Here is a 144179-nt window from a genome sequence, read left to right as displayed (position 1 = left end):
CAGACGCGGCATGCCGGTTTAAGTTATTTTGAATACATATTTGAATTTCAGGTAAACACAAGTAGTTGTGCAGGTAACACCGTGTACTGAGGAGGAACAATTCAAGTGGTTTTCTTTCTTTTTTTTGTTGATGTTATGCCCGAAACATGTGCAAATTTGTACGGATTGATTTTGATTCTGACCGGAATAAGAAAGGGACCCTTTACTTTTCACTGATAAATGCCGTATACGGGTAAGTGTATTCCGATGTGAACGAACAGAGGATTTCCATTGTGCTAATGAATGAATCACAAGTCTATGTGTAGGAAGTGTCATTGTGAAAATGAATGAATCACATGCAGACGTGGACATGTTTTAACCTGTAGCCCACTTCATTTCCACCTGTCACATTAACTATCACAGAAAATGCACTGTACTTATTTACACAGTTCAGTCAGTTAGGGAGTGAGTCTCTCTGTAGCTAACATGACCTGGCCAGGACCAGAGTAGAAAACATGGTTATAACTATCTTCCTTAGACTAGATGTAACATAGGAAATGTATAACTCAAGACACTCAAATTAGTATGATATGTTAGGCATGTAGAAGGTTACTTAAGGCAAAGACTTTGCGTGTTCGAATCTCATCACAGACCAATTTTTTTTTTTAGCTAAATAGCAACTACACACAGGCATTGGAATGAAGACCCAAGCCACGGGTCCCGAATGGACGGGAGATTTCGGCAGCACCGGAGTGAAGGGCGATTCCGGCAGCTCCTGGCTGACTGACGGCTCTGGCAGCGCCGGACAGGAGGGAGACTCTGGCAGCGCCGGACAGGAGGGAGACTCTGGCAGGTCCTCAACGGTCGTCGTTGTTGGTGGAAGAAGGTGAGGACCAATGCGCAGCGTGGTAAGTGTTCATATTTTTTTATAAAATAATTGAACACTGAACAAAACAACAAACGACAAACGTACAGTCCCGTAAGGTGAATGAAAAAACACTAAACAGGAAATAAACACCCACGAAACACAGGTGGAAAAAGGCTACCTAAGTATGATTCTCAATCAGAGACAACTAACGACACCTGCCTCTTATTGAGAACCATACCAGGCCAAACTCAAAAACAAACATAGAAAAACAAACAGACTGCCCACCCCAACTCACACCCTGACCATACTAAAACAAAGACAAAACAAAGGAACTAAGGTCAGAACGTGACAGATTATTTCACTTATAATTCACTGTATCACAGTTCCAGTGGGTCAAAAGTTTAAATTCACTAAGTTGACTGTGCCTTTAAACAGTTTGAAAATTACAGAAAATTATGTCATGGCTTTAGAAGCTTCTGATAGGCTAATTGACATCATTTGAGTCAATTGGAGGTGTACCTGTGGATGCATTTAAAACTCAGTGCCTCTTTGCTTGACATCATGGGAAAATTAAAAGAAATCAGCCAAGACCTCAGAAAAAAATTGTAGACCTCCACAAGTCTGGTTCATCCTTGGTAGCAATTTCTAAACGCCTGAAGGTACCACGTTCATCTGTACAAACAATAGTAGGCAAGTATAAACACCATGAGACCACGCAGCAGTCATACCACTCAGGAAGGAGATGCATTCTGTCTCCTAGAGACGAACGTACTTTGGTGCGAAAAGTGCAACTCAATCCCAGAACAGCAAAGGACCTTGTAAAGATGCTGGAGGAAACAGGTACAAAAGTATCTATATGCACAGTAAAAACGAGTCCTAAATCGCCATAACCTGAAAGGCCGCTCAGCAAGGAAGAAGCCACTGCTCCAAAACCGCCATAAAAAAAAGCCAGACTACGGTTTGCTGCACATGGGGTCAAAGATCATACTTTTTGGAGAAATGTCCTGTCGTCTGATAAAACAAAAATAGAACTGTTTGGCCATAATGACCATCGTTATGTTTGGAGGAAAAAGGGGGAGGCTTGCAAGCCGAAGAACACCATCCCAACCGTGAAGCACGGGGGTGGCAGCATCATGTTGTGGGGGTGCTATCCTGCAGGAGGGACTGGTGCACTTCACAAAATAGATGGCAGCATGAGGAAGGGAAATTATGTGGATATATTGAAGCAACATCTCAAGACATCAGTCAGGAAGTTAAAGCTTGGTCGCAAATGGGTCTTCCAAATGGACAATGACCCCAAGCATACTTCCAAAGTTGTGGCACAATGGCCTAAGGACAACAAAGTCAAGGTATTGGAGTGGCCATCACAAAGCCCTGACCTCAATCCTATAGAAAATATGTGGGCAGAACTGAAAAAGCCTCTGCAAGCTAGAGGCCTACAAACCTGACTCAGTTACACCAGCTCTGTCAGAAGGAATGGGCCAAAATGAACCCAACTTAATGTGGGAAGCTTGTGGAAGGCTACCCAAAATGTTTGACCCAAGTTAAACAATTTAAAGGCAATGCTACCAAATACTAATTGAGTGTATGTAAACTTCTGACCCACTGGGAATGTGATGAAAGAAATAAAAGCTGAATAAATCATTCTCTCTACTATTATTCTTCCATTTCACATTTAAAAAAAAGTGGTGATCCTAACTGACCTAAGACAGGGAATTTTTACTAGGATGAAATGTCAGGAATAGTGAAAAACTGAGTATAAATGTATTTGGCTGAGGTGTATGTAAACTTCCGACTTCAACTGTACTTACTACTTTTTAGCTACTTTGCAACTACTCAGCATGTTAGCTGACCCTAACCGTAAGCGGTTTAGCTAACCCTTCCCTTAACCCTTTAATCTAACTTAACCCTAACCTTGACCCCTAACACCTAGAGCTAACGTTAGCCAGCTAGCTAACATTAGCCACAACAAATTGGAATTTGTAACATATGTGTTTAGCAAATTTGGAATATATTGTACGTTTTGCAAATTCGAAATATAATATACGAATTGCAATTGGTAACATATCGTACGAATTGAAATTTGTAGCATATACTAAATTGAGTGTCTCAGATTTACGTACAGAATAATACAAAATGTTCTGAGACCACGTTGCTTTTGACAACAGGCACCCTCTCAATGTGTCAGCTCTTGCAGACGTGTAGTCCTGGTGACGCAAATGCCTCTCTGCTCAGTGTTCGGCCTCACATGGTTGAAGTTGGCGCTAGTCTCTGGACCGCTGGCAACCTGTGCCCACCGCCATGATCCTTTTCCTTATGTGCCCAAAGGGAGCCTAGCCAAAGAGTGACAAAAATTCCCAGAGTTGTAATTTAATGTTGAGGCAGGAGTTTCTGTTACCCAGTCCAAGTTTTTAAGTAGTGGGTGTGTTGATTTCTGACATAGTTTTCAGAAAGGAAGGGCAAAGAGAGAGAGCGAGAGAGAGAGAGAGAGTACTGGGAAGTGGAGTGCATAGTGCCAATAGGAATAGGAAGGGAAAGTTCCTTGCTGAGACACAGGAGACCCTGTCCTCGCATACATATTGTGCTCAATATAGACTGACATCGTTCCACACATACCTCAGACTGCTGCCCCTCTCTCTCCCTCCCCCTTTCTCCAACCCTCTCACACACACACACACACACACACACACACACTTTCCCATCACTTCTTTCCCCTCATTTTACTCCTGTAAACTTTCCCTCTCCAACCTGGTCTCAGAGCATTTCTTATTATTCTGTACGTAAATACAAAATACTCCATTTATACTGAACAAAAATATAAACGCAACGTGCAACAATTTCAAAGCTTTTACTGAGTTACAGTTCATACGGCAATCTGTTCATTTAAATAAATAAATGATCTAATCTATGGATTTCACCTGACTGGGAATACAGATATGCATCTGTTGGTCACAGATACCTTAAAAAAAAGGTATGGACAAAACTCCTCCCACATCTTTACAAGTATTCCCTGAACTTACTATATGTTTCTTTGGAATGGCAATTTCATCATAACCACCTCTCCCATCATCTGCTGATCACCAGTTCGCTTAGCTACAGATTGTTACACCAGATAATGTGATTTAACAAAATATTTTTGGCATCCATTACTGGGAGTTACGGGATATGTACAGTTTGGTGTAGCACAGAGAATTTTCCCACGAACCTTAGCGATGCATTCTTCGCCCTTGTTTCGGGGAAACGGGAGTCTCAGAAAAAGTCTGTGCCCAGTTGCAGCGGGTCCGTTTGAATTGAGAAAATGCTCTGTTATTAAAAGTAAATACTTATTCTGCTCCATAAAATAATCCAACAACATGTGTGCCGCTATCGTGCCTATTTCAAGTCTTCTCACTCATTGATCGAGACCGGTATCGGTCGTCGTGACATGCAGCACTTTGGGGTGGACATCCACCTGTCTCAATCAATGAGAGAAGACTTGAAATAGAAAAGATGTCCGCAAAAATCACCTCACCTGGTGTAACAATCTGTAGCTACAGTTCTCTGCACTTGTGTCATGGTTCCACCTGTCTAAAGGGGGCGGCAGAGACTCTCCTAGAGACGTTAACGACACTCAGGTGTGTCCCTTTTACTCGCTATGATTTCCCTGTTAAAAGAGGTGTGTTTTCTATTGTCCTTCGCTCAAGCTTGAATTGTGTGCATTTGTCTCCTGGGTGAGTTGGTGAGACTTCGTGTTGGTTGTTGTCCCAGTGTTACTGTGATCCTTCCGTTTCCGTTCTCAGTGAAGTATTAGGTTTGTTTATCCTTCACCGCTGACTCCTGAGCTGGTCTCTTCTCTGCACCTGGGTCCAACCTCACAATGTCACAACTTGTGTGTCTCTACACCTGAGACACACTCAGACACATTGAACTATATTACACTGTTCATTAAAAAAATGTATGTTACTTTTAGTATGTAACATTCTTGTTGAATACCCAGCTCTCTTGAGTTAGCATTAAATAGTGGACACTCCCCTGTATTTTGGAATTTGACAAAAACATTATTTTGATATCTGAATGTCTGGCATCTGCTTGATGCTAAAGAGCCCTGTACAACTAATATACATACCTTAGGTGAATCCATAAGAGCAGTCAAATGTCAAAGATTGATAGAAAATATCCATATTTATTTTATGGTGATTCTACATCAGGGCTCACCAACCCTGTTCCTGGAGAGCTACAGTCCTGTAGGTTTTCGCTCCAACCCTAATCTAGCACATCCAATTCTAATAATTAGCTGGTTGATAACCTGAAACAGGTTAGTTACAACTGTGGTTGGAGCTAAAACCTACAGAAGGGAACAGGGTTGGAGACCCTTGTTCTACACGGTTTTATGTTGAGCCACACTGGCTGTATTTACACAGGCAGCCCAATTCTTAATCACATCAGATATTTTTCAGAACTGATTGATTAAAAGATCAATTAGTGGAAAAAAAGATCAGAATTGGGCTGCCTGTGTAAACGCAGCCATAATCCTTTATCCGGCTTCGGTACACTGGCAATTGTGTTCAGCATGGTGGGCTGGGGAAGCGGAGACTCTTTGTGCTTATGGCAATGGGCTTGTCCTGTCTGCGGTGAACAGCCAGCAGGATAAGGCTCTGACAAAAGTGGTGTAGGGATTCTTAACCACCAACTGTTTCGGGTTCTTTTGCAGAAGATTTGCTGGTACTGCACTTCTCCTGGAAAGACATGGTTGTGGTGTTTTACACTTTTTGTGGAAGGGACGTAGGGCAACACGCCTTAGTTGGTGAAGGTATCAACCGAATGGGACCGGCTAACGTAATGTTTAAGGACAATGAGGGGACATTGGGAGCTGCGTTTGAGAGGAAAGATCAGTCAACAACGTGAATTGGCTGGGGGGGAGGGGCCGTTCTTACACAGTATGAATTGTTGTGTATGGGAGATTGAAGAGAAATGGCACCTCAATCGCTCATACACAACAATACATTTACTGTCTAAGCACAACCAAAACCCCCTTCCTTATCTCAAAGTACTGTCAGTAAACCTCCCCCAGCTCATTAACGTTGACAGATCATTCTTGTCAAACGTAGCCCTTTGCAGGGGAGTTTTGAAGACGTGTCTTTGTATTGTGTTTGGAGAATCTGCAGAGAGAGGAATGAGGTGGTTTTGTCATTACTGTTGTAGTCTTGATTTGACACTTTTCAGTGTTCATTGCTGGTTTCTGTCTCACAATCTTGTTGTGCTCCATAACCGCAAGGTGTGTCTGCTCCCACATGCATGTGTACCCAAAATGCCCCCACTTTGGGATATTTTTCAGCAGGGCACTGTGGAATGACTCTAGATAACCTGAGTTTTACAAAAATAAAAAATGTAAAAAGGAAAGGGGGGGGGGGGTGGACTAAATTGACTACATGGTCTGGAAGGTACTTTGTGGTCCTCAGGCTACCTCTAACCACCTGCAACCCCAAAACACAAACCATTCCGATTTCATGCTGACTGTAAATTCAGTTATCTTTGCCATCAGTTTGTAAAATGTTTTGCCAACTTAACTTACCTACAGGGAGGAGGTGAGGCCCCTGGGGGAGTGCTGCCAGGAAAATAACCCCTCCCTCAACAACACTAAGGAGCTGATTGTGGACTTCAGGAGACAGTAGAGGAAGTACGCCTCCATCCATATCAACTGAGGCCGCAGTGGAGAAGGTGAAAAGCTTCAAGTTCCTTGGTGTACACATCACTGACAATCTGAAATTGCAACAGCACCTTTTCAACCTCAAGAGGCTGAAGAAATTCAGCTTGGCCCCTAAGACCCTCAAAAACGTTTACAGATGCACCATTGAGAACATCCTGTTGGGCTGTATCACCGCCTGGTATGGCAACTGCACCGTTCGCAACCACGGGGCTCTCTAGAGGGTGTTGCAGTTTGCCCAATATATCACCGAGGGCACACTGCATACCCTCCAGGACATCTACAGCACCCGGTGTCACAGGAAGGCCAAGAAGATTATCAAGAACCTCAGCTACCAAGCCACAGCCTTTTCACCCCGCTATCATCCAGAAGGCGAGGACAGTACAGGTGCATCAAAGCAGGACAGAGACTGAAAAACAGCTTCTATATCAAGGCAATCAGACTAACCCAGGGCCAACCGCACCAGAATATGGTCTCAAGGGGTCTGAGGATCTCATCTCGGTACCTAATGGCAGTCAGGCTACCTCTGGCGAGCACATGGAGGGCTGTGCGGCCCCCCAAAGAAATGCCACCCCACACCATGACTGACCCACCGCCAAACCGGTCATGCTGGAGGATGTTGCAGGCAGCAGAACGTTCTCCACGGCATCTCCAGACTCTGTCACGTCTGTCACGTGCTCAGTGTGAACCTACTTTCATCTGTGAAGAGCACAGGGTGCCAGTGGCGAATTTGCCAATCTTGGTGTTCTCTGGCAAATGCCAAACGTCCTGCACGGTGTTGGGCCCTCATACCACCCTCATGGAGTCTGTTTCTGACAGTTTGAGCAGACACATGCACATTTGTGGCCTGGTGGAGGTCATTTTGCAGGGCTCTGGCAGTGCTCCTCCAGCTCCTCCTTGCACAAAGGCGGAGGTAGTGGTCCTGCTGCTGGGTTGTTGCCCTCCTACGGCCTCCTCCACGTCTCCTGATGTACTGGCCTGTCTCCTGGTAGCGCCTCCATGCTCTGGACACTACGCTGACAGACACAGCAAACCTTCTTGCCACAGCTCGCATTGATGTCCCATCCTGGATGAGCTGCACTACCTGAGCCACTTGTGTGGGTTGTAGACTCCCTCTCATGTTACTACTAGAGTGAAAGCACCGACAGCATTCAAAAGTGACCAAAACATCAGCCAGGAAGCATAGGAACTGAGAAGTGGTCTGTGGTTGCCACCTGCAGAACAACTCCTTTATTGGGGGTGTCTTGCTAATTGCCTATAATTTCCACCTGTGGTCTATTCCATTTGCACAACAGCATGTGAAATGTATTGTCAATCAGTGTTGCTTCCTAAGTGGACAGTTTGATTTCACAGAAGTGTGATTGACTTGGAGTTACATTGTGTTGTTTAAGTGTTCCCTTAATTTTTTTGAGCAGTGTATATATACACACACACCTGTTCTGAAAGGCCCCAAAAGTCTGCAACACCTCTAAGCAAGGGGCACCACCAACCAAGTGGCACCATGAAGACCAAGGAGCACTCCAAACAGGTCAGGGACAAAGTTGTGGAGAAGTACAGATCAGGGTTGGGTTATAAGAAAATATTCTAAACTTTGAACATTCCACAGAGCACCATTAAGTCCATTATTAAAAAATAGAAAGAATATGGCACCACAACAAACCTGCCAAGAGAGGGCCACCCACCAAAATTCACGGACCAGTCAAGGAGGGCATTAATCAGAGAGGCAACAAAGAGACCAAAGATAACCCTGAAGGAGCTGCAAAGCTCCACAGCGGAGATTGGAGTATCTGTCCATAGGACCACTTTAAACCATACACTCCACAGAGCTGGGCTTTACGGAAGAGTGGCCAGAAAAAAGCCATTGCTTAAAGAAAAAAATAAGCAAACACGTTTGGTGTTCGCCAAAATGCATGTGGGAGACTCCCCAAACAAATGGAAGAAGATACTCTGGTTAGATGAGACTAAAATTGAGCTTTTTGGCCATCAAGGAAAACGCTATGTCTGGCACAAACCCAACACCTCTCATCACCCCGAGAACACCATCCCCACAGTGAAGCATGGTGGTGGTGGTAGCATCATGCTGTGGGTATGTTTTTCATTGGCAGGGACTGGGAAACTGGTCAGAATTGAAGGAATGATGAATTGCACTAAATACAGGAAAATTATTGAGGGAAACCTGTTTCAGTCTTCAAGAGATTTGAGACTGGGACGGAGTTTCACCTTCCAGCAGAACAATGACCCTGAGCATACTGCTAAAGAAACACTTGAGTGGATTAAGCTGAAAACATTTAAATGTCTTGGAATGGTCTAGTCAAAGCCCAGACCTCAAATGGACAATAATCCCAATGGCTAGATGTGCCAAGTTGATAGAGACATACCCCAAGATACTTTCCGCTGTAATTGCTACAAAAGATGGCTCTACAAAGTATTGACTTTGGGGGGGGTGAATAGTTATGCACGCTCAAGTTTTCCGTTTTGTCTTATTTTTTGTTTGTTTCACAATAAAAAATATAAAATCAAATCAAAGTTTTTGTCAAATTTGATTATTTGTCACGTGCGCAGAATACAACAGGTATTCAACAGGAATACAACAACCTTACAGTGAAATGCTTACTTACAGGCTCTAACCAATGGTGCGAGAGAAAAAAAAAGGTATGTGTGTAGGTAAGTAAAGAAATAAAACAACAGTAAAAATACATTTGAAAAAAAAGAGTAGCAAGGCTATATACAGACACCTGTTAGTCAGGCTTATTGAGGTAGCATGTACTGTATATGATGAACAGAGAGTAGCAGAAGCGTAAAAAGAGGGGTTTGCAGGTGGTGGGACACAATGCAAATAGACCGGTTAGCCAATGTGCGGGAACACTGGTTGGTCGGGCAATTTAGGTAGTATGTACATGAATGTATAGTTAAAGTGACTATGCATATAAGATAAACAGAGAGTAGCAGCAGTGTTAAAAGAGGCGTGGGGGGGGGCATACAATGAAAATAGTCCAGGTACCTGTTCAGGAGGCTTATGGCTTGGGGGTAAAAACTGTTGAGAAGCCTTTTTGTCCTAGACTTGGCACTCCGGTACCGCTTGCCATGGGGTAGTAGAGAGAACAGTCTATGACTGGGGTGGCTGGGGTCTTTGACAATTTTTAGGGCTTTCCTCTGACACCGCCTGGTGTAGAGGTCCTGGATGGCTGGCAGCTTTGCCCCAGTACTGGGCCGTACGCACTACCCTCTGAAGTACCTTGCTGTCGGAGGCCGAGCAATTGCCGTACCAGGCAGTGATGCAACCTGTCAGGATGCTTTCGATGAAATATTTTGCATCTTGAAAGCGGTAGGCATGTTGTGTAAATCAAATGATACAACCCCCCCCCCCCCCCTAAAAATAATATATTTTAACTCCAGGTTGTAAGGCAACAAAATAGGAAAAATACTAAGGGGGTGAATACTTTCGCAAGTCACTGTACATAAGTATTCAGACCTTTTGCTATGAGACTCAAAATTGAGCCCAAGTTTGGACACATCTACTCATTCACGGGTTTTCTTCATTTTTTTGAGTGTGCAAAGCTATCATCAAGGAGAAGGGTGGCTACTTTAAAGAATCTCAAATATAAAAATATATTTTGGTTACTACATGATTCCATATGTGTTATTTCATAGTTTGTCTTCAGTATTATTTGAGTGAGTCACTGGTACTTCCTGCTTTAGGTTTTGCTTGTAAGCAGAAATCAGGAGGATAGAGTTATGGTCAGATTTGCCAAATGGAGGGCGAGGGAGAGCTTTGTTCACGTCTCTGTGTGTGGGGTAAAGGTGGTCTAGAGTTTTTTTTTCTCTGGTTGCACATGTAACATGCTGGTAGAAATGAGGTAAAACGTATTTAAATTTCCCTGCATTAAATTCCTCGGCCACTAGGAGTGCCACCTCTGGATGAGCATTTTCTTGTTTGCTTATGGCCTTAAATAGCTCGATGAGTGCGGTCTTAGTGCCAGCATCGGTTTGTGGTAAGTAGGTAATTTTTTTTTAATGCAAACTGTCTTGGTAAATAGTGTGGTCTACAGCTTATCATGAGATACTCTACCTCAGGTGAGCAAAACCTTGAGATGTCCTTAATATTAGATTTTGTGCACCAGCTGTTATTTACAAATAGACACAGACCGCCACCCCTTGTCTTACCAGAGGCAGCTGTTCTATCTTGCAGATGCATAGAAAACCCAGCCAGCTGTATGTTATCCATGTCTTCGTTCAGCCACAATATGGTGAAACATAACATATGACAGTTAATTTCCCGTTGGTCGGTTAGTCTTGATCGGAGATCATCCATTTTTCCATCCAATGCTTGCACGTTGGCCAATAGGACTGATGGCAGAGGCCGATTACCCACTCCCTGATGAATCCTCACAAGGCACTCCGATCTCTGCCCCCTGTACCTTCGTCTTTTCCTCAACCATCCCCTTTATAACCTCCCCACCCTCTTCCTCCCCCGGTTCTTATCTTCCATGGCCTCATCATCCCCTCTTCTTCCCTCCATTTCGGCCCCCTTTCCCCAGTGCAAGAGCGTAGTAATCCCATTACACACGTGTGAATACCAGCTGGGAGAGGGAAGGAGTAGGGAGAGAGGAGAAAATGAACAGTGTGTGCGTGTGTGTCTATATAGTATACGTCTCCACTTTCCTCAGTCTAAAGTATGTAATCTAATGTTGGAAGTATCTCAGTGCTGGTGAGAGGCGAAAGGGCACAGGCAGGCACATTAGAGGTTAGCTCGGGGAGGGTTTGTAAGGTGAGGACGCTAGACAGCAGAGACAGACCCAATGTGTTTCCTGAAGAGTTCAAGCACCAAGAAAATAAACAAGCCTTTTGATCACAAAGGCCCCATTCACTCAGTCTCATTCTCTCTCACCATCTCCCCCTTCCCCCTCCGTTCTGAGCCCTCCACTTACCCTTGCTACTCTGGCCATTAAATCTCCACTCTCCCTCTGACCCTTCTCTTTATTAATCCCCTTTCCTCCTTTAAAAACCCTTCCTCCCTCTCTTCCCTCCATTTCACCTCTCTTTTCCTCAGTAGCTGTGCCTCAACTGTGTGCCTGTCACTTGTTTTTAAAATTTTTTTAAATTTCACCTTTATTTAACCAGGTAGGCTAGTTGAGAACAAGTTCTCATTTGCAACTGCGACCTGGCCAAGATAAAGCATAGCAGTGTGAACAGACAACAGAGTTACACATGGAGTAAACAATTAACAAGTCAATAACACAGTAGAAAAAAAGGGGAGTCTATATACATTGTGTGCAAAAGGCATGAGGAGGTAGGCGAATAATTACAATTTTGCAGATTAACACTGGAGTGATAAATGATCAGATGGACATGTACAGGTAGAGATATTGGTGTGCAAAAGAGCAGAAAAGTAAATAAATAAAAACAGTATGGGGATGAGGTAGGTGAAAATGGGTGGGCTGTTTACCAATAGACTATGTACAGCTGCAGCGATCGGTTAGCTGCTCAGATAGCAGATGTTTGAAGTTGGTGAGGGAGATAAAAGTCTCCAATTTCAGCGATTTTTGCAATTCGTTCCAGTCACAGGCAGCAGAGTACTGGAACGAAAGGCGGCCAAATGAGGTGTTGGCTTTAGGGATGATCAGTGAGATACACCTGCTGGAGCGCGTGCTACGGATGGGTGTTGCCATCGTGACCAGTGAACTGAGATAAGGCGGAGCTTTACCTAGCATGGACTTGTAGATGACCTGGAGCCAGTGGGTCTGGCGACGAATATGTAGCGAGGGCCAGCCGACTAGAGCATACAAGTCGCAGTGGTGGGTGGTATAAGGTGCTTTAGTGACAAAACGGATGGCACTGTGATAAACTGCATCCAGTTTGCTGAGTAGAGTGTTGGAAGCAATTTTGTAGATGACATCGCCAAAGTCGAGGATTGGTAGGATAGTCAGTTTTACTAGGGTAAGTTTGGCGGCGTGAGTGAAGGAGGCTTTGTTGCGGAATAGAAAGCCGACTCTTGATTTGATTTTCGATTGGAGATGTTTGATATGAGTCTGGAAGGAGAGTTTACAGTCTAGCCAGACACCTAGGTACTTATAGATAACCACATATTCAAGGTCGGAACCATCCAGGGTGGTGATGCTAGTCAGGCGTGCGGGTGCAGGCAGCGAACGGTTGAAAAGCATGCATTTGGTTTTACTAGCGTTTAAGAGCAGTTGGAGGCCACGGAAGGAGTGTTGTATGACATTGAAGCTCGTTTGGAGGTTAGATAGCACAGTGTCCAAGGACGGGCCGGAAGTATATAGAATGGTGTCGTCTGCGTAGAGGTAGATCAGGGAATCGCCCGCAGCAAGAGCAACATCATTGATATATACAGAGAAAAGAGTCGGCCCGAGAATTGAACCCTGTGGCACCCCCATAGAGACTGCCAGAGGACCGGACAGCATGCCCTCCGATTTGACACACTGAACTCTGTCTGCAAAGTAATTGGTGAACCAGGCAAGGCAGTCATCCGAAAAACCGAGGCTACTGAGTCTGCCGATAAGAATATGGTGATTGACAGAGTCGAAAGCCTTGGCAAGGTCGATGAAGACGGCTGCACAGTACTGTCTTTTATCGATGGCGGTTATGATATCGTTTAGTACCTTGAGCGGGGCTGAGGTGCACCCGTGACCGGCTCGGAAACCAGATTGCACAGCGGAGAAGGTACGGTGGGATTCGAGATGGTCAGTGACCTGTTTGTTGACTTGGCTTTCGAAGACCTTAGATAGGCAGGGCAGGATGGATATAGGTCAGTAACAGTTTGGGTCCAGGGTGTCTCCCCCTTTGAAGAGGGGGATGACTGCGGCAGCTTTCCGATCCTTGGGGATCTCAGACGATATGACTTGAGGGCCTCAGTTGATATTGTTGATATTGTCTTTGGGCTTTTAAAAGGCCTTGAAGATATATGCGGCCCCCTATCATCTTGTGGGGGAAGAGAGCTGTAGAGTGTTGAGAAGACTGTCAATTAGAAAATATCTTCATCATAACATCATTCACACGCAATGGTAGTGAGTGACAAATGCCATCCTCCTTCATCCCCTACTCAATGGCTCTTTAAAAATTTATTGCAGATGTGTTGGTGTGAATTGGACTCTCCCCATATCAGTGTCGGCTCGTGTGTTCTGTTGTTCAGTGTGGTTCCCTATGCCATTCAGCACCACTTAGGAAAGAAAAATAGATTATCATTACAATCCTGCGGTTTAAAATAAGAGAGGAGAGGGGAGACAAGTCAAATACATTTTATGTAACCTCTGGTCAGATGATAAAACCTTAGCCAATCGTCAGGTTGCTTAACCTATATTTCAGATCTCACAATATAGATAATAATGGTTAATCAATGTTGGCCTAACTATTCATCATGATTGATTGATTGATTGATTCCTGCATAAGCCTCATTATCATCAATTACCTCCATCACAAACAACAGTTCACGGCTACAGAACAAGGTTCCCCATCTAGCTTTTGTTAAATTTCTTTTGACAAGCAATAAGCTTCACCCACAACGGTATGCACCTGACACCCTGATCTCAAGACCCTGTTGTGGAAACTAGTTTCCCTGTACCATAAATTAACTAGTCATAATTAGTTGTACTTTGTATATAGGCCTATAGTTCAATTCCAAGGCTGCATTTAGGCTAGTTGTAATACTGGTAAGCACAGACAAAGCAACAGCGTTTTAATTCAACTAAGACAGAAGATGAAAAGTGTATAGTACGACGTTTACAGTGCCTCCAGAAAGTATTCACACCACTTGACTTTTTCCACATTTTGTTGTGTTACAGCCCAAATTTAAAATGGATTCAATTGAGATTTGTTTTGTCACTGGCCTAAACACGATACCCCATAATGTCAAAGTGGAAGTATGTTTTTCAAAATATTTACAAATACATTAAACCTGTAATGCTGAAATGTCTTGAGTCAATAAGTATTCAACACTTTTGATTTTTGAATGACTACCTCATCTCTGTACCCCCACACAATTATCAGTCGAGCAGTGAATTTCAAACACAGATTCAACCACAAAGACCAGGGAGGTTTTCCAATGCCTCACAAAGAAGGGCACCAATTGGTAGATGGGTAAAAAAAAACATTGAATACCCCTTTGAGCATGGTGAAGTTATTAATTACATTTTGGATGGTTTATCAATACACACAGTCACTACAAAGATATAGGAATCCTTCCTAACTCAGTTGCCAGAGAGGAAGGAAACCGCTCTGGGATTTCACCATGAGGCCAATGGTGACTTTAAAACAGTTACAGAGTTATATGGCTGTGATAAGAGAAAACTGAGGATGGATCAACCACATTGTAGTTACTCCACAATACTAACCTAATTGAAGGAAATGAAGGAAGCCTCTACATAAGAAAAATATTCCAAAACATGCATCCTGTTTGCAACAAGGCACTAAAGTAATACTACAAAAAGATTGGCAGAGATATTCACTTTTTGTCCTGAATAGAAAGTGTCATGTTTGGGGAAAATCCAATACAACACATTACTGTGTACCACTCTTTATTTTCAAGCATAGTGGTCACTGCATCATGTTATTGGTATGCTTGTAATTGTTAAGGACTGGGTAGTTTTTCAGGATAAAAAATTTAACAGAATGGAGCTAAGCCCAGGTAAAATCCCAAAGGGAAACCTGGTTCAGTCTGCTTTCCACCAGAATTCGTAATATTAATTCACCTTTCAGCAGGACAATAACCTAAAACACAAGACCAAATCTACACTGGAGTTGCTTACCAAGAAGAAAGTGAATGTTCCTGAGTGGCCGAGTTACAGTTTTGAATTAAATCTACTTTAAAAAATCTATGGCAAGACCTGAAAATGGATGTTTAGCAATGGTCAACAACCAATTTGACAGAGCTTGAAGAATTTTGAAAAGTATAATGGACAAATGTTGCATAATCCAGGTGTGGAAAGCTCTTTAGAGATTTACCCAGAAAGACTCACAACTGTAATCGCTGCCAAAGGTGCTTCTACAAAGTATTGACTCAAGGGTGTGAATACTTATGTAAATTAGATATTTCTGTATTTCATTTTCAATATATTTGCAAACATTTCTACAAACATGTTTTCACTTTATCATTATGAGGTATTGTGTGTAGATGGGTGAGAGAGAAACAAATTCACTTAATCAATTTTGAATTCAGGCTGTAAAACAACAAAATGGAATAAATCAAGGGGTATGAATACATTCTGAAGGCACAGTAGGGCCTGAAAATATACCCCGTCTCCCCCCTTTCTCGCTTCCAGCGTCTGACTGTCACTCTGATTAGGGACGCCAAGGTCGCCTCACAAAGGAGGAGAAGAACCCTTAATGTTTTGGCAGTGTGGTGTCGGAGCAACAACCTCTCCCTCAACGTCAGTAAGACCAAATGAGCTGATTGTGGAATACATGAAACGGGAGGGGTGGCAGTGGAGCAGGTAGACGGCTTCAAGTTCCTCGGTGTCCAAATCACGAAATACTTCAAATGGTCCAAACACACACGCACAGTCGTACCTCAGTGCCTGTTCCCCCTCATGAGGTTGAAAAAGTTTGGCATGGGCCCTCAAATCCTGAAAAGGTTCTACAGCTGCACCATCGAGAGCATATTGACTGGCTGCATCACTTCTTGGTATGACAATAGCACGGCCCTCGATCGCATGGCGCAACAGAGGGTTGTGCTGACAGCCCAGTACATCACTTGGGACGAGCTCCCTGCCTTCCAGGACCCTCTATATCAGGCTGTGTGAAAAGAAGGCCAGAAAAAAATCGTCAAAGAGCCCAACCACCCAAGCCATAGACTATTTTCTCTGCTGCTAAACAACAAGAGGTACAGGTGCATCAAGTCTGACCAACAGGCTCTTGAACAGCTTCTATCCCCAAGCAATACGAATGAAAGATAGCTAACAAAATAGGGACACGGACTGAGTTTAGCTTGTACCTTTATTGACCTTTTATTTCTCTATCCATACTCACAGGGCCCTACACACACACTGTCACTCCAACACACAAACAAACACTCACTCACACATAATATGCACATACATTTATACTGACTCTACACACCCACTCACTTGCAAGCATCTGCTACTCTATTCTTCAGTGATTGCATGTTGGCCAATAGAACGGATGGTAGAGGCGGGTAATTCTCACAAGGCACCCCAATCTCCGCCCCCTGTACCTTCGTCTTTTCTTGACACAAATTATGAGGATTTGGGCCTGGTCTAGGAGAAACAGTACATCCTTCGCGTCGGACTCATTTAAGAAAATATCTTTGTCCAGTTTGAGGTGAGTAATCACTGTTCTGATATCCAGAAGCTCTTTTTGGTCATAAGAGGCGGTAGCAGCAACATTATGTACAAAATAAGTTACAAACAATACAGATTTTTTAATTTAAAAAAAAATGTCACAGTTGGTTAGGAGCCCGTAAAACGGCAGCCATCCCCTCTAGCGCCATTATACATAATATTCAGACCCTTTGCTATGAGACTCGAAATTGAGTTCAGGTGAAACCTGTTTCCATTGATCATTCTTGAGATGTTTCTACAACTTGGTTGAAGTCCACCTGTGGTAAATTCAATTAATGGGACATGATTTAGAAAAGGCACATACCTGTCTATATAAGGTCTCACAGTTGACAGTGCATGTCAGAGCAAAAAACAATTGTCCGTAGAACTCTGAGACAGGATTGTGTCAAGGCACAGATCTGGGGAAGGGTACCAAAACATTTCTGCAGCATTGAAGGTCCCCAAGAACACAGTGGCCTTCATCATTCTTAAAAATGGAAGAAGTTTGGAACCACCAAGACTCTTCCTAGAGCTGGTAGCCCGGCCAAACTGAGCCATCGGGGGAGAAGAGCCTTGGTCAGGTAGGTGACCAAGAACCCAATGGTCACTCTGACAGAGCTCCTATGTAGATATGGAAGAAACTTCTATAAGGACAACCATCTCTGCAGCACTCCACCAATCAGGCCTTTATGGTAGAGTGGCCAGGCGGACGCCACTCCTCGGTAAAAGGCACATGACAGCCCGCTTGGAGTTTGGCGAAAGGCACCTAAAGGACTCTCAGACCATGTGAAATAAAGTTACCTGGTCTGATGAAACCAAGATTGAACTCTTTGGCCTGAATGACAAGCATCACGTCTGGAGGAAACCTGGCACCATCCCTTCAATGAAGCATGGTGGTGGCAGCATCATGCTGTGGGGATGTTTTTCAGTGACAGGGAACGGCGACTAGTCAGGATCAAGGGAAAGATGAAGGGAGCAAACTACAGAGAGATCCTTGATGAAAACCTGCTCCAGAGTGCCCGATGGAACATCTCTGGAGAGACCCGAAAATGGCTATACAGCGACGCTCCCAATCTAACCTGACAGAACTTGAGGGGATCTGTAGAGAAGAATGGGAGAAACTCCCCAAATACAGGTGTGCCAAGCTTGAAGGGTCATACCCAAGAAGACTCAAGGCTGTAATCCCTGCCAATGGTGCTTCCACAAAGTACTGAGTAAAAGGTCTGAATACTTATGTAAACGTAATTATTTAAGTGCACTGCAATGCACTGCATCTACCTCCATCACTCCAGTATCCCTGCACATGTACAGTTGAAGTCGGAAGTGTACATACACCTTAGCCAAATACATTTAAACTCAGTTTCACAATTCCTGACATTTAATCCTTGTAAAAATTCCCTGTTTTAGGATCACCACTTTATTTTAAGAATTTGAAATGGCAGAATAATTGTAGAGAGAATGATTTATTTCAGCTTTTATTTCTTTCATCACATTTCCAGTGGGTCAGAAGTTTACATACACTTAATTTGTATTTGGTAGCATTGCCTTTAAATTGTTTAACTTTTGTTTTGGGTAGCCTTCCACAAGCTTCCCACAATAAGTTGGGTGAATTTTGTCCCATTCCTCCTGACAGAGCTGGCGTAACTGAATCAGGTTTGTAGGCCTCCTTGCTCGCACATGCTTTTTCAGTTCTGCCCACAAATTTTCAATAGGTTTGAGGTCAGGGCTTTGTGATGGCCACTCCAATACCTTGACTTGGTTGTCCTTAAGCCATTTTGCCACACCTTTGGAAGTATGCTTTGAGTCATTGTTTATTTGGAAGACCCATTTGCGACCAAGCTTTAACTTCCTGACTGATGTCTTGAGATGTTGATTCAATATATCCACATAATTTCCCTTCCTCATGAAGCCATCTATTTTGTGAAGTGCACCAGACCCTCTTGCAGCAAAGCAAGATGCTGCCACCCCCGTGCTTCACGGTTGGAATGGTGTTTTTAGGCTTGCAAGTCTCCCCCTTTTCCCTCCTAACATAACGATGGTCATTATGGCCAAACAGTTCTATTTTTGTTTCATCAGACCAGAGGACATTTCTCCAAAAAGTCTTTGTCCCATGTGCAGCTGCAAACCGTAGTCTGGCTTTTTTTTATGGCGGTTTTGGAGCAGTGGCTTCTTCCTTGCTGAGTGTCCATTCAGGTTATGTCGATATAGGGCTTGTTTTACTGTGCATATAGATACTTTTGTACCCGCTTCCTCCAGCATCTTCACAAGGTCCTTTGCTGTTGTTCTGGGATTGAGTTGCACTTTTCGCACCAAAGTACGTTCATCTCTAGGAGACAGAACTGAGTGGTATGACGGCTGCGTGGTCCCATGGTGTTTATATTGTTTGTACAGATGAACGTGGTACCTTCAGGCATTTGGAAATTGCTCCCAAGGATGAACCAGACTTGGTGGAGGTCTACAATTATTTTTCCGAGGTCTTGGCTGATTTCTTTTGATTTTCCCATGATGTCAAGCAAAGAGGCACTGAGTTTGAAGGTAGGCCTACACAGGTACACCTCCAATTGACTCAACTTATGTCAATTAGCCTATCAGAAGCTTCTAAATCCATGACATCATTTTCTGTAATTTTCCAAGCTGTTTAAAAGGCACAGTAAACTTCTGACCCACTGGAATTGTGATACAGTGAATTATAAGTGAAATAATCTGTCTGTAAACAATTGTTGGAAAAATGACTTGTGTCATGCACAAAGTAGATGTACTAACCAACTTGCCAAAATTATAGTTTGTTAATTAACAAGAAATTTGTGGAGTGGTTGAAAAACAAGTTTTAATGACTCCAACCTAAGTGCATGTAAACTTCCGACTTCAACTGTAAATATTTCCTGTATATAGTGTGCTTACTTCCTTACGTTATTGTGTATAACAGCAAAACTGTTACCTCACCCTAGACAAGTTGGCTACTGGGGGTCACAGTTTCTTCACACTCTTTGGAGAAGGAATGGGACTGAGGGATGACAAGAATAATGGAGTATGGCTTGAGGTTTTGGATTGATAATAAGTATATGGAAACATATGATGCCAATGGCTGGTAGAAGAGAGGCAGAGATGCTTGGCACAGTGGTGGAGGACTGTTTTCGGCTACGTTACACTGTTCTGTTACTCTGGTGCTTGTGTAGGACAGCCTATGAAATGTCACCTACTACCCTTCAGTTTCCACACACAACCACTTAGAGGAAACAAGAACAGGGGAGGGAGAGACAGAGGGAGTGGGAGAAACGCGAAAGAGTTGGATGAAAAGAAACAGAAGGCCACCTACGATCCCTTGTTGTTCTCCACTTCAATTTCCCCTCCATCGGTTTCTTCAACGGCGCACATAACATCTCCTCTCCAACCCTACTCTTGGGTCTCATCAACTTTTTCTTTCTCCCTTAATCTCATTTATGTTCTCTCCCGGATCTCTAAAGAAATACTCCGATAACGAAAAGTCTGAAGGATCCTTCATTAGACCGAATAGAATGAGAGATGCAACTGAAGGCAATAAACAATTTCTCTGGTAGGAAACAGCCTATGTGGCATTGATATTAGTCCGAAAAATGTATTCTAGTCTCAATTGAGTACAAAGTGGAAATAGGATAACGTGGTCATAAAGTTAGTCTCGTTCAAAACAGAGAATTGCGAGATAATTAGGAAACAATTGTATGTCACGGAATGAAGGGTACCATAACAGTTTTTCTGAGTTGGGTTTAATTTAACCCTGCCCAATGCCCACAGCTGGTAGCACCCAAGTAATCATCAATTGCCCATGGTCAATTTGGTTTGACATTCGATATCCCTATGGAGCTAGTTAGGGACCATCAGTAAATGACACAATGCACATAGGACAATATTTTAAAATGTCAATAGCTCCAAATTTCAATGACTTTAAAACCTCAAATCAACAAAAAATTTTAGAAATGAACATACAAATATTGAAAGCATTTAATGAGACACCTAAAAGATGTGCAACATGAAAATATTGTCCCATTTACATTGTGTAATTTATTGAGTCGCTATCTATTCCCAGAGATAGGCTATCCAAAGTTAAACCAACTTTGCCATGGTCCCACATCAGTGGCTGAAGCTAACTGTTGAAGGAAGTTGGCTAGCTAGGCTACTTCCAGAAACAAGACCTGGTTAGACTGTTTCAAGTTATCTAGAAGGGTGAGTGACTGTAACTGTGTATTGTTTTGGCAGAGTGAAAGTACAATAGCTTCCCACATTTGAACCAAAGGAGGTGGGTGGGAGGAGCTTTTGGAGGACAGGCTCATTGTAATGGCTGGAATGGAATTAATGGAACGGTATCAAACATATGGAAACTACATGTTTGACTCCATTCCATTTATTCTATTCCAGCCATTACAATGAGCCTGTCCTCCTATAGCTCCTCCTACCAGCCTCCTCTGGTTCGAACAAACACACACACACAAATGAGAGACACCCATGTAAAAGCATGCCTCCAAAACCCAAATCTCATTCGCATTTCCTAATGGGGAGAATTGAAACCAAGACTAAATGAGGAAGTTCAGCCCCCCTTTTAGAGAAAGATCCAGCAGACTCCTTTGGTTCAGGTGCGGCAGGTAGCCTAATGGTCAGAGTGTTGGACTAGTAACCGAAAGGTTGCAAGATTGAATCCCTGAGCTGGCTAGGTAAAAATCTGTCGCTCTGCTCCTGTTCCTAGGCTGTCATTGAAAATAAGAATTTGTTCTTAACTGACTTGCCTAGTTAAATAAAGGTCAATTTATTTTATTTTAAACTATGACTGAAAAGGACAACAGGACATGTCGGTGATGCATTCAGGTTCAAATTGAGTCCACAATGTTGCACTAGCCAATATCTTACCATCAATACACAAAATATGCTGCTTTTCGACTGTTGCATGTGTATACTTACCCTTATGTTATACAAGGGCAATTGTGTTTTCATAGCTAGGGCTGACAGTAAGGACTTGTGAAGCGCACAATCAACAAAATCAAATCAATTTATATAGCCCTTTGTACATCAGCTGATATCTCAAAGTGCTGTACAGAAACCCAGCCTAAAACCCCAAACAGCAAGCAATGCAGGTGTAGAAGCACAGTGGCTAGGAAAAACTCCCTAGAAAGGCCAAAACCTAGGAAGAAACCTAGAGAGGAACCAGGCTATGAGGGGTGTGGCTGTGCCAGAAGAGTGGAGATTATAACATAACGTGGCCAAGATGTTCAAATGTTCATAAATGACCAGCATGGTCAAATAATAATAATCACTGTAGTTGTTGAGGGTGCAGCAAGTCAGCACCTCAGGAGTAAATGTCAGTTGGCTTTTCATATCCGATCATTAAGAGTCTCTATCACTCCTGCTGTCTCTAGAGAGTTGAAAAAAGCAGGTCTGGGACAGGTAGCACGTCCGGTGAACAGGTCAGGATTCCATAGCAGCAGGAAGAATAGTTGAAACAATCTCTGCATATTCAAAACAGTTGCTTTGTGAGAAGGTGCTAAAGTTCACAGTTAGCCATTGTTGTGTAAATGAAAGCTGAAAAATGGCCCCACCTGATTGATAGCAAGTCCACCGGAGCCATGGCCCAGAGAGACACAGATGCAGGGTTAATAAACAAATGTTGAGTTTGTTGATGCTTACTTTGATTTGGTGGTTTCTGATGCTATCCTGCTTTACAGGATAAACCAAGACTAAATGAAACCAAGACAATCTTGCAACCTTTCGGTCCCCTCTACCACACGGAACCCCACTAATCTACTGACGGAACGCAAGAGGTGGCTAACAACAGACCTCCATCCTATGCTAGCTTGCTACCGATGCCCTGGCTAGCTGTCTAAATCACCAACCAACCTCTCCACTCACCGGACCCTTTTGATCACTCGACTAAGCATGCCTCTCCTTAATGTCAATATGTCTTGTCCATTGCTGTTCTGGTTAGTGTTTATTGGCTTATTTCACTGTAGAGCCTCTAGTCCTGCTCACTATACCTTATCCAACCTATTAGTTCCACCACCCACACATGCAATGGCATCTCCTGGTTTCAACGATGTTTCTAGAGACAATATCTCTCTCTTCATCACTCAATACCTAGGTTTACCTCCACTGTATTCACATCCTACCATACATTTGTCTGTACATTATACCTTGATGCTATTTTATCGCCCCCAGAAACCTCCTTTTACTCTATGTTCCAGACGTTCTAGACGACCAATTCTCATAGCTTTTAGCCGTACCCTTATTCTACTCCTCCTATGTTCCTCTGGCGATGTAGAGGTGAATCCAGGCCCTGCAGTGCCTAGCTCCACTCCTATTCCCCAGGCGCTCTCTTTTGACGACTTCTGTAACCGTAATAGCCTTGGTTTCATGCATGTTAACATTAGAAGCCTCCTCCCTAAGTTTGTTCTATTCACTGCTTTAGCACACTCTGCCAACCTGGATGTTCTAGCTGTGTCTGAATCCTGGCTTAGGAAGACCACCAAAAATTCAGACATTTTAATTCCAAACTACAACATTTTCAGACAAGATAGAACTGCCAAAGGGGGCGGTGTTGCAATCTACTGCAAAGATAGCCTGCAGAGTTCTGTCCTACTATCCAGGTCTGTACCCAAACAATTTGAACTTCTACTTTTAAAAATCCACCTCTCTAAAAACAAGTCTCTCACCGTTGCCGCCTGCTATAGACCACCCTCTGCCCCCAGCTGTGCTCTGGACACCATATGTGAACTGATTGCCCCCCATCTATCTTCAGAGTTCGTGCTGCTAGGCGACCTAAACTGGAACATGCTTAACACCCCAGCCATCCTACAATCTAAACTTGATGCCCTCAATCTCACACAAATTATCAATGAACCTACCAGGTACCTCCCCAAAGCCTTAAACACGGGCACCCTCATAGATATCATCCTAACCAACTTCCCCTCTAAATACACCTCTGCTGTCTTCAACCAAGATCTCAGCGATCACTGCCTCATTGCCTGCATCCGTAATGGGTCAGCGGTCAAACGACCTCCACTCATCACTGTAAAACGCTCCCTGAAACACTTCTGCGAGCAGGCCTTTCTAATCGACCTGGCCGGGGTATCCTGGAAGGATATTGATCTCATCCCGTCAGTAGAGGATGCCTGGATATTTTTTTTAAATGCTTTCCTAACCATCTTAAATAAACATGCCCCATTCAAGAAATTTAGAACCAGGAACAGATATAGCCCTTGGTTCTCCCCAGACCTGACTGCCCTTAACCAACACAAAAACATCCTATGGCGTTCTGCATTAACATCGAACAGCCCCCGTGATATGCAGCTGTTCAGGGAAGCTAGAAACCATTATACACAGGCAGTTAGAAAAGCCAAGGCTAGCTTTTTCAAGCAGAAATTTGCTTCCTGCAACACTAACTCAAAAAAGTTCTGGGACACTGTAAAGTCCATGGAGAATAAGAACACCTCCTCCCAGCTGCCCACTGCACTGAAGATAGGAAACACTGTCACCACTGATAAATCCACCATAATTGAGAATTTCAATAAGCATTTTTCTACGGCTGGCCATGCTTTCCACCTGGCTACTCCTACCCCGGACAACAGCACTGCACCCCCAACAGCAACTCGCCCAAGCCTTCCCCATTTCTCCTTCTCCCAAATCCATTCAGCTGATGTTCTGAAAGAGCTGCAAAATCTGGACCCCTACAAATCAGCCGGGCTAGACAATCTGGACCCTTTCTTTCTAAAATTATCTGCCGAAATTGTTGCCACCCCTATTACTAGCCTGTTCAACCTCTCTTTCGTGTCGTCTGAGATTCCCAAAGATTGGAAAGCAGCTGCAGTCATCCCCCTCTTCAAAGGGGGGGACACTCTTGACCCAAACTGCTACAGACCTATATCTATCCTACCGTGCCTTTCTAAGGTCTTCGAAAGCCAAGTCAACAAACAGATTACCGACCATTTCGAATCTCACCATACCTTCTCTGCTATGCAATCTGGTTTCAGAGCTGGTCATGGGTGCACCTCAGCCACGCTCAAGGTCCTAAACGATATCTTAACCGCCATCGATAAGAAACATTACTGTGCAGCCGTATTCATTGATCTGGCCAAGGCTTTCGACTCTGTCAATCACCATATCCTCATCGGCAGACTCGACACTCTTGGTTTCTCAAATGATTGCCTCGCCTGGTTCACCAACTACTTCTCTGATAGAGTTCAGTGTGTCAAATCGGAGGGTCTGCTGTCCGGACCTCTGGCAGTCTCTATGGGGGTGCCACAGGGTTCAATTCTTGGACCGACTCTCTTCTCTGTATACATCAATGAGGTCGCTCTTGCTGCTGGTGAGTCCCTGGTCCACCTCTACGCAGACGACACCATTCTGTATACTTCCGGCCCTTCTTTGGACACTGTGTTAACAACCCTCCAGGCAAGCTTCAATGCAATACAACTCTCCTTCCGTGGCCTCCAATTGCTCTTAAATACAAGTAAAACTAAATGCATGCTCTTCAACCGATCGCTACCTGCACCTACCCGCCTGTCCAACATCACTACTCTGGACGGCTCTGACTTAGAATACGTGGACAACTACAAATACTTAGGTGTCTGGTTAGACTGTAAACTCTCCTTCCAGACCCATATCAAACATCTCCAATCCAAAGTTAAATCTAGAATTGGCTTCCTATTTCGCAACAAAGCATCCTTCACTCATGCTGCCAAACATACCCTTGTAAAACTGACCATCCTACCAATCCTCGACTTTGGCGACGTCATTTACAAAATAGCCTCCAATACCCTACTCAACAAATTGGATGCAGTCTATCACAGTGCAATCCGTTTTATCACCAAAGCCCCATATACTACCCACCATTGCGACCTGTACGCTCTCGTTGGCTGGCCCTCGCTTCATACTCGTCGCCAAACCCACTGGCTCCATGTCATCTACAAGACCCTGCTAGGTAAAGTCCCCCCTTATCTCAGCTCGCTGGTCACCATAGCATCTCCCACCTGTAGCACACGCTCCAGCAGGTATATCTCTCTAGTCACCCCCAAAACCAATTCTTTCTTTGGCCGCCTCTCCTTCCAGTTCTCTGCTGCCAATGACTGGAACGAACTACAAAAATCTCTGAAACTGGAAACACTTATCTCCCTCACTAGCTTTAAGCACCAACTGTCAGAGCAGCTCACAGATTACTGCACCTGTACATAGCCCACCTATAATTTAGCCCAAACAACTACCTCTTTCCCAACTGTATTTAATTTTTATTTATTTATTTATTTTGCTCCTTTGCACCCCATTATTTTTATTTCTACTTTGCACATTCTTCCATTGCAAAACTACCATTCCAGTATTTTACTTGCTATATTGTATTTACTTTGCCATCATGGCCTTTTTTGCCTTTACCTCCCTTCTCACCTCATTTGCTCACATTGTATATAGACTTGTTTATACTGCATTATTGACTGTATGTTTGTTTTTACTCCATGTGTAACTCTGTGTCGTTTTATCTGTCGAACTGCTTTGCTTTATCTTGGCCAGGTCGCAATTGTAAATGAGAACTTGTTCTCAACTTGCCTACCTGGTTAAATAAAGGTAGAATAAAATAAATAAAAATAAACAGGTGCACCACTTTGAAACCATATGTTTGCTTGACCAGTAAGTGGGAAGACTATAAAATAATCACTGATTATGATTTGACGCGGTTACATACTCGCGGCAAAACAGGATACACCAATTTACCGGCGGCGGGTCTCCACAGCAACGTCGCACCGTGTAGTGACGCCAAACAGGCGGATGGCAAGTAGGCGTATCTCCTTCCCAGGTCCGCGTGGGCGTCCCCGTGTGGTAGGGAGAGCGAAACACGACACCCCTAGAGAGGAAGGGGGGTAGAGAATACGGAGTGAGTGGAAAATGAAAAGTCTGTAGAAAGAGAAAGAAAAAAAACGTGGTTCCATACTATTCAGATTGAGATTTTTTCTTACGTTGTTTTGACTGCTGGAATGATGATATGGAAGATTCGACCATGCAACAATGTAACGCGGTTAAACTGATGAGCTAAATAATTAGAACCGAGTGTTACAAGGCATTCCCCCGCTATCGGCACGACGGACATAAAAGTTAAACGCCATTCAGCGCTCACGATTGGATTTATACAAAGCTAGAACACTTCGTCTCAACGATTTGTGAAAAAGAACACAAAAAAATACAACTTGGAGCTCAAAAGTAACTAGGGAACAGTAGGGGCCAGGGGTTTAGAGCGCTTGAGAACAGAGGGATTTAGGCTAAGCTTAGAAACGGAAAAGTTTTAAAGCAAACGAGAAATTTTGCAACATATCAAGAAGAACAACGAAGTCTGGGTGTCGGATACCAAGCGAGCTAGAAACCAAACGGGAAACTGTCTGAATTGACCAGAGTCACCATGAAAACCCCGGGGGATACGGGTAAGTTACGATAATGTTCGCGGACCAACTATTGTCCGAATGGAACTGTCTGACCCTGTTGTCCACTGGAAAGTGCTTGATACTTTATGGCGCTCGACTGGCACTTGTTATTGTTTCACGTAACAACACAACCTCACCTGGATACATTTGGTAAAGGCAAATGATGCACTTGTAATGATCTACCATTGGGTGATAAATGACCCATGGTTATCGTACTAATAACTCGGTGAGAACTCTATGTAATGAGACGTTGAAAATCCATACAAGCTATAGCACTAGGCTAGTTAGCTAACTAACGTTAGAATAGAATTGCCGCAATTTCCCACTCGAGTCCAGGCAGAGCTAGCTAGCTAACTTGTCAGGGAAAGTTTGAAGTAATTACGGAAAATCCGTTGCTCACACCACTTTCTATTTGTTAGCGAACAGTTCACTATATCGGTGTCTCTGATAGCGAAGTTTACATGGCTATTATTAGTCGAGGCAGTTAGCTAACCAACTTTAAAACTTCCACACTTTACTAGCTAACTAGCCAATTCGCCCAAAATGGACATTCCTGGCGAGTAACGTTAAGCAAGGTAACGTTAGCTATCAAACGGGCACTACTGACCTGTTGATGACTAAGAAAATAGACAAACTATTTTGTTTTTCTCCATTCGCTAATTAGCAACCAGGGATGTTAGTTGGGCATTGTAGGACACGCATTTGACATTTAGCCACTGCTTTTCAGCCCCATTTTCATTATCTTCAGCACAAAACCAGTGTCTACATATGTGTGAACTTTCCTACGTTTCAATTTAAAACATTAAACACTGAGTTTCCCAATGACCTGACCCAGATAGACATTTTTCAGATTTTGTAAATCAAAGATTTAAAATTTTTTCATTATACCCTGTGACGTCACAGAGAAGCCTTTTTTAGGACCTTTATCTTTTTAACCACAGATCATATAAACACGCAATTTTCAGATGTGTTGTCCTCCCTCATCTTAAACGTCAACGACCGCCGCTGTTAATTATTATATATTTTTTATTTATTTAACCAGGTAGGCTAGTTGAGAACAAGGTCTCATTTACAATTGCGTCCTGGCCAAGATAAAGCAGTGCGAGTTACACATGGGATAAACAAGTGTACAGTCAATAACACAATAGAAAAATCTGTATACACTGTGTGGAAATGAAGTAAGGAGGTATGAGGTAAGGACATACATAGGCCATAGTGAAGTAATTACAATTTAGCAATTAACACTGGAGTGATCGATGTGCAGAGGAGGATGTGCAAGTAGAAATACTGGTGTGCAAAAGAGCAGAAAAACAAATATAGGGATGAGGTAGTAGTTGGTTGGATGGGCTATTTACAGATGGGCTGCGTAGTGATCGGTAAGCTGCTCTGACAGCTGATGCTTAAAGTTAGTGAGGGAGATATAAGTCTCCAACTTTCCTTACGTTATGGTGCTGGATATAATGAATAAGGTTGAAAAGTGAATTGCCCTTTTAACTCAGGCACAACTTTTGGAAGTTCCATTAACTAGCTAGCTAGAGTAGCTAAGTTGTTGAATGCCAACGTTACATGTATCATGGGGGACATGCCTGTACAATACCATTGTCATTGGTCCAATATTTCTTGTGAGTGTGCCCTACATTTGGGAATATTTTGGCTAATCAAAAATGTTGCCAGCCAACAAACACTCGGCAATTGAACGTATTTGTATTATTCTTATTAATTGTTGAATCAATAGCAAAGTAGCTACTGTAGTCCCAGTCATTTGCAAATGACCTATGCCCTTTGTTTGTGGTTTACAAATGGGCCAATAGAAGTATATATGCAGGAACACCCTGAATTGCGGGCTGCAATCACACCCTTCTGCCTCCCTGAATAGGTCTAGTTCGCAAGATCGAGGCCATCTCTAGTTTAATACAAATTGGTGTGCCATGCATCATGTCACACGGCAAAGGGGTGGCAGGTAGACTAGTGGTTAGAGCGTTGGGCCAGTAACCACAAGGTTGCTAGATCGAATCCCCGTGCTGATAAGGTGGAAATCTGTCTTTCTGCCCCTGAACAAGGCACTGTTCCTAGGCCGTCATTGTAAATAAGAATTTGTTCTTAACTGACTTGCCTAGTTAAATAATAAATAAATAAAAATATTACACTACACACTGAGTATCAACGCAATATTACGAAGGTGTTTCTAAAGTTTGGTTTACTCACTGTATTTCAGAGCATGGTGCTATTTTTACCAGCCTATACAGTGCCTTGCTAAAGTATTTTCACACCACTTGACTTTTTCCACATTTTGTTGTTACTACCTGAATTTAAAGGATTCAATTGAGCTTTTTTTTGCCCCTGGCCTACACACAATACCCCGTAATGTTAAAGTGTAATTACACCGAACAAAAATAACATGCAACAATTTAAGATTTTACAGTTCACATGAGGAAATCAGTCAATTGAAATAAATGAATTAGTGGATTTCACATGACTGGGAATGCAGGTATGCATCTGTTGATCAGTTGCCTTTAAAAAAAGAAAAGAAAGCTAGGGTTGTGGATCAGAAAACCAGTCAGTTTCTGGTGTGACCACCATTTGCCTCATGCAGCGAGACACATGTCCTTCGCATAGAGTTTATCAGGCAGTTGATTGTTGCCTGTGGAATGTTGTCCCATTCCTCTTCAATGGCAGTGCGAAGTTTCTGGATACTGGCGGGAACTGGAACACGCTGTCGTACACGGCGAAACATGCTCAATGGGTGACATGTCTGTTGAGTATGCAGGCCAAGGAAGAACAGACATTTTCAGCATCCAGGAATTGTGTACAGATCCTTGCGACATGGGACCATGCATGTGGTGATGGCGACGGATGAATGGCACGACAATAGGCCTCAGGATCTCATCAAAGTATCTCTGTGCATTCAAATTGCCACTGATAAAATGCAATTGTGTTCGTTGTCCGTAGCTTATGCCGGCCCATACCATAATCTTACGGCCACCATAGCGCACTCTGTTCATAACGTTGACATCAGCAAACCGCTCGCCCACATGGTAGCATACTCTGTCTGCCATCTGCCCGGCACAGTTGAAACCAGGATTCATCTGTGAAGAGCATACTTCTCTAGCATGCTTGTGGCTATCGATGGTGAGCAATTGCTCACTGAAGTCGGCTACAACACCGAACTTTAGTCAGGCCAAGACCCTGGTAAGGATAACGAGTTTCTGACAGTTTATTAACAATTATTTGGTTGGGCAAACCCACGGTTTCATCAGCTGTCCCTGTGGCTGGTCTCCCACAGATGAAGAAGCTGGATTTGGAGGTCCTGGGCTGGTGTGGTTACACATGGTCTGCGATTGTGAGGCCTGTTGGACGTATTGCCAAATTCTCTAAAACAAAGTTGGTAGAGAAATTAACATAAAATTCTCTGGCAACAGCTCTGGTGGACATTCCTTCAGTCAGCATGCCAATTGCATGTTCCCTCAACTTGAGACATCTGTGGCATTGTGTCCTGTGACAAAACATGCAAATTTTAGAGTTGTCATTTGTCCCCAGCACAAGGTGCACATGTGTAATCATTATTATTCAATCAGCTTCTTGACATGACACACCTGTCAGGTGGATCGATTATCTTGGCAAAGGAGAAATGCTCACTAACAGGTATGTAATCAAATTTGTGCGCAAAATCTGAAAAGAGTTATGTGCGTCTAGAACACTTCTGGGATCATTTATTTCAGAAACATGGGACTAACATTTAGCATTTTTATATTTTTGTTCTGTCTATGTTTTTCCAAATTAATTAAAGCTGAAATGTCTTGAGTCAATAAGTGTTCAACCCCTTTTGTTATGGCAAGCCTAAATAAGTTCAGGACAAAACATTTGCGTAACAACTCACATGCGTTGCATGGATTGACTCTGTGTGCAATAATAGTGTTTAACATGATTTTTGAAAGACTACCTCATCTCTGTATCCCACACATACAATTATCTGTAAGGTCCCTCAGTTGAGCAGGGAATTTCAAAAACTGATTCAACCACGAAGACTGGAGAATTTCCAATGCCTCGCAAAGAAAGGAACCTATTGGTAGATGGGTCAACATTTTTAAAAGCAGACATTGAATATCCCTTTGAGCATGGTGAAGTTAAATGACTCTTAGGATGGTGTATTAATACACACAGTCACTACAAAGATACAGGTGTCCTTCCTAACTCAGTTGCCGGAGAGCAAGGGAAGCCGCTCCGGGATTTCACCAAGAGGCCAATGGTGACTTTAAAACAGTTAGAGTTTAATGGCAGTGATAGGAGAACTGAGGATGCATCAACATTGTAGTTACCCCACAACGTAATTGACGGAGTGAAAAGGAAGCCTGCACAGAAAAAAAATATTCCAAAACATGCATCCTGTTTGCAGCAAGGCACTAACGTAATACTGCAAAATAATGTGGCAAAGCAATTAACGTTTTATCCTGAATACAAAGTGTTATGCTTCGGGCAAATCCAATACCACACATACTTGTGGCTGCATCATGTTACGGGTATGCATGTAATCATTCAGGAGTTTTTCCAGGATAAAAAAAAATAACTGAATGGAGCTAAGCACAGGCAATATCCTAGAGGAAAATGTGTTTGTCTGCTTTCCACCAGACATTGGGAGATTAATTCACCTTTTCGGCAGACAACCTAAAACACAAGGCCAAATGTACACTCGAGGTTCTTACCAAGAAGACATTGAATGTTCCTGAGTGGCTGAGTTAACAGTTTTGACTTATATCTATGGCAAGACCTGAAAATGGTTGTCTAGCAATGATCAACAACCATTTGACAGAGCTTGAAGAATTTTGAAAAGAATAATGGGTAAATGTTGCACAATCCAAGTCTGGAACGTTATTAGAGACTTACCCAGAAAGACTTGCAGCTGTAATCGCTGCCAAAGGTGACTCTAACATGTATTGACTCGGGGTGTTGAAAACCTATCTAATCCAGATATATTAGCTGGTGTTTTTTGTGTTTAAATTCTAACATTTGTAAAAAAAAAAATCTTCCACCTTTACAGAGTATTTTGTGTAGATCATTGACAGAAAATTACTTTAATTCATTTTAATCCCACATTGTAACACCACAACATGTGGAAAAGGTGACTAATGGGATGTGGGAACTGGGGAAACTAAAGGGTGAGGTAAAATGTGGATTTTGTTTTCATACACCAAATGTTATTCTTGCCTTGGGCCTTCAGTCAGCACCCCACCCAGGTACCTCTATTGTGCAGGATTCCAGGTATCTCTTACTACCTCTGAAAAGAAAGATTGCAGGAGGAGCAGTTGTACATCCCCCAGGGCAGATTTAGTGTTCCTAAGTAGTTTCATGGCGTGCACTCTGCAATCCACCCATTGGTTCAAATAGTTCCTGAATGCGTCACATTTTGGGAATCCATCTTGTAGGCTCAGCCACTGTTCTCCCACATCTGTGTCCCAACTCCGCTGTCTAAAAACTGGGTCATTATTAGGGCTGACCCCATTTAGTCGACTGGTCGATAGGCTGTCGGTTGACCAAGAGTCCTTTAGCTGAGCAGCAGCAAAAAAAATAATCCTGGTGTACAAGACACCTGTCTGGTTCGTGCCTGTCTGTTTGGACTAATCCATTGTGGAGGCCATGGCACAGTCCATCCAGTCGAAGAAGACATTTGCTATGGAAATTGTATATGGTTATATTATGTAAGAACAATTGTGCAACAAATAAGATGATTTTATAACAAATGCGCCTTCTCCTGCGTTGGATAATGGTCGATGTCTGGAGTTCTGAAGTTCTTCCTAGACCATGTTGCTATGTGCATATTAGAACAGTTAGCCAGCATATTAGTATTGAGAACAACGCGGCAGAGGCAACAGCGGGGTCGGATGAAAAAAATTATGTCCAGGGCTGTTGTCTAAGAAAAATGAGGAGAGAAGAAACTCCAACATATAATCAATAACCTAACTTTTTAAATGTGCCTGGCTTTATAAATCATATCTACATAAATAATACAGATTCTGCTTCTGTTTGAGTGTTTGTTTAGTAGCCTACTGATTCCATGAGCACCAAGCCTCAGGCAACCACAACATGAAAAAGTTGCTGGATCAAATCCCAGAGCTGACAAGGTAAAAAATATGTCGTTCTGCCCCTGAGCAAGGCAGTTAACCCACTGTTCTGCGGCGCCAAAGACGTGGATGTCGATTTAAGGCAGCCCTCTGTGGTTGGGTTAAATGCAGAATACACATTTCAGTTGAATGCATTCGGTTGTTTAACTGACCAGGTATCCCCATTTCCCTTTTTAATCTATGCTATGCTGTAATAAAGGCTTAACACTTTTTATTTTTTTAAAACATTTTATTTTCATTAGACCAGCCTCTCTGGTATTATTTATAATTTATTTAGTATTTGCGCTGTTCCAAATTGTCAGAACTTAAATTTTGAATAATAATGATGATGATGATGATAACCCTCCTTTTTCCTTGATCTCGTTATTGTTATTATTATGGTCATCGTTATAATAATAAGTCATGTCGTTATCATTAGTAGGTATAGTATCCTTGTATAACCACCATTAAGCTGTAGGCTTATGAGCAAATTCTGTTTAATACCGGAACTTACTAGGGTGCATATTTCAATACGCATGTGGGCTACTGTATCAATCATTTATTTGTTAATGTCATCACACAGCATAGGAGTCATTCACGATTTGAAATGCAATCCAAGCGTTTTAGTTTTAAAATAAAATAAAGTGACCATTTGAATAATTTGCGTCAACAACATATAGGCCTAAACCATTCCGTTTTTGGAAATTGCATACATGAATAAATGCAACTGTTTTTACTCTTTGCTGTAATAAATGCTTTATAAAAAATAAAAAAAACATTACCACACTCTTATAAGCTTATTTATTTAGAGTTGTTTACTTTGTTCCAAACAGCCGGGGAAAGTATTGTACTCTAACGGCACCTGTTTGGTACACATAATATCCATGCAGCTGCTTGCTCCTTACCTACCTTCTCTTTCTTCATCTCCATATTTTCCACAACTAGTCACATTTATTCCACGTATCCTTTATCTCCTGAGCAACCAGTAAACATTCCCCTGTTTTCGAGTTTGTTACATCCTCTCCATCCAATTTGCTGTCATGTGTTAGTGTTTACGGTTACCCGTTTATTAATGTAATTATGATATGCCATAGGTCCGGCCCTATTGGTCATGTGCATACGATGCATACATGTGTCACGTAACGAGAGCAAGGGTTGAGGGAATAGGGAATGTTATTCCTAAACAAATGTTTTTCCTATGTTATGTTGCAACTTCAGCAACACGGACAGTGCGATACACACTGATGTTCTGTGGTGGTCGCTACAGCAGGGAGGAGAGGGAGACAACAGGTGCTTGTTAAAAAATTAAAAATGTACACAGCGTAGCAAGTCTGAGCCGGGCCCCGCAGAATCAAATCAATTGTGGTCAAACTCCCTCTAGTCATTTGTGTCTTTTTAATTATTCCATCAAACAGTTCGCTTAAAGCATCAGACAAGCTCAGTGCATATAGTTGATTTGATTTAAACACATAGGATGTGTCTATATATGGAAAAATACACGTTTTAAAATTTCTACCAATCAATTGGTTCAAAGAACAGACTCTTGGTCGAACAATATATTTTTTTAGTTGGAGACAGCCCTAGTCATTGTGCCATATGGGAGTCACTTTATGCTACTCTGTGTTAATATTGTAATGTAGACTTATGCCAACATTCCAGGAAATATTGTTAGTGTGATAAATATATATATCTTTTTTATCTCAATAGGCGACTGTATTCAGGCACATGTTTATGTTGTAGATTATGTAATGTCATATCCACATAGACTGAAGTCTGTTTAATTCGGAACATTGCGTGCTCCTGGCTGACTGGCCCAGGTCAAACAGCGCAAAGGTGCCTTGTCAACTGCACTGGGAGTCCAGTTAAATGGGTCACACTGCTCCCATCCTGGTAGGGCGCGAGTGGAGTCTGGCCCGCTAGCTCCAATTTTCCACTTGTGTTACTCATTATGTCAACCCGCCATGTAAGACATCACAGCTGTAGCCGGGCACTTTTTGTTGTCTTCTGTGTGCGAAGTGAAAGGACCCATACATGAGCAATTAGCCTGCACAGGGTGCTCATGTTTGTCAGTGGGAATATTCAACATGGTTCCTGTCTGCATTTTTAAACATGACTGTCAGGAAAGCAAATTAGTAAGCATAGTGGATTGAATTAGGCCTAGGCTAATAGCATATCCCCAATATGTTGGCTAGGCCTAACTGGCCAAGTAACAGATGAAGGTTGTGGAAAACCCCTAATTAACAGGTTATGACTGTCATCAGACTTCAAGTGTCTGATTGACAACCTGCACCATCTCAAGTGAACTCCGTATTCTGACCCGTGATGACGACGCGTAGGAAGATTTTTGTTGTTGTTGCCTGGAACTGTGCTTTGGTTATAGCTCACACACACCAAGCCCAGGTAATGCAGGTCAAACAAAAGCACACACCACATAGTCCATTACCCACTGACTGACTACAGCAGAGTATGTGTACTACTACAGTAGGGTTGCTCCCCCTCCCGGCTCCGTGGTTGAAAGGGCTCCTGCAGTGTAGATGAAACGCCAGGGTAGCCCAAGTGGAACCAAATAATAGTTGGGCCGCTGAGCAGATAACATGTCAGGTGTTTTCGAGGTTCCGCCTTCTACACAAATTCACAAACTCAGAGCTTGATGTGACCCATCAATTTTAAGTCAACTTGCGTACATTTTACTCTGGGAGAGGGAGCATTTCTTTCTAGAATGTCATGAATACTTAGGCTTATATGGTGGGCTTTTCTCCCCCATTTGAAATCTGAACAGACTTTATTTTAAATATATTTTTTGCTTTCAAATCTAGTCCTTTGGTCTTTAACTAAAAATGTTAAAGTTTTAAGTGTAACCTAAATTAAACAGGCATAATCAGAGCAAGATTAACATTGTGAAGTACTATACCACACACTTGAACCTCTCTGGGATATGTGGGACGCTAGTGTCCCACCTGGCCAAAAGGCAGAGCACCAAATTCAAATAAATTACTATAAAAATCTAACTTTCATTAAATCACAGCTAATTAAAGCTACACTTGTTGTGAATCCAGCCAACGTGTCAGATTTCAAAAAGGATTTTCGGGGCAAACACAAACGATGCTATTATCTGAGGATAGCACCATAGTAAACAAAGAGAAACCATATTTCAACCCTGCAGGTGCGACACAAAACATAGAATAAAAATATAATTCATGCCTTACCTTTGAGCTTCTTTTGTTGGCACTCCAATATGTCCCATAAACATCACAAATGGTCCTTTTGTTCGATTAATTCCGTCCATATATATCCAAAATGTCTATTTATTTGGCGCATTTGATCCAGAAAAACACTGGTTCCAACTTGCTCAATGTGACTACAAAATATCTCAAAAGTTACCTGTAAACTTTGCCAAAACATTTCAAACTACTTTTGTAATTCAACTTGAGGTATTTTTTTATGTAAATAATCGATAAAATTGAAGACGTGATGATCTGTGTTCAATATAGGAAGAAAACAAACTGAAGCATGCTTTCTGGTCACGTGCCTCTATCTAACAGTACACTTCAAGTGACCCTTGTTCAAGATGGCCCTCTTTCAAGATGGCCGCACTTCTTCATTACACAAAGGAATAACCTCAACCAATTTCTAAAGACTGTTGACATCCAGTGGAAGCGATAGGAACTGCAAGAAGGTCCCTTAGAAATCTGGATTCCCAGTGAAAACCCATTGAAAAGAGTGACCTCAAACAAACAAAAAAGAATCGGAATGGTTTGTCCTCGGTTTCGCTTGCTAAATAAGTTCTGTTGTACTCACAGACTTGATTCAAACAGTTTTTTAGAAACTTCCGAGTGTTTTCTATCCAAATCTACTAATAATATGCATATCTTATCTTCTGGGGATGAGTAGCAGGCAGTTGAATTTGTGCATGCATGCATTTCATCCGGCCGTGAAAATACTGCTAAAATAAGTTAACAGAACACCTTTTCTAGTACACTATTTGTTTTAATGTCAAAGGACTGCATTTGGACACCATTAACACCATCGCATCATTCATCCATGGCAATCTTTGTCCCCCAAGCTGTCAATAGTGCTGGTTGCTCTGTCCTGTGGCTTGTGGACGTAGAGGAGCACAATGGGTATTTTTTTTATGTCTGCACACGCCCTGAATTTGGTGGGAACCCCAAGGTTTTGTCTCGCCTGTGTCTGTCAGAACTCTCTCTGGATCCTTGTGGCTTTGGCTTTTCCACTTGTGTGTGTGTGTGGTCGTGTGTTTTACTTCAAACTAATGTTTGTGTTAGTGGTGTACTCTCAGTGAGATTCTGTAGCACGTTTCCTTGAACACAAGCCTGTGTGAAGGCTGGACTGGTGAGAACACAGCAGTGTGGACTCCATCCTTTCTCACGCTACTTCGCACAAACTTGACAGCTTGCACCCGATTCTTCACCAGAAGCAAGATCAAAGCGTGTAAGGTGTGAGGAAGGAGAAAGCAGAAGGGGTGGTCATTTTACGGGACGCTACAGAACAGAAGGGAATCTTAGCCTTGTTCCCGTTAGTCTTCAAATGGTTCCATCTTATCAGGGGAGGTTTAAAACTCCCTCGGTATGTTTGTTTTTCTCCCCGTCTCCTCTCCAGTTGGTAAGCTTTACAGCCAGAGACCACAGCTCAGAGTTAATTCAGCAGAACATTTGTTCTTTTACCTGACGAGTGAGAACCCCCAGAATGTCACGAAGGCCACCCCCCGCCCCCTTTTTTTATTTTAAGATCAATTATGTTACTTCTATCAGACCGCCTCTACTTACTATATATAGAGGGGGAGTGATGATTTACTCTCCGTTTTGTATTGTGCTCTGCTGAACACACACACACACACTCACATGGCAGTTTATTACCGGGCCGGATCCCCCACATAGCAGTTAAATGGCTGAATGTGTTGTATTGCCCACACAGACAAATGCAGCACACTCTTTCTCAATTCTCACGCTAGTGCTGATGCTGGTTGCCATCTTTGTGGCGTGCCACATTGGCTCCCTCTATTTTTATGCACAAAATGTAGTCTCGGTGAAGGATCCCGCGTTAATGCAGAAGGGCTTAGATTAAACCAAATGAGGAAAATGTGAACACTGAGATGATTCAAATTGTCACCTTCAGGGGTAGTGTTTTTGCATACAGCCGATCATCAATCACACTCAAGTAGATAACAAAACAAGTATAATAATATTTAACCTTCTATTTAGCTAGGCAAGTCAGTTAAGATCAAATTGTTATTTACAATGATGGCCTACCGCTGTAGCTGTGTTGCATGTCCCACTAAAATAAACAATGTAGCCTTCCTAAAGTTTGATTCGCACACAGCCTACATTCAGGGCCGGCACAGTTACCGTATAACTGCGTAACCGGCGCATACGGATGAAGACCATCGCAAAATAAATAACCATCAAAAAAATGTATAAAACAAATGTGGTGTGTGTGTGTGTGTCTGTACGAACAGCTGACTAAAGACGGGGCGGCCGGGCAGTCGTGAGGTCGAGTTAGTTTCTGCTGAAATATGGACTGTACACATTCCAGTAGCCTGTATGCAGGCTACCTAAAACCGATTGGTGTAAACATCATTAATGATGCCCTGCTATTGAACACTGCTCTGAAATTACAGCAAAATGCTCCCATGTAGCCTAATCTGTTGAGGTATTTGTATCGAGTCAATTTGAAGCTAGTTATTGATTACGAGAGGTCTGAGTGGAAGCATGTAGAGTACTGCCACCATGACTACTATTACTTATGACTATGAAGACCTTTGGTCTCCATGGAAAGATGGAAAATGAAAGATGCATTAGCCGTCAGTGAAGGAATTGGCAGCGTCAGCCCTGACTGATTCATCTCGCTCCATTGGTTTGGTGTTTTATTCTGGGCTGTGGCGACAGCCGTCGGTTAGGGGAGGGAGCCCTGATGTCGACTGTGCGCTAATCCCACAGCTGGAGCCACCAAGTTGTCGTCAGCCGCTGTCTGAACAAAAATGAAAGTAAAGACTGTCTGGAGACCTAACCACAACACAGATTCCCCCTGTTTAGAACATTCTATCTGTTTCTCTGACTTTTACTCCCCCATCCCCATTTCTAGTCCCCCGGTCCACTGCCTGTAGCCCCCCTGGTCCACTGCCTGTAGCCCCCCTGGTCCACTTTATTTACCCTTAACGTTTCCTGGATCTCCTGCTCTGTCTTGGCCTACTACGTCTTGATCTTTCTCTCACTGACTTTCTGAATGTCTCAGTGTCCATGTTAGCTCTTGGCCTTCTCTTCCATGTCACCTTTCTCCTGCTCCGTTTGCTCTTACTTTTCCAGAATCTCTCTCATCATCCAGCAAGTCTTGGTGTTTTTGCGAACTCACAGACGTGAGATTTCATACCTTGCCGAGTGAAGTTTTGTAGCGTGCCCTGTCTGAGGATTTGAACAGACCGATCTGGCTTAGAAGAAGCCAGACACGGCTGTGGTCTACAGAGGCCAAAGCCCCGTCTGTCTCCAACAGAGCACAGGCCATACCTCTAATCTGTGCTGCCTGGATGCCCCTGAGTTCAGAAGTCGACTTTAGTGCACCATATCATGAATCTCCCTCCTTGGCGGAATGATACAGAATAAGAATCTGAGCACAGCCAGGAGATGGTGTGTCTCAAATAATAGAACAAATACCAGAGGAGCAGGGGGTAAGATATAACAAACTGACATGAGTTAAGACAATGGAACTCGCTTGCATTTCTCCCCATGGTGTGATTGCCAGGCCCCTGTACCACCACCAATAACCTGGGGCCCAGACGACTGTCTCCGTCTTTGTCACCCACAGGGGACTGAAAGGGCCAACTCTGCAAACAGGCCAATCTGGGTCCACCCCGCTGGGAGGCTGTCTGGGCAGACCAGTCAGAACCCGCCTTCAGACCACTGCCCTCTGGATTGGCCCATTTCCATGTCACAGCCAGGATGCTTGTCTATGAGACAAAGCCAATCAGAGCTGACTTCTTTCAACAGCATTCCCCACAGTGTCTGTGGTAGGCCTGATCACCGACAACAATGAGCCTGCCTATAGGGAGGATGTCAGAGACCTGGCAGTGTGGTGCCAGGACAACAACCTCTCCCTTAACATGATCAAGACAAAGGAGCTAATTGTGGACTACAGGAAAAGAAGGGCTGAGCACGCCCCCATTCACATCGATGGGGCTGTAGTGGAGCAGGTTGAGAGCTTCCTTGGTGTCCACATCGCCAACAAACTATCACAGTCCAAACACATGAAGAGGGCACGACAATACCTATTCCCCCTCATGAGACTGAAAAGATTTGTCATAGGTCCTCAGATCCTCAAACAGTTCTACAGCTGCATCATCGAGAGCATTCTGACTGGTAGCATCACTGCCTGGTACGGCAATTCCTCGGCATCTGACCGCAAGGCGCTACAGAGGGTAGTGCGTACGGCCCAGTACATTACTGGGGCCAAGCTTCCGCCCATCCAGGACCTTGATAACTGGCCGTGTCAGGGGAAGGCCCTAAAAGTGTCAGACTCCAGCCACCCTAGTCAGGCTGTACCGGAGCACCTATGTCCAAATGGCTCCTGAACAGCTTCTACCTCCAAGCCATAAGACTGCTGAACAATTCATCAAATGGCCACCTGGACTATTTGCCCCTTTTTTTTTTTTTTTACTCTGTTGCTACTCACTGTTTATCTATACATAGTCACTTTACCCCTACTGACATGTACATATTACCTCGACTAACCTGTACCACTGCACATTGACTCGATACCGGTACCCCCTGTATATAGCCTCTTTATTGTTACTTACATTTTAAAATTTAAAAAAAAATGTTTAACTTTAGTTTTAGAAAATATTTTCTCAACCAACAATGCGGTTTTAAGAACAAAAAAATAGTTAAGGGGTTTGTAAGTAAGCATTTCACGGTAAGGTCTACTACACCTGTTGTTTTCGGCGCATGTAACAAATAACATTTGATTTGATTCTCGAGGTAGTGGGGATTTAGACAAATACACGGTCGTCCTCTCACTTGGGCCGGACCTGATTTGGTCTTGCAAATGACCCTCTTAGTACAAGCCCAGAGCATGGTGGAAAAAGCCTGCACTGAGCCAGGCTTACCCAGCCGACAATCCTCCATGTCCCCTCTGATCGCTTCCAGGACCTCCAGGTCACTGGCTCTCCTCTCTACGAAGTCACATGGTTCATCGTTGGGATGATGAGGCTTAGATTAAGCGTGTGCAAATACCTCTCTAAGTGTTCTTTTTGTGTTGCTATTCTACCATTCCCTCAACACTAGAACTGCTCGGCATCGGGTGACACCCCAGTGTTCAATCGATTTTATTCTTGGAATGCCTTTGTTACAACTATGAAACGGAAAGCATATGTGTTGGAACGCGGTAACAGTTTTTATTTATTTTTATTTACGATAACAAAAAAAGGCTCCATACCGCTAAGACGCCTGGTCAAATGATGACCTCAGTAGCCTAAACATCATGATAAGCGCCAAGTGTGCTCGGTAAATCGTGCAAATCCGCACAAAAGCAATACTGGCATTTCTAATGAATGTGTCTATCACAACAGTGAACTTTTCAATGTTTTTCAGCCAATTGGAGCATCTTCACACAATGGCATCAGTTGACAGTTGTCACATAAACAACAAAAGCTGGTGAGCGCTTTACGGATGTTAGTTTTTTTCCCTTAAGATGTAGCGCCTACCCTCTCAATTACATGTTGTGCTGTCAATTGGGCCATAGCATTGTCACCGGCGGGTTCTATCCAAACAGTGCCGTCCCTTCCTCTCTCCTGTCTCTGTGTTTTCATTTGGTGGTGGTGCGGGCACGTGTACCGTTCTGGCTATTTTTTACATTTTGGGGAGCTTAGGCCTCGGGAGGTGTCGGTTCAGGCTGAGAATAAGAAGACAAATCATCAGGTGTCATGATTCATTTCTTTCCTACCATCTGAGTGTTTACATTGAGATTTTCTAGCAACCCTAATGCAGCATGTTGCATCCATTCGTCTTGGTCTTCTTGCCATTTGTACATTACTCACGCTCTCACTGTGTACTCCGAATAGACCGATTTTAAAACGGCTTAGATTCGGTGGACTGATAACGGGTGCATACCATTTTGAGGTAGACCGATTCAACAGAATGGCCCGCCCTGCTCATTCACAATTTGGTGACTACATAATTATGTCGTTCGCTTGCCCTCGCTCATCAACTCACCCATTCTCCTCCTTTCTCATTCATCATACTTCAATTATTTAATCTGTTGTGAAATCATTTTCGGTGTAGTTCAGGTTTTAGACCACTATCAGGGTGATTATCAGCTCGGCACGGCATCTTCAACTCTCGGGAGGAGAGGAGCAGGCCCTACTGTCGGGAAGAGAGGAGCAGGCCCTACTGTCGGGAAGAGAGGAGCAGGCCCTACTGTCGGAAGGAGAGGAGCAGGCCCTACTGTCGGGAGGAGAGGAGCAGGCCCTACTGTCGGGAGGAGAGGAGCGGGCCCTACTGTCGGGAGGAGAGGAGCGGGCCCTACTGTCGGGAGGAGAGGAGCGGGCCCTACTGTCGGGAGGAGAGGAGCGGGCCCTACTGTCGGGAGGAGAGGAGCGGGCCCTACTGTCGGGAGGAGAGGAGCGGGCCCTACTGTCGGGAGGAGCGGAGCGGGCCCTACTGTCGGGAGGAGCGGAGCGGGCCCTACTGTCGGGAGGAGCGGAGCGGGCCCTACTGTCGGGAGGAGCGGAGCGGGCCCTACTGTCGGGAGGAGCGGAGCGGGCCCTACTGTCGGGAGGAGAGGAGCGGGCCCTACTGTCGGGAGGAGAGGAGCGGGCCCTACTGTCGGGAGGAGAGGAGCGGGCCCTACTGTCGGGAGGAGAGGAGCGGGCCCTACTGTCGGGAGGAGAGGAGCGGGCCCTACTGTCGGGAGGAGAGGAGCGGGCCCTACTGTCGGGAGGAGAGGAGCGGGCCCTACTGTCGGGAGGAGAGGAGCGGGCCCTACTGTCGGGAGGAGAGGAGCGGGCCCTACTGTCGGGAGGAGAGGAGCGGGCCCTACTGTCGGGAGGAGAGGAGCGGGCCCTACTGTCGGGAGGAGAGGAGCGGGCCCTACTGTCGGGAGGAGAGGAGCGGGCCCTACTGTCGGGAGGAGAGGAGCGGGCCCTACTGTCGGGAGGAGAGGAGCGGGCCCTACTGTCGGGAGGAGCGGAGCGGGCCCTACTGTCGGGAGGAGCGGAGCGGGCCCTACTGTCGGGAGGAGCGGAGCGGGCCCTACTGTCGGGAGGAGAGGAGCGGGCCCTACTGTCGGGAGGAGAGGAGCGGGCCCTACTGTCGGGAGGAGAGGAGCGGGCCCTACTGTCGGGAGGAGAGGAGCGGGCCCTACTGTCGGGAGGAGAGGAGCGGGCCCTACTCTCGGGAGGAGAGGAGCTGGCCCTACTGTCGGGTAAAGGAGGGACAAAGGGAAAACCATTCACAAAATGACATTCCCTCCTAAAACTGGTTACCTTCAATTATGTTTGTGATATTACGATTCTAACAATGGTGTGTTATATAGACTTATCTTAGGAAAAGTCGAGGACAGAGTGGGGCATGCCTTTAAAAATGGCAGTTATACTTTAAAAACCCTTTATTTTATTTCTATTTGTGAGCAGTCCAAATGACTGTTTTAGCGGTTCCAGTGTTAAGGGTCAAGCCTGGTCAAACAATTCCTACTCAGATCTTCAAATTGGTTGAGGTTTACCAAATACTTTTATAGTGAATTATGAGTTCTGTTTTAGTTGCTAATAATATACGCACAAATCAAGTTATTATGGAGATCAACACAACTCCATTTCCTAACCTCAGGTCTCCAAGACTAGTATTTAGGACGTCTGTCCCAGGGATCTATTGCTGAGGGTGGAGACTGAGCAGAGCCTGCACAGGCGTGCTCATAAACACTGGCTCCGAGTCCTCCCCGCACGAGGCGAGACCTGCACTCATACTCGACAGTCCTCACATAGCAGGGAAATTGACGCAAACACGCACTCTGTCTAACCATCTAGGGCTGATTTTTAATCACAGCTTGCACTGCACGGAACTCCCCGAGACGCGTCTGGTTTCTGTCTGGGCACAGTTGGCCCCGGCGCACCTCGGGATCCATTACACCGTCGCAGTCCGGCCCCACAACGGTCCGACCACCGTTGCATTCTAACTTGCTTTCATCTCTGCAGCTTCGACATTGACGATTGTTGACGTGAAGATGACAATCGCATATCAAGAGTTTCTTTACTCTTCTCATCTCCTTATACCCCACCCCCCCACCCCTCTCTCTCCTACATGTTAATTTACTTTTCTTCTGTCTCATTCCTGTTTTTATTAAGTCACCCCCTTCTCTCACTTTTAATACTTGGACCTATCTGGCTTTAGGGCTCCTGAGTGGCGCAGTGGTCTAAGGCACTGCATCTAAGGCGTCACTACAGACCCTGGTTCGATTCTAGGCTGTATCACACAATTGGCCCAGCATCGTCTGGGTTTGGCCGGGGGCAGGCCGTCATTGTAAATAAGAATTTGTTCTTGACTGACTTGCCTAGTTAAATAAAATCACGAGTTGGTGTTGATGGCCATGTCTTTAGGATCGGGAACGGTTAGCCCTTATGTGAGCATGAGTCAATGTTAGCATCCACTTATTAGCATGAAGCAGCTTTTTGTGCTTGCTTTCTTGTTTTTTTGACAGTGTTCGCCCTCTCGCAATAACAGTGCACCATGGCATGTCCCTGTTGAAAGTCAGTGGAGTGTAGTCCAGTGACTACGCTCTACTCACATGGAGAACAAGTCCATTCACCCCCGTGCCCTCACCTACCCATCTCTGTGGCCAGACAGCCATCACTAGCAAACGGAGGCCAGCCAACCTTTTTCCTGAAGTTAAATATAGAGCCAGGAAAGAATAGGAGGAAGGGAGGGAAAAGGGGGAATTGATGGCGGGAACAGGGTGAGAAAGAGACGGAGCCCCTGGTCTCAGAGCAGTTGGCGTACAATGCACACCTGTTATTAAACCTACTATTATAAACACATGACATCAGAGGGACGTTTTTTAATAAAATTAGCTGTATTGAAAGCCTTGTATGAAAATGGTTCTCGTGTGAAGATCCTGTGTGTTCTGCTGGAAGGGAAATTCAGGTTCCTCGAATAATAGGCTCTCTGGTGGTTGTCGTAAAAATACACTTTCTGTCACTACTCCTTCCGTTCTTTCCCTTAAAGACCCAGGGAGAATGGTTGGGCAACTGTGCCTTCTTACTGACCTCACACGCTTGATGTTCGTTGGGTCATTATGGCCAACGACCTGACTCTCGTCCCAGGTATCAGCACACCACACGCGTGTGTTATTATGGTGCTGCGCTATGAGCGTGTTTATCTGTGTGTTATTCCTATCATAGTTACTGTCACCCGCAGGACCAGCAGCAGTCCCACCAGGACCACTTGTAGTTAGCGCAACAGAGCAGAAAACAGGCTTGTAATAGCTGTGTGTTTGTTTTCTTCTCTCTTTTTTTTGCACTCCTCTGTCTAGATAGGAGCAGCATTGTGAGTGTTGGAGATTTGTTGTATGTGACGGACACCGGTGGATGTCTGTGTCGTTTTCCCAAGGCAGCCGGCTAATGGACAGCGGAACAGTGAACTTTCATCAGTGAAACCACAGATGACAAGATGTTCTCTTTTTATCCTTTGACGCCTCTTCCCTGGCCCCTCTCGCCCAATTTCTCTCTTACCTCGCCCCCCCCCCCCCCCCACTTTCTGAAAAAAAAAATTTGGAACCTTTTTAATTGAATTACAGTTTTTTTGTTCGGTGTGTTTATTTATAGAGCTAAAATAGCCTGTTGCTAGGCGATGGTGTCAGAGGGAGCGAAGAAAAGAAAGGGATGGCAGCGCGGAGGGGAAAGGCGTACTCCATGTGAAAGCTGAATGACAAACAAGAACAGGCCATGAGTCAGCACTGACGCACGCTCAGTGGGCATTGCTGCTATTCGTGTGTGAGCACTCTGCGCCCACTTTTACCTTTTCTGTACATGTGTGTTTGTTCAATTTGCTCACTTGCTTTCATGTTCTCTGTTCCTGCTGGACTTTACATGTGCGTTGGCACCAGCTTCCCAGCATCTGCCCAAGTGGTACAGATGCTGAAGTGGCGCCATTGATCTGGGCCCTATCGTCTACGATGTGGGAATGATATGCGTATGCTTTATGGGCTGTGAAGCATCGGATGGCCATCAGAACCATTCATTGTTTAGTCATTTCAGACGAGACAATTGAAGTAGTTCAATGGTTTAGCCTATCTGATTGCTCGGAATGAGTCACGTGTCATAGGCTTTTAACTGGGTGACTTGCAAAATCGAATCTACCTTCATGATTTCAACGTGTCGGCTTACAAAGAGGTTTAGTGACAATGGGCATCACAGTCATTCTGGTGCAGCAGCATTTGAACTGGAATGAAGATGTATAGTGACAAATGTGGACTTTGGCCCAACATTGGGACAATGTCTGCATTGCGGACTGTGTTCTTGTGTGTTTTTATCTAAGTGTTTACTCTAGTGTTTTAGATATGTCGTAATGTTTTCCTATGACAACCATAAATATCTCTGGTATGCATTCCGTATGGCGTTTTATGTGTTGTATTGTGCCCATATGTTTCTATGAGAGATTTTCTCGGCCTGGTTGCTAGAGCACATTTAGTCCTAAGGAGGTGTGTGTGTGGTTATGTCTCTGCTAGTCTGCCTGGCCTTGCTTTGAAGTGGTGTTGAGTCTTTAAGGACAACCTACCTCGCTAAAACACATATTCACTCTCACTGTTCTCACATGTTCTGTGTCTAATGCTCGTTCTATCTTTTATTTTGTCTTTGTACTCAAGGCTGATATACGACGAAACTGATATGAAAGCGCCAGGCCCAATCCCTGTACAGCTTTGATTTCAAACTCAAAACAAGTTTACCCCAAAAACCAACCTCCTTTGCTGTTATACACTGATCCCAGCACAGCTCTGTAAGACCCTTTTATCCAAAGTGACGTCAGTAATCTTCTTGTGACCCGCCACATGGGAATCAAACACAATTCAATGATATTTTTTTTTGGCCCATTCTTCAACCCTTTGTCGACTCTCCACTACCTGCCTTTTCCCTGTTGCCTCTGCTTTTCTCAGCCCCATGTTCCACCACCCCCAGCATATGAGCACTACACCTCCATCTAACCCCTTCTCCCCGTCAACAGGGTTCGCCTTCCCCGACTGGGCCTACAAGCCCGAGTCGAGCCCCGGCTCGCGACAGATCCAGCTGTGGTGCTTCATCCTGGAGCTGCTGCGGAAGGAGGAGTACCATGAAGTCATCGCCTGGCAGGGCGACTACGGAGAGTTTGTCATCAAGGACCCCGAAGAGGTGGCCCGACTGTGGGGCGCCCGCAAGTGCAAACCTCAGATGAACTACGACAAGCTGAGCAGGGCGCTTCGGTAAGAAACGGGAACAACTGTCACTACGACGTAGGGGTTCTGGGTATTGTAGGATGGAAGGAAGTGAACAAATCTCTCTTGCAAAATAGATTTTATTTCAGTGTGAGAAACCTGTGTAAATACAGGTTGAATGGTATTTTGTTCTTAGACCAGGAGTGGGGGAAATCTGTATTCAGGGCTGCAGTGTGCTTAAACTTCTGCTTCTGCTCTAACACACCCAACTCAACTAATATCTCTCCATTTGAAGAGCGCTTTTAGCTGATTTAAGTTGGGCCGGAATAATGAGAGCTCTGGAGTGGCTCCCTCCTCGTTACTCTTTCAATGAGAGTGGGAGGAGAGCGCAGGAGCAAGCGGGAGCGCGGCTTGTTGTTCTCCGACATACGTCAAGGTCCCTCGTTTTAATGTGACCGCTCATTTAGATAACGTTTGTCTTTTTAGAAACCCACACACCTGCAGAGCACGTGGGAAGAGGAGAGCTTTTATTTAGTCCTCTGTCTGTACTCACATCTCTGGCTATCACACAACACACACACACACACTTAGCAGCCAGCGCTGGACACATACCAGCTTGTCAGCATCACCTTCAAGTCGTAGGTTGGTGTGGGTCAGCTAGTGCTCATCCTACCAATGACTCGTCACTGCTGCTTTCTCTGCCAGTCCTCCTCCATCCCATCTGCGCCTTGTGGGTTTGTTTCTATAGTAAACTAGTCTCCTCGACCGGGCGGACCCTAACCTCTGGTACTATTGTTCCGTCGTAAAACTCTTCAATGAAAATAGTTTTCCATTCTGAAGTAATTGAAAGACTGCAATGTTCTTTCCTCATTAGGGTTCAGGCTTTGATTCGGGGGGGACGAGCTCCGTTAGTGTTCAAAATGTGGTGCTTTAAAGCTGTGGCATTCCGGCAGTAGTAACGTTAGCCCTTTGTGCTTTGTTTGAAGTGAGTTCAAATGTTCTTCAAAGCACCGCAGCCCATGTGTGAGCTTGTGTGTCCCCGCATGTTTCGCCTAGCTCTCTCTCTCTCTCTCTGTGTGTCAACTCCAGTAGTCACTCACCGTATCACACAGTGTGTGCTTGTGTTGGCGCTCGCGTGGTACTTCCTGCCCCCCCCCTCCCCCACGTGTTCAAGTCCTCTCTTTCTGCGCCTGTGAACATTATGTTCCAGTCCAAACCTCCCGTCTCCACTTCACATCGTCTATATCAAAGCAAGCACCCGTCAGCCCTCCACTAATCACTGCCATTTTAGCAAGTGTGTAGGTGGGAGCCCACTCTAGTCATAATTTTGGAGTCGCAGCAATCGGGAAGAGGCCCTTCATTCATCGAGTCAGTGCGGCCACTGAGTGAGAGGATCGGCAATGAAAAGGCTAGAACTAGCTGCCTTTTGCTTCAGCGGCCACTGTAGTGCTCTCAGTCTCTGAGGACTTCCTCCCACTCAGTGCAACAGGAGTTCTTCAAGACCTGAATCAGTTTCCCAGTGTGTTTATTTAACCGTCGTTTGTAAATGTTTGTCTCATTGAGGTAAAACGCATCTTGCAAGAGAGGCGTAGTATACTACACTGTCTACTCATTACGTTTCATATTGAGGCATGGTTGGTTACGGCACATAATGAGACCCTTAGATAAACAACTACACAGTGATTTGGGGGTTTTCTGTGTATTGCACTCAGTAATGCTGGAAAGTATGTAATTGAATGTATTTAATCCTTATCTAAACATGGAAATTGAACAAAGGGTTAGTAACCATGCAAACCCCTCCCCCCCCCCCCCACACAGATACTACTACAACAAGAGAATCCTCCACAAGACCAAAGGGAAGAGGTTTACCTACAAGTTCAACTTCAACAAGCTGGTGCTGGTCAACTACCCCTTCATCGACATGGGCTCTGGTCAGTACTCTGTCTCTAGTCTGGTTTAAAAAATCCACCAGCGACTATCACTGGCACAGAGTGATCCGAGACATCAACATTGTTAGCAGTTTGAGCACAGTATAGCTGAATACGTTGTGCGCGTCCGTCGTTTGGAAGTCTTCACTCTTTCGAAAGCATTTCCATAAAGTCCTCGTGTTATTTAGAGATTTTCTTTATTTCATTTGTATGCATCTATCCAATTACAAATGTTTTAAAGACGACGCTAATACAGACCTGAGAGCTTAACCCATAGGAGCGCCATTTTGTAATGGAAACCGCTACACCGACTGACTGGTAATGGCGCGGGCTAAATGCTAAAACACGAATCCATCCCCATCGGGTTTATGTAGTGCAGCGAGGATTGCATCTGTGTTTATCCGCTTCATACCAAGTGTTTTCTGAAATCCTGAAATCCCCTCCGGCGGTAATCACAACCACCACAGTGTAAATACGGCACACTTGAATCCTGATACCATGTGGCATAACTGCTGCGTGATGTTTTTATTATACTCCATATGTGATGTGGTTCCGGGGTTTTGACATGTGTTTTGATATAACAGTAACACACACACACCCATGCCTCTCCGACGTTAACTCACTCAGCGGTTTTAGGGAAATGGAGCAACCTGATCCATGTTTGTGATGGCAAAAAAATAACTTTCCAATATTTAATTTTGGCATGGGCGAGGATGCCAAGAATTTATTGTGTGCCACAATTTGGCATGGAAGCATCGGAAAGTGGAATGTAACACGTGGCCAGTGTGAGCCGTGTGTTTCTCGGTCTCGGTATACAGTGACTTTTCCTCTCACTCACCTGCTTCTTCTTACTTGGTTTCACTTTCAGTCACTCATCCTTCTGTCACCTAGTGCCTCTCACTTGTTTTTCCTCTACTGTTTTCCTCGTCTCTCTCTTATTTTACTCTCTGATTACCTCAGTTTCATTCCTACCCTCTAACTCGTCGTCTCTCCAGGTAGGGGAGTCCCCCAGAGCGCCCCCCCCGTGCCGACTGGGGGCAGCCACTTCCGCTTTCCCCCCTCCACCCCGTCCGATGTGCTCTCCCCCAGTGAGGACCTGCGCAGCCCGGGCATGTTCAGCAGCGTGGCCCGCCGCCTGGGCCGCGGCTCTGTCTCCGACTGCAGCGACGGCACCTCCACCAACTCTGAGCTGGAGGAAGGCGTGGGGGGTGAAGATCGTGGCGGCACGGGCCCTGAACGGGCATTCCGCGGCCTCCTCCACCCCCGCCTCTCCCACGACTCGCTGTTTCGCGCCTACGGAGGCCCTGGTGGGCTAGGCCGCCCCCCGCCCGGCCACAGAGTCCATGGTGACCCCATGTCCCCGTTCCCTGTGTCCCCCCTGCCGGGCCCTGGGGGCCTCCTGGGCTCCACCCTGTCTCCGGCCCTTTCCATGACCCCTGGCTCCCACCTGCCCTACACCCCGTCCCCCTCCCTCAGCCCCATGCTGGGCTCCCACTTCTCCTTCAACCCGGACGACATGAAGCGCTACCTGCAGGCCCACCACCAGAGTGTCTACAACTACCACCTCAGCCCCAGAGCCTTCTTCCACTACCCCAACATCGTGGTCCCCCAGCCCCACAGGCCCTCTGCCGCCCCTGACAAGCCCATGACAGCCCACCACCATGCCCCGCCCATGCCCCACTCCCATTCGTTGCACCACCACCAAGGGGAGGAGCAGCACCCCTCGCCCTTCAAGTTCAAGCTGCAGCCACCTCCGCTGGGGCGTAAACAGAAGGACGGCTCCACCTCCTCTACCGGGGTCTCCTCCTCTAGCCTAGGCTCCTCCTACGCTGCCTCAGGACTACTCTCTAACTCCTCCTCCTCAGTGGGCCCAAAAATCAAGGTGAGCCAATCCCTAACTAGAATCAAGATTAGCCTGACTAACCACCAGTTTGTTAATGTAAAAAGAGATGTTCTCAACAGTGACTCATCTGTTGTCTCTTATTGTCTAGGTGGAGCCTGTCTCCGACGTTGAGTCCGATGAGGAGGTGGAGGTGACCGACATCAGCGAGGAGGACGAGCTGCTTGATGATGACGAGGGAGATGTCTTCACCCCCCCTCATCCCACCAACGGAACCGCCCCTACTGCCATCACCAACGGCAACCTGGGCGCCATCGTCGAGGACGACCTGGACGAGGACGTGTTCAAAACCCCCGCCGCCCCTCCCATGGGCCCTCTAACCCCCTCCCTGTTGGCCCTGAAGCGCGAGCCGGGCCAAGGCCCTCCCATCAGCCCTGGTGACACCCTCTGCATCCCCCTGAAGCTGCGCTTCAAACGCCGCTGGAGCGAGGACCAGAAGATGGAGGCCGATGGCGAGCGCGATGAGGCCGAGGACAAGAAAGTGCGGGCAGAGAAACAGGTGGAGCCAGCAAGGAGGGAGTCAGAGAATGGGGAGGGGCCAAGGAGAAGCCTGTCCCTGAGTATGCGCGCTCCTCCCCCTCCGGCCCAGCGCAGGGCCAGCTCCGAGTTGCAGAGAGCCACAGCCCAGCTGTCTCTGGAGAGCCATGGAGCTTGCTGAGGCAGGGATACGCACAAACCGTGGACACGCATACACACAATCACATGCCCGTACCTACATACACATTCACTCATATAACCAAGCATGCACATAGAAACAAGTGCCTGGGCAAAAAGCCTTTTTACTCCAATTTGCAACACATGAAACCCAGAACATTAACAAACAGCTCGGCATTCTGTGACTAAGACACTAAGGGATGGTCATAGACACTAAGGGATGGTCATAGACACAAATTAATACTGACACCCCCTCTAAACGAAGGACCCCCTGGGCCTATCCCTTAGACCTGTACACTGCCTTTAGGTGCCTCCCATCTCGCCTCAACATCTCCCAGTAACACCCATAGCTCCTTTGCCTTTCAGGGATGCATCAACACAGATGGGAAAGAACCCCCCCCCACCCACCCACCCCTTCAACAGACTTGAAAAGAGATTACAGAAGTGCCTGTCTTCACATACAATGGTTTACAAAGCAAAGGAAAGCGAGGGGCCTCGTACCAACTCTTGTCAACTATTCCATCACCTTTGACTGGGAAGGGAGCTCAGGAGTCATAACGAAGAGACTTCCCTGTCCATATCTGTCTAATCACAGGGACTGACTTAGAGACTTAGGACTGAATTTGTGTCTGAGTCAGCGCTCTCTCTTTGACCATCGTCCCCCACCGACTTGAGCGTAGGGACAAAAAACAAAATGGCGTGCATCCAAGCCTTAATGGACAGCTCGTGTACTGGGCAGGGTCCAACAAGGGGAGCAGCAAAAAGCCTTCAAGTTGGGGCCCTACATGTTAGGGGCCATTAATGTGGGGGTCCTACATGTTAGGGGCCATTAATGTGGGGGTCCTACATGTTAGGGCCCATTAATGTGGGGACCCTACATGTTAGGGGCCATTAATGTGGGGACCCTACATGTTAGGGGCCATTCATGTGGGGGCCCTACATGTTAGGGGCCATTAATGTGGGGACCCTACATGACTTTTGCACAATCTTATAAGGAGTGAAACGAGGAGATTGGTAATTTGTTCGCTTGGAATGGTGTTGAAAGAGTATCTTAGAGGTCTCCTCCGTTCCCCTGGTTTGAGCTGCTTCTTTCTCCCATAGAGAGCGCCTCAAAAAAGAAAAAAAGGACAGTATTTGGGAAGACGCGGTGCACGGAGGGTTAGAAGTACCTCTGTATATACAATGTTCTTGAACTGAAACGAATATTTTTTTTTTCTCACTCCCCCAAAAAAGTATACAGTGAAATGAATGCGAGTACCTAGGTGAGCTCATGCAAAGCCTTTTAGTGACATTTTAAACTTTTAAATTCCTTTTTATTTTCTGTATTTCACAAATACGCAGCACATTTTTTTTGAACAAACAAGACAAATTGAGATTGTGCTTTTTTTTAAGCTGACAGGCGACTATACGTGAATTACCCTGGCCAAATAATGTACACACACACACACTATAGAAGCCTCAAGCATACCGTACTGAAATTTGTTGGTGTGGGCACAGACCTTATACACTGACTGCCACTTTGCCTTTTTTTTATACCAAGAAACAGAATCTGAATAACTAAAACCAATACTACACATATTTTATTTGAATATATTAAATACAAATGTTATAATTCAAAAAATTATAATTTGATATGAATCAGGAAATGCTATTTTTAATGATAACTCTGTCGGACATGTGTATATATATATATGAGGGAGCCTCTTCTCACCTTGCCTCTCTTGACAGTGGAGCTGAATTGGAAAGGGATCATGTGCAAGAGGAATCGGAACACATTTAATATTTATAATGTAAAAATAAGTGTTCTGATTGGTGGGTGAAAAGCGACCAGTAAATGAACAAATAATGGAGAAATGTTGCATCGTGGAAACGTTTTAAGATTTTGGGGTCACGTTTTCTGGCCCCCCCGTTTTCTGCCCCCCCCCCCCCCCCCCCCCCCCCGAACCCCAACTTTACGACCAGGATCCCACCCCCTCTCAGCAACCCAAACTCTCCTGGAAACACAAGGACAGGGCACCTTTGTTGTCTATTGAACCCACTGTTTGTCTGGACTTGGCCTTTGTCTTGGACCATGAACTATACTAGGAGAATGCATCAGTAACACTCCGCCACCTGAATATGTACATGTTTGAGGTAGACCTGGTCTGCTGAGAGGTCTGTAATGTGGGTTAACCTAGAGTAAAAGGAAGGTGACATCACTAGCGACATGATCCCCCACCCCCGTACTAGTCTCTGGGTTGGAAGACTCTTAACCAAAGAAACAACCCTCGCCCATGCAGGATATGACATCACAAAACCTCAGAGAGGGACTTCCCGTAATCTGAGAAGACGCTCTGCGGGTGCCGTCTAGGTCCCTCCAGCCTTTGTAACTCAACAAGAGCCGGGCCCAAAAAAAAGACTCGCTCAAGAGTTTGTTCATAGCACTAGTATGGTGTAAGTGGGTGTCTGTATGCAGATGTTGGTGTTGCCGTAGCCACCCAGTACGTCTTTTGTCCTGCCTTGCATTGTAACTGACAGCTTCAAAAGAAAATCATCTAAAAATGTACCCACTTTTCCCTCGTCGTTGCTGTTTGTTATTTGTCCCAAATGATTATTTACTGTCATTGTTATTATTATTATTAACGTTATTTACTATTTGATTATTTTGTACCCCTCTGGGCCTACCTCTTTTCCATGGCTATTTGAATCCCTCGCGTTTTGTATTTTATATTTTCAGTATGTATTTTCCAGACAACGACAACTCCTCCATCTTACTATTAGCTGAACTAAAATAGTGGTTTTAACTTCAACTGAGCTAGTTGTATTTGTAATTATGGACACATGGAAAAGAGGAGCTCACATAATCCTATCACATTACCTTTGTTTTGAAATATCTTTTTGGGTCTTTGTGTATATAGATTATTTTTTTTTGGGGGGGGGCTCGGTAAGAAATACATTCTATTGCTTTGACATTGTATTATTTGAATGGTGTCGTTTTCACTCTCCTTTCACTCTTCACTCTCCTTTCACACTCCTTTCAGTGGTTACTTAACACTCAAACAGAGAGGACTCCATACCATGAGGCAACATGTATACCTTCTGTTTCTCTTGTATTTTTCCCCCTCATTTGTAATTAAATTGTAATCGGGGTTAATTAAAACAGGTAAAAATGGACAAGTGTCTTTCTTTGTTTTGTTTTTTTAAATATATGAGCTACACATGAGTTTTATTATATTCATTACAGGCGCTTCAGGGTAATGCCTTTCGACCTCGCCCTGCTTAGCTGTACTATTTGTGAGCAGGTTTTCTTTCACCTTGACACGTTTTATTGCCGCACTGTTGTGAATGTGTTAGTCACAGAGATACGTCAACCTTTTGATTCAAAATTGTATTCTAAGGTTTCACCTTGGTTAACAATTACCCAGTGCCCTTTTAAGGTCTGTGCAGATGTAACTTTTTATGAACTTTTTATGAACTATAGGAAACTGAAGTGTAGCAGACACATTCTCCAAGTTCAACAATGACAATATTTACACTTTTCTCCTGAACAGCTCACAAAATGCCATCTAGCAAATGACTCTTGACCGCCAATGCGAAGTGTCCTTGAACATGGAATGTAGCTATTGTAATAGAAATGCTCATGCAGTAGGAATTGTGTGTGTTCCTAACGGTTTGTTTAAATCCCTTAGAATAACCCCATACCATCTGTCTTGGGTGTCATTGTACATCTAACTCCATTTAAGATTCCGCTCCCCCTTGATTGTGACATTTTCAAACCATCCATAAATAAAATAGCTCTCACACTTGTAAGCTAGTAAATATCACGACCAACTAGCTCTTGTTGTTGAAGGCCAGTGAACATCACGACCAACCAAACTTTCATAACAGAGAAGTAAGCTGCACTGAAAGATGTAGTAACTGTCCTAGGAATTTCCAATGGCCTTTACTTGGAGACTGCCCCCCTCTACTGGTCATTTATGGTAATGCTTTGAGATTAGTTCAATTAGTGTGTTATGTCCATGTTTAACCAGTAATGTCCACGGGAGACAAAGTCAAGCAAAAAAAGAAAGGTCCCTTTTTCAGGACCCTGACTTTCAAAGATAATTCGTAAAAATCCAAATAACCTCAGATCTTCTTTGTAAAGGGTTTAAACACCGTTTCCCATGCTGTTCAATGAACCATAAACAATTACTGAACATGCACCTGTGGAACAGTCGTTAAGACACAGCTTACAGACGGTAGGCAATTAAGGTCACAGCTATGAGAACTTAGGACACTAAAGAGGCCTTTCTACTGACTGAAAAACACCAAAAGAAAGATGCCCTGGGTCCCTGCTCATCTGCGTGAACATGTCTTAGGAAGGAGGCATGAGGACTGCAGTTGTGGCTGGGGCAATAAATTGCAATGTCTGTACTGTGAGACGCCTAAGATAGCGCTACAGGGAGACAGGACGGACCACTGATCATCCTCGCAGTGGCAGACCACGTGTAACAACGCCTGCACAGGATCGGAACATCTGAACATCACACCTGCTCGACAGGTACAGTATGGCAACAACTGCCCGAGTTACATCAGGAACGCACAATCCCTCCATCGGTGCTCAGACTGTCCGCAATAGGCTGAGAGAGGCTGGACTGAGGGCTTGTAGGCCTGTTGTAAGGCAGGTCCTCATCAGACATCACCGTCAACAACGTTGCCTATGGGCACAAATTCACCATTGCTGGACCAGACAGGACTGGCAAACAATGCTCTTCACTGACGAGTCACATTTTCTTCTCACCAGGGGGGATGGTCTGGTTCGCGTTTATCGTCAAAGGAATGAGTGTTACTCTGAGGCCTGTACTCTGGAGCGGGATCGAGGTGGAGGGTCCATCATGGTTTGGGGCGGTGTGTCACAGTATCATCTGACTGAGCTTGTCATTGCAGACATCCTCCTCCCTCATGTGGTACCCTTCCTGCAGGCTCATCCTGACATGACCCTCCAGCATGACAATGCCACTAGCCATACTGCTCGTTCTGTGTGTGATTTCCTGCAAGACAGGAATGTCAGTGTTCTAGCCATGGCCAGCTAAGAGCCCAGATCTCAATCCCATGTAGCACGTCTGGGATCGGGGGGTGAGGGCTAGGGCCATTCCCCCCAGAAATGTCCGGGAACTTGCAGGTGCCTTGGTGGAAGAGTGTGGTAACATTTCACAGCAAGAACTGGCAAATCTGGTGCAGTCCATGAGGAGGAGATGCACTGCAGTACTTAATTCAGCTTCAGCTTCAGGGACACATTATTCAATTTCTGTTAGTCACATGTCTGTGGAACTTGTTCAGTTTTTCTGTTGTTGAATCTTGTGTTCATACAAATATTTACACATGTTAAGTTACCTGAAAAGAAACACAGTTGACAGTGAGAGGACATTTGTTTTGACATTTTAAGGACACAGAATATTTTACCGTTATCATTATCTTTTGTTTGTTTTTATTCCCTTCTTCAAGCTCCACTCAACCCCTCCCATCTATCTTTGAACACCATCCAGGTTTGATTTCTATTTGCCATATATTTCTCAACTGTGCGGTGATTTTTCATAATTCTTGTAGATTCTACAGATTGTAAATTAAATGTACTTGGCAGGGAGTCTGGGGGTCCTCCCATTTTTAGGGGAACCCGAAGAACATTTCCTGCATGTTTACACAATCTAATATGACCCATGGCCCTTCTAGCCAGTTTATATGTATTTATTTCAACTTTATTTATCCAGGTAGGCCAGTTTAGAACAAGTTCTCATTTACAACTGCGACCTGGCAAATCTCTTTAGAACAACAAAAAGTAAGAAATAAGAAAAAATCCCCAGTCATCAAGCTAGGTAAGAGATGATTAAATATGTTTAAGTGATTGCTAAGACTGAACTAGATCGATGATAATTGATTGTCTTTAAGACATCCTCAATATCAAATTTCAGCCAGACCGCCCAGCCAACATGAGCAGCCTACGAGCAGCCTACTCCCACCAGTCTAGTCAATAACTGAACTCTTTCCCCACCACAACTTCCTTCCCATCTTGTTTTTATGTCTTAAGGGAAAGCACACATACACCTACACATTAACACACAGGTACAGTACATCCGTCATATAATTCATATCATAGGGCTGTCGAGCGCTCTTTACTTGCACACAATATAGCTGGGTCACCCTATCCTGCACCTAGGGATCCACAGCCCTGTAGCGCCCCAACACACCCCACACCACTTTAGGATCTTAGTGAAACATTCATTATTGGTTTCAGGTGTGTTAGGGCAAGGCCAGAGTGACAACAGTACGACACGCCCCCAGGGCCAGGACTGAGCAGCCCAGCAGCTAGAGATTGCCCATTTAAGGATCTCCCCTGATGTGGGCATGTTTTCAATACAGACTCCTTTTGTCATGCAGTATTCCATATAAGGATCTAATGTGCACCATGACAGCGAAGCCTGTAAAGTTAGAGCTGTTTATTACTGACTGTGTCTGTGTGAAAAGTGGGGAATTCGCTAGGGAAACTGACAGATCAATAAAGTTATATTGCCATATGTGATGGCGACGACAGAGATTGTCGCTTCGCTTCACGTTCTTAGGAAACTATGCAGTATTTAGTTTTTTGATGTATTATTTCTTACACTGTTACCCCAGGAAATCTTATGTCTTATTACATACAGCCGGGAAGAAGTATTGGATATTAGAGCAACCTCAACATACCAACATCACGACCAGGAATAGAACTTTCCCGAAGCGGATCCTCTGTTTGGACCACCACACAGGACATTGGATCGGATCCCAGTAGGCGACCCAAAACAATGGCACCGTAAAGGGGGCAGACGGAGCGCTCTTCTGGTCAGGCTCCGTAGACCGGCTCACCGCTCCCGAGTGTACTACTCGCCAATGTCCAGTCTCTTGACAACAAGGTAGATGAAATTCGAGCAAGGGTTGCCTTCCAGAGAGACATCAGAGATTGTAACATTCTCTGTTTCACGGAAACATGGCTCACTCGGGAGCACCCAATGCTCTGGTCGGACCAGCGTTGAACAGACCTATCTGATTCCACGATTCAATATTGCTTCGATCACATGGACTGGGATATGTTCCAGATAGCCTCAGAAATCAACATTGATGTATACGCTGATTCGGTGAGCGAGTTTATTAGCAAGTGCATCGGTGATGTTGTACCCACGGTGACTATTAAAACCTTCCCCAACCAGAAACCGTGGATTGATGGCAGCAATCGCGCAAAACTGAAAGCACGAACCACTGCTTTTCCGGCGACCGGAAACATGACCGAATACAAACAGTGTAGCTATTCCCTCCGCAAGGCAATCAAACAAGCTAAGCGTCAGTATAGAGACAAAGTAGTCGCAATTCAACGGCTCAGACACAAAATGTATGTGGCAGGGTCAACAGTCAAACACGAATTTCAAAAAGAAAACCATCCCTGTCGCGGACACCGATGTCTTGCTCACAGACAAACTAAACAACTTCTTTGCTCACTTTGAGGAAAATACAGTGCCACTGACACGGCCCGCTAGCAAAACCTGTGGGCTCTCCTTCCCTGCAGCCAACGTGAGTAAAACATTTAAACGTGTTAACCCTTGCAAGGCTGCCGGCCCAGAAGGCATCCCTAGCCGCATGCGCAGACCAGCTGGCTCATGTCTTTACGGACATATTCAATCAATCCCTATCCCAGTGTGCTGTTCCCACATGCTTCAAGAGGGCCACCATTGTTCCTGTTCCCAAGAAAGCTAAGGTAACTGAGCTAAACGACTATCGCCCCGTAGCACTCACTTCCGTCATCATGAAGTGCTTTGTGAGACTAGGATCAAGGATCATATCACCTCCACCCTACCTGACACCCTAGACCCACTCCAATTTACTTACCGCCCCAATAGGTCCACAGACAACACAATCACACTGCACACTGCCCTAACCTATCTGGCCAAGAGGAATAACTATGTAAGAATGCTGTTCATCGATTACAGCTCAGCATTTAACACCATAGTACCCTCCGAACTCGTTATTAAGCTCGAGACCCTGGGTCTCGACCCCGTCCTGTGCAACTGGGTTCTAGACTTTCTGACGGGCCGCCCCTAGGTGGTGAGGGTAGGAAACAATATCTCCGCCCGCTGATCCTCAACACTGGGGCCCCACAAGGGTGCGTTCTCAGCCCTCTCCTGTACTTCCTCTTCACCCATGACTGCATGGCCATGCACGCCTCCAACTCAATCATCAAGTTTGCAGACGACACTACAGTGGTAGGCTTGATTACCAACAACGACGAGAAGGCCTACAAGGAGGAGGTGAGGGCCCTCGGAGTGTGGTGTCAGGAAAATAACCTCACACTCAACATCAACAAAACAAAGGAGATGATCGTGAACTTCAGGAAACAGCAGAGGGAGCACCCCCCTATCCACATCGACGGGACAGTAGTGGAGAAGGTGGAAAGTTTTAAGTTCCTCGGCTTACACATCACAGACAAACTGAAATGGTCCACCCACACAGACCACATGGTGAAGAAGACGCAACAGCGCCTCTTCAACCTCAGGAGGCTGAAGAAATTTGGCTTGTCACCAAAAACACTCACAAACTTCTACAGATGCACAATCGAGAGAATCCTGTCGGGTGTATCACCGCCTGATATGGAAACTGCTCCACCCACAACCGTAAGGCTCTCCAAAGGGTAGTGAGGTCTGCACAACGCATCACCAGGGGCAAACTACCTTCCCTCCAGGACACCTACACCAATGTCATCTGAAGGCCAAAAAGATCATAAAGGACAACAACCACCCGAGCCACTGCCTGTTCACCCCGCTATCATCCAGAAGGCGAGGTCAGTACAGGTGCATCAAAGCTGGGACCGAGAGACTGAAAAACAGCTTCTATCTCAAGGCCATCAGACTATTAAACAGCCATCACTAACATTGAGTGGCTGCTGCCAACATACTGACTCAAATCTCCAGACACTTAATAATTAAAAATTGGATGTAGTAAATGTATCACTAGTCACTTTAAACAATTCCACTTTATATAATGTTTACATACCCTACATTACTCATCTCATATGTATATACTGTACTCTATATCATCTGCATCTTGCCTATGCCGTTCGGCCATCACTCATCCATATATTTATATGTACATATTCTTATTAATTCCATTACACTTGTGTGTATAGGGTAGTTGTTGTGAAATTGTTAGATTACTTGTTAGATATTACTGCACGGTAGGAACTAGAAGCACAAGCATTTCGTACACTCGCATTAACATCTGCTAAGCATGTGTATGTGACCAATAAAATTTTATTTTATTTGACTAATACAACTCACATTGCAGTGAAAAAGTCAGAATATCAATCTTCAATCGTTTGGCTGATAGTTTCATCGTTTGATTCAGGTCTAGTTCGATAGAGGCAAAAATAATAGCTAATGTAAGCCAACTCTTGGTCAGCAACTGCTGTTAGATAGTAATAACAGCCACCTCGCTATCTGACAGATAACTAGAAGCTAGAGCTGACCTGGCTGTGGTAGCTACTAGCTAGAGTAGCTTATTCATTCACCTCAGTCGAGAAGGGATAAAACATGTCAGTTACTATACTAGCTCAGCACTACGAATAAACACTTGTTTCGTTCGGGGGGGGCGCTTCCCACAAAGGTTGATTGACAGGGCACTTTAAGCCACCCGCTGGGAGAGATGTTGCCTGGCCCTGGGGCGAGGGCTGAGGTCCAAGTCTAGAGAAGAGATGGAGGCTGGGCCCCAGAGAACAAGGTTAATTATCCTTCATTGTGTGTGTTGCCGTAGTACCGACTCTTTTATGCTCTCACTAACTCAACACAGACAGAGAATGTTGTGTGTCAGCTAGTGGGGATAGCAAATACATTAATGTTGCTTTTGTGATTTGATTTATTTGACAGAACTTCTCTGTGATTGAGGGAATTACAATGAACAAAAATATAAATGCAACATATAAAGTGTTGGTCCCATGTTTCATGAGCTAAAAAAACAAGAACCCAGAAATATTCCATACGCACAAAATGATTATGCACAAATTGGTTAACATCCCTGTTAGTGAGCATTTCTCCTTTTCCAAGATAATACACCTGACAGATGTGACATATCAAGAAGCTGATTAAACAGCTCACCTTCGATGGCCACTGGCACACTGGAGAAGTGTGCTCTTCCCAGATGAATCCTGGTTTCAACTGTACTGGGCAGTTGTGTGGGTTAGCGGTTTGCTGATGTCAATGTTGTGAACAGAGTTCCCCGTGGTGGCGGTGGGGTTATGGTATGGGCAGGCATAAGCTACGGACCATGAACACAATTGCATGCGCAGAGATAGCATGACGAGATCCTGAAGCCCATTGTCGTGTCATTCATCCGCCGCCATCACCTCATGTTTCAGCATGATAATGCAAGGCCCCATGTCGCAAGGATCTGTACACATTTCCTGGAAGCTGAAAATGTCCCAATTCCTCCATGGCCTGCATACTCACCAGACATGTCACCCATTGAGCAAGTTTGGGATGCTATGGATTGACATGTTATACAGCGTGTTCCAGTTCCCGCCAATATCCAGCAACTTCGCACAGTCATTGAAGAGGAGGGACAACATCCCGCAGACAACAATCAACAAATCAAATCTATTTATGTAGCCCTTCTTACATCAGCTGATATCTCAAAGTGCTGTACAGAAACCCTGCCTAAAACCCCAAACAGCAAGCAATGCAGGTGTAGAAGCACGGTGGCTAGGAAGAAACCTAGAAAGGAACCAGGCTGATCAACTCTATGCGAAGGAGATGTCTCGCTTCATGAAGCAAACAATGGTCACACCAGATACTGACTGGTTTTCTGATCCACACCCCTACCTATTTTTTTAAGGTATCTGTGACCAACGGATGCATATCTGTATTCCCAGTCATGTGAAATCCATAGATTAGGGCCAAATTAATTTATTTCAATTGACTGATTTCCTTATATGAACTGTAACTCAGTATAATCTCTGAGATTGTTGCATGTTGCATTTAAATTTTTGTTCAGTTTAGTTTTATTTCAGAACATTTATAAAACAAAACTACATAATGTATTGATAAGTAGTAGAAACAAATAGTTATTCATAGGTTATTACAGTGCAATTAATATTTTGTAGTAAATATGCAACTTCATGTGCTGTAAAATAACATTCTACCAATAGAACCTTGGGCATGGTCTGCTTCATGCAGGTTTATAGGCTTCAGATGGTATCCATCTATAGAACTCCAGCCTATTGCATTATGGGTTACATAGTTGTCACGATCGTTGGAAGCATACTCGGACCAACGTGCAGCGTGATCTGGGTCCCACATCTTTTATTAGAAATGAGTGAACCACACAACAAAACAATGAAGACTAAACGAAACGTGACGACACTGGAATGCTAACATGCAACTACACATAAACAACATCCCACCAAAACACAGGTGGAAAAAAGTTACCTAAATATGATCCCCAATTAGAGACAACGATTACCAGCTGCCTCTAATTGGGAATCATACAAAATCACCAACATAGAAAACAAAACTAGAACCCCACATAGAAATAATAAACTAGACTAACCCCCCAGTCAGCCCTGACCTACTCCACCATAGAAAATAATGACTCTCTATGGTCAGGATGTGACAATAGTGTACATTTGTCCTTGCCTTTGTTTACATTGGTTTACATCACATATTGTTCTCTGCTAGTTTCGAAGCTACCTACATTATAATCATTTTCTGAACATAAGTGGCTGGTTACATGGACCCAAGGTAAGCCAACTCTTGGAGTACAAAGCCTGTTCAATGTACTGTTTCCAGTTAAAGTCATTTTTATCCAGGGTCCCTGCAACCAATTAAAGACAGACTGCATCAGGCCCCTTTTGTAAACAGGAACTCAGCAGAAACTCAAAGCCCAAGAGTTACTTTGTGTGCGTGTTTGTGCGAGAACATGCTTGTGTGTGTGTGTGTGTGTGTGTGTTTAGGGAAAGAGATTGGCCTGGACAGCATATGAGCCAGATCTCTGTAATTGGGATTCATTACCAATGTGTCATGAATGGGTGAGCTGCTTTTCTAGCCTGGTAAGACTCACCATTTGAACTCTGCTCACAGTAACAGTGTTGCATGTTAGTGCATGTTTACTGTATGGTATCTCTCTTCCGTGTCCATGCAGATAACCTCAGTGAGGCAGGGTCACAGTGGGATTAAACTTTCCACAAAGCCATGCGTTTATGTAATGTGGATATAGGATTTCTGCTAACCTACATGAACTATTTGTCATGCTCCTAAAAGGGCTAAGAGATAAGAACAGGATTGCAGAATTAGGTGTAATGGGTTATGATGCAGTTATAATGCATTGTAAGACTTGTCATGAGCACCTATAGCCCTGTTGTAATGTCTTATAATCATCCCATAATGATTTTGACTAAATACTAGCCATTTTTAATTAGTTGAAATGTTGACAGAGATATGAAATAATATACTCCTTATTGTAAGACATTAAAAATAGTTTATACCGAGTTAAAAACCATAAGGTCACAGGTAGGCCAAAAAGAGCATGAAGGACATCAACCACCCGAGCCACGACCTGTTCACCCCGCTAACATCCAGAAGGCGACGTCAGTACAGGTGCATCAAAGCTGGGACCAAGAGACTGAAAAACAGCTTCTATCTCAAGGCCATCAAACTAGTCATTACTAGCCGGCTACCACCCAGTTACTCAACCCTGCACCTTAGAGGCTGCTGCCCTATGTACATAGACATGGAATCACTGGTCACTTTAATAATGTTGACATACTGCTTTAGTCATTTCATATGTATATACTGTATTCTACTGTATTTTAGTTAATGCCAATCTGACATTGCTCATCCTAATATTTATATATTCCTTAATTCAAATGACTAAATATGTGTATGTGACTAATACAATTTTATTTTATTTTATTATACCTGCAGGCTTTAAATAAAATGTTACCGGATTTCTCAACAAGCCCTTCCAAAAATGATAAATTCTGTATGGTGTTTGCATCTCTCAAACTTTCTATGTCTATATCATTGGTTTACGAAATAATTTCTCAAAGTTACTTCTCTCATATTCTGTTGTCTTACATTTCTGATGATATGCGTCGATGGGGGAATGAATGCAGACTGCTGAGAGACTGCAGTGCTTTACCCATCAGGGTGTGGAACAGGCTTGCAAATCTGTGTGTCTGCATGCATGCATGTGTGTGTGTCTGTGTTTACTTCCACACGCAAAGGTTCCGTAACGCCCTAGCATGTTATAACTACATGGTACATGCGTGACAAACACACTGCAATGCCACAGAAAGCAGAACTATAGTGTTGACCAAGACCAGTCCGCTCACCATTTGTACATGCAGGCTGACGATGCAGTGTGGTGCACTGCTACAAACCAATCCATACAAACAGGATACATGTCAACATTGTGAAATGTTTAACTGAGGATTGCCTATAGAGGAATATATATGGGTGATTCCCTTAGGAACAGTAATCCTTAGGTTTAGTCAAATTTACTCTGGACCCTTCCTGTTTGGCTCAGCTGATGGCAACAAGCATGATGACCTCATCACAGTACTTGGTCATTGGCCTAGAGACCCTCTATCATTTGGCCAATCGTAGATTGATTTGGTGACGTTAGCTTTAAAGTCTATCAGGTTTGATAGGGAGGCGGGACAAAGCGCGGGCTGACGTCAACGATAAGTCTATATAGCGCAGTGGTTGGCTAGACTGGCTAATATACAGGACAAGAAAGAAATATTAAAAGTATACAACAGAAAAATAACAATAGATACAAATACTTATATTCGAAATAAATAACAGAAATGGACATTCATAATGTCTAGGTTTTCTATGTTACTTGCTTAAGCGCATCGATCAGCGCAAATAAACAGCTCTAAACTTTTTCTATCCCATTAACTTTACCCTCCCCATTTAGTTGCTGGTTGAACTTAATTTGCCTCCTCTTTTATACTCGCCATGTACAGGTTAAACTACAGGTTAAATATAATTTTGTAACTGATGTCCTTACATTACCACAACTGCAAAAGCGAGCGTTAAAGAACATCAAATCCTAAATGACCATTTTTATAGGACCATTACCGCCGCTGTCAGTGCCGCTGCATGCGTCTGTGGATTGGTGAGGCGTTATTTTTCTTCCATTCGACCGCCTACTCCCTGTCAGCAGACCTCCCCTAAAGAGCTATTGGATGCCGCAGCCCTGTCCTAAACAGCTGTTTGGTGTTTTCCAACAGCACGATTCGACTAAACACGGTGTCAATCAAATTTAGACACTGCCATGTAGCTCCTTGGATCCATGAAATCTACTGGCTACTGTACTCAAATGTGTCCTCTGATTGGCTACATGGACTAGTTGTCAAGGGTTTGGGCTTCATTCACCATTTTGCGACTGTAGTGTAGAATGTACCGAGCAGTAGTTTTACCTCCTTTAAGTTGCTTTACAGACGAAAGATAATATGACAGTCCGTTAATTGTCAACCCTGGATTTCCGACTTTTGGCCAACTATCAATGTTGTTACTGACTCGATAAATATCTGCATTGAAAATAATATTGTGGTGAGTAAAACCTACAAATCTTTCTTCTGCAGCACTGCAGTAGCCTGTTTTGCTTTATCGAGATGCTACGTTGTAGACGTTGTCTATAGTAAGCACCCTTTGTAACTACTAATGAAATATAATTTTCCTAGTTTGTAATACACTGCGGAGAGAAGCAAAGAGAGGATTGGATGCCACACTTCATTGAAAAGGGAGCGGTACGGGTGGATTGTCAGCCTAAAACTTTTCTCCCAGAAAATATTCAACGCCATAACTGTCGTTATAAGAGTGAGACTTCCTAGAAGTGTTTTTCTTCCGTTGCGATTGAAGGCAAAACCTTGAAGTCATCTGAATCACCAACATAGAGTTTTTAGCATTATTATCCCTCCATAGGCTACTATTCGTCATACAAAATGTATATTTCCATCTGTCCTTCGTCTGGGCTTGTGGGCCTCGTTTCTACGTTGTGTCCACAAATGTTACTTTTTATTGTAACTTAATTTACAATGTTGCAGTTTGCACTCGTCGGGAAATGTGTTACTAAGTTGCATCCAGTATCGTCAACATTTCACAGCAATTGTCACACGAATGAATTTACCACATAATTACTTTGGTTTCTGTCGCGCGATGTAATTACATATTGTTTGATTTAAGGACGCCTACTTACTGTCTGTTTGTAACACCCCGTTATAATGTGTTCCACAACACCATATATCGGAATAATGGGCCTTTACGTTTTTAATATCACGTGTAAATGTTGTAAGAAGAATATTTTTTTCTAAGCGGCCTTGTGTTGTTTGGCCTGCGTCACTGGACTTCCCGGCCCTGTTGTGTAGTAAACTGATAGTAATCGCAAAGCACTACGACCAATAAGAGTGCTTCACACATACACAGCACGGTACTGTTCAGCAAAACTAACAGTGACCACATTCTTGCAATCGTTTGCATTTTACAGTACTTCGGTTTAGGGTTGTAGTTAAAACATTTTAAAAAATTAAAAAAAGATATCTACATTCAGCCTAAGTCTACTTTAAGTACGTGACATGTGTACATTAGCCGTTAGTTGCACTATAGGTCCATATTCTCCACCAGTTATCATAGTTTTATAGTTATATATTTATGCATCGAAGCTGTCGAGGTGTAAATTCATTCCACTGGGCACGCACTGGTTAAATTAACGTTGCTTTCGTTGAACCAACGTGGAATAGCCGTTGAATTGACGTCTGTGCCCAATGGGATGTTATGCTAATATGGATTTTCATAATGCTCTAATAGGACATTACAACAAGTTCTCCAATGGTGACAAATGGCAATGCTAGGGTTATACAGCGTTGATATGGCAACATTTATTGAACATTGAATCAACACGAGATTGAACATGAATGCAATATTGACAAATGGATAAGGCTCATACATTTAGAATGGAAATGCCATTGTGCCTTCCCTCGAAGTTATCATTATGACACACCCACATACTTGCTGGTGTGCATAATGCACTTTTGAATAAACAATGTGCACACTTCCAACAAATTATTTTATGATGACAGTTCTTTGAATGCAATCTCAAGTCTCCTGAATATAATTTGCATGACACAGATACTGGGTTGTAACTGTGTGTATTATCAAACAGCAGTTTACATGTTGTGTGGTCACAACAACACAGGTCTGTAGTTTCTTATTACAAGTAGATGCCCTGGAGTTCTGTAGAGCTCCAAATGGCTGGACGTACATGACATTGTAACAACCTAATATTCAATAAATGTCGTAATTTCTCCCAGCCATGTTGTATATGTCTCAAACATACCATGACATGTAGCATTAAATCCCATGTGATTAAAGCAAAACTGATACTCTGCTAAATAATTTGGTCTAGACTTTGATGTTTGTATTTGGTCGTGCACTATAAAATGATTAGGCTTTTTGTTGAATCACTTTGTGGTGTTGTCTGAAACTGAGACCGATGGGTACTGTGTACTGAAAGAAACAACCCATGATGTAAGAAAGATAGGCCTACAACACTTGACGCTGCCTGTTTCAATGGAAAACCCAAACCAAAACTGTTGGTTTTCAGAGAGTTTCTTTCATCCACATAGGTCAGCATTCCACAACATGGATGTTTTCCCTGGCAGTGGAAAATGCCTCTAAATGAGTGGTTGGTATGAAATCTAAGGAGAAAGAGAGGGCTAAAGAGACAGGGTAATAAAGTAGCAGGAAGTTAGGTAATGGTCCATGACAGGAAGTGTGGATTGTAGGGGCGGATTGGTTCGGCTATGAAATAGATAAAGGTCACCACCAAGAACGAGTGAGAGAGAGGGGAAAAGAACGCTTGAGTAAGAGAGAGAGAATGAGAGAAATGCGAGTGAACAAGAAGGAATTCCCCCACCTCCACTGCCTTAGCCAAGAAACCAGCGTGTGTGTGTGGGGGTGCAGACTCATTTGGAAGTGCTCGTCCAGACGCACTTCCAAATGTGCCTGCCGCTATTCTGCTATGCTATATTGTTATATTACTTTACACATTATATAAGATTGCTTCATTATGGTTTAATTTGTATTCACACAGTGTTAGGTGTATAATTATATATAATATAGGCTACATTATGTAATGTACGCATTGTACACTGAGTATACAAAACATTAGGAACACCTTCTTCATTTTGAGTTGCAACCCACTTTTGCCATCAGAACCGCCTCAATTCGTCTGGGCATGGACTCGACAAAGTGTCAAAAGCGTTCCACCGGGATGCTGGCCCATGTTGACTCCCAATACTTCCCACAGTTGGCTGGATGTCCTTTGGGCAGTGGACCATTCTTGATACACAAGGGAAACCCAGCAGCGTTGCAGTTCGTTACACACTCAAACCGGTGCGCCTGGCATCTACTACCATACGCTGTTCAAAGGCACTTATATTTTTTGTCTTGCCTGTTCACCCTCTGAATGGCACACATACACATCATTGTTTAAATTGTCTCAAATCTTTTACAATCCTTCTTTAACCTAGTCTCCTCCCCTTAATATACACAGATGATTTATTTCGTTATTTTATTCAACCTTTATTTAATTAGACAAGTCAGTGAAGAACAAATTCTTATTTTACAATGATGGCCTACCGAGGTCAAACCCTCCCCTAACCCGGACAACGCTGGGCCAATTGTGCGCCAGTCCCGCTCTATGGGACTCCCAATCACGACCGGTTGTGATACAGCCCGGGATCTAACCAGGGTCTGTAGTGATACCTCTAGCACTGAGATGCAGTGCCTTAGACCGCTGCGCCACTCGGGAGATCTGATTGAAGTGGATTTAACAAGTGACCAATAAGGGATCATAGCTTTCACCTTGATTCACCTGGTCAGTCTATGTCATGGAAATAGCAGGTTTTCCTAATGTTTGTAATAAAATAGTAATACCCATTACTTATTGTGTTGGGTGATATATCATTCAATAATGAATGTATTACCAAGGACAAAAAATACATGGTTTTATGGAATAGGCCTATATTTGAAATTATCTTTAAAAAATTGTCCTTTTTACTTTGACAGCAACTTCACCCCACCTCAGCCATTTTCTGGTGAATGGGCTTTTTATAATGTCACAATGCATTTATCACATGAATAATCCAGTCCTCTTTATGTTCTGCTGTGTTTCAGGATCTGGAATAAGGTGGAAAGAGCTGGAGACAGAAAGAGGAAAGGGCGGGATGAGAAAGAGAGGAGCTGGAAGAGCAGGGAAATAGAGGGAGGAGAGCAAGAGGGGCTGGAAGAGCAGGGAAATAGAGGGAGGAGAGCAAGAGGGTCTGGAAGAGCAGGGAAATAGAGGGAGGAGAGCAAGAGGGGCTGGAAGAGCAGGGAAATAGAGGGAGGCGAGAGGAACTGAGAATCTGGTCTCTGGAAAAGTAAGCCACTGTAAATCGTAAAGCAAACGCCAATGCAGAGATGAAGCCGATTAAAAAGCAAGGAAGGCGCTCGCCCCCGTCGACCCGGGCCAAAGGTGGGAAGAGACGGGGGGCGGTGGACAGTGGGGAGAAAAGAGACTCGGACGAGAACAGAGACCAATCCCCTAAAAGTCAGACCCCACCCCAGACCTCATCTCACTCAGAGTCTTCTCAGGAAGAGTCGATGACACTTACGGCTAGGGCCACACCAGAGAGGGAGGTCCACAGAGAGGGGCCCCAGCTCCCAGAGACAGCGGCCGCAGCAGCAGGGTCCCTCCCTGGGAAGTCAGAGGACTCCCGCCCGGGGAGTGTCAAGTCGCTGAGCGCCCACAGCACAGACAGCAGCAGCAGCGCCGCCAGTGCTGCCAACAGCCCCAACCCCTCGTCCAACCGCAAGACAGCCACCTTCAAGGCCCGCGTCCCCAAGAAGAAGTACACCTCTGAGCACTGTGCTGCTGCAGCTGCTGCCGCCAGCAACCACGGATACCATGGCAACCCCGGCACGCCCCCACTGAACAGCAGTAGTGCTCACTGTGGTAGTAACACCGGTAGTCAGTCGTCGGGCTTATCTTCGGGGCCCGGGTCGACGGCGAGTGAGGGCGGTTTGCTTACTGACATCAACAGTCAGACCAGGAGACCAGTGGAGGACTACATTACCACTATAGCTCCACCACAGGACAGGGATAACACACCTGGACCCCCTCCCACAGGGGACAGAGACAGGAGAGGCCCAGAGGGAGGCAGAGAAATCTCCCCCAGCCCTGTCCGCTGCTCCTCTACAGACACAGCCAGCGAACACGACCCTGACGTGAGCGATCTACGCCGCCCCAACTTTCCCCACACCAACCCCAACACCGAAGCACACACACTGGACCTGGTGCAACGTAGCACCCCACGCACTCCGACCCCACAGAGCCTGTCGGACGCGCTAGCCGACGCCCTGGCAAAAGGTCTAAAGAACCAGCGGGTGCTAGCCAGGCAGGCTAGGAGGAGAACTGGAAAGTGGGAAGAGGAGAACGGAAGGGGAGTGGGGAGGGAGAGCATGGACTCGGTGTTCCGAGCGGGTGTGGTGCGGCGGGTGAGCGGCGAGCACGGCAGCCTGGAGGTGCAGCTGAACGGCGAGAAGGAGCTGTACCGCTACCCGTTTCGCGAGGGCCCCCAGGGGCCCGTGGACATCATCATGGACGCCCCGCCGCCCGGCTCCCAGGCCGTGCCCATCGGCACCCCTGTGTGCGTGCCCTTCGGAGGCAACGAGGACGGCGGCACCACAGAGGCCCAGCGCCAGTGGTACCGAGAGGGCCTGGTCACCCAGGTGGACTCCCACCCGGCTGTGTCCTACCCCTATAGAGTGTTGTTAGAGGACAGAGCGCCCCCAGGGGATGAGGAGGGGGATGGCAGGGTGGGCACTCCGACCGCTGTGTGGGTGTCCCGTCAGAGCCTCCGCCTGCTGGTGCCCCCCTGGGACCTGGACCTGGGACCCTCCGGAGGGGGGCGAGAGGAGGGCGATGCTGCCGCCGAGAGGGGGAGAGAGAGGGAGAGAGAGAGAGAGGACAGGGACGAAATAGAAGTGGAGCCAGAGCTGTGTTTACTCAGCCATGGGATGGGGCTCAGCGCAGCTGTGGCTGGGTCTGTGTTGGGGAGGCTTTCATACCCTGGAACGGCCCCCGCCTCCTCGTCTTCCTCCACTGTCAGCTCCCCCGTCACCCCTGCCTCGGTGCTGAGTCTGGTGCCCGGAAGAGACTGGGAGCGAGAGAAGGACCTGGTGGAGAGAGAGCGGGAGCTCCAGAGGAAACAAGGGAGAGATAACCGAGAGAGGGCCAAGCAGCATCACCACTTCATGCCCCTGACCCCAGAGGAGGACATAGAGGTGTCCCACTTCAGCATGGTGCCCATGGGGGCGGCGGGAGGTGCGGCCAAGGCCCTGGCGGTGTCCCAACACAGGCACATACTCTCCAAGCCGCCCCCGGGCTACCTCAGCCCCCACCTGTCCGTGGTCCGGGGCCTCGGAGGCCCCCCGCTGGTGGGCCCCCACTTGGCCCTCAACCCCCACCCCCCTGCCTCCCCCACAGTGCTAATGGGCCTGGAGTCGGGAGCCCTGTCAGCGGGGGCGGCCGTCATCGCCACCCCTCAGCTCCCTCTGCCCTCCTCGTCCTCCCGCGGCTCCCTGGATAAGCCACCCTCGTCAAACACCGACTCCCACGGTGCATCTGGAGGGGGTGGAGGCTCGGGTTCGGCGTCCTCGTCGCGCTCCCGCACCCCTCTCACGGTGGCCCAGCAGAAGTACAAGAAGGGCGACGTGGTGTGTACCCCCACGGGCATCCGCAAGAAGTTCAACGGCAAGCAGTGGAGGAGGCTGTGCTCCAGAGAGGGCTGCTCTAAGGAGTCCCAGAGAAGAGGCTACTGCTCGCGTCATCTCTCCATGAGAACTAAAGAGATGGAGGCCAGCGGAGGGGGCAGAGACCGTGGCGGGGCCAGCAGTACGGGCACCCTAACCCCGTCAGACCTGAGGCTGGGCGGCGGCCGGACCAGTTCGGAGTTCGACTGGGACAACACGTCGCGAGACAGCAGCGAAGCGAGCAGTAGGGGAGGGGATTCACGCCCCCGCATGGTCCTGCCCTCGTTCCTGCCCCAGGACCTATCACACTTCGACTTTGATGAGTGCGAGGCGGCCACCATGCTGGTGTCTCTAGGCAGCTCCCGCTCGGGCACGCCCTCCTTCTCTCCCATCTCAAACCAATCGCCCTTCTCGCCCACGCCGTCGCCCTCGCCATCCCCGCTCCTCAGCTTCCGCCCGGCCACCTTCAGCCCCATCACGGCCCCGCCTTCTCTCACCCCTCGCCGCCACCGCCATCTGAGCGGGACTAAGATGAGCACGCCGGGCTCGGAGCGCGAGCACCACCTGTCGGGCATCGTACCCACCTTCCAGACCAACCTCACCTTCACCGTGCCCATGAGCCCCAGCAAGCGGAAACTGGATGCCCTTCCTCCGCCACTGCCCCTCCCTGACCAGCAACTAGGGGAGACTATAGGGCTCCGGCCAGCCGCCTTCAGGGTGCTCTCCCCTCAGAGCCAGCCCACCACCCCCTCCTCGCTCTCCTTCCCCCGGCCCCGGAGCGCCACTAGCCGCCCCCCGTCCTCCGCCGCCTCCACCCCTCCGCCCATGCTGGTGTCCCCCACCCCTCCCTCCCCACTGCCCCAGGACCCCAGCCCCCGCCGCATCGTGCCCCTGCGAGACTCCCCCGTCATCGTGAGGAACCCCGACGTCCCCCTGGCCAAGTTTACAGAGGGACCCTTAGGGAGGAGGGGAGGAGGGGGCTGCTCCTCAAGAGACCACAGCCAGCCCCTGCATCTTGCCACCGGCCTCCAAGCACCCGTGCCCATCAACGGCGCCGTCACCAATGGAGCGGTCCTCATGCGAAACCCCGCCTCCACCCTGGTCCTTGTAACCTCCTCCCAGTCCCTGACCCCAGCCGTCACGGGACGCCCTGTCCACTCCAGCCCAGCCCCCAGTGGTGGTTCCGCCTCAATGTCCTCTACTGGCTCCGCCCTCTCTAGCTCTGGATCAGGCGGTAGGGAGTGGGAGAGGAAGTCTGGAGGGCATCAGGACGCCATTGGAGGGACACTTCCCCAGCCGGTAGCCTGCCACCCCTCGCCCACTGCCCTGCTGCCGCTCATCCTACCAGCCGAGTCCCCTCAACCTGCACCCCGCAAGGACATCATCATGGGACGGCCCGGGACAGGTAACACCACAATCATTATAGGGGTATATAGGAGTTAATATAAAGGGATTTATAAACTGGGTGGTTCGTGCCCTGAATGTTGATTGGCTGACAGCCGTGGTATATCAGACCGTATACCACAGGTATGACAAAATATTTATTTCTACTGCTCTGATTACGTTGGTAACCAGTTTATATGTGGTATATGGCCAATATACCACGGCTAATGGCTGCATCCAGGCACTTTCGTTGTGCGAAAGAACAGCCCTTATCCGCGGTATATTAGCCATATACCACACCCCCCCGTGCCTTATTGCTTAAGTATAGGATTTAGTATATAGGTGTTAGTATGAGAGGTCGACCGATTATGATTTTTCAACGCTGATACCGATTTATTGGAGGACCAAAAAAAAGCCTATACCGATTAATCTGACAATTTATATATATATATATATATACAGTGGGGCAAAAAAGTATTTAGTCAGCCACCAATTGTGCAAGTTCTCCCACTTAAAAAGATGAGAGAGGCCTGTAATTTTCATTATAGGTACACTTCAACTATGACAGACAAAATGAGAAAAAAAAATCCAGAAAATCACATTGTAGGATTTTTTAATGAATTTATTTGCAAATTATGGTGGAAAATAAGTATTTGGTCAATAACAAAAGTTTATCTCAATACTTTGTTATATACCTCTAGTTAGTATATAGGGGGGGGGGGGTTAGTATATAGAGGTGTATAGAGGGGTTAGTATATAGAGGTGTATAGAGGTTAGTATATAGAGGTGTATAGGGGTTAGTATATAGAGGTGTATAGGGGTTAGTATATAGAGGTGTATAGGGGTTATTATATAGAGGTGTATAGGGGTTAGTATATAGAGGTGTATAGGGGTTAATATATAGAGGTGTATATGGGTTAGTATATAGAGGTGTATAGGGGTTAGTATATAGAGGTGTATAGAGGTTAGTATATAGAGGTGTATAGGGGTTAGTATATAGAGGTGTATAGAGGTTAGTATATAGAGGTGTATAGGGGTTAGTATATAGAGGTGTATAGGGGTTAGTATATAGAGGTGTATAGGGGTTAGTATATAGAGGTGTATAGAGGTTAGTATATAGAGGTGTATAGAGGTTAGTATATAGAGGTGTATAGGGGTTAGTATATAGAGGTGTTTAGGGGTTATTATATAGAGGTGTATAGGGGTATATAGACATCATAGTAACATACATCAGTGATAAGGGAAATGGGGAGAGTTATTATTGGAGGGATGGTAGAAACAATTCACCACAGGTTGAATGTGACCACTCAGAATGGCTGTGTAATTACTGCCGTTTACCTTGCCATCTACGGGGTTGTGTGGATCTAAACAATGCCAGGAAAATGCACCCCCACATCGTAACAGAGCCGCCAAGTACTCTCATTTACTCAAGTGTTTCCTTTATTTTGGCAGTTACCAATGTGTGAAAATGAGTGACTTCAGTGACAAGAAATGTACATTTGTACTTTTGCAACATGGCCGCAAGAATGCTCTGTCAGGCATTACGTAGTAGGTAGCTAAATATAATGTTGGCCTGTTATGTCTTTCAGAATGTGTGTGGTGTGTGGTTTGGTATAGGGTGGGGTGGGAGGCGTGGATGTCAACGAGTGGGTGATACAGGGTGTTGGTCTGCGAGCTTCAGTTTCAGTTAAACTCTTAAAAGGAACGTGTCTAGACATGCAAGGCTGCTGACAAATGCACACACACACACAGTCACCCAGTCTCACACGCACACACACACACACACACACACACACACACACACACACACACACACACACACACACACACACACAGTCACACACACACAGCGCTCAATATAGCAGACAACACACAACCTCGGGCAAAGCACCAAGGGCAAGTCCAGTGTTTCTTTTTATCCCACTGAACTGAAAGAAGTAATCATATTGCAGTGTTGTCATGGATACTTTGTCTCTCTATGGAATTAGTGCAGTTAAACTTAGAACTCTCTCTGCTTGTTGGATCGTGCTTCTCTCTGCTTTTCTATCCGTTATTCTCTATGGGGGCGAATCCTAACTTCCACTTCAAATGTTCACTTAGTCCCATTGAAGTCAATGGGAGATTAAGTGAACATGTAGATTAAATGGAAGTTAGGATTCGCCCCTATGCTTCCGCTCCTAACTTTCGTCTAGAATCTAAAACCCCATAGACACCAGTTAGTATTTTCAATGTAATACTCTCTCACTGAACAGACCCCAGAGTTCAGAGCTAACCCGTCTAGACCAGTAGTCTCAACGTGTGTGTATGAAATGACATGCTCCCCCCCCGTGACCCTCCCGCGTGTCATGAGATTATCTGAGGAGGGCTTGCAAGTTAACCACTTCAAACACTTCTGAGAAGAAACCCCTCTCTCTTGTAAACACAACTCAATCATCCTTCCTCGTGTACAGTATTCTCACCTGACCGACATCGAGTCAAATGGAATGTTATTTGTCACGTGCTTCATAAACAACAGGTGTGGACTTAACAGTGAAATGTTTACTTACGGGTCCTTCCCAACAATGCAGAGGGAAAGAAAGAGAAATAATAGAAAAGTAAAACACGTAGTAATGAGTAGTAATAAATACTCAAGGAGCAAACGATAACTTGGCTTTATACACAGGGTTTAATTTTTTTAAAATTGAACCTTTATTTAACTAGACAACTCAGTTAAGAACAAATTCTTATTTACAATGACGGCCTACCTGAGACGACAACATAGCAAAGCAGCTACACATGACAACATAGCATGGTAGCAACACAACATAACAACAACATGGTAGCAACACAACATCGTAGCAGCATAAAACGTGGTACAAACATTATTGGGCACAGACAACAGCACAAAGGGAAAGAAGGTAGAGACAACAATACATCACGCGAATCAGCCACAACTGTCAGTGAGAGTGTCCATGACTGAGCCATTTAATGAAGAGATGGAGATAAAACTGTCCTGTTTGAGTGTTTGTTGCAGCTCGTTCTAGTCGCTAGCTGCAGCGAACTGAAAAGAGGAGCGACCCAGAGATGGCTGTGCTTTGTAGACATTTAACTAGGTTCCAGTACCTAGTCGATGTGCAGGGGTACGAGGTAATTGAGGTAGATACTATATGTACATAGAACTAGGAATAAAGTGACCGATAATAATAGCAGCAACAGCATATGTGATGAGTCAGAAAAGTTTGTCCAAAAAAGTATGTCAATGCAGAGAGTCCAGGTAGCTATTTGGTTAACTTTTTAACCAACTACTGTATTTAGCAGCCTTATGGCTTGGGGGTAGAAGCTCTTCGGGGTCCTGTTGGTTCCAGACTTGGTGCATTGGTACCGCTTGCCATGCAGTAGCAGAGAGAACAGTCTATGACTTGGGTGGCTGGAGTCTTTGATCATTTTCAGGGCTTTCCTCTGACACCGCCTGGTATAGAGGTCCTTGATGGCAGAGAGCTCGGCCCCAGTGATGTACTGGGACGTACGCACTACCCTCTGTAGCATCTTGTGGTCGGATGCCAAGCAGTTGCCATACCAAGCGGTGATGCAACCAGTCAAGATGCTCTCAATGGTGCAGCTGTAGATCTTTTTGAGGATCTGAAGGCCCATTCCAAATCTTTTCAGCCTCCTGAGGGGGAAGAGGCGTTGTCATGCCCTATTCAGGACTGTGTTGGTGTGTGTGGACCATGATAGATCCTTAGTGGTGTGGACACTCAGGGGAACAATCTCAATGTGACTCAAAAATCGTAAAAGAAGTTGCAATGTGTGAAACTCCATATACTGTAAGTACAGTATATGTTGTTCTTGACCAACTAGGTTGTCATTGTAAAATATAATTTGTTCTCTATGTACTTAGAGAAATATCTTAATCAATTGAAGCATATTATATACTAACCAAGACCTATGTTCCTTTTCAAATAAGACCCTGTATATTAGTATTCCATTTGACTGCATGACTGTTAACCAGTGTGGATTCCGACATGGTGGGTCACTTCCCAATGGGGCTGAGATGGACATGACTAAAGACTGGGCTCTAACAGGAAATATTTTGTTTTTCTTAAGGGTCACAAGAGAATTCAAATGGCGGGGAATTCAGTGTGGACACGCCGTCACGGCACAAAGACAATTTGGGAACCACTGCAGTTAACCCTCACTATTTGAGATTTTTTTTTTTTTATCACCAACTATTCATAATATTTTCCTTCCGAATCCGCCTTTTCCTCCCACAGTATGGACCAATGTGGAGCCCCGGTCAGTGCCAGTGTTTCCTTGGCATTCATTGGTCCCTTTCCTGGAGCCCAGCCAATCGAGTGCGGCTGCCCAGCCCACTGATGGCCAACAGCTTGTCAATCAGAGCAACGGTGAGGATTTGATCAACACTTATGTGTTGAAATAAATAGGCCTATTCTGACCAGGTTGCATACACAACTCATATGTGTTGTACTTACTTATATTGTAATGATATTTATGGGGGAAAGTGTACAGTATACCGCATTGCATATTTCACTATTTGCTGCATCACTTCATAAATAAATAACTGTTGAATAACTGAACTAAAATAAATAACTCACAGTACAAATACAAAAAACTTTTATGTTGGTGACCTTTTTTTTGCAATTACATTGATATTTAATTACATGGATTACATTGAGTTTATTATTTAGTCCAAGAATCATAATTTCTCTCTGAAACCATTTTATCTACTTAATGTAAGGGATAATCAACAAGGAGCTATGTGTTCTCTGGGAATAATGCATGGTGCGGAAGGTAGGTGCCACGACACAGAGCAGAGTGATAATTACCAACCAGTCATAGATAAGGGATGAAAACCAACCAGGATCCACCAACTAACTCCCCTCTCTCTTGGTCAGAGCCTCGTTGTGGGGTGGCCCTAGTGAGTGACGGACGGATGGGCCCACCAGATGCAGGACCAGGGTCTCCATCCCGCCCACCGCCCTCCTCCAATGACAACAACCCCCAAGCTGAAAGAGCAGAAAGAGGTGGAGCCGACAGCGAGACGGAGAGCGATGCAGATGACCCGTACGTTTTTTTCTAGGTTGTTTAATGGTCGTTCGAAAGTGTGTCATCTGTTGTATTGCAGGTGACACACTACAAGTGGGATGTAAAAGGAAATAATGTTGTCTATAATGTTTGAAAGCCCCCCTAGGGCTTTCTAGAATAGTCTTTCACAAAGGCTTGTGTTGCCTTAGCTCTAGCTTCATTGATTGTTGAATAAATTTTGTTTGATGGAGAGACCTACATAGAGCAAATGTTATAGCTGTGTTTGTATACAGTAGAATGTACCACTTTAAATCCCCAAATGGGCTTAGAAATGAAGTGATGAAGAAGGATAAAGCTTTTTGCCCAACTCAACAATTCAAATCAAATCAAATTGTATTTGTCACATACACATGGTTAGCAGATGTTAATGCGAGTGTAGCGAAATGCTTGTGCTTCTAGTTCCGACAATGCAGTAATAACCAACGAGTAATCTAACCTAACAATTCCACAACTACCACCTTATACACACAAGTGTAAAGGGATAAAGAATATGTACATAAAGATATATGAATGAGTGATGGTACAGAACGGCATAGGCAAGATGCAGTAGATGGTATCGAGTACAGTATATACATATGAGATGAGTAATGTAGGGTATGTAAACAAAGTGGCATAGTTTAAAGTGGCTAGTGATACATTTGTTTACATCAATTTCCATTATTAAAGTGGCTGGAGTTGAGTCAGTATGTTGGCAACAGCCACTCAATGTTAGTGGTGGCTGTTTAATTTAACAATTCTTAATCGTGGTATGTTACTAAGGGCATATTAGCTATTAGCACAGAATTGAAAAAGATGAGAAAATCTGCCCTTTTTTCTGGTTCTCCTACACATTAACACATTATTATGTTTTTCTGATTGGCAGGCCATATTCACATTACGTTTCTGATTGGCAGGCCATATTCACATTACGTTTCTGATTGGCAGGCCATATTCACATTACGTTTCTGATTGGCAGGCCATATTCACATTAAGTTTCTGATTGTCAGGCCATATTCACATTAAGTTTCTGATTGGCAGGCCATATTCACATTGAGTTTCTGATTGGCAGACCATATTCTCATTGAGTTTCTGATTGGCAGGTTCTTTCCGGGTGTAGCAAATGATCCTGCCCCGTCTACAGGCACTATGAAGAGACGGACTCAGTCCCTCAGTGCTCTTCCAAAAGATGGAGACAGAAAGGTGAGCTCTCTGCTTGACTGTCTCTGGTTTTTATTTTATTAGCTCTGTCTCTCAGTCCAATATCTCTCACTCACATACAGTATGTGTCCCTCTCTCTGTGTGCCATTAGCTCAAACTTGAAATTGCTGTTATCTACAGATCAAGGATCAGATTACATGACCCCCAATGTCAATCTTACCATTAGGGGGATAAAGAATATCTGACCCTGTATCAGTGGTTAGGGTCAAATTCGAACTACTCCTTGTGGCTCATTGCTTCCATGTACCCTCTTACCTCTCTCTCTAGATATTACAAAAGCAATGCAATTAATTTGTTAGTCATCCTGCAAACGATTATTGCGGTGCAAACAATTATCGCAAACACTGATCAAGGACGAGGCTGCTGGTATGGTTACTGATCCTTCCTTATTATTATTTCTCTCTCTCTCTCGCTCTCTCTCTCTCTCTCTCTGTCTGTCTCTCTCTGTCTTAGAGGGAAAAGGACCACATTCGGCGGCCAATGAACGCATTCATGATCTTTAGCAAGCGTCACCGGGCGCTGGTGCACCAGAGGCACCCCAACCAGGACAACCGCACGGTCAGCAAGATCCTGGGCGAGTGGTGGTACGCCCTGGGGCCACAAGAGAAGCAGAAGTACCACGACCTCGCCTTCCAGGTACATACCAATGATGTACAGTGCATTCAGAAAGTATTCAGACCCCTTGACTTTTTCCACATTTTGTTACGTTACAGCCTTATTCAAAAAAAGAAAATCCTCATCAATCTACACACAATACCCCATAATGACGAAGCAAAATCAGGTTTTTAGACATTTTTACAAATGTATTAAAAATAAAAACAGATATATCACATGTACATATTCAGACCCTTTACTCAGTACTTTGTTGAAGCACCTCTGGAAGCAATTACAGCCTTGAGTCTTCTTGGGTTTGACGCTACAAGCTTGGCACACCTGTATTTGGGGAGTTTCTCCCATTCCTCTCTGCAGATCCTCTCAAGCTCTGTCTGGTTGGATGGGGAGTGTCACTGCACAGCTATTTTCAGGTCTCTCCAGAGATGTTAGATCTGGTCCAAGTCCAGTCTCTGGCTGGGCCACTCAAGGACATTCAGAGACTTGTCCTGAAGCCACTCCTGCATTGTCTTGGCTGTGTGCTTAATGGAAGCCACTGTGTTCCTGGGGACCTTCAATGCTGCTGAAATGTTTTGGTACCCTTCCCCAGTCTGTGCTTCGACACAATCCTGTCTCGGATCTCTACTGACAATTCCTTCGACCTCATGGTTAGTTTTTTCCTCTGACATGCGCTGTCAACAGTGGGACCTTATATAGACAGGTGTGTGCCTTTCCAAATCATGTCCAATCAATTGAATTTACCACAGATGGACTCCAGTCAAGTTGTAGAAACATCAAGGATGATCAATGGAAACAGGATGCACCTGAGCTCAAATTTCGAGTCTCATAGCAAAGGGTCGGAATTCTTATAAGGTATTTCTGTTTTTAATTTTTTATAAGTTTGCAAACATTTCTATAAACCTGTTTTCGCTTTGCCATTATGGGGTATTGCAGAGGATTTCTATTTATTTAATCCATTTTAGAATAAGGCTGTAACATAACAAAATGTGAAGGGGTCTGAATACTTTCCAAGGCACTGTATATAAACCCTTTATGACTGACAGGGGGCGCTGTATTGAAGCCACTGCGCAGTCATCTTGGTTTCTCCTCCAGTGTAAAAAAGATTTTGGAAGCTATAGAAATGCATTTATTAATGTCTACATTCATTTTTTGCATGTTTATTCTATTACAGACACCCTAATGCATACTTTTAAATTATATTATGTTAGCTAAATATAACATTTTTATTATTTTTAATTATTTTTTTAATTGTCATTTTTTAAAAGAGAGTTCTAATGTTACTGTCCCACTACAGCAAAAAAAATACTTAAATAAATGTAGTTTTGTTCTTGAACTGTATAATTCCATTCATTCCTATGGAGGACTGCTCCTACTGGGGGAGTGCCAATATGGCCGACCGGTGGCTTCAAAGCCTCTCAATGGCCAATACATAGCATCAGCAATCCAGGGTTTATGCACATCATTGGTACATAGACCATACAGCACAAACTGATCTGGGAATAATGATTATGTTTATATCAAAAGATGATGCTGTTTATTGTGCCTTTCAATACACTCAAGGACTGAACCGGGGAATAGGATATTCGGTTTTCTTTATGTCCTTCCTTCTATCCTTTTCATGTTATGACTCCTTTTGACTGACTCCATTCTCCCTCCCTCCATTCCTCCCTCCCTCCATTCCTCCCTCCCAGGTGAAGGAGGCTCACTTCAGGGCCCACCCAGACTGGAAGTGGTGCAACAAGGACAGGAGGAAGTCTATCTCTGAGGGCCGAGGGACCCCGGGGGCCAAAGAGGCACGCGAGAGGAGCATGTCGGAGAGCGCAGGTCAGTGTGTGTGTGTGTGTGTGTGTGTGTGTGTGTGTGTGTGTGTGTGTGTGTGTGTGTGTGTGTGTGTGTGTGTGTGTGTGGGTGTGTGTGTGTGTGTGTGTGGGTGTGTGTGTGTGTCTTTTCACCATAGGTGTGTGCGCATTTGTGTATGTTTATTTATCATCTTAAGGTCTTACACTTTACTTACAAGAACATGTACATAGTAGTGAGAGAGGACTGTAATGAAAAGTGTTACCTACTTATTGGTATGTGTCTGTGCTCCACTCCTCTGAGGGTGCGTGTGGGTGGGTTTGTTTTTCCCTGTGCTTGTACAAGCTATTTTGAATCATCTTGGTTGTGTGTAATTGTGTGATTGTGTGCTTGTATGAGTGCGTTTACTCTTTTTAAATGTCTTGCGTGCATTGTACGCTATTGGCCTGTTTCCCGGACACTGGACGAAATGGCAAGCTCAATTGAGAATCTCCATTGAAAGTGCTTTTTAGTCCAGCACTACGTTTAATGTGTGTCCGGAAAACCAGCCTTGTTTAATGTGTATGTGATTTTACTAAGACTCTTTCTCCACCTTCTCCATAGAGCCCGAGTCAGTGTCTCAGGGCATGGAGTTGAAGGGTACGGCAGGCCCGGGCTGGCCTGGGGGTTCTGAGCATCATGTGGGGGACTACAGTGGCCAGCTCCCTCGCACCCGTGCCTTCTCCTATAGTGCAGTACACAGCCTGGAGAGGAGGGAGCGGGCCAGAGATGTGGAGAAGGTACAGGACTGATATAGTTAGTGGCATCCCGTTTTCTTCTGTTCGACCTGTTTTGTGCGCCATTTTCCACTGCTTATCCTTTTTGTTTAGTCTTTTCTTCATCTTTTTTTCCATCTTTCTTCTCTCTCTGTTTAGTAGTAGTTCTACACTAACAGACTGCATTACAGTATATCTCAAAGCACTTAGCATAGTAAGAAGGGAACTCACCCACTTTTACTACCAATGTATGGCGCCCACACCCAGGTGATGCACGGCGGCCAATGGGGCCGTGGAGCTAACTTCTGGCTCTGCATTTCTCACCCAGTTGTGCCTAGAAGAGACCGGCTCGTTCCACAGCCACCCCCCTACTCTCTCCCTGGCACAGTGTGGGGCCAGCGAGGACGTGACCAGCGACGAGGAGCGCATGGTTATCTGTGAGGAAGAGGGGGACGATGATGTCATGGGTGAGGTCACAGTCATATTTAGGGGGTGTTAGTAAATTGGCTCTGGAGTGCCATAGTGTGCTCTGGGCGTTTGTAAATTCAGAGCGTTTCGCTCTCGGAGCTTTCAGAGCTCACACTTTCAGTGCAGTCAAGCACCCAAGCTAACTGGCTATAGTTGGCTAGCTTGCTAGCTACTTCCAGACACAAATGAGAGAACACCTCACTCTGGCCATTTTACTCTAGAGGGTTGGTGACTGTGACTGTGCTGCTTGCAACAATTGAATTACAACTTTTACTGACAACACTTTTACTGTGTTGCGCATTCGTAAGTTCATCAGTTATTCTGTGCTCTGGCACACTAGGACGAGAGTGCTCTAAAATCGGAGTAGATAGCTAGAGTGAATTTACAAATGCACCCTTAGTGTGGCTACCATAGAATTAGGAATTAGAATTTAAAAAATAAATGTAGGAAATTCATCACCTACATGTATGCCTCTACTGCCATTCATTCCAATTAGACTGGTTTGGATTTCTCCCTGACCAAAATGGCTGCCATTATCATCCCTTTCTGGAACTTTGAGGGTTAATGACATAGCTCCTCTAGTAATTTAATAGGATCTCTATGACATCCACTGTCGCATTCATAGAAATAGAATAGATTCCCTATTCTGTTTCTACGGTTTTAATACTGTTCCTGTTCTATGGCTCCTCAATGTCTTGCACATGTAGTCTGTAGATGTTTTACAACAGGAATAATCTCACAGATAACTAATTTCCCCCTAGCTGGGATGTTGGTTGTCTGTCTCATATTCGTCCATTTTTAATGGCACGCACCCTATTGTTTCATTACTGTCTTGTCACATCTGATTGGACCTATTGCTTCCTCTTTATGTCCAGAGGACTCGTGCCCTGAAGGATCCATAGACCTCAAGTGTAAAGAGAGGGTGACTGACAGTGACGAGGATGAGCCGGATGGACAGGTACTCTACACGTTTAGCCGTATAGCCTCTTTAGCCTTTTGGACTGTAGATGCTATTAACTAGGTACAATTTAGATTTCATGGGTAATGGAGCTGCCAAATGAAGTAGCATTGTCCTACTGAACAGATATCTAGTAGATTCGATTCCTACTGTTTCTTCTCACCCATGCTAAGGTGGTGTGAGTCTGATCCAGTTAAAATTCTACATTGGTGCACTAAGAGAGTTAATTCAGGAGGAACCTTAGTTAACATTTCTCTTTGATCTCTCCCCCTCCAGCAAGCCTTCCAGCCAGTGGTCCGTTCCTCTCTCCCCTCCTCCACCAACACCTCCCACGCTGACTCCCACTCCGACTCTACCAAGGGGGACACAAGGGGGAGCGCCGGAGAGAGCTCTGAGAGGAAGAGAAAACGAGGGATGGAGGGAGGAGAAGAGGGAAGTGGAGAATCCAAAAGAGGAAGGGGTGGAGGGGGGCACGTTCCTTCTAATTCCATCCCTGGATCGGCGCCCATCACCTCGACCCCTGCTCTGGGTTATGGACTCACCCAGGTGCTCGGTGCAGTCCGGATGGCCCCCACCGTGGTGACCAACATGGTATGCCCCATCACCAGCATGCCCATCCCCATCGCCAGCAAGCCAATGGAAGGCTCCATTGCCCTCAGTGCCCTGCCTGGGGAGAAGAAAGCCATGCTTCTGATTGGAGGATCGGGAACAGGAGGCGGGCCTTTCACAGCAGGGGGTGGGTACTTGTCCTCGTCCTCTTCAAATCCTGTGAGTGTGGGTCCGGGGGGGTTGCAGGTCACCAGTCTAGTGCTGGGAGGTGCTTTCCCCAACCAGTCTATACAGCTTATAGCCCCGCCTCAGCCTCTCTTAAGCTCCACCCACAGCACCCTACCTTTCCCCCTCCCCCTGCTGCAGCCCCAGTTCCTTCCTGCCGGTTCTCTCACCCCCCCTGGCGGTGCCAACCCTGGCCTCACCCAGGTGCAGTATATCCTGCCCACCCTGTCATCTGTCAGCGCCATCCCCAAGACCCCCTCCCCCCAGCTAACCCAGCAGCCAACCGGCGTCTGCACGCTGCCCTCCACTCCGCCCACACATGTCTCCCTGGCCAATGGAATACATTCGGGGGCAGGAGTGGAAATAAGATATGCCACAGTGGGAGGGGTCAGCCCTGGAGAAAGAGGTGAGAGAGAGGAGAGATTGGTCGACAGGGATGGAAAAGGGGAGGATACTTTGTTATATACAAGGGGATATGTTTACGACCATCCAAAATTCACAAGTCTAAGTTTTATTTTTGGGGGGGAAGTTAGTTGAATGCTCCTTCAAGCCCCGAATAAGTGTAACCCTCTGTTTAGTCTAGCACTTTAATGTTACCTGTCAGTGAGAGATTCATCACCTTATGGTTGTCATTGGTTATCATGTCAACACAGTGTTACCTAAACCAACATCTCTCTCTCTCTCTCACCAGTCCAAGCCCAGTCTCCAGTCTTGCAGAGCAAGATGTTGGTTCCCATGGCAACAGTGAGAACTGGCTCTACTCCTCCTCAGCCCAGCTGCCTGGTGGCTCCTCCCCTTCCTGTGCAAAATGGTGCTCTACCAGGAAGCAAGGTAGCGATTATTACACACAAGCATTACATACAATATAACAGCAACTCTCCGAATAAATGTGTTGTTACTGCGGGAATAATGACACACAACCCATGCTCCAAGCAGCTGATGCATGGGGACCACTAGCCTCTTGGCTGACCTGTTGATGTGTGTGTTATCCTGCACAGATTATCCAGATCGCCCCCATGCCGATGGTCCAGACAAATGTCCACTCTGCTGGAGCAGTGCTTCCTGGGAGTCCCTTCCCTGTATCCATGGCAACAGCCACTGTGATGACTTCGGGCATCACACCCACTCAGACCGTGTTGCTAACCTCGCCTCCAACAAGGTACTCACTTTAACCTACGAGAAATGTCTGATTATGCAGTATATTATACTGAACAAAAATATACATAAGCGCAACATGTAAAGTGTTGGTCCCATGTTTCATGAGCTGAAATAAAAGATTCAATACATTTTCCATATGCACAAAAAGCTTCTTTTTCTCACATTTTTTGCACAAATTTGTGAGCATTTCTCCTTTGACAAGATAATAGATCCAGCTGACAGGTGTGGCAAATCAAGAAGCTGATTAAACAGCATGATCATTACACAGGTGCACCTTGTGCCGGGGACAATAAAAGGCCACTCTAAAATGTGCAGTTTTGTCATACAACACAATGCCACAGATGTCTCAAGTTTTGAGGGAGCGTGCAGTCGGCATGCTGACTTCAGGAATGTTCACCAGAGCTGTTTCCATAGATTTTAATGTTCCTTTCTCTACCATAACCCGACTCCAACGTCGTTTTAGAGAATTTAGCAGTATGTCCGACCGGCCTCACAACCGCAGACCACATGTATGGCGTCGTGTGGGTGAGTGATTTGCTGATGTCAACATTGTGAACAGAGTTCCCCATGGTGGCAGTGGGGTTATGGTATGGACAGGCATAAGCTACGGACAACGAACACAATTTCATTTTATAGATGGCAATTTGAATGCACAGCGATACAGTGACGAGATCCTGAGGCCCATTGTTGTGCCATTCATCCGCCGCCATCACCTCATATTTCAGCATGATAATGCACGGTCCCATTTCGCAAGGATCTGGGCACAATTCCTGGAAGCTGAAAATGTCCCAATTCTTCCATGGCCTGCATACTGAGAAGACAGCTCACCCATTGCTCTGGATCCACGTAAAACACAGCGTGTTCCAGTTCCCTCCAGTATCCAGCAACTTCTCACAGCCATTGAAGAGGAGTGGCACAACATTCCACAGGCCACAGTCAACAGCATGATCAACTCTATGCAAAGGAGTTGCACAACATGAGGCAAATGGTGGTCACACCAGATACTGACTGGTTTTCTGATCCACGCCCCTACCTTTTTTTAAAGGTATTTGTGACCAACAGATGCATATCTGTATTCCCAGTCATGTGAAATCCATAGATTAATGAATTTACTTCAATTGACTGATTTCTTCAAATGAACTGTAACTCAGTCAAATCTTTGAAATTGTTGCAAGTAGCATTTTATTTTTGTTCAGTGTATATGTCCCACTATTACTTTCACGTGGTTTTAATGACAAGAGAACCTCTGCAGACTTTTAGTTTATTGTGTCTGTGCCTTTGCCAATTGACCTTCATCAGAACAATGTGTACATAGCTGACCCTCCTGCTTTTTGGCTCTCCTTTACTCTAGGATCACTTATGTCCAATCAGGTACCGGAGGGGTCTCCACGGCAACAGGCCAGGCCCCTCCCTCTTCAGGCCCCGCCTATCTGCCATCGTCCCTGACTACCCTGGGCTTCACCGCCATCGCCCCGGCTGGCCAAGCCCTTGTGCACCCTCTCGTAGCGGGCCAACCACCCTGGCTAGCCCCAGCCCTTTCCCCTGGAGCCCCGGGGACTGGACGTCAACTCCTCACCGCCATTTACCCGGACCAGAACATCACCCTGGCGCCAGATGGGGTTTCCATGACCTCTGTGCCCCCCAATTTGGTTCAAGAAGTGTCCGGCCAATCATCACGCTCAGCTGTCGGCGTCCAGGGTTCAAAGGACGTGACTCTGTCACATGAAGAGGGAATGCCACACCTGACTGCAGAGATGGAGCACAAGCCACAGCTGGAGGGCCAGGCCCAAAGGAAGACCAAGACACAGATAAAGAAAGAGAGCATAAAGAAAGAAAAGATGACAGAGGATGTCGAGGCACATAGCAAACCCGGTGCTAACTCAATGGGTACGTCCAGCAGCAACACACCAACAGGTAGGTCAAAACTGTAGTCCGCCTGCCCTCACTCTCACTCTGTACCCTTTCCCCTCCTCCTCTCTTACCTTCATCTCTCCTCTCCTCACTTCTCTGCTTATGGCCTCTTCTGCTATAGTTGCCTCTTTTATAACTAGCTATGCTACTATATAGACTATATATACAAAAGTATGTGGACATTTCAAATTTCTGCCCTGCTAGAGCTGTCCCTGTCATCTGTAAGTGCTGTTATTGTGAAGTGGAAATGTCTAGGAGCAACAACGGTTCAACTGCAAAGTGATAGGCCACACAAGCCCACAGAATGCGTTGCACATAAAAATTGTCTGTCCTCGGTTGCAACACTCACTACTGAGTTCCAAACTGCCTCTTGAAGCAACGTAAGCACAAGAACTGTTTGTCGGGACCTTCATGAAGTGGGTTTCCATGGTTGAGCAGCCGCACACAAGCATAAGATCACCATGTGCAATGCTATGCGTCAGCTTGAGTGGTGTAAAGCTTGCTGCCATTGGACTCTGGAGCAGTGGAAATGCGTTCTCTGGAGTGATGAATCACCCTTCACCATCAGGCAGTCCGACAGACGAATCTTGGTTTGGCGGATGTCAGGAGAACGCTACTTGCCCCAATGCATAGTGCAAACTGTAAAGTTTGGCGGAAGAGGAATAATGGTCTGGAATAATGGTTTTTCATGTTTCAGGCTCCTTAGTTCCAGTGAAGGGAGATCTTAATACTACAGTATACAATGACATTCTAGACGATTCTGTGCTTCCAATTTTGTGGCAACAGTTTGGGAAAGGCCCTTTCCTGTTTCAGCATGATAATTCCCCGTGTACAAAGCAAGGTCCACACAGAAATGGTTTGTCTAGATTAGTGTGGAAGAACTTGACTGGCCTGCACAGAGCCCTGACATAAAAACCCCATTGAACACATTTGGAATGAATTAGGACGCCCACTGCGAGCCAGGCCTAATTGCCCAACATCAGTGCCCGACCACACTAATGCTCTTGTGGCTGAATGAAAGCAAGTCCCCACAGCAATGTTCCAACATCTAGTGGAAAGTCTTCCCAGAAGAGTGGAGGCTGTTAAAGCAGCAAAGCGGGAACCAACTCCATATTACTGCTCATTATTTTGGAATGAGATGTTCAACTAGCTGGTGCTTTTGGTCATGTAGTGTATTTTTACTAGGAATCATGAGCCACTGTCGTGTCTTTTCCTGCAGGGAGTGAAGAAAATGGTGGTCGAGCCAGCCACGTGAAAGAAGAGAACACGGACGATGCCAGAGATTATGCCAAAGAGAAACAGACAGACGTGGATGGAGAGAGGGAGAGGTGGATAAAGATGGAATGTGGGACACCTGAACCAGAGAGGTCCAGGGAGACAGATGATTGGCCCCATGAGGGCCACAACAAAGGGGACAGTGGCAACGAGGGCCACAGCAAAGGGGTAAGAGACGACTCTATAGATATTACAAAAGCAATGCAATTCATTTGTTAGTCGTCCTGCAAACGATTATTGCGATGCAAACAATTATCGCAAACACTGATCAAGGACGAGGCTGCTGGTATGGTTACTGATCCTTCCTTATTATTTATCTCGCTCTCTCTCTCTCTCTCTCTCTCCCTCTCTCTCTCCAGGCTGGACCGAGGGAACCTCCCCACCCTCCCACAGGACAGGACACTCCTCCGCCTGCCCCACAGACTGACAGGGACGCACCCCCCTCAGCCAAGAAGACCAAATTCCGCCCTCCGCCACTCAGAAAGCCCTCAGACTCCATTGACAAGTAAGTGGCAGGGATTGGGGGAGGGAGTAATGGGAGGAAATGAAAACGTTACCATAGTTGACAGTAAACGTGTATTGACAGTTGACAGTTATGACCAATTGGAGAAGATTATGTAGCCAGGGAATCAGTTGGTTGGAGCTTGTTGCTACATCAGTAACATTGAGGGTTCGATCCAAACCCGGCGCCAGGATAAAGTGACTAAGGGGGCAGTTGTAATCGGCGAGAGGGCTACATTTCTGTGGGGGGGGGGGGGGGGGGGGGGGGTCTTGCATTGGAATTGTATTGAATTCTGCTTATATCACACTACACCACAATAAACATAACGTTCACATGCAGAGGCTCCGAGATCATTGAGCGCTTTAGAAGTGACAGGTTGGAAATCGACCCTCTCTCTGCTGCGCTGTATCAGCGTAAAATAGGGGCTTTCTAGCAGTCGTAAGGCCAAATATTCAGGGGGCAGGCAGGTAGAAGTGCAAATGAGTGTTGGATTTATTTACACAGCGCGGGTGTTTTGAAAGATGACGGTGGTATTTACAAATATATATTATATATATATATATATATATATATATATATATATACAAAAAATTATCTCATCAGGCAAAACCGGTCTACCAGGCTCAAATACAACCTCCCCTTGAGTTACCATAACGTGAACTAACTAGAACATCCCCAAATGGCCACTTAAATACATTTGGCCAGTCCTATTCTCAGCACGCAGGCCAGGTATGTCCACCACAGGTCAAGTTGTAGAAACATCTTAAGGATGATCAATGGAAACAGGATGCACCTGAGCTCAATTTCAAGTCTCATTGCAAAGGGTCTGAATAATTATGTAAATACGGTAAACCTGTTTTTCGCTTCCTCATTATGGGGGTATTGTGTGTAGATTGATGAGGACAGAACGTCATTGAATCCATTTTTAGAATAAGGCTGTAACGTAACTAAATGTGGAAAAGGTCAAGAGTCTGAATACTTTCAGAATGCGCTGTATGCACGCTAAAGCGCGCACGTTCACACAACATTAAACATGACGGAGAAACCGGACTCATGCTCTCCAAAACAAAGACAATGAAGAAATTGACAGTAAACTGGTAAATGCAATTAAATAAACCAAAAGTTCTTTATCACAAGTGTTGTGTAGTTTGTGAGCTCTCCAAACAACGTTTCCTTTTGGAGAATGAGAATGGTATGAATATATATTATATTGAATGAATTATCAGCATTTCCGTAACCAAACATTCTGAATTAATGGGGGAATATGTAGACATTAATAATAACTTCAATGATAAATATACACTGAGTGTACAAAACATTAAGATCACCTGCTCTTTCTGTGACATAGACTGACCAGGTGAAAGCTATGATCCCTTATTGATGTCACTTGTTAAATCCACGTGAATCAGTGTAGATGAAGGGGAGGAGACAGGTTAAAGAAGGATTTTTAAGCCTTGAGACAATTGAGACATGGATTGTGTATGTGTGCCATTCAGAGGGTGAACAGGCAAGACAAAAAAGTGCCTTTGAACGGGGTATTTAAGTGCCTTTGAACGGGGTATTTAAGTGCCTTTGAGCTGGGTATTTAAGTGCCTTTGAGCTGGGTATTTAAGTGCCTTTGAGCTGGGTATTTAAGTGCCTTTGAGCGGGGTATTTATGTGCCTTTGAACGGGGTATTTAAGTGCCTTTGAGCTGGGTATTTAAGTGCCTTTGAGCTGGGTATTTAAGTGCCTTTGAGCAGGGTATTTAAGTGCCTTTGAACGGGGTATTTAAGTGTCGTTGAGCGGGGTATTTAAGTGCCTTTGAACGGGGTATTTAAGTGCCTTTGAGCTGGGTATTTAAGTGCCTTTGAGCTGGGTATTTAAGTGCCTTTGAACGGGGTATTTAAGTGCCTTTGAGCTGGGTATTTAAGTGCCTTTGAGCTGGATATTTAAGTGCCTTTGAGCAGGGTATTTAAGTGCCTTTGAACGGGGTATTTAAGTGTCGTTGAGCGGGGTATTTAAGTGCCTTTGAACGGGGTATTTAAGTGCCTTTGAACGGGGTATTTAAGTGCCTTTGAGCGGGGTATTTAAGAGCCTTTGAGCAGGGTATTTAGGTGCCTTTGAGCGGGGTATTTAAGTGCCTTTGAGCTGGGTATTTAAGTGCCTTTGAGCTGGGTATTTAAGTGCCTTTGAACAGGGTATTTAAGTATCGTTGAGCGGGGTATTTAAGTGCCTTTGAACGGGGTATTTAAGTGCCTTTGAACGGGGTATTTAAGTGCCTTTGAGCGGGGTATTTAAGTGCCTTTGAGCAGGGTATTTAGGTGCCTTTTTGCGGGGTATTTAAGTGCCTTTGAACGGGGTATTTAAGTGCCTTTGAGCAGGGTATTTAAGTGCCTTTGAGCGGGGTATTTAAGTGCCTTTGAACGGGGTATTTAAGTACCTTTGAACGGGGTATTTAAGTGCCTTTGAACGGGGTATTTAAGTGCCTTTGAACGGGGTATTTAAGTGCCTTTGAACGGGGTATTTAAGTGCCTTTGAGCGGGGTATTTAAGAGCCTTTGAGCAGGGTATTTAGGTGCCTTTGAGCGGGGTATTTAAGTGCCTTTGAGCTGGGTATTTAAGTGCCTTTGAGCTGGGTATTTAAGTGCCTTTGAACAGGGTATTTAAGTGTCGTTTAGCGGGGTATTTAAGTGCCTTTGAACGGGGTATTTAAGTGCCTTTGAACGGGGTATTTAAGTGCCTTTGAGCGGGGTATTTAAGTGCCTTTGAGCAGGGTATTTAGGTGCCTTTTTGCGGGGTATTTAAGTGCCTTTGAACGGGGTATTTAAGTGCCTTTGAGCAGGGTATTTAAGTGCCTTTGAGCGGGGTATTTAAGTGCCTTTGAACGGGGTATTTAAGTACCTTTGAACGGGGTATTTAAGTGCCTTTGAACGGGGTATTTAAGTGCCTTTGAGCTGGGAATTTAAGTGCCTTTGAGCGGGGTATTTAAGTGCCTTTGAACGGGGTATTTAAGTGCCTTTGAGCGGGGTATTTAAGTGCCTTTGAACCGGGTATTTAAGTGCCTTTGAGCTGGGTATTTAAGTGCCTTTGAACGGGGTATTTAAGTGCCTTTGAGCTGGGTATTTAAGTGCCTTTGAGCTGGGTATTTAAGTGCCTTTGAACGGGGTATTTAGGGTGCCTTTGAGCAGGGTATTTAAGTGCCTTTGAGCGGGGTATTTAAGTGCCTTTGAACGGGGTATTTAAGTGCCTTTGAACGGGGTATTTAAGTGCCTTTGAGCGGGGTATTTAAGTGCCTTTGAGCGGGGTATTTAAGTGCCTTTGAGCGGGGTATTTAAGTGCCTTTGAACGGGGTATGGTAGTAGGTGCCTGGCGCAACCCTACTGGGTTTTTCACTCTCAAATGTCTCCCGTGTGTATCAATGGTCCACCACCCAGAGGACATCCAGCCAACTTGACACAACTGTAGGAAGCATTGGAGTCAACACGGGCCAGCATCCCTGTGGAACGCTTTCGACACCTTGTAGAGTCCATGCCCTGACGAATTGAGGCTGTCCTGAGGGCAGAAGGAGTGGTGCAGCTCAATATCAGGAAGGTCTTCCTAAAATGTTGTACACTCGTGTATATTTCACAGGGCATTGCTAAACATTGACAAACAGTTGACACTATAAAACAAATAGTGCGGCAGAATTGGCGCGAGTCAGTGTGCAATAGTGGAGAGGGACGTGGCTGTAGCACCTCTTCGCCACACACCCCTCTCCTTATTCTGGTCTCAACATATTTGATGATGCTGAAGACACCTTCCTCATTCATAAGCAGTAACCTCATAAACATTGTCAGGACGTAACAGTGGTCATTCTCCCTGCAACTGATATCATTACCGTTCAGTATTTCTATCCACCCACATTAAAGGCACACACTACCCAAAATAATGGACTTGTGACCCCCCCCTTAGGAACAGCAGAGGAGCCAGGAGACATTTCAGCATTTAATATGGCACCCGACCGGTAAACTTGACCCCGTCTTTTATAAATCAAAATCAAATATTACAGATTACAAATATTATCACTTTATTCACTTAGCCTACCAGAGATGAGAAGTGTTTTTTTCACACTTTTTATGGAAACCCATAGGAGTCACACCTGACCGCCTCAGTGGCTTTACATAGCCCCCCTACACACACCGCGGCGCGCTCTGTCCATTGTGCTGATACCTTTCAGAAAAACTGAGGAGGCACACCTTTGAAGTGAGGGGGCTAAGCCCTTTTTAGCTCCCTCGTGGAGTCGGGTACGGTTCGATCCCAAAATGGGTCTCATAAAATCTAACTATATTTCAACTGTACCAGGGTCCTGTCTGGGTCCTATTTCGAGGAGCGCTTTGCCGAGCTGCCAGAGTTCAGACCAGAAGAGGTGCTGCCCTCTCCCACCCTCCAGAGTCTGGCCACTTCCCCCCGAGCCATACTGGGCAGCTACCGGAAGAAGAGGAGGAACTCCACAGGTGAGAGAGAGACAGAGAGATAGCATTAAAAATGAAAAATGTGTTTACAAATTTAGCCTGTCCTCTATACAAATTCAATCTCTAACATTATTGATATGATATACTTTATTGTCCCCAAGTGGAAATTTGACTTGGACATTAGAGAGTGCAGCCTCTTCCACATGCATACAGAAATACATAGAATCAATTGAGAATAACACCCCGTCATACACCACCCTCCCCACCCACACAAAAAGTTAATAAGCTCATGTCAGGCAAGGCTGTGACTAGGTGGCAGTTCCACCTAGTCACAGATACCCATAGACTTCCAGTCATTGCGCTAACGCCAGTTAGCATTGGCTCGCGAAACTACCTCCAACTTCCTTCATACTGGACACAAGGGGCATAAAAATGGCATCCACGAGTTCATCTGACTCTGGGGAAGTAGATAAAGGGCCTCTTCGCCAAAATTCCCGAAGTATCCCTTTAAGGTCCAGTCCGTCATTGCCATCTCCCACGTCTGCCTCGGGGACAAGTGAATATGTATATCTGTTCAGCCTGCATATAGGCACCATATAACGCCTCGTAGATGGCATCAGCTGGAACTCTGTTCAGTGCATGTGTGGGGTCCGATATGACCTTTCTGGCCTGTCTAATGATGGTCTCCTGGAAAATGTCCTGAAGAGAGGAGGGAAGTGTCATACCAATAATCTTCCCTGCTGTCTTGGTCAGTCTCAAGATTTGGGCTTGGAGGTTTAAGTTTAAGCCATATCTTGAAACAAGCATGACTAGGGAGAGATACATATTCAAAAGAAAATGTATTAAGAATCTAGCACAGCCACTAAAATGAATTTGAACGGATTTCTTTCCTCCGTCAAGACCAGAAATACATTATAATATTATTCTTAAAAACGTTCCCTTCTCTTCATTCTATTTCTGCCTCCTCTTTCTTCACTCACTCACCACCACCTCCTTTTCCTCTGTATCTTCTTCCTCCCCTCCTCTTTCTCTGTCTTCCTCCTCCTCCCCTTCTTCTGTATCATCCTCTTCTCTTCCTCTCCCCTTTTCTTCCTCTCCTCTTCCTCTCCTCTTTTGTTCCTCCTCCTCTTCTCTTCCTCTCCTTCTCTTCCTCTCCCCTTCTCTTCCTCCTCCCCTTCATCTTCTCTTCCTCCTCCTCCTCTTCCTCTCTTCTCTTCCTCCTCTACTTCTCTTCCTCCTCCCCTTCAGACCTGGACTCGTCTGCAGAGGACCCCAGCTCTCCCAGGAGGAAGACTGCAGCTCGGAGCCGTCTCTCCAGCTGCAGCTCGGAACCCAACACACCCAAGAGCGACGTCAAGTGTGAGGGGGACATCTTCACCTTTGACAGAGCTGGTAAATAGTGTGGAGTGTATGACAGTCTGTCATAGGTTATGGCTTGTGTCCTAAATGGCACCCTATTCCCTACATAGTGCACTACTTTTGGTAGACCCCAATAGCTTTTTCTTTAGTTACTCCCTTCCTCCTTGCATTCTTTTCTCAAACATAACTTTCTTTTCTCCATTCTTCCATTCTCTCACTTCTCTCAATCACCCTTCTCTCCTCTCACTCCCTCTTCATGTTACTCACTCCTCTCATCTCCCTCTCATCCCTCACTTCTCTCAATCACCATCTTTTCCCCTCTCTTCTCTCCTCTCATCTCTCTCGCATCTCATGTATCCCTCTCTAGTTGCTGAGTCTGAGGATGTCTTGGGGGAGATGGACAGAGTGCCGTACTCCTCTCTCCGGAGGACTCTGGACCAGCGCAGGGCTCTTGTCATGCAGCTCTTCCAGGAACACGGGTTCTTCCCTTCAGGTAGCCACCCGTCACCATCTGCTTCTCTCATTGACTGATGTAGCAGAATTGTTTACGCTCATTGGTCACTTTGTATACTGGCTTTGCGGTTGAGCAAGACCAGATTACAACCAACTAGTCTCTGATACAACCACGCGAATGCTGCACTGCAATTCTTTCCTTCAAAGGGCTCATCTGCTTTCCCTCCTCTCCTCCTCTAGCCCAGGCCACTGCAGCCTTCCAGGCGCGCTACTCAGACACCTTTCCCTCCAAGGGGTGTCTGCAGCTGAAGATCAGGGAAGTGAGGCAGAAGATCATGCAGACAGCCACACCTGGAACCCCTGGAATCTCTGAGCCTGGCGGGTCAACAACAGGGGTCCCGGGGTCAACAGACTCCACCTCCGCCTCCAACGGCTCCTCAAATACTAACACTCGAGATGGTACAGGGACGGAGCCCGGAGAAAGAGGGAGGAGTCCCGAGGAGCCCAGGAGTTTGGGTAAATTGTAGGAATGGAAAGAAAGAGGGATGGAAAGAAGGAGAAAAACAAGAGAATGGAGTAGATGCAGAGAAAGTGACAAAAGAGAGAGAGAGTGTTGTTGTGACGCACTGCATGTCCTTGTACATGTAGTAACAGGGCTTCAGTATCTCGTCGGCACAGTTCTGTACTGGCCGTACTCTCAGCACATTTGTAGTTTGATACAGAACATTCTGTGGTACACACAATTCTTTCTGTTTCTCTCGCACATACACGCGCACCCCACCAACGCAGACTGTTACTCTTGGGTGGCAGTCACAAGCACTGTCACACGAAAGATGACCATACACAACGGCACGTTGTAACAATTTGTGCGGATGCAGTTTGCCATTAACTTGACTTCCCTCCCTCCACTCCTCAGCACAGTGGTTGGGATGTATCCAAATGTAACCTCCACTGAAATTCCCCTCTATGCTGCAACAACAGACAGCACTGAAATGGACTCACACACACAGTCTATCAGTCTACTCAACATTCGCCTGACCAAGCCATTGGCCTGCACAGTTTTTAGCGATTGAAGAAAGTGAGTCAAGCATGGATACCATTGGCTCCCGATAAAGGGAGGCGGGACTCAGTGTGACAATTGACCCAATCCCTGGCCCAATCAGTTATCACTGTCACAGACAGGTTGAGTACCTGTTGGCTGGAGAGGATGTTGTATATTGGGGTTTCCCCCCTTGTGGACGCCATTATGAGATATGAAATATGTAAAGATTGAAGGGTGATGCGTGACAAAGCAACAAACTCAACAATGGTTGGCTGTAACAGAGCAAAGAGAAAGGCTGAACGAGACGATGGTCCATTCATTGGTCAACTCGAGTGGAGGCTGCGGATTCCACCAAGGACACCGGAAGCAGATGATGTGACATGGCTCACTTGGCTCCCAAGTGACAGTTCACAAGCAAAAGTGGATATTGAATCAACTTCTAGTAGTCACACAGTGGATATGTTGTTTTATCTTTTATTGTTGCAGTGGAAATAACACGTTTTATGTGGCCTGTTTTCTCTCGTGGCTCTTATTGGTGTTTCTCCAGCATAAACTTATATAAAAGGGGTTTTGAAACAGCCCACGCGAGCCCTCTTTTAAATTTTACTTTGGGCCATTTCCCCTCTCCCATGACTTCTCAGTAGACACATAGAGGAGGGGGCAGGCAGTTTGTTTTTAAACGTTGAAATCAGGTGTTTGCACAATGTGTGGTCTTGTGACTGCAACTTAAATCAGGAAAGTATTGTTTTTAGAGATTGTTTCATAGAAATAACCTTGTTGTTATCAATCCCCCTCTTCCATTTCTAGTCCCTTTCCTTCCCCCCTTGCTTCCTCTCACTGCCCCTCTATCCAAGTGTTGTTAGAAAGTGCCCTTAAGCACTGGTCCAGGGTCAGTTCTGTTATGTAGCTCAGGATGGCTCTGGTTAGGGTTTAGTTCAGGGAAAGCAGATCCTAGACCAGCCCTGTAGGGCATTCTCTGGAGCCCTCTCTCTTCCCTCTCTGCCACTTTATTTTTTCCTTATTAAATGGTGCAATACGATATTTGGAATGGGTGGGTTATATGGGTCGGTGCCATAGATATTTACAGTACAGTCAGAAGACCCATTCTAATAACAATGGCATAAGAAGAATGATCTGAGATTACTATATTTGAAGAGATAGAGCGTAGCTAACTAACTAAAGTCAAAGAAATTCAAATAGCACTTTTTGCCTCTTCACTTGTTTTGGGAAGAGTTGGGGTAGTTATGGATATACCTTTATTTCTCTGTATACAGTTGGATGTGTGAAAAAATATATATATATATTTCCATATGTGCATATAGATGATGTGTGTGTTTGCGCACATGCATGTATGGAATCAGCCACACCCGGATTCCTTCACATACCATACAATAAGACATTATCAATCATATGTTCTTCACGTATTCTAGAGGCAGTATTTTTACAGTCACAAGGACTATTATATGACATCTTGATTTGTTATATTAATGAGATAGTCCAAGATCAAAGACATAGAATTTATCAAAGATTTGTTGAATCTGGCAAAGGTGAGGCCTGAAATGATTCCATGAACATGCATGTGCGCACGCAAACACACAGACATACATACACACACATGTATGCGTGTACACTGTATGATTGTGCTTAAAATAAACTGTCCATACTTTGGAGAAGGAATTTTAGAATGAGAGAGATGAGTGTGAGCTCATAAACAGGCATGTTGACCATGTGCAATATTTCTAAACAAAACACACAAAAAACTAAATATTGAAAATATTAAAGACCTAACACAATATCCTTTGTCTTTGTTCTGAGTCAGATTAGTGAATGTGAGTGTGCTGGTATAATGGAATCCATCTCTGTACAACTGACCCAAGATTCCAACGGAATTACCCCTGTAAGGTCTGTAATAACAAAGAACTACTTTATGCTATGTGGATGTAGACACCCCCATGTTTTGCCTAAAGGTGTGAGCCCATACTGATAATTGAAAGGATGACTAGAAGAGAATCTGAATTCAGTGAACGTCAACCAGTGACTCCCCAACACAGTCGACTATGGTTGCTTCCACAAAGTGAAATCACCAGTATTTTGAGATTCCCTTTGTTAATTGATTTTCCATACACAAGTAGACATCTCACACCTGTGCCGTCAGTCATCTTAAAGTGGGATTACCTGGAATTAACTGCAATTACAATGTTAAGATCCTTCCTGCCAAGGCAGGTGGCGATATGAACTCATAATCTCACGATCGTTAATCTAAAACTACAGTTGGTGTACCAGACCATTCAGATACCTGGGTGACACTTTTTGCATCATCCATTAATTGACACCAGGCACTACATTTGAGTTACTTGCCACCTCTGACAACATTGTTGTGAATTGTGTGCATTCCTTGGGAACCAGACACCCAGGTTCGAGGCCCGGTCAGGAACCGCCCTGGATTTGCTACAATGGTGTCAGAATGGGGAGACAACTGCTGTGAGGCCACCAGAGGCATGTGAAGGACCGAACCCTTTGGATGTCCCTACCCCATTGAAACCCTAACCTTTAACCCCATTAAAATGTAAAATGGTTCAGTTTAGGTTATGGGTTTGGGTCAGGATTTAGGGTGCGGACGTCCCAAGGATTCCAGAGATTACTCTTTCTCTCCTCTAATTTAAAACATTATTGGATTTGTAGTTTCCATGTCTGTTCTCCCTTTTGTTTACACATCATTATTACAGTCACGGTAGAAATCCCAGACGGAGCGCCACCTCTGGTGAAACGCAACGTTATTTTAGTAGTGTAGTTCTATAGGTATTTTCAAAGACACGGGAAGCAGCAGCCACGTCGAACTTCATTTCCCAGGAGGAAATGTAATCTGTCAGTTTTATACGATCTACGAGCTCAGACAGGCAGTGCAAGGGACGACTCATCTGAACGGTGTCAATTCTGTCTGTCTTTCAATGATTATTGCATTTGCAGTCAAAACAGGCAACATTTAAACTCACTTGGCTATAAATAGTGAATCCCTAGCCCCCCGCCCGCTACCCTTGCACAGAGATATGAGCGGCAGCGGGCGGCCCAGAACTAGCTCGTTTGCTGAGCCACAAGGTGTTCCCGGAGCCACTGCAGCATCCACTGGATCAGCCGCTGCCGTGGGGAGCAGCACGGGAAAGACCGGGGTCCCGCAGGCCTCGGGGAGCAGTTCGTCTGGATGCTCGAATTTAAAGCTGTCCAGTAAGTTTATTATGTATTTTATGAAAAATATTGTTTTAGATTATTAAAAGACACGCATTGCAGTCCAGTGTCCAATGTTGTAGATAGTGTGGGCAGTTCTGCACGTTAGTTTGAAAAAGCAAGTTAGCTAGCCAGCCTTCAGTAGCTATCGTTGGCTAAACGGCTAACGTGTCAGTTAGCAAACTAGTTAACTTGTTAACCAACGCCAAAAATCAAGACATTCGCGTTAGTTAGCTAACCTTATTTAGCTTTCTTAACTCGGCAGCTGTCTGTGTTAGTTATGTTAGCTAGTTAATGACATCGAGGTACCGTAACTAGCTAGTTAGCTAAATATATAAAGAAAGCATAAGCAACGCAAACAACCTTAACTACGTGTGCTAAGACATGCTAGCTAACTTGTAACTAGAGCAGCTAGCTAGCGTCTAATATAGGTTTTAGGTGACTAGTTACTAGCTAGTTTAAAAAGGGGATTCGATCTAGTTTCGCTAGTAAGCTATCTAGCTACTGTAGCTATGCTAACGTTAGTTACACACCGTTTGTACATGTTAACAAGCAAACGAGTTAGCGATAGGTAAAGAGAAATAGTTTCTTGAACTAGCTAACGCGTTAACTGGCACAACAAACTACAGGCGAGCGTTAGCTGTCAGTTGGTACTATACGCTAGGTAGCCTAATTATTTGTTCATAACGGTTGACTAAGCTACTTGTAGCCAGATAACTAGCTTTGCGTTTCCAACACAGATTTATGTTAATAGCACCCGTATCTATTGTTCAAATTAAGTCAATAGTGGATACTTATCTATCCAATAGCCCAGACAAGTAACCAGTCTTGAAAGAGCCCTCTATACATTGGCCGTTAATTAACAGGTGATACAGAACTTGATATAAAGTGACGAAACATGTAACCGAGCCAGCTGTTTTAATGTTAGCTAGCTAATCATTCTCAAAGTAGACTAGTGGATGACACGCTGAAATACTTGCTCACATAGCACATCAACAACTTCCATGCATAGTTTGCAAATGTTTTTGTTTCATAGAACATGGTTACAATTTCTCCCTTGTAGTGCGAATTGGATGGCTTTATCCACCATGATGGTCCATGTTAGTCATGTAGAGTATATTATGTTGGCCGACTTTTCCCGGACCTTTTTCCCATATAACTAAAAGTCCCGAAGCTTCTGCGTATGTGCAGATCACGTTCTGCTCGTGTTACTTTTATCCCTACTTCACAAAACAGTTTTGTGGTCCCCTTCACATTTCTCACTGTCAATCGTGAATGGTGATTTTCAGGTTTTACTGGTGATATACATTTAGATCTTCTTGAGTTATAATGTTGCTTCGAAGTAGCCAACAGTGTTGTTTTTAATGATTTGCAGTGAGTGAATTTTAGGCCAGATAGTGTTATTGTTTTAGCGTTTCAGCTCATCTTTATCTTGTTCTCATACGGTGCATTCAGAAAGTATTCAGACCCTTTCACTTTTTCCACATCCTCATCAATCAACATACAATACCACATAATAACAAAGCAAAAACAGGTTTTTAGAAATTTGCAAATTAATTAAAAATGAAACAGAAATACCTTATTTACATAAGAATTCAGACCCTTTGCTATGAGACTCTAAATTGAGCTCAGGTGCATCCTGTTTCCATCGATCGTCCTTGAAGTTTCTATAACTTGATTGTTTGGACAGGATTTGGAAAGGTGCACACCTGTCAATATAAGGTTCCACCTTTGACATTGCATGTCAGAGCAAAAATCAAGCCATGAGGTCGAAGGAATTGCCTGTAGAGCTCTGAGACAGGATTGTGTCGAGGCACGTAACTGGAGAAGGGTACCTAAACATTTCTGCAGCATTGAAGATCCCCAAGAACACAGTGGCCTCCATCATTCTTAAATGCAAGACGTTTGGATCCACGAAGACTTAGCGCTGGCCACCCGGCAAAACAATCGGGGGAGAAGAGCCTTGGTCAGAGAGGTAACTGCTGGTTACTGTATTGACAGGTGCGTTTGACATTTTACAGATTTCGATGCAACCCACTTTCAATGCCTATTATTAGTAGGCTACCGTGCATCCATTCCAAGATTGCTGCACCACTCGGGAGCCCAAATGGAAAGAAACATTTGATGTGCTCATGCAGCCTACATTACATTTTCTTTACTGTAGTAAACTGTAATGAATAACAATTGCTTTTTGAATTTAACGATGATAAATGTCTTGTGGTTTAATTTATTCCACCACCACCATTTTGTTCCCTATAGAGTGTGTATGAAAGGCTGCCTCTCTCAAGCTGTTCTCATTGTATGTATGACCTCTCTCCCACACAGTGCACACGTGAGTACATTCTACTCAGGCTCCTGGTGCCAGAACCAGTTCATAGTTATTGTAAAGAACTATTGGTGCTTTGAACACTACTGGGAACTCTGAGGAGGGAATAAGGTGAAGGTATGACATCAGTGTTCTTCAGGTCAGAAAGATGCCTGAGTTTCCGACTTAGAATTCTGAGTTGGATGACCGTTCAAAACAATTTTTCCAAGTTTTCCTGTACATTTCTTAGGGAGCACACCATATTTCCCCTTAGAGTTTAGATGTCTCTAATACCGTCTGTCAGCAGCAAAGTGTGTTTTAATTAGGTAAATAGCCATGTTGAAACCTACCTTAAACTAGAGTATATTTACTCCTGTTACTCTAGTTGATTAGAGTATTGTGATAACTGATAGAAAATGCAACTAAGTAAACATTGTTTATTTGTGGAACACTGAAATCTTATCACGTGATAGTATTGTCTTGTCAAACAAGCACATGACATGGCACAGGCCAACACGAGTGTTGGATGGTTTGAGGAATCCAAGGTCCAGTCTTGTTTTTGTTTTTTTAAGTATAAAGGTCTTTATTATGTGTAAACCACAGAAGACACGTTTCAGCGTAGAGCCTTGATCGGTGTGTAAGTTATGGAAAATAATTCAACTCTTAGGTGTGGTCTCAAGGGTGAGGTTATCCCAGGTCACCACTAGCTTATGGGTTATAATCACATCAATGGAGAAAAACAATCAAATATGGTCAATTGTACAGAATAACTTCTGAACACATTTGAAATAAGGTGGCAGAAGGGCAGACAAAGGACAGGCTCCAAGCAAGGTGGGAGGGGGTGGCCTCATACAGTCAGGTAGAGGGCCCCCTCAGGCAGTTGAGAGGGAAGATAAGAAATGTGGGGTTAGCTGCAATAGTGTAGGCTATAGCCTAGCTGGGGCTTAGTAGCTTCTAATGTACAAAACAATTACATGGTGAGAATTATTAATCTTGAGGTCAAAGCATTTTGGTGAAATGAAATGGCATATTTGGAAGGTTCAGTGGTGAAATCAATTCTGGGCTGATTGATCTAGACTTTGAAATCCTACTACATTGCAGCAGGAGTTTTCAGTGTAAACAAGACACCTTGTTAGTGCAATTCATCCTCCACCGTGGCAGTCTGTTGTTGTTGAATAGTGTGTGCTATATGGACAGCTGGGCTATAGAATTTCAGTGACGAGCATCGACCCAGCTAATAATACTGCCGCGAGCTAGCTGCTATGAGAGAGCAAATCTTTCTGTTTCTGTTTGATAAATAGATTTGAAATGAATGTGAGCATGAAAACCGCATCAGTTATTTAGCTATAATCTTTCTGTAATCTAGCTACAGGTGGGCTGTGGACCTTACCTCTCTTTCCACTAACTGGCTAGCACGTCTTCACGCTCTCTTCCCACATCGAACAGAGTTGCTCGTTGCTGTATTGGCCTCTGGTGCGCAACTGCAGCCAGTAGGTCAGGGTGTTAGTCCATGTGGGCATCTCCTTGGTTACCTTGTCGTTCTTGGGCACAGAGACTATGGTGGTCTGCTTGAAATATGTGGGTATTACAGACTGGGTCGGGGCTAGGTTAAAAGTGTCAGTCAAGACACTTGCCAGCTGGTCAGTACATGCTCTGAGTACGCATCCTGGTAATCCGTCTGGCCCTCGGCCTTGTGAATGTTAACCTGTTTTAAAGGTTTTACATCTGCTATGGAGAATGATCACACAGTCATCCAGGAACAGCTGGTGCTCTCATTCATGGTTCAGTGTTGCGTGCATCGAAATGAGAAAAGGCATTTAGCTCATCTGGTAGGCTCGTGCCACTGGGCAGCTCGTGGCTGGGTTTCCCCTTGTGTAATTCGTGATAGTTTGCAAGACCTGCCACATCCGACAAGCGGCGGAGCCAGTGTAGTAGGATTGGATATTAGTGCTGTATTGACGCTTTGCCTGTTTGATGGTTTGTTGCAGGATTTCTTAAAACGTCCGAATTAGTGTCCGGCTACTTGAAAGCATCAGCTTTCACCTTTAGCTCAGTGCAGATGTTGCCTGTAATCCATGGCTTCTGGTTGGGATATGTGCGTCCGGTCACTGGAAACAACCTCGTCGATACACTTATAAATTAAGCTGGCCTCCCAAGTGGAGCAGTGGTCTAAGGCATTGCATTGCAGTTGCCTGCTGTGCCACTAGAGATCCTGGGTCGAGTCCAGGCTCTGTCGCAACCAGTCACGACCGTGAGACCCATAGGGCGGTGCACAATTGGCCCAGCGTCGCCGGGTTAGGGGAGTGTTTGGCCGGCATTGATGTCCTTGTCCTTTGCGCTCTAGTGACCCCTGTGGCGAGCCGGGCGCTTGCATGCTGACACGGTTGCCAGGTGTACTGTTTCCTCTGACACATTGGTGTGGCTGGATTCCCGGTTAAGTGGGCATTGTGTCAAGAAGCAGTGCGTCTTGGTTGGGTCGTGTCTCGGAGGATGCTGGCTCTCGACCTTCGCCTCTCCCGAGTCTGTACGGGATTTGCAGCGATGAGACAGGACTGTATTTTTTTGCGCACGTGACATGCTGGTAGGAATTTGATAAAACGGATTTACATTTTACCTCATTCAGCAGTGCCGCCTCTGGTTGACCATTTTCTTGTTTGCTTATGGCCTTATACAGCTCGTTGAGTGCGGTCTTAGTGCCAGCATCGGTTTGTGGTGGTAAGTAGACAACTACAAAGAATATTGATAAACTCTCTTGATAAATAATGTGGTCTACAGCATATCATGAGGCACTCTAACTTAAGCGAGCAAAACCTAGAGACTTCCCTAATATTAGAGATCGCACCAGCTGTTGACAGACCCACCACACCCCGATCTTTACCGTAGGATGCTGTTCTGTCTTGCCGGTGCACGGAATGTCCTTGTTCAGCCACGACTCTGTGAAACAGAATTCGTTTTTAATATCCCGTTGATAGGATGGTCTCGAACGGAGCTCATCCAGTTTATTATCCAGTGATTTCACTTTCGCCAGTAGAACGGAGGGTAAAGGCGGATTATCCACTCACCGACGCTGTCTCGCCAGGCATCTGGCGCTTCGACTTCTGTAAAGGCGTCTCCTCTTCATACAAATGTCTGAAATTTGGGCCTGGTCATCCCCTCCGGCGCCATTCTATCCCATTGATTCCCCCCGCCGTCGTTAACAGAACTGCGGGAAAACAGTCCCCGACAGGCGCGGACGTAGGACACTGTTTACCGGTGCATGGCTAGCTTCCGTTGTTGCCCCCCCTTCTTCTGTGGGGTTTATCGGTGGCTGGCAGCCGTTAGTGCATTAACGCTACCTACTGTACTTTTTTGTCGAGTAGTGGAAAATGTATACAAAAAATGTATGGCACACGAGACACCTGTCTGATTCACTCCTGTCTGTGGACTAATCCATTGCAGAGGCACACCAGTAGTACATTAAGCCTACCATTTAATTCCCATAATTTCTAATCTGTTTGTTTGGTTACTGGAATTTCTGTTAATGCATTCAATATATTGTTAGTTACCATTGTCATAGGAGTGGACACGTTGTTTGCAGAGCGCACAACCTAGGCTACACTTGTGAGAAGTTATTTTATTCCATTAACGAGTTGTCAATTTATTCCTTGTCTTTTGTTTGAAGCGCTCCTGTCAGTCTTGAGTAAGAACACGCACCTGATTACTACATAGAAGTAGTCCTAGGCTACCTGACCTGTGCACAAATGGAGGCCTGTAAATGTACCCATTTGGGGATCTGATACTATTTCTGATTGTCTTAACTCACCATCACTGTGGAGCTTCTCAAAGTAATTTTTTCTTTGCCTCAAACAAACAATCTGTTTTTACTTCCATTTCAGAATGACAATAGCTCCTCAACCTAGCCTGTTTGAAACATCGTTCCAGCTCTCTCCCTTTCGGGCGAAAAAAAAGATAATAGGCCTACCTGATTTACTTCTTATCCCTTGGGTAAATAGCTTACAGCTGTGTCTGTCCTGAGCTCACTGGCACCTGGGAAATTGAGGGCCCAGAATATTTTATAGAATGTTGCAAGTTTGCTAGCATGAGCTTTGGGCCAAGTTATACAATGTTTCAAGTTCCTTACAGACGGACCATGTGTAGCCAATTCAATGTTTTTATTTGTTGGCTTTATTTAGGCTTTTTTTTTAAATTTTACATTGGCAATAGGAATAGAAGTGACTTTTTAGATCATTTTGATTTAACCACATGACATTGGTTTAGAGAAATGAAGACTTTATTATAAATGAAATGCAACTGTTCCATGACAATGTGCATATGAAAATCACAACGGGTACGGAGATCAGTAGAAATGGAATGATAACTTGGCACTCCAAATGGAAAAGGTTGCCGACCGCTGCTGGCGTAGCCTATTACCGGCAACTTCAGGAGTGTAACGGTAGATTGGCAGAATCTGCTAAAGGCAGCGGCAGTGGGAGCAAGAGTGTCAGTAAGTCTGTTCCCCCCCCCCCCCCCCCCCATCTTGTTAGGCTATATTGATGTCTGGCTCCCTCTTGAGTAATTTGTCTTAATTTTTAATGACGGTACTTAGTGTCAGACAAGCTCCGTAGCCTACAAAGTTGATTTTATTCAAACAGACACCTTATCTGTATATGGAAAAATACACGTTTTAAAATATTTACCTTTTGAAGTTTTTGCAATTTAAGGCGTTGGAACATGTTTGGTAATCGTATTAGGTTATTAAAAGGACCCTTCAAAAATCGTTTCAGCTACTTTAAGAGTGTAGCATAGCCAATCTGTGTATTTTGCCTAGTGGCGAGCGCCCGCTGTTGAGTTTTTGCCACATGAGAGAAATGCTGTGTCTTTGTCTTATAGTAACTTCTTACTCAGTGCTTGACTTGATGAAAGAAGTGCAGGAGCGGTCATTTTCCTAGTCTGTCCATTAGACTATGTTCACAAATAACATTATGCTATAGACTTCCTGATTTACTGTTAAGGCTTCAAAAACATTTACCATTTCTTCTCCATGACTTAACCAAATTGTCATGACTTATTATAGCCTACATGGAAAAAGTAAGCTTTGACACAAAGGTGCCTGATCCCATGTAGGCCTACCAGCTCCTGCCGTTGTGCCCTTGATCAAGGCACTTAACCCCCACAAAGTAGAACTGCACTGTCAGTCACACCTCCATGTGGAGAGCTCCTGGGTGTGTAGGCTTGGCTTTTGTTCTGGCCCTGAAACACCCAGGTCTGCTTATCAAGGTCCTGTTGAGCTGTTGTTTAGGCTACAAAGTGAACAAAAAGGAGGATGTTTGCCACCCTTGATATAAAATATTGCAACATTATAACCAAATACTTTTTGTCTTTATGAAAGTATTCCCTCATTCAATGAATCAGGGGTCAAATGGATAAGGTAGGCTACTTCAAAGCAAGGTATCTAACTAGACATGTTTTATATAAGGCTAAAATATGAATGTATCACGCGAGATCTATGCACAGCAAGTTATTTGTCATTTAGGCTATTAGAATATTTTGAAAATTGTTGCAATTACATGGCTGCTGTTTTAATAGAGGAGAATCTCAGCATTCCAACGTTGCAAATCTATTTAGGCTATTGCCATTGGGAAGGCGACAACGACATTAATGCTTAGTTTAGCTATAGTTAACTAGCGAGAAATGCTACAAGTTTTGAATTGGCTGTCTAGTTAGTTTGTCGTTATTTTATACCTGCTACTGAAATGTCACGCTCTCTCTCCTCTGGCAACAGCCCACTGGCGCGCACACACAATTACGGGTCATTCCGATGATTGCTGATTATGTAGATTAAGTGATTGATAATATGTATGTGTGCCTTCATTCATTACATAAAACTGATGAAACAAACTTCCATGACTTTTCATGACCTTAAAAAAAAAAAAAAAAACTCTAATTTTACCATTTGGAACAGCGCATCACGCGCATTCAGGCTGGCACATATTCAATCTGCGCAATCTTGAACTGCCTACTTACTGTTACGCACAGATTCAGACTGGTGGCAAATAAAAACGAACAAAGCGGAATCAGGAAATGTATGCCCTCACTCGATTGCTATTCAATGCAGATCCCGCCGCATTTCCGCTTTGATCAACCATTTTTGACTGTGTTAACTTGGGCCAGAATAGATGGGCTACTTTGTTTTCCCAAAATTCCGCAAAAATTAGAGGTGCCAGTACGGCGCTCCAAACAACTCCGGCCCAAGTAAAGCAATGGTCATACGATACTATTATATGAAGTTCTGTTATGTAGAATACTATCATTGTGATCTTGCGGACATTGATTCAGCTTGGATTTATCTTTGTTAAACGACCATTCGCCAGAGTAGCCTGTTCGCTACGAATAGAGCAGAGACGTTTCGTAAAGTAGAGCATAAACCCATGCGCAGAAGCTTCGAGATCATTAGTACAAGGGGGAAAGGATCTGCAGCCATTCCGTATTATGTTTGATGATATAAATTTGACCTCAAACCTCATGGTGTAAGTCAATCTTGGTGAAACATTGAGCAAAAATGTGGACAGCAGCTTGCAATTGCTTGCTCATTTCACCTGGGATATGAACATTGACTTGTTATTTTACCTGAAATGCATAAAGTCCTTTTCAGATTTTTTTTTGCCCATTTCTCCGACATTTAATCCACCGATTTTAAAAAGGGGAAACTAATAGTTTCTAGTCGTCCTTCTGAGGAATTTTTATATGTTGGTTGACAACCAACTTTAAGGTGCATTACCACCACCAAATGGACTAGTGTTCATCTTTCAATCACCCACAAGGGTAAATGCTCTTAAAAAAACAATTAGGAGATGGGAGAGGCGGGACTTGCAGCTCATCAAGCATAAAAAAATAGAATCAAGTTCTATTTTAGCGCCTGGCTACACAGACGCAAGGAGTTTCGATGATATGTATGTGTATATTTGTTTTGCAACGCAAGCGGTGTGGTCAGTATGTTAGAGCAGGGTCATTCTCAGTGCAAAGGTCTCCAGTTCAATTCCAGCCATCTGGCCCTGTTCTGTCCTCCATACAGGGAATGAACCTTCACATGAAGGTATGGCTGCCTCAGAGAACTCTCTGATCCAGGCCACCAAAAACTTGTTTGCGTTCAAGTGTAATGGATGAGCTCGAGGATGGGTCTATTGAGTAATCGCAAGGCTTGTGTTCCTTAGGTCAAAAGATGGTCAAAGGCGCACAAATAGCCCTGGAATAGTGATATATTGGATTTTACAGTAAAGCATGTATTTGTCTTGTCTTCCGACAAGGCAGGCGGTTACTATAGTGGTTAAACAACCATGAGTTAGTTAATAACTCGAGCCCTGGATTCTGTTCAGTAGGACATTGGCGCAACAATTTTTGCAACGCCAAACAATCTTATTGGACAAGTCTAGATAGTATTTTCTCCTTAACATGACCCTGTAGGGCTATTTCCTATGCTGAGCAATTCTTTTCTCTGCCTGCTGCCTGTTTTGGAAATGTAAAGGCCTATTATCACTTGAGCCCTTGTTTACGTCACAATGTTAAACTAGGTCACTAATGTTACCCACAATAGCCATACATTCATTCAAAAGAGCATCACAGTTCCTGATACAGTAACTGTAGGAATGAACCATATACAGTGCATTCAAAGTATTCAGACCCCCTGACTTGCACATTGTGTTACGTTAAAGCCTTATTCTAAAACGTATTCAATTCTAATTCTCATCAAACACACAATACTCCATAATGACAAAGCAAAACTGTTTTAATAAATGTTTGCACATTTTATTTTAAAAAGTATTCGGACCCCTTAACTTTTCCCACATTTTGTTATGGCCTTATTCTAAAATGGATTAAATAGTCGTCGTCCCCCATCAATCTACACACAATATCCCGATAATGACAAAGCAAAAACAGGCTAGCAGAGGTTTTTGCATGTGTAAATGTGATATTTCAGTTTTTTTTATTTAAATAAGTATTCAGACCCTTTACTCTGTACTTTGACGCACCTTTTGGCAGCGATTACAGCCTTGTCTTTTTGGGTATGACGATACAAAATTGGCACACCTGTATTTGGTGACCTTCTCTGCAGATCCTCTCAAGCAATGTCAGGTTGGATGGGGTGTGTCACTGCGCAGTTATTGTCAGGTCTCTCCAGAGATGTTTGTTCGGGTTCAAGTTTGGGCTCTGGTTGGGCCACTCAAGGACATTCAGAGACTTTCCCTGAAGCCACTCCTGTCTTGTCTTGGCTGTGTGTGTAGCGTTGTTGTTCTGTTGGAAGGTGAACCTTTGCTCAAGTCTGAGGTCCCGAGCACTCTGGAGCAGGTTTTCATCAATGAGCTCTAATGTACTTTGCTCTGTTCATCTTTCCCTCGATCCTGACAAGTTTCCCAGTCCCTGCTGCTGAAAAACATCCCCCACAGCTTGATGCTGCCACCAGCATGCTTCACCGTATGGATGGTGCCAGGTTTCCTCCAGACATTACTCTTGGCATTCAGGCCAAAGAGTTCAATCTTAGTTTCATCAGACCAGAGAATCTTGTTTCTCATGGTCTTGGTCCTTTAGTTGTCTTTTGGCAACTCCAAGCAGGCTGTCATGTGCCTTTTACTGAGGAGTGGCTTCCGTCTGGACACGCTTCCATAAAGGCCTGATTGGTGGAGTGCTGCAGAGATGGTTGTCCTTCTGGAAGGTTCTCCCATCTCCACAGAGTAACTCTGGAGCTCTGTCAGAGTGACCATTGGGTTTTTGGTCACCTCCCTGACCAAGGCCCTTCTCCCCCGATTGCTCAGTTTGGTCGGGTGGCCAGCTCTAGGAAGAGTCTTGGTGGTTCCAAACTTCTTCCATTTAAGAATGATGGAGGCCACTGTGTTCTTGGGGACCTTCAATGCTGCATACATTTTTTGGTACCCTTCCCCAGATCTGTGCCTCGACACAATCTTGTCTCGGAGCTCTATGGACAATTCCGTCGACCTCATGGCTTGGTTTTTGCTCTGATATGCACTGTCAACTGTGGGACCCTCTATAGACAGGTGTGTGTGCCTTTCCAAATCATGTCCAATCAATTGAATTTACCACAGGTGGACTTCAATCAAGTTGTAGAAACATCTCATGGATGATCAATGGAAACAAGATGAATCTGAACTCTATTTCAAGTCTCATTGCAAAGGATCTGAATACTTATGTAAAGTTTTTTGGGTAAAAAAATACTTTTTCCCCCACATTTCTAAAAACCTGTTTTTGCTTTTGTGTGTGAGGATACATTTATTTAATCAATTTCAGAACAAGGCTATAATGTAACAATGTGGAAAAAGTCAAGGGTTCTGAATACTTTCAGAATGCGCTATATTAACATCAATGTCCTTGTTCATTGACACACCATAGTAAAACATATTTTCTTATTGTTCAGATAATGGGCATACCTTCCCGTTTTCAGTTTCATACCAAATGAACACAACACTGATCACCTCCATTTCAAATCTGAAAAGACAACTATGTCGTTAACACAACGTATCGTTGTTTCCCAGGGGACAGTGGGAAGGTGACTACAGTGGTGGCCACATCTGGGCAGGGTCCCGACCGTCCACAGGAGGTGTCCTACACGGACATCAAGGTGATCGGGAATGGCTCCTTCGGTGTGGTTTACCAGGCGCGCCTCATCGACAGCCAGGAGATGGTGGCCATTAAGAAGGTGCTGCAGGACAAGAGGTTCAAGGTATGGAGGCCATTCTCTTGAAGACTTACAGGCTTCGTGTCACCCAGAGTCATATTTGTTTATTTCCAAGCGATAGCACATAAGAATTTATAGAAAGCTGTTTTTTAATGGACCGTAATGCTGAGCTTTTTTTTTTTTTGCTGTCTAAAATTGTTATCACTTACATTTGTTATCACTAATTTGTTTAACATAATAGTGATATGAATATCCATTTTTGGATTGGTCTTGTAAATTCCCACTAATGTTATGAGTAGCTACTTGTTTGTCTGAATACAGGGACACCGCTTTGTAATTTTACAAGGAACATTTCCATATTAGTTTGTGGGAGAAAATTGGTTGTAGTATTGTAGCCTACGTTTTTATTTTTTTTAGGTAACAGAAATGTACTTGAACAAACGCGTATCACGTACTAAAGTACTAAAGATCAATGTGCTTATAGGTCAATCAGAAACCCTTGACGTTTCCCCCTATTCTTTGTTTAACGTTCCTATGTAGAACCGAGAGCTACAGATCATGCGAAAGTTGGACCACTGCAATATCGTGAGGCTACGCTACTTCTTCTACTCTAGTGGTGAAAAGGTAGGTTGCCATCCATTGTTTTTGGCACACTGAGCACCTGAACTGTCTGTTTCCTCTTCAAATAAGTCATTTTTCTCACTACAAAGTTTGTTACATTTTGTAAAGTGCTTTTTCATTGTACAAGAATAATCTGAGGACGTATGGAGTTATGATTTAGTGTAGTCATATAGTGATTTTCATTTTCTCTTCCCCCTATACAGAAGGATGAGGTGTATCTCAACCTGGTGCTGGACTTTGTCCCGGAGACCGTGTACAGGGTGGCCCGGCATTTCAACAAGGCCAAAAGCATCATTCCGATCATTTACGTCAAGGTAAAACTCTCTCGCCTTCTTTTTCACTTGCTCTCTTTCATTGTCCCACTTTTGCTTGCCTCAGCGTCTGTTCATTGGACTTTGATTGTCCAGTATAGTTCATAATTGAATGACTTATCTTCTTTTTTGTTTACTCTCCCAGACAGGCTTGGCATTGACACAGAATGACTCCCTCTTATTGATTTGTTTATAGTTCTAATTGGTCTCTGTTTGGACATTTTGTCTTTTCTCAGGTGTACATGTACCAGCTGTTTCGCAGCCTGGCCTATATCCATTCCCAGGGTGTCTGCCACCGAGACATCAAACCCCAGAACCTGTTGGTGGACCCTGAAACGGCCATCCTAAAGCTCTGTGACTTTGGGAGGTAAGCTGGTCAGATATTTCCCTCCACACAGTGTGTTAACATGCTATTGAGCCAATATGACTGACTGGTACCTAGTATTGAAGTACACTTGGGTCTTATGTGTTCTGGTTGAATAAATCGGCTCAACCAGACAATGTGAAATGGATCTATGCCCTCCCTTGAATGGGGCTATGCAACACTGATCCAGTTGTCCTTAGTTACAGTTACCAACTCACACCCGTTTCATGTGTATTTTCCCCATAGTACATCCAGTTCTTTTACTATGCAGACAGATGCAGGGCTGCTTTCTATTTTAAAAAGTATACACTGTGCTTAATTGTAAATCAATAAGTAGAAATCTCCACTGAGATATTAACTTCGGTATAAAAAAAATAGAACTACACTGAGATGTGGGAGACCCACCCCTCGTTCATTGGTTTATCTCGTGCTGTATACCTTAGTTTACGCTAAACACCAAAGGGTAGTGTGGTCAGGTGGTCTCAAGGAGGCACCAAAGAGCCGTGTCTATTCCCATACCACATGGTTAGACCTGCATGGCTCTACTGCTAAGCATCTAATGCTAAGCATCTAATGCTTTTCTTACCAGTAACAACTGTTGCAGTGGTTAGAGATGGAAGTATTGTAAGAACACGGTCTTGGCATAACCTAGACTCAGCTTAGGAGACTGTATTAGCTTCAACTAGATTTATTTTAGAATACTCTGGTTAACCACAAAGATGAGATGTGTGTGTGTGTGTGTGTATGTGTGTATATATATATATATATATATATATATATATATATATATATATATATATATATATATATATATATATATATATATATATAATCTCTCAACCTTAAAAATCTAAATGAAAATGATTCAAATCTATAAGTAAAAATTCTACCAGAGCTCCCTTAAATTGTGGGGAAAAGGCCGCACTTGATCGTTACACTTGAACCACTCCCATGGTGAATGGAGATATTACCGGCCGCAATTAATATGGTGAAAACGATGTGTGGGGAGGCACAAACTTCCATCAATACCTTTGTCAGATAACTCTGTGAAACTAAGAACTGATGCTATAGCTAGCAATCAAGAGGAAACTGAGGAAACTTCCTACCTTGTGCTCTCCAAATGGACGTTAGCTGTGAGGGCCGAGATGTATTGACCTTCGTTCGCTACATGTAGGGGGATGCTTTTCACGAGGACATGTTGTTTTGAGCATGAAACGGCACAGGGGCTGTTCAGTGTGCTGCGTGGCTATACTGACACAACCAATTCATGCGATCGAAGGTGGGCTTTTCCACAGATGGGGCTCCATCTATCACAGGACGGCGGGCAGGCCTCTGCACTCTAGTTATGAATGTCTCCCTCTGCCATATGGATGCATTGTATCATACACCGGCTGAGGTATGTTCCTTGTCAATAATGTACTTATTGGTGAAATCAGACAATATCTTTAAGTAAATCAATCAAAAACCTTTTAATGCAATTGCAGACAGAAGTTGACCATGGCAAAATAGCACGCATGTTTCCGAGTAAGTTCTGCAAAATAGGAAAGGGTCCAAGTTGCTTTAATATGCTTGCAGTCAACCCCTAGTGATGTAACTGCCTACGTCAACACCTTCTACTCATGAGACTAAGCCCATGCACATACTGTTATACAAACTTGCAGGAGAGACAATAGTTCCAGTGTTTTCTAAGTGCTCCGCAGTAATCTTCCACTCTCCAAGTTGCTTTATAGTGGTATGTCTCACTAGTCTCATCTCTTTCACTCCCCTGCAGGGTTCTGTGTCTATGAATCTATTTTAGCCTTGAGGCGCTTTCTCAGACACCCTGTTTTGACTGGAATAACTCACACATCTCTCAGACCGTTTCTTATAAGAAGCAGAGACAAGAAACGAACTGTGGAACAATATTAAACATTATAATGAATATGTATTGCTAATCTGTGGTCCAGGACTCTGTAGTGGGGGAGGGGTCTTATACCCCTTCCCCTTCTATTAATTAAACATAATCAATTATTATAATACATCAAACATTTGGTGCAGCCCCTATCACGACCCCAAGGTGACCCCACCCCCATCACATCCACTGAGCAATAATGGATACACGAGAGCAACTGGCGGCAAAAAAGCTGAGCGCAGAACCTGGAGATATTCAGCAGGTAACTTCAATTGTAAACTACATGGAGATACAGGATCAGAGCATGACTGTTGTATTTCACTTTGAGGCTTGGTGGTTATCGAGGGGGAGTGTTGGATTTTTTGTGTGTGTTGCGAGGGGAACTGTTGTCATTCGCAATGGATGTAAATACAGACTTTGTTGACTTTCTGTGTACGTAAAGGTGTCTCCTTACCTATGTAACAGACATTTTTTTTGAAAAAGAACGAACTGAACGCAGGCATGCAGGGAAATACCCCCCAAAAATCTACAGACTAGTGTCCGAATCAGCGAAATCCATTTGACTGTGATCCTGGCTCAGTTGACATGCCAGTAAGTGAAATGGAACAGCTGATTGATCTGTCATGTGACTGAATGCTGCAGACCACGCATTCACTGACTTTGAGACGCTCCGACGCAACATGCGTCAAGCACACCCATCTCATTAGTGCCGGTGAGATAAGAGAAGTTGTCAGACTCATTTGCGATTTGTCCTAACCCCACATTACAAATATATATGATGGTGAGTTGAGAATACAATCAGAAATACTGTTTGAATGTTTTGCAATTGACTACCATAGGGTCACAAAAGTTTTCAGATATCAGAATGGGGTCGGGGGCCCAAAAAGTTTTAACCCCTGGTCTAACCTTTAACCTCTGCGGTTGACCCCTGCCTGTAGTGCTAAGCAGCTGATTCGTGGGGAGCCCAACGTGTCGTACATCTGTTCGCGGTACTACCGCGCCCCAGAGCTCATTTTCGGCGCCACCGACTACACGGCCAACATCGACATCTGGTCGGCGGGCTGCGTGCTGGCCGAACTGCTGCTGGGACAGCCCATCTTCCCCGGGGACAGCGGAGTGGACCAGCTTGTAGAGATCATCAAGGTGAGTAAATAGGAAAAGGGTGTGTTTTTGTTTATGGTTTACACTACAGGGACAAAATACCTGACATTCTGATTACGTGTGTGTGTGTGTGTTTGGATTATAATCAGTGCTGTGGAGAGAAACCAAATGATACCCATTGTACACTACTAACTGTATACTTGTATGTCTGCTACTCAGGTTTTGGGAACTCCAACACGTGAACAGATCCGTGAAATGAACCCCAATTACACAGAGTTCAAATTCCCCCAGATCAAAGCGCATCCCTGGACTAAGGTAAATGGTTATTGTGTGTGTAAACATTATTCTATTTTTGGCTTTCAACTAATGTCTTATTTTGAATGCAACTGTTTAATGTTGTCTGTGTCCTTGTACCACCTCTTACAGGTGTTTAAGCCTCGCTCCCCTCCGGAGGCCGTCGCCCTGTGCTCGCGCCTGCTGGAATACACCCCGGTCACGCGCTTTTCGCCCCTGGAGGCCTGCGCTCACTCCTTCTTCGACGAGTTGCGCCAGCCCAACGCCCGGCTGCCTAGCGGCCGAGAGCTGCCCCTTCTCTTCAACTTCAGCACCACCGGTCAGTACACCTTGTTGAACCCTGACTTTCTGTGACCTGAAAGGGGTTGACTCGATTTAAATTCAGGGAATCAATTCAAGAATGTAAATGGACCTGACCCCAACTTTCTTTTGTAACCTATGCATATATCCTAAAAGTAGGTGCAGAATATCTACAATATGAAGTTTAGAATATATTTGTTTCAATATGTGTTGTAAGACTTTGACCTAATTTTGAAATGCGATTACCTTGGTCTTACCACAGTCTTATAAAACTAATGCTATTTCCCATCTCTCCTCCTTCCAGAACTGTCAATCCAGCCCCAGCTGAACTCCACCCTCATTCCTCCTCATGCCCGCGCACAGACTGCGTCCTCTGGTATGATCCCCGCCCCGTCTCCAGGCATTGGCTACGCATTTCACTTCAGTAGATAGAGTAGCTGTCAATCATACATTTCCATATCTGCACCTGGTGTTATGAAGCAGTGATTGGCTTGCAGACATTCTAGGTTAGGTGGAGCTCTAAGCTGCATCCAAATGGATAGTAAGATGAATGCTGCTTTTACAAATGGCAAAAAGAATGTCATGTTTCTGGTCAAAGTAACCTTTCTGTAGAAGACAGCAGCCAAAGGGGCACCAGTCTGAGAGACACATGTTGGTCCCATTCTGCATTGAGAACCGCACCTTTCTGCATTGAGAACCGCACCTTTCTGCATTGAGAACGTTTGTAGTCTAAAGGAGGTCCTCTAACTGGAAACCTGGGACAGGTTTTCTAATCAGTTTTAGAGGTCTTACTACAATTAGCTGTGTAATTGCTTATGTTTCCAGTATATTCCTGACAAGCAAAAGCAATGTATTATATCCTCTCAATATACCTAACACTATCTCTCTGCCACTTCCCTTCCTCTTTCCCCTGTCCCTTTGTAGATGGCTCTGGGTTAGACGGCTCTTCTCAGCACAGCTCTGTACCCGGATCACTAAACAACAGCACCTGAAATGTCCCTGCAAACCCTCGGTCTGCCAGCCCGACACACGCACACATGCACACACACACACCTCGGTCTGCCAGCCTAAATTCACACACACACACACACACACACACTGTATTGCTTCTTTCTTCCTCGCTGCTTGTTATTTTTCCCCATTGGTTACAAACATACCTTTTTTGTACTGTACATACATTGAACAAACCATTCATAGCCGGAAGAGGAGATCATTAGCTGACAAGGTAGTTTTGTTACATGAAATTGAAACTCGATCAGCACTACAGGCTAAGAGTTAGAGACACAAACACACTTTCTCATGTACTGCCACCTTAAGTGTTATCCCACTCCCTCGCTGCATCTCCTTTGGCCCTCTTTCTCTCCGGGCTGTTTATAACACTCATGTCCCTGCTGTTGGGGGTGACATTTAAAGCTCCAGTATGTGGGACAGGTCCTCTCTATAATACTTTTTAAAATCTTTTTCTTAAATCTTTTTTTTTTTAAATCAAGGTATTTTTTTATTTTTTTATTCTGTTTTATTTATTTGACTGAGAACTTCATGAAGAGTTCCTGCCACCACCACACAAAGTGAACAGGAGTTTGTCTCTAGAAGCCAATTGAGGTGTTTCCCCAGTTAGTCTACGATGCGACCAAATGATTCTAATGGGATAAAATGGTGTTGGTTGCAAGATGGAGAGATGAAGAGGCTGTGTTTGTTTTATACTTTTAAATGATATTTAAAAAGAGATTAAATGACAGCTGCTTTTTTCTTTTACTTGTAAATGTATTTATTTTTTAATTTGCTTCGGAAAAGGCACTGAGTTTTTACATTGAAACGGGAGTGCAAGTTAGAATTGGTAGCCGTACTTGCTAGCAATTTCCCATGTGTGTTGAGGACCTAAAGGAAAAGTTTTGACAGAGGGTGGTGGAGTTTGAGAGATCCAGGATTCTCATCTATGTAGCAGCATCTCTCCCACTGACAATCCCAAACTGAGCCTACTTTTACTGTCCGTGGGAAGACGATCAAGGTGCTATCGATGATTAAGACTGCTGTGGTAGTCAATTGTCACCTTCCTATTGGCTTCAATAAATGGCATACCATCAATTATATTTGGTGCTTGTTATCCATTCATAGCATGAACTCTTCAGAACTCCTGATTTGAAAGAGGAAGCTTTCTGGAAGTATATACAAACCGTGCTATGTTTTGAGAAATTTGCAGTGAAGAAAGTGGACTTTTCACAGCACACTTGTAAGAATCTTTGTCAGTGTGGCACCCATCTAGATTGTAGAGGACGAAGGGATTATCAACTATGGGGGTTCAGCCATATGGACATAAATATATACTATATAGAGTAGTTAACTCCAGTTTGGACTTTGACACAGACCCATGATCCCAGTTCCTTATAATACATTTTCTGAAATGGGAGTCAAGGTGGGTCTGTGTGAAGACATACTCTGTTACTGGTGTAGAAGGGCAGATAGCTAGTTCATAGTAGTCCTATAGGCTTGTACTTTGCTATGTGCTTGTGGGAGTTCATGAGAATAAGTGAGAAATTGAAGGGTGGGGGGAATAGCGGAGTATTTGTGTGTTCATGTGAAGAATTGTACCCGCCAATTCAAACTGCACCGTTTTTAAAAAGCCAGTGTTGTAGGTTTAGCTCAGTTCTCAGTAATGACCACTTGAATGCTTTCTAGTGCAGGTGCGTTATGCTATTGTACAACCTCAGCCACCCCCTTGTATGAACAACCCTCATGTGCTGACATTGATTTAAATAACTCATTTTCCCTCCCTTTATCTCTTTGAAGCCATCTGCTTCCTAGCCCAGAATCCCAACTGATTTGCTTGAAATGTAGCATATCGTTTTGGATTCCATTTGCTTCTCTCCCTAACCCATGCCCCCCCCCCCCCCCCCCCCTCATCTTATTGCACATCTGTAAATATCACCCACTTTATTTTTTTCCCATTTTCCTCATTATTTGTATTAGCGTTTATTTTCCATTACCTGTTGAAGCCGTCCGAAACTGACTGGTCTCATTTCCATTCAAAAGTCTGTAAATAAAATTAGTTTTCGATGTCCTGATTTAAGATGTAAATACCCCCCCCCCCCCCCCCCCCCCAAAAAATCCCTATTTGTCATCTCTCTCTCCATCTCTCTGGTTGTGCACCCCATCAACATACGATTGTACTGTATCTCGCTGCTTTATTTATTGCTCACTTGGTGTTCTCTCATGTAGGGAGAGGTTGAGGCACCTAACTGTTTTGTGGGCATTATGTCAAATGTACTGTACTTGGCACCCACACATTGGTATTTTAAAGCAAGTTACTTTTTTGAATGTGGAAAAGGTGTTTGGTTGGACATATCAAGATTTAATCACTCTCTGGTACGATTCCAACTAAATAATTTCCAGTTTCACATATATGTACTGACCTATGACAGGGAAATTTGAGTGTGGGCTGTTTTGAGTTTACCAGACAACCATTCGGCCAATGACTTGCCCCCATTCATTACAATGGGTACCTAAAAAAAAAAAAAAGAATTCAAGTGTGTGAAAGTGTCATGTTGGGTGCAGAGGAGCCATAATACCTTTTTTTATTTTTTTTATTTTACCCAGTGTAATGTGAAGGGTAAACCTGAGGGCCATGATGGCGACAAGGTCGGTTGATGCAGCCAGCTTCCCGCCCTTGACAATGCCTGAGCCCATCACGGACAATTCTGACCTCTGCTGCTTTTAAAATGGCAGCCATAGACAAAATTCAGTGACTGCAGTACGACGAGCCATGTACCAACCCCCCTCACCTTCTGTGTGTGCTTCCGTGAGCGTGTGTGGAAGTGTGTGTTTTTATGTACCTGCCTAGCTGCTGGTTTCATAACTAAATCTTAGCAGTATCAGGCTACTAGTGTTTATCCTATAAGTACCATGTTGCGTGTGTATCAACATGTGTATGTATAGCAACCCAAGTGAGGTCACTTTTACTGTTCTGTGACGTGGCTCAGTCATTTTTCATTCCAATCCTGTTTCAATTGCGTCATCCTGGCCAGGAGAACTGGTGTGTGTTTTTGGGATGAGGGAGGAGAGTGAAGGAGGGAGAGAACCAAACTGTCTGTATGAAATGATCTCATTTAATAAAGTGTAAAATAGGTCTGAAAAATCTAATCTGACTTTCTGGTTTGTGCGTGGTATTTTTCTGCATTTTAATTATACTTTTTAATTATTCAAATTTGATTTAAATGATGGGGAAAGCCTGTGGTGAAATGGAGTGCCATTGTAATGTCAGGGGACTTTGTTTTAGAGGGAATGTGACGATCAGTTGGACATTGCTTTCTGAGGAATAATTAGATGACTCAGTCTTATCTGTTAATCAACAGAACATATTGAGACTCAAAACAGCAATTGTGATGATACAGCAGTAGGAATACAAGGATATGACATTCTAGAAAATACAGGAATGTCTATGGGGAGACATATTTTTGTCAAGCTCCGAGGATCTCATGACAAATGAAGTAGAAGTGCTGTGATTGCAGGTTCGCCTGCTTCATCTGAAGCCTCTTCTTTTAGGGTGCTGCTATAGGCCACAGCAAACTGTCAGTATCTGGAGAATGTGTGTGGTGTTATCATCCGAGACCTTATCTAACGGACGTATTTTCTCGGTGACCTGAACATTGACTGGTTCTACTCAAGATGAAGCTTCTTACTGTGTGTGAGACTCTGTAACATGACCCAGGTTATCTCTCAACCAACTAGTGTAAACCAATAGTGTTGGATCTGTGCCATCCACTTGTATTGATCATATCTTCACTAATGCGGCATAGCTTCACTCCAAAGCAATGTCAGTTCCCATTGGCTGTATTGACCATAACATTGTGGCAATAACAAGGAATGCCAAAGGCGTGGCCTAAAGGTATTTAATAAGCTATCATACATGTTTTCTCAGGTCTTTTATTGAAGATGTAAAACATTTATGTTGGTCTGACGTGTATAAGGAGGGGAAACCAGATGCAGTACTCGAAGTCTGTAAAAGTATTCTTGCCAATTGTTGACAAACATGCACCTGTTAAACTAACTGAACTGTTAGAGCCGCGTGGATCGATGAGGAATGGAAAATTGTCTTGTTCAGAAATTGGCGGCAAACCAGTCAGGCTGCTCAGCTGGTTGGTTGACAAACTATCAATTGAGAACTTTTGACTAAACTTAACTGTGTAATGTCATTTCACTTCTGTTTGTCCAGTTTCTGAATAGTCATTTGAAATTATTGGCTACATCAGTGTTTCCCAACCCTGGTTCTTGAGAACCCCCAACAGTACACATATTTATTGTAATCCTGGACAAACACACCTGATTCAACTAATCAAGCCCTCAATGAGTTGAATGAGTTGTTTGTCAACGAAACTGTGTACTGTTGGGGGTACTCGAGGACAAACAGAAGTGAAATGACAACATTACACAGTGAACCATCATATTTGCATATTAAAGATCTAATAATGAAAGGATTGCCATTTGGAATTTGGTCAAGTTTGTATGGAAGAGGTGGGAAAACTATTTTCTGTCAATTTTTTTAAATATATTTTTTTATTTGACCTTTTATTTAACTAGGCAAGTCAGTTAAGAACAAATTCTTATTTTCAATGACTGCCTAGGAACAGTGTGTTAACTGCCTGTTCAGGGGCAGACAGACAGAATGACAGACGTGTCAGCTCAGGGGTTTGAACTTGCAACCTTCCGGTTACTAGTCCAACGCTCTAACCACTACCATTAGGGTAGCCTAATAATGATAAGGCACCAGGTATAGACAGCCTAGATGGAAATCTGTTGAGAATGGTAGCAGGCTGTATTGCCACCCCTATTTGCCATGTCTTTAACCTAAGCCTAAAGGAGTGTGTCCATAGGCGTGGAAGGAAGCTAAAGTAATTCCACATCCTAAAAATAGTAAAGCACCCTTTGCCTGGCTCTAACAGCCACCCAATTAGTTTGCTGCCTGTTCTTACTAAACTGATGGAGAAAATTGTTTGTCAAAGAACAAGTAAACTACTGACTTGCAAGTATGGAAGGGGACTCAACCTGTACTGCACTGACTCAGATGACTGATGGTTGGCTAAAAGAAATGGATAATAAGATGATAGTTGGAGCTGTATTGTTAGATTTCAGTGCAGCCTTTGATATTATATTATCAATTTGTTGATGAAAAAACGTCCCTTGTTATGGCTTTGCATCACCTACCATCACATGGTTAGAGAGTTACTTATCCAATAGAACTCAAGTATTCAATGGAAGCTTCTCTAACATATGTACAGTGCGGTATCCCTCAGGGCAGTTCTCTTGGGCCGTTACTCTATTTTTACAAATTATTTGCCACTTGTCTTACAAGAAGCTAAAATGACTATGCTGATTGCACAACCTATTCATCATGGATGGCGCCTCGCCTTGAGCTCCTACAAAACATTACAGGTTTCTACTTTTTCCTAGTGTTTTTCCTAGTGATTTTCTCATGTTCTTACTCAGTTTGTTTCGTGCAAACTTCATACACTCGGGCAGAACTATTGGAATATGATGATTGGCAAGTTCAATGTTCAATCATTAGTGAATAAACTTGACGAACTCAGATCGAGGTTCTCCTTCCAGGGGGACATCTGATTTTGTAACATACTCTTTTTCTGAGACCTGGCTTTCCTCTGACATCCAAATGAATGATATACAACCAGCGGGTTTTACACATTGAGCAGATAGGAGAGGGCTCTCTCTGGCAAGAACAAAGGCGGAAAGCTCTGTTTTATGACCAATAAGTGGTGCGATGGGGGAAATGCACAGGAACTTGCGAGCTTTTGCTCTCCCGACTTGGAATACTTGGTCATCAAATGTCGCCATTTTTATCTTCCGAAAGAGTTGGCAGGGATTATCGCTATGTCTTTCTACATCCCACCCCAAGCAGACACCAAAAATGCTTAATTGGACCCTGAACAAACTAGACTGCGTACCCGGAGGCGTGGGACTTTAACAAAACTCATTTATTGAATTGCTATGAACACATTGTCTGTCCAACTCGCAGAGATTCTATGCTGGACCACTGCTACATGCCTTTTCGACATGGTATAAGGCCATTTCCCATCCTCCTTTTGGCAAATCTGACCATGACATGACTCCATTTTGCTCCACCCCGCCTACAAACAAAGACTCGAAGTTCCGGTGGTCAGGTCTGTACAGCGCTGGTCTGACAAATCAGAATCCATGCTCCAAGACTGTTTTGATCACGTGGACTGGAATATGTTCCGGGTCGCCTCTAGCGATAACATTAATGAATATGCCAACTCAGCCACATGATTCATCAAAAAATGCATAGATGTGATTCTGATGGTGAATTTCAAAACTTAGCTGAATCTAAAACTGTGGATTGATGGCAGCCTTGTCAGGAAACTGAAGGAGAGAGATGCTGCTTATAAACACGGCAAGGTGACCAAGGACAATTGTATTGTTAAACAGTAAAAATACGACCTACGCAGATTGATCCAGATGGCGAGACACGTATAGGGTCAAAGTGGAGGAGCAATTCAGCAGGTCGGGGCTTCTAACGATCATGGATTACAAAAAGAAAGCCAGTCACTTCACGGATACCAACGCCACCCTACTGGACAAGCTAAACACCTTTTTTTTTTACACTTTGAGCGAAACGACTCTGAGATGCCGAGGAGAGCCTCTGAGGACAAAGAGGGCTACTTGCTTAACCCTCACTACCCTCCCTAGCACAAAGCTCACAGACCTGGGACTGAACTCCTCCCTATGCAACTGGGTCCTGGACTTCCTGAGGGGCCAGGTGGTGAAGGTAGGCAACATTACCTCCTCCACATTGATCCTCAACACGGGGGCCCCACAAGGGTGCGTCCTTTACTCCCTGTATACCAACGACTGTGTGGCCTCACACAGTTCAAACTGGAAAGGACCATAAAGCTCATCACCGTGCACTTTCACCACCATGTGAAGTTCATTGTAACTTAATCTGTACTCTAATAAACTGCATGGTTTCCTGAGTCGTAGTGTGAGGACCACACAACATATCCTTGCGTGACTCCAAGTTTAGTTCGTGCTCAGCCCCCTCCTGTACTCCCTGTTCACCCATGACTGCGTGGCCATGCACACCTCCAACACATTCATCAAGTTTGCTGACGACGCGACAGTAACAGACCTGACAGGAAGGAGGTAGGCATTCTGACGGTGTGGTGCCAGGTAAACAACCTCTCTCTCAACGTCAGCAAAACAAGGGAGTTGATTGTGGACTTAAGGAGGAACCAGGCTGGGCACGCCCCCGTCTTGGAGATTTCCGTGGCGTACACGTATGAAATTGTATTTGTCACATGCGCTGAATACAACTGGTGTAGACTTTACTGTGAAATGCTTGCTTATGAGCAACAATAGTTAAAAAAATTTTTTATAGTAACGCGAGGAATCAAATTAAATACAATTATGGCGCTATATACATGGAGTACCAGTTCCAAATCAATGTGCAGAGGTACAAGGTATTTGATGTAGTTATGTACATGAAGGCAGGGTAAAGTGACTAGGCATCAGGATAGATAATAAGGTATTTGATGTAGTTATGTACATGAAGGCAGGGTAAAGTGACTAGGCATCAGGATAGATAATAAGGTATTTGATGTAGTTATGTACATGAAGGCAGGGTAAAGTGACTAGGCATCAGGATAGATAATAATAATAATAATAATAATAAGAGTAAAATAAAGAACAGAGTAGCAACAGCAAATTATGAGTGTAAAAGTGTGTGTAAAGCAGGGGCGCAACTTTGGTTTTAGAAATGGGCGGGACATAACTTGGCAGGGGGGTTGGGGGTCCTCCAATTTTGGGGGGGCATCTAAAGCTAATTTCCTGCATTTCTACACAATCTAATATGACCCATGACCCATGGCCCTTTTAGCTGTCTCTATTTGGAACATCAAAAAGTAAGCAAAAATGCCCACTGTCATTAAGCTAGTTAAGATCGTTATTAAATGTTTAAGTGATTGATAAGAGTGAACTAGATCAATGATAATTCAATAATCAATATTGGGTCACACCTTTAACCAGTAGCCTAACAAATGAAGTAATAAGTCTTAACTTTTGATTGCCGCCTGCACGCCACAACCCCCACCAGTCTATTCAATAACTCAACTCTCTCCCCAACACAACTGCCTTCCCATCTTCTTCTTTTTTGGTCTCAAGGGAAGGTTTGGAAAACAAACGTTTTATAAAAACACATACACCTACACATTAACACACATCAACAGTACATCCTCCATATAATTCATATCATAGGCCTACTGTAGAGTTATTTTTACTTGCACACAATATAGCTGGATCACCCTGTCCTGTCCCGAAGAGTCCACAGCCCTGCGGTGCCCCAACCCAACACACGCCACTCAGCTTGAGAATCTTAGTGAATCATTCATTATTGGTTTCAGGTGTTGGGCCAAGGCCAGAGTGACAACCAACTGTACGGCAGATTGCCTAAATAGGTATCTCCCCTGAAGTGGGCATGTTTTCAATACAGTCTCCTTGTTTTGTACTGTATTCCATATAAGGCATCCAGACCTTATAACAGTTGCACAGTATACCCTTTTAATACATCATATCTAGTGATACATAACTTTACAGTTCTGCCATCTATTGTGAGAGGATAGCCAACCTTCCAATTAATGTCAATGCATTTCTTAGCCGCTATAAATTCTAGGTTACGCAGTTTCTTCTGATAAGTCTCCAGTATCAATCAACATTTCCAAGCAAACAAAAACAGGGAGAAGGGAGAATCTGCAGACATGCTGAGATAAAATAACTCTGCCAGAATTCAGCCAGCCTTCACAAGATCATAACATATGCAAATATGTTCCTTTTGTGTTTTACACATCCAGCAGAGGAATTACAATACAGTGAAAGGGCATGTTATTCAGTTTCACTGGCATATAGTTTGTTCTATAGATGGTCTTAAACTGCAGTAATTTATGTCTGAATTATATGAACATCACATAGCATTCTAACACATGCTACATGATCACAAGTATGTGGACACCTGCTTGTCAAATATCTCATTCAAAATCATGGCCAATAATATGGAGTTGTTCCCCTCTTTGCTCCTATAACAGCCTCTACTCTTCTGTGAAGACTTTCTACTAGACCTTGGAACATTGCTGTGAAGACTTGCTACCATTCAGCCACAAGAGCATTAGTGAGGTCGGGCACTGATGTTGAGCGATTAGGCCGGCTTGCAGTCGTGTTCCAATTCATCCCAAAGGTGTTTGATGAGGTTGAGGTCAGGGCTCTGTGCAGGCCAGTCAAGTTCTTATACACCGATCTTGACAAACCATTTCTGTATGGACCTCGCTTTGTGCACCTGGGCATTGTCATGCTGAAACAGGAAAGGGCATTCCCCAAACTGTTGCCACAAAGTTGGAAGCACAGAATTGTCTATAATGTCATTGTATGCTGTAGCGTTAAGATTTCCCTTCACGGGAACTAAGGGGCCTAGCCCGAATCATGAAAAACAGCCCTAGACCATTATTCCTCTTCCACCAAACTTTACAGTTGGCACTATGCATTCGGGCAGGAAGCGTTCTCGTGACATCCACTAAACACAGAATAGTCCGTCGGACTGCCAGATGGTGAAGCAGGATTCATCACTCCAGAGAACACATTTCCACTGCTCCAGAGTCTAATGGCGGCGAGCTTTACATCACTCCAGCCGACGCTTGGCATTGCGCATGGTGATCTTATGCTTGTGTGCGGCTGCTCGGCAATGGAAGGCGAGCTTTACACCACTCCAGCCGACGCTTGGCATTGGCATGGTGATCTTATGCTTGTGTGCGGCTGCTCGGCCATGGAAACCCATTTCATGAAGCTCCCGACGAACAGTTCTTGTGCTGACGTTAATTCCAGAGGCAGTTTGGAACACGGTAGTGAGTGTTGCAACAGAGGACAGATGATTTTTATGCGCTAAGCACTTCAGCACTTGGCAGTCCTGTTCTGTGAGTTTGTGTGGCCTACCAGTTAAGGCTAGGGCAGAATACTGCCCCCGTTGGTGAAATGCGTGCCCATAGTAAACAGAAAAAAAATCTGTAAAAAATTGCTAATATATGCATATAATAAATATTATTGAATAGAAAACACTTTAAGGCTTCTAAAACCCTTTAAATTATGTCTGTAAGTAAAGCAGAACTCTCAGGGCACTCATTCTCCCAAACTCTCTCTTGTCATCCAAAAAGTTGGCCCAACTTTGACGTCATCGCCCCCACCCTTCCCAAGCACCTACGGTCCTGGGAACACTTCCTATGCCTTCAGCGCGGTGTCCGCTTTCAATGGGGCTTCTCATTGTGTGAATCGCGCGTTCACGAGATTAATGATGGGCCGAATCCTTTCGGTCGCGTGAGAATACAGGTTACTCTCATGCGCAATCTGCGCCTGTGCTGTCTTTCTTTCAAGATTGATTAAACGATGCGTGTGTTTCTCTTTGTCCTGAGAATTGCTGTGAAGCTATATAGCATGCTAACGCTGTGTTCTGAACCAAGTTTAGTCGACATATAATATGTAATTTCGACGTTTTGGTGCGAACTAACTTTACTTTTTGGCTGCATTTCAACCGAAATATGTCGTGTTTGATAACCGAAAGACACAGACTTCAAAACTAAAGCTGTTTTTGGTAAGTATAAACCCTTCCAGGTCTTCTGATGGAAGAACAGCAAAGGTAAGGGAACATTTATGTGTTAAATTTGGGTTTCTGTGGAGGAGCCAAAATGCTAATTCCTGAGCGCCGACTCACATTATAGCCTAGTGAACGAAATCTGTAAAGTTAAAAATAAATGTAACACAGCTGTTTTATTAAGAAGAAGTGTATCTTTCTAAGTATATGTAGAACATGTATATTTAGTCAACGTTTATGATGTGTATTTCTGTTATCTGGCAGAGTTACCATAATTTCTCCAGGCATTGTTGTAGCATTTTTTAGCCATGACCTTCTATGTAAACCGTGATTTATGGATATATTTAGCATATTATTGAAAAAAACATAAATGTACTGTATAACATGTCCTGTTCCTGTCATCTGATGAAGACTTTCAAAAGGTTAGTGAATTATTTTACTTTTAATCCTGCTTTTGTGATTGCATCTATTGTTCTACAAAATGGCTATGTAAATTAGCCTATCTTTGGTGGTGGTTTGACATAAATATGTGCTATGTTTTCGCCGTAAAACATTTTAGAAATCTGACTTGGTGGCTAGATGAACAAGGTGTTTATCTTTCATTTGAGCTATTGGACTTGTTAATGTGTGGAGGTTAAATATTTCTAAGAATATTTTTTGCGTTCTGTGTGCTACTGTGTCAGTTGAGCAGTGGGGGGAGGTGCCCTAGCGGGACGTGTGGTGCCAAGTAGCTAAGCACTTCAGCACTTGGCAGTCCTGTTCTGTGAGTTTGTGTGGCCTACCACTTTGTGTCTGAGCTGTTGTTGAACCTAGACGTTTCCATTTTCAATAACAGCACTTACAGTTGACCAGTGCAGCTCTAGCAGGGCAGAAATTTGATTAACTGACTTGTTGGAAAGGTGTCATGCTATGACTGCAATGTTGAAAGTCACTGAGCTCTTCAGTAAGGCCATTCTACTGCCAATGTTTGTCAATGGAGATTGCATGGCTGTGTGCTCGATTTTATACACCTGTCAGCAACGGGTGTGGCTGATATAGCCAAATCCATTAATTTGAAGGTGTGTCCACATACTTTTGTATACATAGTCTGTGTCCATTCATTATCATCAATAGTGTCTCCCAGGTCTGTTTTGTGTCATTGGGAAAAGCCTTTAATAACTCTTGATACAGTTTGGTAATCAACTTTAGAGGTTTGTCATACTGCCTTAAAATAAGTTCAATCTTGGACGTTTCTTGCTTGTCCAGTGTTTGCTGCACAGTAGAGAATAAAGTGTTGTATCTGCAAAAGTTCACTTCTGCGCTGTCACAGACTGTTTTTCCCTGGCTGCCTGACCCTGCAGGGACACCTGTCACCACCTGATCCTGCTAAGACATGATGACCATAATGTTGTGTACTGACTGAGCACCATGACAAGTGAAGCCTGTAGTGCTGTTTAAAACGTAGGTAATTAACTAGGGAAACTGACAGATCAATAACATTACATTGTTATACTGACTAATACACATACAGTGGGGCAAAAAATTATTTAGTCAACCACCAATTGTGCAAGTTCTCGCACTTAAAAAGATGAGAGAGGCCTGTAATTTATCATAGGTACACTTTAACTATGACAGACAAAATGAGGGAAAAAATCCAGAAAATCACATTGTAGGATTTTTAATGAATTTATTTGCAAATTATGGTGGAAAATAAGTATTTGGTCATATCAGAGACATATCGCAACACAAACAGCAGCTGCCTCTAGATCTCTCCCGTGCTGTTCCTATACGCCAGCCTTTCAGAAGCTTTCCCTTCACACAGCCTGTCCACACACCACTTCGTGTGGTCCGAAATCCAGCCTGATGAAACCGGAAAACAGCTTTCCTGACTGCTGTGAGGCATCCGCATGGTCCTGTGCCGTGTTTTGTATCACCTCTTACAAAAAAAAGTGCAGTTTTGAAACTGCAGTAGCTACAGTCGAAGTCGGAAGTTTACACACACCTTAGACAAATACATTTAAACTCAGTTTTTCACAATTCCTGACATTTAATCCTAGTAAGAATTCCCTGTCTTAGGTCAGTTAGGATCACCACTAAATTTTAAGAATGTGAAATGTCAGAATAATAGTAGAGAGAAAATAATTTATTTCAGCTTTTATTTCTTTCCTCACATTCCCAGTGGGTCATAAGTTTACATGCACTCAATTAGTATTTGGTAGCATTGCCTTTAAATTGTTTAACTTGGGTCAAACGTTTCGGGTAGCCTTCCACAAGCTTCCCACAATATGATGGGTGAATTTTCGCCCATTCCTCCTGACAGAGCTGGTGTAACTGAGTCAGGTTTGTAGGCCTCCATGCTCGCACATGCTTTTTCAGTTCTGCCCACAAATTTTCTATGGGATTGAAGTCAGGGCTTTGCCCACTCCAATACCTTGGCTTTGTTGTCCTTAAGCCATTTTGCCACAACTTTGGAAGTATGCTTGGGGTCATTGTCCATTTGGAAGACCCATTTGCGACCAAGCTTTAACGTCCTAACTGATATCTTGAGATGTTGCTTCAATATATCCATATAATTTCCCTCCCTCATGATGCCACCTATTTTGTGAAGTGCACCAGTCCCTCCTGCAGCAAAGCACCCCCACACCATGATGCTGCCACCCAGTGCTTCATGTTTGGGATGTTGTTCTTCGGCTTGCAAGCCTCCCCCTTTTTCCTCCAAACATAACAATGGTCATTATGGCCAAACAGTTCTATTTTTGTTTCATCAGACCAGAGGACATTTCTCCAAAATGTATGATCTTTGTCCCCGTGTGCAGTGGCAAACCGTAGTCTGGCTTTTTTATGGTGGTTTTGGTGCAGTGGCTTCTTCCTTACTGAGCGGCCTTTCAGGTTATGTAGATATAGGACACGTTTTACTGTGGATATAGATACTTTTGTACCGGTTTCCTCCAGCATCTTCACAAGGTCCTTTGCTGTTGTTCTGGGATTGAGTTGCACTTTTTGAACCAAAGTACGTTCATCTCTAGGATACAGGACGCGTCTCCTTCCTGAGCTGTATGACGGCTGCGTGGTCCCATGGTGTTTATACTTACATACTATTGTTTGTACAGATGAACGTGGTACCTTCAGGTGTTTGGAAATTGCTCCCAAGGATGAACCAGACTTGTGGAGGTCTACAATTCTTTTTCTGAGGTCTTGGCTGATTTCTTTTGATTTTCCCATGATGTCAAGCAAAGAGGCACTGAGTTTGAAGGTAGGCCTTGAAATACATCCACAGGTACACCTCCAATTGACTCAAATTATGTCAATTAGCCTATCAGAAGCTTCTAAAGCCATGACATCATTTTCTGGAATTTTCCAAGCTGTTTAAAGGAACAGTCAACTTAGTGTATGTAAACTTCTGACCCACTGGAATTGTGATACAGTGAATTATAAGTGAAAATATCTGTCTGTAAACAATTGTTTGAAAAATGACTTGTGTCATGCACAAAGTAGATGTCCTAACCGACTTGCCAAAACTATAGTTTGTTAACAAGAAATTTGTGGAGTGATTGAAAAACTAGTTTTAATTAATGAATCCAACCTAAGTGTATGTAAACTTCCGACTTCAACTCTACATTTGTAATGAGATTTTGATGAATAATGACTAAATTAGGTATACATTATTTAGCTTAAAACTACAACTAAACATAATACTACTATGTTACTGTATGGATGTATGAATCTTATTATAATCATAGTACTGAATATAATGTGTGTAATTATAATCAAGAATTAGAACAAAGACTGTCTGTTCCTTGGTAGAAACGAATGAAGTTATCGTCAGACTGGCTAGAATGCTGTGTTCCTTACGGGACATCTTATCTCTACACAGGGAGAGGAGAGACCTTGGGCTAGTAGTAAATTATTTAACAGGTGGTGGACGATGTGGGAAGGCTTCTGAACTATACTGCCATTGTGTGGAGGAAGGACAGTTTAAAACCTATGACGTCATTTTTAGTTTATAACCTGTTGTAAATTGTACCATGATCAGTACTCTCGAGATAAAACGCTATTGATTGATTTTGAGACTGGCCTCTGTCCATTTTATGCAAATAAGTATCTTACAAATTCTTAGGAATGGGCAGAGTGTTCTAATTTAATTGGTTAATAAACATATAGGAATCAAATTCCTTTAACAAAATTCAACTGAACTGTTGTATTTTGGACCTAGTAATTGCAGAATAACTGCAGTGTACTACAGTTGAACTGCAGTTATACTGCACTCTAACTGCAGTAAAAAAAAAAATTTGCAGCATACTGCAGTTATACTGCACTCTGACCACTCTTTTTTGTAAGGGACAGTGCAATTATAAATCTTTGGGGGGTGGGGGGTCATGCCCCCCCCCCCCCCCCCACACATCTCCAGTGAAAGTTGCGCCCCTGGTGTAATGTGTATGTATGTGTGTTTGTTTTGTGTTGGTCTACTTGTGTGTTATGTGTATGTGGACGCATGTAGTGAATGTGTGTGGAGGTTCTTCCCTGCCCTCACCCCAATGGACATTTATCATACATCTAAAACCAAAAGCATTGTATTTGGTTCAAAGCATTCTCTTAGACAGGATGAAGTCCTAGGAGTAACATTGGATGGTCAGTTAGCATGGTCAAGTCATATTGACAAAGTTGTTGAGAAGAAGGGGAGAGTTATGTCTGTTGTAAAATATGTTCTGCGTTTTTGACACAAAGATCAACTGTACTCGTTCAGGCTCTGATCTTTTTAAGAAACATTTGTGTGTTGAAAATGCCATATAATCTAGTTGCATGCACTTCATACATACATACATACATACATACATACATACATAAATACCCCACCAGACACACCATTATGGGTTTCTTCACTGTGGCCAAACCAAAAACAGATATAATACATTGCTCAGTTATGTATAGAGTCATGTCCTAGTGGAATTCTCAAGATTACTTGCAAAAAGCAAGTTTAGCTTTATAAAACAGATCATTTAACTGTACTGTATATATGAATATGTACAGTATATGAATATTGTGTAAACAGTATTTTAGTTGTCTCTTGTTCCCCCCCCCCCCCCCCAATATATGTTATTTATTTAGAATTTAATGTAATAATCTTATGTTCTTGTCTTTAACTGTTCTGTACTTTATGTATTTGTATGTTTTAAACCCAACACAATACTAGTTTGCAGAGCAAATAATAATCACTCACAAAGGAAAGAATCATTCTTCCCGTGGTCTATTGACACATCATCACGCACATAACACAATCACTCCTCAAGACAGGGTGTGAGTTCCTGTCGCATGTTGTGTATGGGACCAGCCTCAAGGCAAACAAGAAAAAAGTGTTTGTTCATTTTAATGAAGTGCCTTACCATTTAAGTTCAAATGTGTATTTACTCAGTAAGAAAAGTCCATACCGTTTTTTTTTAACTATTATTGGAAATCACCTTTACTCTGTCATAAAATTGGTTTGGAGAGGTGCTTAATAATTAAGGCACCTCACTTTCCACACAGGCAATAACATGAGGCAACAAAAAACAAATGTACCCACAAGTCATTCCAAGTGACTTAGTGCTGCTTTCTCATGCTGCTGTTCCATGACTCATATTATAGGAATCAGTGCGGTTCGGTGCCGTTTATGATGAGGGAGGACCATTTTTGTTTTCATTAGCACGGCCTTATTTCTATAACACCATGCATGTTGGATGACTGTCATTCATATTCCATTTACCCAGTTCAATGTAAAAATTGATGGGTTTAGGCTACTAGATGATACTCCAATTTTCCCTATACCCATCAAGAGGTTGCTGCAACCTAGCCTATGAATGAACGTTTACAACGTAGGTGCACACAGGTCGAGAGAAAATATTGAGATGACAGTGACACATTCATACTGCCTTGCACAGTCTTGCCTGCGTCTAGGTTATCTAGAGTGTAATCATTTTTCCAACAGTTGCAAACTAGAATTTCTATTGGATAAATTCCTGTATTTTTATCACCGTTTCATTTGCTTCCGTTTAAGAAAGATTTTTCAACAGAATCGGTGGAATGAATGCACCCCTGATCATAGCAGCCACGTTGTATTCATTCTAGCCTCTATGCACTCTCCTCCTCTCACCTTTTACCTTCGTTTGTGGACTTCAATGAACAACACGTGACCAGGAGAAAAAACCTTTCCAAACCACATCATATCCGCCACACACAGCCTACATCGTTGTCACCATATTAGCTAAAGTAACGTCATAGTCAATATAGCTAATAGAAGTAACATGTTAGTAAACCCGCTACAATAATGCTGTAACGTTAAAGTGTGTAGTCAGTAAGCAGTTACACCGGTGGCCATAAATTAATCAAACCAAAAGCTTACCTTGACTTGAAAGAGTTCCAGTGTTGTTGGTGTCACGCCCTGACCAGAGAGAGCCTTTTCATGTCTATTTGGTTTGGTCAGGGTGTGATTTGATTTGTTCGGCATCATTTTGATGAATAAACGAAAATGTACGCTCACCACACTGCACCTTGGTCCTCTCCTTTCAACAGCCGTGACAGTTGGATAATCATAGCCAGCTAGCTAATATAGCATCCCTCTGTTGGAGTGGGCTGAACTATCAAGATTCAATTGCTAGCTAAGTAAGTGGAACTGAAAATAAATCACACTCTCTTGCTTCTCCTTAATTTTTGAATAAATTAATTTGTTAAACTATTGTCTTTCTCAGAGTCAACTACTCACCACATTGCAGTGCTAGCTAGCTGTAGCTTATGCTTTAAGTACTAGATTCATTCTCTGATCCTTTAATTGGGTGGACAACATGCCAGTTCATGCTGCAAGAGCTCTGATAGGTTAGAGGACGTCCCCTGGAAGTTGTCATAATTACTGTGTAAGTCTATGGAAGGGGGTGAGAACCATGAGCCTCCTAGGTTTTGTATTGAAGTCAATGTACCCAGAGGAGGACGGAAGCTAGCTGTCCTTCGGCTACACCATGGTGCTACCCTACAGAGTGTTGTTTAGGCTTCTGTAGACCATTGCAAACAGTGTGTTTTAATCAATTATTTATGACGTGAATATATTTAGTATAGTTTTTCAATGCTTTACAATTTTTATGAAATTCACTGAGGATGGTCCTCCCCTTCCTTCTTTGAGGAGCCTCCACTGATAGGAATAACTTTGCAACAAATGCTACAGCAAGTGATTTTAAATTATCCTTTCAATTAAATAGAGGGTGTCTTTTGTTAAAACTGACACTTGAATGTGCTACGAGATTTGATTACACAAAACCTTCAAAGGTAATAGGGTGTCATAATAGGGTGCCATAATACCTAGCTAGCTATTTACATGGGATGCTCTATCAACCGAATAAATCAATTTTAGATCCAATAAAGAAATAAGTACATATTTCATGTGTGTAAATCGAGCTTATCAATTCAAATGGATTTCTCACCTATTTTTGGAGAAGGGTCTATCTGCGGACGGCAGACTTTGGGTGTGTCGTGTATTTTTTTTTGTGTGTAATGACGATCGAGTGAGTATGTCATTGTCACGACTTCCACCGAAGTCGTTTCCTCTCCTTGTTCGGGCGGTGTTCGGCCGTCGGTGTCACCGGTCTTTTCGATCCACTTTTCATTTTCCATTTGTTTTGTCTTGTTTTCCTACACACCTGGTTTCCATTTCCTTCGTTAAGTGTTGTGTATTTAACCCTCTGTTCCCCCCATGTCCTTGTGTGGAATTGTTTGTTTGTAAGTGCTTGTGCACTATGTTACTGCTGAGCGTCAGGTTCTGTACCCATGTAGGTAATTTTTTTTATTGCCGTTGGTTTTGAAATTAAACTGCTCCGGCTATTACCAATTTCTACTCTCCTGCGTCTGACTTCACTGCCACCAGTTCCGCAACCCTTACAGTCATGTAGTGACGTAATGCAACCGGTAAGTCCTCTACTCAGTAAGTAATCCATTTACTTTGCTGTTATTTTATTTTTTTCACTGAATTCTGATTGTTTCTGCCATTATTTTCCTCTGACTGTCTATCTAGTATTTAGGACCCCATCATCCCCATGGCGATGTCAACCATTTCTCTTCTGCTCTCTGCTGCCTTTGGTCTGAGTGGTGCAGCAGGCAAGACACATAGCAAACCAAGAATATAGACTTGATGATTACTTTTTTGATTACTTTCTTGATGATGACAGTTGATTGGGGGCAGTTGATTGTGAACAATGTTGCTGCGACTGGTCCATTTGAATTCCTGTCTGTCTGTACTTCCAGGAGCTAAGGGGGCAGAAAGCAGGAGCCAATGCCCCACAGGCTGGTTCCAATTTGGTTCACGCTGCATCATGTTTGTCGATAATACAAGGGCATGGCTCCTAGCAGAGGTATCATGCTTATCCTCTACTATGAATTAAAGGGGAAGTTCAATTAAAATCAACTTACTTGGTTTGACGTTGCCTTATAAGTGGTTGTCCTTTTAACAGGCACTGCATGCCTCATGTAAAATACTAAACCTCCCCTTATTGTTTAATTTACATTTTCTATTAGCTTGGAATATTTATTTCATGTGTGGAATCAGGCTTCCGGTATATTGGAACCCACAGGACATAGTTTAAGACAGAGATAAACAAATATCTCTAAGTGCATGTTTCAAAGTGCATGTGACTGACTCACTGGTAGGGGTCACAAGCAAAACAAAACAACTATAGACATGTTTCACTGGCAAACATTAATATCCGCTAACGTACCAGAGGCAATGTCTGCTCAAAGTCCATCATCTCCTCAAGGCTTTATACAGTGAAACACAAAGGGATGCATTCAATCATAGCTCTCGTAGCAATATTTACACAGCATTTCTGTTTGATCGCTACTCCTCTTTTAACACGACCACCTCTTACTGGAAGCATCTAGTGAAGCGAGTGTTCCTGGTAAAGACTTACCAAGAGGTGGGTTCTGTTTAAAGGTGTTTCCCTCATCATCCATATCCTCACTGAAATGGAAACATATGGAGGGAAAGACATGGGAAGCTCATTTTGTCCATTCTGCCACTACTAGGTATTCCCTGATAAATAACACACTCACCTAGAGGAATATGTTCCATATTAGTCTCCAGAAAGGGTTCCGTAAAAGGATAGGTATGAATAAACATGCCAGTTATGTAAAAGATGAATTTCAATAATGTCTGCAGGGCAATCTAGACTTATGTACACACACTTACCAAATAGGGGGGGGGGGGGGGGGGGGGGTTGCTCCATGTTTCCCTCCAATAAAGGTTCTGAAACAAGAACTGTCACACAATAAAAGAGTGAAGGTAGGGCCTCCTGGATAACAGAAAACATCATCAATGGATCTGTCTGAAGTTAGAAAAGTGTCAATATTTTGTCAACTAGTGGAGTAAGCATGATACTGTGTGTCTTACTGTGTGTCTTACTGTGTCTTACTGCGTGTCTTGCCTGCTGCGCTACTCAGAGCAACGGCCGCACAGAGCAGAAGAGATATGGTCAACATTGCCATGCTGCCGCTGATGACGATGGGCTTCTGAAAACAAGACATTAAAATACATTTCTGAGAAAGAACTCACTGAAAAGGAGATCAAAACAGCAACACAGAGTGTCGAAGGTGAGAAGAGGACTTAGCCACTAGAGTCAACCACAAGTTAGTTCTGCAGGTTCTGTTCCGATGGAGAAAGAAGAGCACTTTTGTGCTGTTAGCTCACATGGCCACAAGGAAACGATCAGACTTTTCTTTCACTTGATATTGTATATTTTTGGCATGTTTTTTCCCTGCACCATAGATTAAAACGCGAGCCCTTGATTTGTTATTTTGGAATTATTCCTCGCTGTCTGCCAGATCAGGATGGAATATCAATAAAGATGAGAAAAAAACAAGCACTTTTAGTCATCTCTTTAATCTTTGTGAAATTAGGTTGAATTGCAATATCCAATCAAGAGCTGCCTAAATCATGTTACACAGTGTCGCGTTTGGGAGTGCTAAAACAAATGAATTAGCTGTAGGGATTAGAGGTGGGTTGAATGGGAATGCATACACCGATACATCATGTGCGCAGTTTGTGTTGTTCGATTACAAGTCAGTTGGATGGAAATGTACACAGTCGTGTATGTGTGGGTGTTTTCAGGAATCCTGTCACCTGACTAAAGATACAGTGCTTGTTTTGATCTCTGTCAAGGGTTCACGTTTTAGCTACAATCTTAAGGTACACCAATAAACCTAACCTATGGTGCATTAACAAAAACATGCCAATACATACAGTGCATTCAGAATGTATTCAGACCCCTTGACTTTCTCCACACTTTGTTACGTTACAGCCTTACTCTAAAATTGATTAAATTGTTTGTTTTCCTCATCAATCTACACACAATACCTTTAAAAAAATGTTTTATGTATTTTTAGCAAATGTATAAAACAATTCAATATCACAATAACATAAGTATTCAGACCCTAAGGTAGAAAAGTACAAGCTTATGTTTAAACACTGGTTATGCATCGAATAGCTTTGATTAGTACTCTCTCATCTGTGTCTGTGGGACTGAGTTGGACCTCTGCAGCTTAACACTGGCAGTTGATTTATGATGGCTTTAGTGATAAAAACCGACAGCCTGCATTCCATTGAATGATTCCTGTCTGAAATGCTGGCCTGTCTGCCAGGGCCAGGTGAACCTTCCCTCCAGTTTCTCTCCCACATGCAGATGAACACTGGACTTCAGAAATTGTGAGGAGGACCCGGTGTTCCATGTTGCGTTAGTATCTGTGTGTTAAGGAGTGCGAAACTGAGAAGATAACCCTGTATCAACAAACAGTAAATGACCTACAGACAGAAACCTGGCGCAATGTAAATCTTGCTGTCTGCTGCTTGATAGCACAATGTACCTTTGTAATTCTACACATCTGTTGTTTGTCATGAACATTCAGAAGGATATACTTTGCTATAAAGAGCTGAAACCCAAATCTGCTCGTGGGTTCTCAGCAACCAGCTCCATTATTGCAATAATTAATAATGACATTTGAAATCTAAAAGTCTTTCTCCTTTGGTTAGAAATAGTCCACGACAACTCTTTAGTCAGTACTTTGTTGAAGCACTTTTGGCCGCGATATCAGCCTCGAGTCGTCTTGGGTATGACACTACAAGCTTAGCACACTTGTATTTGGGGAGTTTCTCCCATTCTTCTCTGCAGATCCTCTCAAGCTCTGTCAGGTCTCTGTACTTTGCTCTGTTAATCTTTCCCTCAATCCTGACTAGTCTCCCAGTCCCTTCCGCTGAAAACATCCCCACAGCATGATGCTGCCACTACCATGCTTCACCGTAGGGATGTTGCCAGGTTTCCTCCAATATTGGTTTCATCAGACCAGAGAATCTTGTTTCTCATGGTCTGAGAGTCCATTAGGTGCCTTTTGGCAAACTCAAAGCGGGCTGTGATGTGCATTTTACTGAGGAGTGGCTTCCATCTGGCCACTGTACCATAAAGGCCTGATTGGTGGAGTTCTGCAGAGATGGTTGTCCTTCTGGAAGTTTCTCCCATCTCCACAGACGAATTCTGGAGCTCTGTCAGAGTGGTCATCGGGTTATTGGTCACATTCTCCCCCCGATTGCTCAGTTTGGCCAGCTCTAGGAAGAGTCTTGGTGGTTTCAAAGTTCTCCCATATAAGAATGATGGAGGCCACTGTGTTCTTGGGGACCTTCAATGCTGCAGACATTTTTTGGTACCCTTCCCCAGATCTGTGCCTCAACACAACCCTGTCTCAGAGTTCTACAGACAAGTCCTCTTACCTTTTTGCTCTGACATGCACTGCCAACTGTGGGACCTTATATGGACAGGTTTGTGCCTTTCCAAATCATGTCCAATCAATTGAATTTACCACAGGTGGACTCCATTCAAGTTGTAGAAACATCTCAAGGATGATCAATGGAAACAGGATGCACCTCAGCTCAATTTTGAGTCTCATAGCAAAGGGTCTGAATAAGTATGTAAATAAGGTATTTCTGTTTTTTATTTTGAATAAATTAGCAAAGAAAAATTAAAAATGTTTTCACTTTGTCATTATGGAGTATTGTGTGTCGATTGATGAGGATTTTTATTTTATTTATTACCCATTTTAGAATAAGTCTGTAACGTAACAAAATGTGGAAAAAGTCCAGGGGTCTGAATACTTTCCGAAAGCACTGTAATATTTATACTCCGTACACCGACATTGCTCATCCTAATATTGATATATTTCTTGATTCCATTCTTTTACTTTTAGATTTGTGTGTATTGTTGTGAATTGCTACATACTACTGCACTGTTGGAGCTAGAAACACAAGCATTTCACTACACCCGCAATACCAACTGCTAAATATGTCTATGCGGCCAATAAAATGTGATATGATTTTGATTTGAAAAATAAATATTCATATTATTAAATACAACATGTAAAGTGATGATCCCATGTTTCATGAGCTGAAATAAAAGATCCCAGAAATGTTCCATACGCACAAAAACCTTATTTCTCTCAAATTTTGTGCACAAATTTGTTTACTTCCCTGTTAGTGAACATTTCTCCTTTGCCAAGATAATCCATCGACCTGACAGGTGTGGCATATCAAGAAGCTGGTTAAACAGCATGATCATTACACAGGTGCACCTTGTGCTGGGGACAATAAAAAGCCACTCTAAAATGTGCAGTTTTGTCACACAACACAATGCCACAGATGTCTGGGTTTTTCTGCATGTTCTTTTTTTTTCCTGTGCGGGAGAGCAGGGCAACTTTTTAATCAGTCCGCTGTACTTGCTCAATAAATGCTGCATGTGTATTTTCTTCCTATTGTTGAATCTCTGCCCCAATAAACAACTGATCCCAATATAGTAGGCAATCACATTTAACAACTCTCACAAACATGAAAGTTTGTACTGTGTTCAACTGATATGGAGTTACAGGAAATGTGTTTCCTTGTGGCCATATGAGCCAACAGTATAAAAGTGCTCCCTGTTGCTTGACTAAAGAGAAGCGACAGAGATAACCTGGTATTCACTTTGACACTTTCTGACAGGAAACATTAGTGTAACAGATTAGTCCACCTATTCTACTCCATTAAACTTTGAGGGAATCATCAGTTCATCACTAAGTGCTGTTTTTAACAACAAAGGGATCTCGTCACCATGGCAATGTTTACAATTTCCCTGCTTCTCTGTGCTGCGTTTGCTCTGAGCGGTGCAACAGGTAAGACACACAGTAAACCAAGAAAATACATGTCATCCTCATACGGAAATGATAGAGCTCACATGATTTACTTGAAAATGGAATCTCTTTTCTTCAGAGGTTACAACTGTCACGGAAAACCACATGGAACAGAGCTCACCTGCTGGTAAATGCTTGATGATGTTACGCCGTCTTCAATGAATGAGCAACTTGTAATAGCTTTTGAAAGTGTGGAACTACACCACTGATCGTTGAAACCTGGTGCAAAGAAGAAATCCGATTTCCTTCCTCTACATAAGCCAGTTGATCAACACAGTGCTTTCAGTTTTGTAAGTTGGTAATGTTAGGCTTCAATGAGTTTGTTCTGATCATATCTTGTCTCATTCAGAGGTGGTGAAGGCGGAGAGGTGGGGCAGGGACTCTTGCCCACCTGGCTGGCTCAAGTACGGGGCACGGTGTTTCATGTTTGTGCGTTCCGGCAAGACGTGGATGAATGCTGAGGTGCATTTTAACCTGTTGCATCCTTTACATTTTTTGGCTTTAGATATTTAAGACTGATAATATACGTATACACCAGGTATCACCGATCACGGTGCTGCAGTTCCACACTGGATTATACATTGAAAAGCGTCCATGTGGCAAGAACACAAGTATGTTTTTAAAAAACGTACATTATAGAATCTAAGTGATATTATATTCTGTCCTCCGTTCCTGTCCTCTCTCTCTAGCGGTACTGTGTGCACTTCGGAGCAAACCTTGCATCCATCCACAGCTCTGAAGAGTATCATTTCGTGCAAGAGTTGATCATACTACAGACAGAAGACTTTACCCCTGCCTGGATTGGAGGATTTGACGCTGTTCAGGTAGAGTGATCATCAACGATGTCATATCTAAGTTTGTGAAATATTAAAAACAGTATTCTACTGTAGGCCTACAGTAGAGCATGTTTACCTATGTATTATCTACTGGCAACAATTGGATTGTTTTGTATTCTATGGTTACGTTTCTTTGACACTGAGACCACTTCTTCCCCACAGAACCGAGTGTGGCTCTGGAGTGACGGCTCCAGATTTGACTACAG

At 44.1% G+C, this 144179-nt stretch overlaps 4 protein-coding genes across 4 annotated transcripts in view; all 4 read left to right on the top strand.

The window, feature by feature from the left end:
* Window positions 1–26523: 26523 nt before the first annotated feature.
* On the top strand, window positions 26524–55379 carry LOC109903624 (ETS domain-containing transcription factor ERF). The gene is made up of 5 exons (XM_020500445.2): window positions 26524–27246; window positions 47558–47792; window positions 49563–49675; window positions 50668–51554; window positions 51664–55379. The coding sequence occupies exons 1-5, from the start codon at window positions 27225–27227 to the stop codon at window positions 52228–52230; spliced, it is 1824 nt and encodes a 607-aa protein (XP_020356034.2). The 5' UTR covers window positions 26524–27224; the 3' UTR covers window positions 52231–55379.
* An 11263-nt stretch (window positions 55380–66642) lies between these two features.
* LOC109903625 (protein capicua homolog) lies at window positions 66643–100009 on the top strand. Its single transcript, XM_020500447.2, has 20 exons — window positions 66643–66814; window positions 70439–74462; window positions 78691–78822; window positions 79333–79501; window positions 80602–80701; window positions 81173–81355; window positions 83023–83155; window positions 83732–83907; window positions 84212–84350; window positions 85227–85309; window positions 85586–86045; window positions 86775–86914; window positions 87082–87242; window positions 88593–89155; window positions 90372–90595; window positions 90787–90932; window positions 95251–95402; window positions 96609–96752; window positions 97087–97212; window positions 97413–100009. The coding sequence occupies exons 2-20, from the start codon at window positions 70724–70726 to the stop codon at window positions 97697–97699; spliced, it is 7257 nt and encodes a 2418-aa protein (XP_020356036.1). The 5' UTR covers window positions 66643–66814; window positions 70439–70723; the 3' UTR covers window positions 97700–100009.
* A 1017-nt stretch (window positions 100010–101026) lies between these two features.
* Window positions 101027–122424, top strand: LOC109903626 (glycogen synthase kinase-3 beta-like). Its single transcript, XM_020500449.2, has 10 exons — window positions 101027–101436; window positions 113263–113450; window positions 113946–114029; window positions 114230–114340; window positions 114574–114704; window positions 117531–117735; window positions 117913–118008; window positions 118120–118306; window positions 118592–118663; window positions 119212–122424. Exons 1-10 carry the CDS (start codon window positions 101262–101264, stop codon window positions 119277–119279), a joined length of 1317 nt encoding a protein of 438 aa, XP_020356038.1. The 5' UTR covers window positions 101027–101261; the 3' UTR covers window positions 119280–122424.
* A 20204-nt stretch (window positions 122425–142628) lies between these two features.
* The window catches only part of LOC109903119 (ladderlectin), a 2162-nt gene continuing 611 nt past the window's right edge, over window positions 142629–144179 (top strand). The window contains exons 1-5 of the mRNA XM_020499742.2: window positions 142629–143119; window positions 143217–143264; window positions 143487–143599; window positions 143827–143961; window positions 144136–144179. The exon at window positions 144136–144179 is cut by the window's right edge and continues 68 nt beyond it. Coding sequence (XP_020355331.1) covers window positions 143059–143119; window positions 143217–143264; window positions 143487–143599; window positions 143827–143961; window positions 144136–144179 — 401 coding nt within the window. The 5' untranslated portion in view covers window positions 142629–143058. The remainder of the gene's footprint in view (window positions 143120–143216; window positions 143265–143486; window positions 143600–143826; window positions 143962–144135) is intronic.

The sequence above is a fragment of the Oncorhynchus kisutch genome, linkage group LG14 (genome assembly GCF_002021735.2).
Source record: "Oncorhynchus kisutch isolate 150728-3 linkage group LG14, Okis_V2, whole genome shotgun sequence".
NCBI lineage: Eukaryota > Metazoa > Chordata > Actinopteri > Salmoniformes > Salmonidae > Oncorhynchus > Oncorhynchus kisutch.
This window is presented reverse-complemented; position numbering and strand designations above follow the sequence as displayed.

Excerpts from the sequence above, each read along its gene's own strand:
- LOC109903624 (XM_020500445.2), top strand. The coding sequence starts at position 27,225 with ATGAAAACCCCGGGGGATACGG. Across the intron at positions 47,793-49,562 it reads AAGCTGAGCAGGGCGCTTCG|ATACTACTACAACAAGAGAA; the intron begins GTAAGAAACGGG and ends CCCCCCACACAG. Across the intron at positions 51,555-51,663 it reads CAGTGGGCCCAAAAATCAAG|GTGGAGCCTGTCTCCGACGT; the intron begins GTGAGCCAATCC and ends CTTATTGTCTAG.
- LOC109903625 (XM_020500447.2), top strand. The coding sequence starts at position 70,724 with ATGAAGCCGATTAAAAAGCAAGGAAGGCGCTCGCCCCCGTCGACCCGG. Across the intron at positions 84,351-85,226 it reads GGGGGACGATGATGTCATGG|AGGACTCGTGCCCTGAAGGA; the intron begins GTGAGGTCACAG and ends CTTTATGTCCAG. Across the intron at positions 96,753-97,086 it reads CTTCACCTTTGACAGAGCTG|TTGCTGAGTCTGAGGATGTC; the intron begins GTAAATAGTGTG and ends ATCCCTCTCTAG.
- LOC109903626 (XM_020500449.2), top strand. The coding sequence starts at position 101,262 with ATGAGCGGCAGCGGGCGGCCCAGAACTAGCTCGTTTGCTGAGCCACAA. Across the intron at positions 113,451-113,945 it reads TGCAGGACAAGAGGTTCAAG|AACCGAGAGCTACAGATCAT; the intron begins GTATGGAGGCCA and ends GTTCCTATGTAG. Across the intron at positions 114,705-117,530 it reads AAGCTCTGTGACTTTGGGAG|TGCTAAGCAGCTGATTCGTG; the intron begins GTAAGCTGGTCA and ends CCCTGCCTGTAG.